Here is a 111,043-nt window from a genome sequence, read left to right as displayed (position 1 = left end):
TTTTATTGATAAAATCTATATAAATCTCAAATTCAGGGGGGAACTGTCCCTTCCTGCCCCCTAAATGACGCCCCTGGGTGGCTGGAGGCATGGCTCATTATAACTGCACAAAACAATCACTAAATTCATGTAAATTACGCCGAGGGAGTCAGTGAGCTTGGATCTGACTTTGAATGACTTTCAAAAGATATTCAATCGGGTTAAGATCGGTTTAGTTTGAGGGCCATTGCAGCAATTAAAATTCACCACCGTGCCCTTCGAATCACTGAAGCACAACGTTGGGCTTTTGACGAAGAGAGTTGTCATGCTGAAAAATGCCATTTCCAGCTGGAAATGTGGCCAACATGAATGAGTACGTGTTCAGCAATGACCTGGCAAGAGCTAGGAGCCATCATGTACCCTTCACACCCACTACCAGGCCCACGTATGACCATATGAAGATTCCCCAAATCATAATGGAGCTACCACGCCTTCCTCATTTTACTGTGTATCAATCAGGTGTTCCTCTGACTGACAATGGATTCTGACCTGGCCACATGATGTGATGAAGGCAGTATCGTGATTCATCGGACTATGCAATGTTGTGCCATTACTTTGTGATCCAATGATGACGAGTAGCCCTACGTACCCATTCCAGACATTATCGACGACTACGCCGTGCGGTTAACATTGGTACACGTGTGGGACGTCAGCTATGAAAGCTCATATCTAACAGTTTACAGTGAATATTCTACAGTGTACAGTGAACTATGTGCTCACACAATTCGTGTTCTATTAATTCTTTGACGTACAAGGGACATATTTGTCCCCTTCATATTTTGTCTTTTTTTCTGAAAGTTCAGATTTACCCTTAAGGTATACCTTGGGACATATATGAATGTCCATTTTCAAACTTGCAGCAACGCTTTTGGCGTAATCCGTGCAAATTCTAGTCCAATTGACATGCGCAACGCCTTCGGCGTTCCCCCTGTCAGAGCTTAAGACATTTTTGTAAAATAAATTATCATAAATTTCCAGGTTAGTTGACATGCACGTTCTTGACTAAACTCGAGCTTAATTGTAATTGGGGAAAGTCACCAATCAGCGTAGTAATTCTGAAAACTATGGATTCAACACTAATGTAGGTCATTCAGGACATTTTATTTTTCACTCTTTCTCACTCCCACCTTACACAGATGGGGCTAAACTTGGACTTAACCAGGTGGTATCGAAAGTGCCATATCTCAGTGGCCCCCGAAAACTATGGATTGGACACTATTATTAGCCATTTTCGATTTTTTTTTAATGTCGCCATTCCCCAGTGATGTCTTACCCCCCTCAGTATTTTTTTCGATTGTAAGTCATATTTGTATGTCAATTTGTTTCTAGAAATGAGGTACATGCCGCGTTTCATCTTCCTAATTTGAAAAATTCATTATATATATATATATATATATATATATATATATATATATATATATATATATATTAGGGTGGTCCAGCATAGAATGGTCAAGAATAAAATATCTCTGATCTAAACGCATAGTTGCCAATTTTGATCCATATGGTCTAAATATACTGAATGAAAAAATATTTAGAGGTCGCTCAAAGGCTTCAATTATGCTCCATACCTGTTATTTGAAATATTGAACGTATTCGCATTTAAGCGGTGATGGACGTTTTAATTGTTTTTTGCAATGCTTGTGAGTTTCATCCAAAAAACACATTTAAAGTGGACAGGATTTCGTAATAGCGGGAGAAGGGTCCGTGACTTGAAATAACCCCGTTACAACCATATCCATTTTTAACTTACACTCCCCGTTTCCTCCACACAAAGCTGCTCATAAGAAAGAGTAACCAAACCCTTGTTGTAGCTTTTTATTTTTAACGCTGATTCTTCTTTTTCTCGTTTCTCTCTGTTTAATCCTTCCTTAATTTTTCCATTTTTTGGTTTCGAAGGGAGGTCCATACCCCCCTTGGCTACGTGCCTGAAATGGTGTTTCTATTGTAGACATAAATATGACATTTACGTCCACGACTAGAAGAGAAACGGAGTTATATTTATGATTGGTATCGTCTAAAATACGAATAAATTTCACCTAGTCAATTATGCACCTCCCACAATTTTGGAGAACATACTAGAGGTCCAAATATTCCACTGTTTCAACGTTTCCAAGAGTTTTGACCAAACCTTAAGCATTATCATTTTAAGGCGCTGGAAGACGAACGCCTTTCCATGCAATATGTACGAACACTGAAAAATGAAGTTGTTGTGTTTCTACAAAATTGTCTTGTACACTCCGCATCAAAAAAATTGCGACACCTAACGCCGTGCAGCTAGGCCACACAATATACACATTCTTAACCCATAATCGTGTCTGGTAAAGAGACCCCCCTTTCTCTCCTCCTTTCTTCTCTCCCATACTAAAATTAGCTAACAACATGAACGCAATTCTAATTTCAAACTACAAATATATTAGTATCGATAAAATGAAATAACAAAACCGAGACGAAACAAGATTCATAAGTTGATTTAGGGGGAAACTGAAACACACAAAATAAAAAATTGAAACTAATGGATGTATATTACACAGAGGTTCAGAAATGAGGCAGAGAAAGAGAAAGCAAGAGAAGAAGAAAAAGAAAAAGGAGAACATAAAAATGTGGAATTTTAAACCGTAAGAAGAGAACCTAACATTATAAAATTCCATTACCAGATATCCAACAGTAATATAGAAATAACGTTTGTTTTTATATATTTGTTTCAGGACTATTCGAATATATATAGGATGCTTGAAACATACATTAAGTCACTTTCAAAAAGGATAGCATACTCAATTTCCAGTAGAACTGTAGATCTCCGAGACACATCTAAGATAAGGTCAAAAGTTTAACACACATGAATTGTTTCCGCGTAGTTTGGTTGTAAATTCGGTAGTCTTCATTGGACATACTGATGCAAACTACATTCTAATAAACACAGTAGGTAGCATAGGTCATATCTTCCATTCCAGACTACTAATGCAAAGTGAACGAAAAAAGAAAAAACAAAAAGAAAAAGGAATAAATAAAGATAAAATTGAATGAGTGCTATTTTACTGCTAAATTTTTATCAGAAATATCCTATATTAAAAGTCCAAACCGTATCATAATGAAAAGTTACAAATGTTCAAATGGAAAATTGAATGTTCCTTATAGATGTGGCCGACCTTGCATATTTCCAATTTTAACGTGAATAAATCACATTGAATTATAGGATGAAAACAAATTTGTGTCGAACTAGTATAAATAAAATTTTGTTTGCAAATAACCAAAGAGGTTCCCATTTTCTAGACTTTTCAGAAGATTTATCTGTTCAGAACATCCAGCATCACTTTCATCTCTTGCGAATATAACGTTGTAATTTGCACAGATAGAATGGACACGCTAGACCTCAAATGGATCATAGTGTCAGTCAGATGATGTTCGTTAGCTTATGGATCACCACTGAGTCGAGGATTCAGACCCCTAGTGAACCGGTAATTGCACTGAGACTCGGTAACCCAGATGATAAACAAGATATTTTGTTTATTCCGTTGCATTTAAACAGTATTTCTTTTAAAGATGACCAGGATTGGTGATGTTATCCCCAGAGCACGAAAAACTCGACGCTGAAGTTGCCAGTTAAATACATTTTCCAGACCAGGTCTATCGGTCTCTTGCTCCGTTTTAACTTCGGAACACGCACACGCACATGAAGTGCGTGTGTAAGTGAGAGAGAGGGCAGAGAAGTGAAAGATGCAACGACAGGATAGGGAAATGTCAAGAAAGAAAGAAAGAAAGAAAGAAAGAAGGAAAGAGAGAGAGAGGGGGGGACGAATATAAATATGAACCATACTTATCATTACAGTGTATGATGAAGAATGCACACACTGTTTATTCTCGCCAGTGATGCTTTGTAAATTCTCCAACAGAAGATAAATCTCTGTTTGCAGCCATTATTTTATGCGAAAAAGGTATATTACCTGATGGGGAATCGAACCCAGACTTTCCGCTTGGAAGTCTGATACTTTACCACTATACCACCGATTGCTTTACACAAACTTTGTTCAACAAATGCTGTGATATTTCTTTCTGAGAAACACGAAAAGTGTTTACTTCAGATGAATGAAGTGTTCCTCCCCTTGCCCTTTCCTAACCAACATTCCTAAATCGTCTCTATCATGATAAAGATGCTTGCTTCCACATTTTTAAGCATTGCATGTCGAATATGAGACATATCGATTCTTGAGTATCATTTTGTAAAAGAAATTCAACCTTGGCTTTTTATTGTGTGTGTTTCAGTTTCTCCCTAAATCAACTTATGAATCTTGTTTCGTCTCGGTTTTGTTATTTCATTTTATCGATACTAATATATTTGTAGTTTGAAATTAGAATTGCGTTCATGTTGTTAGCTAATTTTAGTATGGGAGAGAAGAAAGGAGGAGAGAAAGGGGGTCTCTTTACCAGACACGATTATGGGATAAGAATGTGTATATTGTGTGGCCTAGTTGCACGGCGTTAGGTGTCGCAATTTTTTTGATGCGAAGTGTACATAAAGAAGATAATAACTATGTTCCTCGTGATGACTATAAAGAAATGATAGAGCTTTGCCTGTTGATACTTGGCGAATTTCCAAAGGAGTGCCTTTCAAGTCACCAGGTGCTTACCATATAATTCCTTGGATGGGAAAGGTAATATGCTGCTTCAAGATATAAATTTTCCGCGAAATGTTTAAGCTTACAAAGAGGAAAAAAATCTGCGGGAAGTGTGTTTATTTGCAAGTCTCATATACGTGAAAGCATGGATTTCGTGTCCCAAGACATGTGATGCTCCCGTCAACGATTTACTTCTGTTCAAGCAGATCAAACCATACGACATAGTGAATAAATTTGTGTCTGAATCTGCAATGAACAAGTTTCAAACTCACTTGTGGTATCTTGAAGCAGAGTAAGTTCCACTCTCACTGTTCTTTGAGAAGTTATCTTTCGAGGACAAGCGGAATATTATAAATCATCTTAAGGCTTGTGAAGAAAATTGGAGTTCAAGAGGCATAAAACTCACAGACTGCCACGGCTTAGAAACAAAGAATCTTCATGATTTGATTAATTCAGCTTCCCTTTGCGCCTTACGTTCTCTTCGAGTTGACATCAATTTCATGTTTGAATGTGATCTCGAGCACTGGAGTAACTCGGACAAATTCCAAAAGAAGAAACGAATCGTCGAGTCACTTAAGATTGTCAACGATGCTGCTGAACGTTCAGTGGCCCTTATGTCCAATTTCAATGAGTCAATCACAAAGAAAGAAAGTGAAATGCAGAGCCTAATTCAGGTTGTTGAGGACCACAGAAAGCGTGTTTCAGACGCTCGAAAGAGCACTTTGAAAAATTACCAACTTCGTTAATAACCTTATTTTTCTGTTTAAAATGAACAGCAACTGCATATTTAGAGGTAACTCACTTATTTTGAAATCAATAAATGGTAATTTTGGTAATAGCTATTTGCAAGTTTAGTAATAATAATAAATAATTCATTTTGTAAGGCAAAAAAGTACAATTTACTTTATAAGGATTGAATTCTTAAACCTCCAATATGTCTCGTATACGATATAATTATATGCATTCTATGGCACAACTTCGTGTCGCTTGAGCGACCCCTAAATATTATCCAATTGAGTTGATTTTTTTGCAGTGAAATTTACTTGTAGGAAAGGAACCCTCTCCATAACTTACGGTTTCTTCCAAACTCTAGTCTCGATGATAAAGTCAATTTAAAGCGTGCTGTCAACGGTGTGAATTTGTACAATATACCAGACAAACCCACAAACATTCATTTTTTATATACAGTGTGGCCCAAAAGTAGGTATACAGACCAGCGTCGATCAAGTATGATATTTTAATTTATTAAGATAATGAATTTATTTGCTTTGGTTTGTTCCGAGCTTAAGGTATAAGTGAAAATAAATTAAGAATAGATAAAAAAGAAACTAAGTCAATACCTCTATAGATAACAATAAGTAAGTTATATAAAATGTCATGACCGCCAGTATGAGACTGTATACCTACTTTTGGGCCACTCTGTATAAGAAGATAAATTCACTTGCTTCTAAAAACCATATGTGTAGAATCTTATAAGAACGGTAAATACTCTTAAAATTGCTCTCCCTACGTGACTAACAAAGACTAACATTCATGCCACTAGGACATAGGTTATTGTTCTACCCACAGATACACAAGTACTATATGAGTACCGCTAAGATAACATTAATCCCTACTCTTTCATTCCCAGGTCATTACAACTTCCAAGATCAGTATAATGTGTTCTGTAATTCTTTGACATAGGAATTATTAGCCCCCTTCGATGTGTTTCTGACAATGTCACTACTGGGAGATTTTGGTCTGAAAAAAATAAGATAAAGATTATAATGATAACAAAAATCAAATGTGTTTCTTCATGTCTCGTATTTGTTTATTTATGAGTTGCGTTTACTTTTTGAGGGCATTTGATCTTCAATATCTCAATCTCTTCAGATGTTCAAGTATTTTCTTCATTCCTTATCTCGTTCAGTTAAACCAAGGTCACATTCACCAGTTGCTATGTTATCGAGTGATAATAATAATAATAATACAGTGAAACATCTTCAATCCGAATCCCGACAAGCCAGACTTCGCTTAATCCGGACAGGCAAAGAAAAACCAGAATGCAACGTTTTAAATACAGCTAGAAGCCAATGCTCGTATTCATCACATTAGCTCCGTGACGGTAAAGAATACTATAATGTATTTGCTCTTTGTTGGTAATACTACATTTCAAATTGTCACAACAGATGAATTATCTAAAGTTATAGTGGCAAAGGAAATTAATATTAATATAAAATTACCATTTAATAATTTCAAACATTTCATAAAAGATACTTAGAAAATAACTTTACAATAGAAGACAAAAATTAGAATTGTGCTAGGAACTAGCTGAAACCCAGAACTCATATATATGGAAAATATATATAAGGAATCAAATTTATGCTGATGTAAAGAAGAAATTGACACAATGAACTATCTAATTTTTCAATGAACTATCTAATTCGTCTTACCGTCCATGGTTTTTGAATATAGCCTATACAAAAAGTATCAACGAAAATAATTTTAAGCTCAAACGGTATTTTCCATATTCTAAACGACAAGTCGATTAAACTTTGACAATACCGCATAAGAGAAATGTATGGCGTATCTTTTCTGTGATTCTAACGGATTAGTACTCTGATAATCCTTGTAGTTATCTTTCAGTGCAATGCTTGGTACATATAGACGCAAACATCAAGAGAAAAAGAAAATTATATTTAGTGAAAAGTCAGTGACAGAGGGGAAAATCATGTTTGTTAGAACTGCATTCACACATACTGCTTCACACATACTTTCTATGTGCATGAATACGTTTTGTCTCCGAATTCTGCAGGGTCACTTCGAGTCATGTGTCTGTCCGGGTAACATGATCAGTTGGGTCTTCCGGATAACGATTCACGGAGTTTGTGACCCAATCCATCATTGCTAATAAGACGTTTAATTCAATACATGCAAGAAAACAACTTGAAATTATGAAGAAAAGAAAAAAAGAAAAAGAAATAACTAAGCACATTTTTGGCCGTGTGCATTAACGAAGTGCAACTATTGAGCGAGGGTCATAACCAAGTTTGGTGAAAATGTCTGTTGCACCAACACCGTTCAAGTTTAAGTCTCGGTCAAATGGTGGATAAACTTGGTTTTAGTTTGAGCGACGAATTTGGGGGTTTAAACTTCGTTGATCCAAGTCAGTCTGTGTACATTCAATAATGTCTTTGTATTTTTCTACTAATGAAATTACAATGTATTTCTCGTGTTCAGAAAAAAATTTTGCTCGTGGTTTCATTATTATTATTATTATTATTATTATTATTATTATTATTATTATTATTATTATTATTATTATTATTATTATTATTATTATTATTATTATTATTATTATTCACAATTACGAACACCGAAATTAGACTACTCACAACTTTATGCACACACCTTAGAAAATTGAAAAGACCGGCACGCGGTATGTTTCCTTCATTTGTTACTTTGTTAAACGACGATTAGAGACAAAAGACAACAACTAATCAGAGTCGATTTTACAAATTGACCGAAGGTTTACATAAACGAGATGTACTGAACTTCGACTTTCAATGGTGTAACAAAAGTTCGGGAATCACGTTTAAACTTGAAAAGTTAATGTTGAACGCGTTTGAGTGAACGCTCATTTAAACTACGTTGGTGCACACGGCTGTTTAACATATAGGGCTAAGTGACCAAACTTATATTCGTTTTCTTTTTGGAATTTACAGGTAGATCGCTAAAGAAATAAATAAAAATAAAGGAAAACTTATTCCAATCTCATCAATATCAAATATCAAATTAACAACTTTACTGTGGAGTAAAAAGAAAATAAATAAATAAAGTTCCAGTGCTCCCAAACACAATTACAAAACAACAACCACTTATTAATCCAAAGGTCTAATCACAGTTTAAGGCTAAAGGCAACGGGGATACAATAACCGTACCTATGAAGTAAATGCCTCGTAAGAAATCGAAATGAAGTTAAACTAACATAGACATGTACGTACTTCAAACCAACTTAATCCGTATTAACAAAGTATATTTATTATTTGGCTCTGAAACTACCACACTATATATGAAAGGACTCTAAAACAGATAAATGATGTATTAATAACATTGCACATGTGTTATAAAGTTTACTTTCCAAAATTATCGTATTATTATTCATTTTTACTGTTTTATTTATAATTATTCAGAAAAGTGCTGGATACAGAAATATTATATAGGGTCCTCGGTTCGATCGCAGCTTGTGCCAAGTGGACTTTGTGGTGGACAAACATGTGTACGTGGGTTTTCTCGGGGTTCTTTCGTTTCCTTCCACTTTATTCATTCCACCATTTCATTCATTTCCCTTCATCACTGTCTCCTTTAGCCTAGCGGGCATAACCGTGGAACGAAAAACTCTAAGATTTCATTTCATTTCATATCTACAAACACCCATTTAAGAAACTAAAACTGATATTCAAAATACAGTTGACTCTCAAAAATTGGCTCGTGACTATCCGGCCTCCGTACTATTGCCTTAGTTTTTTTAAAAAAAAAAGAAAAGAAAAGAAAGAAACGCTCCGTAATAAAATTAGGATTTTCTTTTAGCAATCTACTCGACTTGTAATGCCTTAATAATAATAATAATAATAATATATATATATATATATATATATATATATATATATATATATATATATATATATATATATATATATATATTAAAAAAATACATCTTTGCCAAGGAGAAGCAGTCATATATCAATGACTTTTAAAAACTAAAAACTGTAAGTTTTGACTCTTTTAGACCTATCTTTTTTTTTTTTTTTTTTTTAACGTTGTGTAATAATTTATCAGTTGACAGCAAAACAAGTTTAAATCGTTTATTTACAAATTAGCCCTACGTTTTGCGTTAATGTTTGTATATTTTAAAGTTGTATGTATATGTATGTTGTATATGTATTATTTTTTCCTTCCTGCAATATAAGTTAGACATTATAAAATTTATCTTAAAATATGTACCGTACAATATTTTTATTCTTGAGCATCCTTTTTGTAACAAATTTTTAAAACGCACAGTACAGCACAGTACGTCAGTAACATTTTAAAAGTACAGGTGTGTACTGAAAGGTCAGAAAATGTGAATAACAGGTTTTGGTATCGAAAGAGCGTTTTCATTCGTATGAGTGGGAAAAGAAGTGAGTTATTACAAACTCCACCCTATATCCGGCTTTTTGGCTATCTGGCCTGCCTTTCCCTCATATTACGCCGAATAATCTAGAGTTTACTGTATAATTTCCATTGTTAACAGCAAAATATTGTAGTCTTTTTTTATCTTTTTAAGTTAAAAAACGAAAGAGATTTTTAAAAAAAAAACTAATTTGCTTGATTTGCAAGAGTCTGCTGTACAGCAAAGTGGACAAAGGAAATGACCTTGATCGATGCAGGAAAAAAAACCCATCTCTTTTTGATCTTTAGATTTCCTACACACAGTGCAAACACCACCTTAGCGATTTCAATAACAAAAAGAATACAGCTTCTTTAGCTCATCAGATACGGAATGTAGCTCTTCTGAATTCATGTAGAAGCAGCCAATCAAGATGTAGCTCCACGAGGAAAACCAAGATAGACCCAATTAAAGAGGATAAAACTTAAACGATTCAATTAAAATCTTGGGTTTGGAACGTCAATTTACAACTCCTTACTCCCGCAATATCTATCAACATTTGGTAAGTTTTTTTTTATTTATTTATATATTTATTTATTATTTGTGTCTCTGAAATGTAGTTTAACATCCATGCTCAACATCGAACCTGGTATTGTAGGTGCAGAAATCACATATACTATATATACGAGGGTCGATTCTTAAATCATTTCAACATTTTTTTTCTGGAAAAACGGGGTGCAACACACAAAATCAAAGATATGCACTTGAAAGTATGTGATATGTATGTTTAAAGGTTACCACAAGATGGTGTATGCATCCAGGAGAGACTCGTAGGGAAGAAGCAAAACACAGGGCACTGGACAACAGGGTTAATGGAATACGTTGTGTTAAGTGATGAAGAAACTGCCCAAACGTGCGAGTTAGTGAACAGACACAATTGTAGGATTTTGATACTTCAGCAGCTTAGTAGTGTCACCAAAAGGAAAGTTTATGGGACATTAATGATTGCAGAGTAAATAATAACGGGGTACATCTACCTAGACGATCCAGCTGACATGTTAGGTACTGTTGTTTTCCAGCAGGATAGGGCACCACTCCATTTTCTGTAAGTGTGCGGGAATTCCTTAACACCATTTTTTCCGGGAAGGTGGATTGGTAGTGAAACAGCAAGGGTCGTGAAACTCTCGGGTCAGTCACCCGATTTGACCAAAATGAACTTTTTTTCTTTTGGGATTCCTAGTAAAATTTGCTGATGCATAAGTTATTTTTGCAACATGAATTACAACATAAAAAATTGTTGCAGCTGTAAATACGGATGATTAACTTCGTTTCTTCCTCGCACAACTCTACAAAGACTATTAAAAACAATGAAATTTAAATACGTGATGTGCACAAAGAGATCTGTAGGGTGTCGTCCCACTTGCGACAGTCCTATTAGCGACAGGGACTGTTAACTGTCCTATGAGCGATCGATTCGATCTGTTAACTGCCCTATGAGTCACCGATTCGTTCATACTAAGATAATGGAAGAAGATATGGTTCTCTCTTCTTTAACTTGTTTCATGCTAATGTGATTTAGAACCTAACAAAATGTATTATGAAAAATTTCGCTCTACCTGAATTTAATACGTGAGAATGCTCTCATTACGTTAACAATCTGTTATACATTTTTTCTAATATAATATTTTTGAATTAATTTCTATGAATACACTGACTGTATCAAGGGGAAAACTAACTAAATATTTAGAGTACATTGGCCTTTAAATTCCATGTTAAAATGATACGGAGCATAAATTTAGATTGAATATGTTTATGGCATAAGAAAGAGATCAGAAAGAGATATTGGCGCCATAAAAATTTCTAAGGAGGGGCATCTCCATGGTAGCTGTATCACGTCTGGTATATCTGGTATTTAATATACGTGGTTTGCTATATTACGTATACATTTTCGCGAGTCAGGGGGGCGATCCCTGCCTTTCCATCGGGCGCCCATATAAAGAGGGTATTCACTACGTGAGAATATCAAAGAAATCTAAAATACAATGTATTCGAAGAAATTATTACACAAGTTACAAATCTCTTGCAAAACTTAACAGTTCGTCTAGTTATAAAGGATTATTTCAGATTGCTATACGACAAGCTTTTATGTATAAGTCAAAACAAAGGAGGAAGGCAAATTAAGCAATTAGTTTACGTTTTAGCAGCTTACAATAGGGGGGAAGGTAGTTTAAAGAGTTTGTTTACCTTTTAGATTGTTGAGAGTTTCGAGTGAACTGCATTGTAATTGGTGAGATTGGTTGAGAATAGCCAATCAGATGTAAGGGATCTCTAAAGCTGTCTTTTATCATTGACTTTTTTTTGTCATTTTATTCACAGTGTCTTAGGAAGTCTAAAAAATAGATAGTTGGCGAAACTGTTACACGCTTAAGTTTTCCAAAATAAAATATATTACTGTGCTTAGTGAGTAATTAGATTTGAATCAAATTAAATACAGAAAGCAGAGCTGCTGAAGAAAGGGGATATTACAATTGCATTTTCAATAATTAATTACATAGGAATATAGTTTTCATGAAAATATTCCTGTTGTCTCGTTAAGTTATTTGATATGTTTCATGTCAAATCTAACTCAAAATTAAAATATTTATTTACACTCACAGTATAGGAAAAATATATTTGAAGAACAGTATTACTGGCACGTACATATTTCATACCAAGGTTATTCGGGCGCTAATAATGCCAGAGGCAAACATATTTTACGACAGAGAATCATATCATCTTCCATCATCTCAATATAAATGAATCGGTCGCTCATAGGACAGATAACAGTTCCTGTCGCTAATACGACTGTCGCTTCTGTGACTAATTCATCTGTAGTAGTTGATCGGAATGCTGTAGGCGTATTATGGAGGAGAAATTATTTCCATTTAGTATTATATTCCCAAAATCATTAAACGATGAAAAGTTTAAAATTATTAAACACTCATATACATCGTGATTTCTCCTTGTGAAAATTCTATTTAAGATCAAGATTAACAATACGATACAACCACGAAAAACAACACGTCCTACGCAAACGGATTTTTCAGTGGCATCAAAACATAGAAACCTTCAAAATGATAATATCAAGCTTATTCAAGGTGATGGTGTCAAAACATATAAGTTAAAATCCTTCAAGGTGTATATTTTAAATTGAAAAAACATATTTTCCAGAATAAACAGTGCCTTGCTAATAACTAAAACAGTTTTTGTGACACTATAAAACCAGGCATTTTTAAAAATTACCATCATTCTACCTACGTCCGACAATTGTGAGTTAGGTGTATCGAATTCACGTCGCGCAGGAACTGAGAACACGGAAAATTCTAAGATGTGGCTACCAGGACTGGCATCCATTACAGGACGTTTGTGAGTATGCTTTGTGTTATCGAACATTACATGACTTAATTTGAGTGAAGGAAGGACCACAAAACATTAAAGGACACACACGAGAGAACCAAGGACTTCCCCTTGGTGCTTTTCTTTCCACTATATTACTTTGTTATATATCATTATCCTGTATATATCATTTGTTTTTATATCAATATCTTCTTAGGTGATGGTTCTAATAAATATTACAAAATGGAAGACATTTTCCTTCTAATTGCCCTTTTAATATGACTAGTAGCATAGCGTGACAATTTACAAGCATCTTTAAGCTCTTGAAGCTACAGCAACATATTATGGCTCCCCCAGAGGAATCTCTCTCGTGTGGTTCTTAGTGTTTGTGTTCCTCTTTTCACACATATAAGGCACTTTTTTTTGCTTTGTTAACTCCATTGTGGTCATTTCATTTCTCACATTCTCTTGTCATGCCCACGACTCGCAGTCAGGCTTCTTTCATTCCCTTAAACACACCTCAAGCTCAAAATTCAAACAATATGGCAGGTATTTCTTCCATCATTCCCGATATATACAGTGCGTCCAAGGAACAACGCGCGGATTTATTTTTACAAAATTTTTTGAAGATCGCACTGGTCAATAACTGGGATGATTCAAAATGCATAAAGATTTTCGAAAAGTCCCTTTCTGGACCCGCTCAACATTGGTTCTCCACCCAAAATCTGTCTACCCTTCCCTGGTCAACCGTCCAACAAAAATTCCTAAAACAATTTGGCGACGAGCAGGTTCCACGATCTCGCATTCATCAGTATAGGGCTCGAGTTCAACTCCCTAATGAACCACTTTCTCATTACGTTTTCGCAAAGAAATTTCTGGCAGATCAGGCATACACGCAATTAGATTTTCAGGAGTTTCTTTTAGAATGCGTGTCGAGTATGACACCCGAGAACATACGTTGGTTTGGCACTCGCACCATATCTGACTATCCCACATTTATTGATGAGGTTACAACCTTAGAACGCACTCAGCTCATGGCCCAAAAGCGAGAAACCGACTCTTCCTTTTCACGCCAAACTTCAGATGTCCCAACTTCTAGCGCCATTCAAGAACTAACTCATCAAGTTTCACAGTTACAGCTTCATCTCAACACCCTTTCAAATTCTCAACCTACCTCTGTTCATTTCGGTCCTACCCGTTCTCGTTCTCCTAGTCCTCACAATCACAACACCCTCTCTCCTAACCATAAATCCCTTCCCTTTCCACAGTCCCTCTCACCCCATCCGCCGTCCTCCTGTCTCCAACATTGTCATTCCACCAATCCGACCTCTTCTTCTAACTCGTGTACTCATTGCTCCACACACCCATCTCATTGTTGTCAATGTACCGCCTCCTCTCATTGTCAAACTGTCCCTCAGTCTCCCCCAACCCGTAACACTCCACGAAATGATCACAATAACGGCTCTCGTAAAGGCAAGAACAATAAGCGTTTTAATACTAAGCATTCTTCCCAACCCCAAAACGTCTATACTACACAACAGCCAACCATACCCATCCCACCATATCCATTCTATCATCCCGTTTTTCAATATCCTACCCCTACCCACCTACCCTCACTCCCCTCCCCTTCCCCTGTCTCCACAAACTCTCGTACCAATAAACCAAAAAACGCAGAGCTCCTTCGTGGCTAAGCGGTTAGCGTACGCGCCTTTGACGCGGGAGACCCGGGTTCGATTCCCGGCGGGAGCTCATGTGGTTCGGATTCCACGTTAATCAGTAGGTCCACGTCTCATATAGCCTCGCTGCTGAAAGGGACGCTAAACTGAAATTCAACTCAAACCAAAAAACGCCCAAAATTAGCGCGAGAGTGCACCAGTCTCCTCGCGCTTAATTCTCCCTCATCCCCTTCTTCCCCTCCCTCTTCCTCAGATTACCTCCAATTACCGTTGCATTTCAAAGGCAAATTACCTTACGTCAAAGCCCGTTGCATGACCAAGGATGTTTACTTTTGCCTTGACTCTGGTGCTGAAGTCAGTCTCTTTCCAGCCGACCAACTCGACCCTTCGGTTCGTACTTTTAAGCTTCACACGGTTCTAAATGGTCTTTCATCATCTCCGGTACATCTCTCCCGTGCTACCATCCTCAACTTAAATTTTAATGGTCATCAATACTCTGTACTTTTTCGTTTGGTTCCTTTCAAAAACTTTCCTGCTATCCTTTCCAGTAAATTTCTTCAAGACCCTCAAGCAACCCTTGATTTTGACAAAGGCATCCTATCATTACGTCATCTAGGTCGCATGCCTCCAGCCGATAATGCAATACACAGCGTTAATACAAACACATTTCACTTTTTCAAAAAACATCCCACTCCTCACATTGTTTTTCAAGCACGTAGGAGACTTGTCATACCACCCCGTTCAGCTAAAGCAGTTCCTCTCAAGGTTAACGGTCACTTTCCAAATACATCCTTCCGGCTACATACTCCTATCTTACGAAACTTAAGTAACTGCTATATGACGCATACTGTTGTTTCCATAGATAACCTTGTTTTGCCACTTGCAAACGTCTCGTCTCGTCCCCAGATTATAAAGGCCAATGCTCCCATTGTTATTGGTTCCATATTTTCACCACCGGAACAAAACACTAACGCTTACACCATCAGACAGGTTCATTTTCCCACGGACGAGGACGCTTCACGACACAAAGCACAACGCCTTAAAGAAATCGGTCATCTCATTGACATTAACAAATTTCACTTTTCTCCTGACATGGACGAACATCAAACTGCTCAAATGAAGGCGCTACTTTCTGAATATGCTTTTCTTTTTCAATGGCACGACAATGATTTTACAAAAATACCCACCTTTTCGGCCACGTTAGACTTAGAATCAGACGTTCCCTTTCAGTCCCCCCAATTCGTCATTCCACACAGACTTAGACCGCGAGCAAGAGAACTCGTCCTGCGCCTCATTAATCAAGGAGTGTTTGAACAATCAGATTCTCAGTATAGAAATAACATATTATTTGTTTTAAAACCAAATTCCAAAACAGAGCTAAGGGCCGTTTTTGATCTCAGGGGCCTTAACTCCCGTTCAAGAACAATAGCTTCTCCTTTAGAAGATATACAGGACGTTCTAGAGTCTCTTTCTGACTCAGTTTGGTTCAACTCCTTTGATTTACACTCCAGTTTCTATCAATTAGACTTAGATCCCAAGGACAGACCGGCCACTGCGTTCTCCATTAAGGGTCTTTCTCCCCTTCAATCATCTTCAATTGACATCTGTTCCTCAGGGTTTCAAAAATGCCTCCATTTTACTTCAACAAGCTCTTCAAACCATTTATAGGGACATCTTCCCCAACAATATTACATCATTCGTTGACGACATGTATGTCCACGCAGATTCATTCGATCAGATGATGATTGTGCTTCGTGCCTTCTTTCAGCAAGCCGCCAAACATTCTCTGCTCTTTAACATTAAAAAATCAGTTTTCGGATCAAAAAGAATTAAATGTTTAGGCCATATTATTGACAATCACACTCTACAACCTGACCCTGATAAGATTTCAGCTTTAGCTCAGGCACCCAGACCGGCCACTCTCAAAAGCCTCAAAAGCTGGTTAGCCAGTGCAAATTTTTTCCGACGTTTTTTCAAAAATTTTTCCATCATTCTTGCACCCCTTTATCAGGCTCTGTCAAACAATCCTAAAAAGCTCATCTGGACTCCTGAGCGCGTTCAAGCGTTTGAAACAATGCAGAAACTTCTAACCTCACCCCCCGTACTTGCTCTATATTCCACCCGCAATACACACCACATTCTCATGACAGACGCCGCATCAGTTGGCGTAGGGGCGGTGTTATTACAGAAAGATCTCACTACTAACGTTGTGCAACCTGTTTGCTATGTCTCTTCCAGACATCCCAAAACCGTTTCCCCCCTTCCAATCTTCCATCAAGAATTATATGCAGTGTACTTTTCTCTCCGGAAATTAGAAAAATATTTGTTAGGCCACCATTTCACCCTAGTTACTGACAATATTTCTCTTCTTGCTGTTCGGAAAACAATTGTTCCATCCCCAAAAATTTTGAGATGGTTAAACTACATTAATACATTTGACTTTACAATCAAACATGCAAAAAGCCATCAGAACCCCATAGCTGATTATCTTAGTAGGAATCCTGCTCCTCTTACGCAAGACACGATAGACATGGACAATGAAGTTGTGCCTGATTCTGTACTTCTAACTATCGATAACAACTTGGACCTATCTCGCCTACAGGGTGAAGATAAATTCTTCTCCAAAATTATCGAGACTCTTAACAAACGAGACGAGACAGATCCTTCATTCCAACGTCTCAACAAACAATACGTTATTCAGAAAGGCATACTTTACAAAAAACTGTACCGAGTACCTAACTCTCGATTACTGCTCTGCGTACCCGACAGTCTTAAACCAGCCTTATTCGATGAGTATCATGACTCAATGACTCACATAGGTTTTACCAAGATGTATTGGATGTTGCGATACAAGTATTTCTTTCCGCGCCTAAAATCATGGCTAGCTCAGAAACTTAAATCATGTAAAGGATGCGCCATCTTTAAACGCAATTACATGCCTAATAACCCCACAATTCAGCGTTTTCCTCAGTCAGGCCTATTTGAAACATTTTCTTTGGACCTAGCAGGCAAACTAATACCCAGCGATCCCGAAGGTTTTCAATACTTTTATGCAGCTACGGATCACTGTACTGGATTCACCATTACTCATCTCATTACAACTCCAAACAGCGACAACTTCATCAATTTCATCACAAACCATATCATTCTTCCATATAATACTCCTCGCACAATCTACTTAGATCTCCAGAGTTCACACCGGTCTACAGTATCGTTAAACTTCCTTAAGTCTCTTAACATAACAGTTAAGTACGGCCTACCCTATCAACATCGTTCTCTAGGCACAGTCGAACAAAGATTAGGCTCCTTGCAAACGAGTCTCAAATTTCTGTGCCAAGACAACCAAAAATTTTGGCCTCGCTTCCTTGCGCATGCCACAGCGGCTCTGAATAAATCACCCTTAACTTCCATTGGTCTATCTCCTCATTTTCTCCTCTATGGCGTTCATCCCACTTTACCATTAGACAATTTGCTACATGTTCAACAAGAATCTTTGAATACTAATGATCGCCTACTTGCACTCAAAGAAATGAGGGACCTAGTTGATTTTCGAAAACACCAAGTTTTCACTGATCTAAAGAAGCGCATTGAGAAGGCCAAAAAACCAACACAGTTCTTCCCTGACAGTTTAGTTATGGTCTTAGATACCTCAACAAAACCTAACACTTGTAAGCCATTATCCCGTCTTTATAAGGGACCCTACAAAGTGATTTCGAATGTTTCGGCTGATGAGTATCTTCTAGATATTGATGGGAAGCCAACGGTCATTGCTAAGACCCGTTTGAAACTGTACATCCCACCTACAAACCCAGACTCCGAATTTGAGTATAAGTACAAGCGCTTCCTCAGTACCTCTAAATAGGATCCGACCACACATTACTTCAAAACCCAACTACCAATTACATTTCACGTTATGTTTTGATTATCTAATTTAACGTTCCTAGTGAAACATGATCCCTTTCTGTAGTACCACACTGGCAAAACTTCCGACTTTGTCTCTCGTTATGCCATAATTACAGATACAGGTAGGCAACACACATTACAGGCAATATTTCTCCCGTGCGGAATTTTTTTCTTCCGGTAGTTCATTATTATTGCATATGCTTCGTCTCCTGTTTTTAGGCAACCCGCTGTACACACACCATTTCTCCCGTGCAACGACTCCTAGTTACGCTCATAACAACCTCTACGCTTTTCCTTCTCATAAGCAATATACCGGCATCATTCATTATTCACGTCATTTTCTTTCCTAGGCGCGTAAGGAAAGACTCTCCATCTCATTTCCTTCTTGCGTCCTTTTTTGGGGACGGCTGGTCCGACCCCACTTGATATCACTAAGGTCGCTAGGACGAAATGCTTTCTCTCATCCATACACAATTTTTTTTTGTACTTACCTCATACTCTGTCCTCCGCCATTTTCATTCCTCGTTCCACATATCTTAACAAATCCTCTCATTATGATGATAATAAAACACAAAACCACCACCACACATTCGCGAACGGCACACATTAAATTGCCATTGCCACTCGCGTCTCCATTTTTTTCCTCACTACCCGTATACAAGCTCCTTTTGCTCACAACTGGCAAACCTCACGCAGTTTCTCCCGAATCATTTGTCTTCCAGGTCAACTTACGGTACCTTGGCCAGGAATAAACTACGTCTCACTAATATATTTTTTTCTGTCCTACTTAATGGCAAATTCACTCTTCCTTTCTATACTTCTTCTACTGTAACGGAATCTTTCGCTATCCACGACCATACTTCCGTCCACACCACATACAGTAATAGTAAACATGATCATAATAATAATAATAATAATAAAAACATAAGGGTCTCGCCTTTTCACACACCCCGGAATATCCGCATCTCCTTCAAGATTGATCAGGTGCCTTCTTCTTTTCAGTACGCCATTATACGTATTTTTTAGTTATCCATTTTGTTCCTTGTACGTTACTTTTGCAATAGCATTACACTTCTTCCTAATTATCTCTTCTCCCTCTTTTCTTTCTTTTAGTCCTTTTTTTAAAAAAAACAAAAGAAAGTTTTCACAATGGTCTTTAACAAGTAATTCAGTGCCTCCTGTCATGTAATTTCTTTTCCGCATCCGGCCTATTTTCACAAACGCACCTGGGCTACCCATCATCTTGCTACCCGTTTCCATGGATGATGCCTACCAGTCGCAGTTTTTTTTTCTGGATGATGGACCTCACGACTTCCAGACCACAAGATGCTGTCCATTTTTGGCTCAAGGACCAAGCCTTCCAGATAGCAGACTTCCAGGAGATAGCCCTTGACTCTCGACGTGCTGCACCACCATGATCAGGATTTCCCGAGTTCCAGCCTTCCCGGATACACCATTGGGATCACGCTCGACATCTACACGGATCCAGCAGTTTTAGTGATTTTTTTTTCTTTTCGTGTGTGTGTTTACTAGTGCCTCCTTCCTCTAGTGTTTTTTTTCCTTTCTTTTGTGCACCAGCCTCATGGTTATAAAGGTCTTAAACGATGAAAAATTTTAAGGGATTCCATGTCACTGGTTCTCATGAACAGTTGACCATTGTACTTTATTAAAAGGGGGATTATTATATTCCCAAAATCATTAAACGATGAAAAGTTTAAAATTATTAAACACTCATATACATCGTGATTTCTCCTTGTGAAAATTCTATTTAAGATCAAGATTAACAATACGATACAACCACGAAAAACAACACGTCCTACGCAAACGGATTTTTCAGTGGCATCAAAACATAAAAACCTTCAAAATGATAATATCAAGCTTATTCAAGGTGATGGTGTCAAAACATATAAGTTAAAATCCTTCAAGGTGTATATTTTAAATTGAAAAAACATATTTTCCAGAATAAACAGTGCCTTGCTAATAACTAAAACAGTTTTTGTGACACTATAAAACCAGGCATTTTTAAAAATTACCATCATTCGACCTACACCTGCTAAGAGAGTGGTATGGTACATTTATTCTGCGTCCAGAGGAACCACCCAGGACTGACAGCGGTGATGGAAGGCCTGTGTTTGTGAGTATAAGCTTTGCGCTGATGAACTTTTGCATGACATAAATGTCGTGAAGGGAGGACTACGTGACATTATAAACACACGAGAGTATCAGGGATTTCTCCTTGATAGACCCCTACCATTGTACTACCTATATTTCACATCATGATTTTGTAAATATCGTTTGTATCTATATCGTTTGCATTTATGGTGACGGTTTTAATAAATACCACAAATATATGACACTTGTCATTTTATTAGAATTCTGACTACTTAACGTGACAATTGATTGTTGCTATAATTAGTATCATATTATTAGTAACATATTATTAGTTATGAAAATCAGAGCAGGGGATAAGAGAAGCTGCTATCTTGGTAAGACATCTTCAAACGCTTAGTACACACTGTGCAAGATAATGGTAGTTGAAATTGTGAATTTCAATAGACAAGCCTTTCGTTCTGACAAAAGTAAAAGGTTAATTATTATATATACATAGGCTATTGGAAGTGATAAAGGATTTTTTATCCAGGGAAAGAACATCGAATCACAAAGAAATGGAGGGAACAAATTTTGGAAGTTTGTTTCAGAACTTGGTGTAGTTTCACCTTACTACATAGCATGAAGAACGCGCCATATCAGTGTGAAGGTAGATCGTATTCTCACCTTTCTTGGACAAACAAGAAAATAAAAGAATGGTTACAAAGTAGTGTAAAAACTCTTCTTATGGCGATTTTTTAAAATTGATTAATTAACCCTATACTTCCTGCAGTGATGTACAAAATGGCAGCCCTTTCTGGGTGGAAGTTTACAGAATATCTTCTACTACCAGGGATGTCCGCATGATTGTTTCCATGGGGGACAAAAAAACGATTTCAAGGGGGGCAAAAAAACCGATTCATTGTGGGACAAAAGAGCGACTTCATGGTGGGACAAAAGACCGATTTCAAGGAGGCAGAGACCAATTCCATGGTAGGACAAAAGAACTATTTTATGGTGGGACAAAAGACTGATTCTATGGCTAGCAAAAGACCCATTCAATGGTAGGACAAAAGACCGATTCTATGATGGGGAAAAACCAATTCCATGGTGGGACAAAAGACCGATTTTAAGGGGGAAAAGACCGATTCTACGATGGAGTAAAATATCCGATTGTATGGTTGGCAAAGGACCGATTCCATGGTGGGACAAAAGACCGATTTCAAGGGGAAGAGACCAACACACAAGCAGTCGCGAATACACATACATACACACATTGATACACGAATAACAGACGCTATATCCTAATTAACTACAGTAAATAAATTATAGTATTTAATATAACTAAATACATTAAGTACTATAGTTTGTGAGAGCAAATTAGTCTTTTAGCATGTATTTTCAAGAAACTGATAACCATTTGAAAATCCTGGGGGACAACTTCCGCCCTTGCACCCAGCTGTGGGCGGACATACCTACCATTGTACAGCGGGGAACACTTCTAAATGGTACAGCCATATGGAGATTTACGGCTAAGGTGTACCATTTAGAAGTGTCCCCCGCTGTACAATAACCCTTCAATGCACAGTGTAGCTGAATAGCTACATACTTTTTGCGTATGAATCTTATAATAGTTGTATCTTTTAGTAAATGCATTTTGTCGCAGCTTGTATACATTCCACTTTTGCAAGTGCTACAAGAAAACACCCCTAGGCCTCTGAAGAACTGAGTTTTCTTTCATAACTAAACTTTTTTTTTTTTTTTTTTTTTTTTTTGTGAAATGATAGTTATGTCCTACTTTCTAGTTATTTTATAGTGCAACATGTCTAATGTCTGTGAATGTGTAAAAGAGGTTTTTAACTCTTAATATTACTAAAACTAAAAACAAACACTAACCACAAATATTGTGACATGGGTTCGAAGTGTACATTGCATTATGAGGTAAATAGCTACAAACACTTAACAATAAATTATTAATCTAGATTTTGGTCCTAGGATTTTAAATTTGTTTTCCTATAATTTACAACATTAAATACTACTCAGGGTATTTTTTTTCAAAATAAATATAAATAAATAAATAAATAATCATACAAGGGTTAATCTAATTGAGCTGATTAGGAGTCAAGTAAAGGAACATGTGGCATGTAGCAATAAAAATTTTATACCTAGTGAAGTGAAACCACTTTTACAAGAAGGGATAGAGAGGGTAAGCGGTGAAAAGTGGATTGGGTTGGATCTTTTTCTCGACCAACGGCTCATGGGTTGAGCCAGCAGTTTAAACCCCCGTAACTCGGCTTCTAATTAACGTAGAGAGATGATTTAGGTGTCTATCTCTTCGGGAAGGATGAAACTTTCCAACGGTATGCATTTCATCCACATCAGGGGTCCTGCAGCGGAAGAGTAGGGAGAAAGTTGGATGTTTTTAGTTCCCCCTCCTCCTCAGCATTTGGGGAAACTCTCCCCCAAAAGATAAATGAACATGTGATATCTGGCGTATATGTGAAACCTTTCTTCTTACGTACGACAAATGACAATGTTACCATAGTCGCACGAACTTCGAAAAAACGTATTTGTTCGTTTTTTTTTTTTTTACTTTCTTCTTCTTTCACGGGTTGGGTACGGGAGACACAAAAGTTACCTGGTTGGAATCTGTGCATCATAAGCTTTCCAACGAGGTATGGATTATATCTCTGTGACAATTAGGGGCATCGCTAGGGCTGGCAACGTCAGAATAGTCCAAAATATTTCGAAAAATATGTACAGGATGATTCTCGTAGGAAACACGTTCAGAATTTTTTTCTTCTCACTTGGTATTAAATTTTCGCCCTTAGCATACAACGTCTGGCGTACACGTGAAAATATTGACTAGTAAGTGTTACCAGCATCACAAATGTCCAAAAACAGAATGTTTCTTATTTAAAAAAAAAAAAAAAAAACTTCTTCTACGGGTTTGATACAGGGGGCCACAAAAGTTAGCTCGTTGGAATCTGTGTTTTATAAGCTTTACAATGAGGTATAGTTCATGTCCCTATGACAATTAAAAGGGATACTAGGGCCGCCAATGTTAAGGTCTACGATTTTCTTGAAATCCCTGTCGGTCCTGAAAAGGATGGCGAGGCTATGTGAGACGAGGGTTTACAGCTTAACGTGGAATCCGAACCACATGAGGTCCTGCCGGGAATTGAACGCGTGCCTCCCGTGCTAAACCGGTGAAAAGTGGAGAGAGACGATGTTTGTGTGTAGTGTAGAAGGAAGAAACCAAATACTGTTAACTTGGTAGACTCACTCACGAAATTATCAGAAGATTCGTCATTAACATTAGCGATAACAGTAAGGAGAGTGACCAAGTATTGATGCAGAACCTCTGGAGTGTAACGACTGATACGGGTAAGTATGTTTTTAGTTTTATTATTGCCTTTTCGTGCATATTTGTATACGCGGATGATATAGATGTACTAGACGGCGTGAACCCAATGTAAAAAATCGGGAGTATTTTAGAAAATCCGTCCTAAAGTGAAAGTAAATTATGACGAACCGGCAGCGTATACACAGAAACATAATGTGATAATAATGATATTCGCTAAGTGCATAATTTTAAGTATTTAAGCGTAGTTGTAAGAAAGAGGGATGACATCAAGAAAACAGATTAATTGCGGCGGACATTTAGTAATGCGAAACTAAGTGTGTTTGAGTTCATAATACATTCTATGAGTCTACGGGCAAACAAACTAAACCTAGGGGCATAAAAATTAAATTATCCATTATTAAATATCCATGCCATTTAGTCCTTGAGTACATGTTGTATTTAGTTATTTACAAGAATTGTGTCTGAAGGCAGTGTTGCCAACAAGCTGATACAAAAAGTCACTAAATAGGAGATGAAATGACTCCAATTTTGGGTGAAAAGTCGCTAAAAAAATTTTCGTGGAATTTTGCCTATATATATATATATATATATATATATATATATATATATATATATATATATATATATATATATATATATATATATATATGTGTGTGTGTGTGTGTGTGTGTGTGTGTGTCTGTGTGTGTGTGTGTATGTGTGTGTAATATACGAGATCAATTCAAGCCATAGTACTATCTACGCTACAGGAACGTATATGGAAGACTCATTTGTAACTAAAAATAATTTCCTTTTTATATATTTTTAACTTTATGTTCAATTTTGCTTCAACGAAATCAAAGATGAGTTTAGAAAAATGAACAAAATTAAATATCTAGAAAGAATCTTACTTCACTTCTACTCACGCTTTTACAGATAATCTGTTTGCTATCGGTAATGCATTATTTGTGCCTCTAAACATATGCTCTGTAAACTAAAGGACATTAAAAGCTGGAGTTGGTCCCCATTAGAAGGTAAGAGATAACAGCAATCAAAGCGAGAATATAGAGATAAATGTTATGTACCTTCCTAGCTCATCAACATCTACACTGAGTCAAATAAGGAAAAGGAAAATAAACATATATCTGAACTGTTTCGAGGTAATAGTATCTATTTTAGGACAAGTTGTTCGCAGCACAAAAGTCGCTAGATTTGTAAGTAAGTCGCCAAATCGTCATTCCAAAATCACCAAAAAAGTCGCCAATCGGAAAAATTATTTTATGTCGCTATCCTGGAAGGCGAATCCCCTATATTTAGCGACTTTTCCCCCAAATTAGCAACACTGTCTGAAGGGCGTAGGAGGCACTTTGAACACCTACTGTATTGAGAAGAAAGTGTCTCCCTTTTTTGAAGCCCGTATAGATTGCCAGCTACAGGTGAATATTTTTATAGTTTTTTTTTTTTTAATATATCAATTTATTATTTTATTGATAAATCACATTCCCCAACATGTGCGAGGATGAATTACACCTGTGGCAGTATTTATGCTGGAACATTGTTGGCAGTATTTATGCTGGAACATTGTTGGCAGTATTTATGCTGGAACATTGTTGCCAGTATGCGTTATTTTATTTTTAAAATGTTTTTTTTTTCGGTCAACTGTCAACGCTGCAAAATAACATGCAGTTTTTGTCAAATCTTACAAATATTGATGCGTATTAAACATTTACATTAAAATTTACTGTTATTAATTCTTTTTTCTGTTCCTTGCAATTCATCTTAAGAAATTTGCAAATTCTTTTTTTTTTAAATTATACTTATGGTTATTTAAATAATTACTAAAATTCAACGTTACGATTTGTCTCATTGGTTTTGTTCTTAAAAATATCTCCATAGACAACGTTAACTGCTGTCGCAGAAATCACGTCTATCATTCTTACTTCAAAAAATATACTCGATCAAAGTTTGGGTTGCATTTCTTTTGAGACATTCTGTACTTCTGTTGCTACACCACCTTATGTATCTTACTAGTATTGTCTTCCCCTATGCATCACAATCTAACAGTTCCGGAATTTCTTGTCTTCCCAGAGTTAATTTCAATGCGTTGTTAATTAGATAAGTATGATTTGATTTGATCGTGTTTTCGGTTGGGACTCTGTGCCTTTAGTATTATGTTAGACCAATATGCCACCAAAGTATAGTCAGTATTATCGCAAGAATGGGGAAATAAGAAGATATCAAGTAATTTTAATCATTCTCGTAAATGGCGGATTAAAACGCACTTGAAACATTTTATGTAAATTTTAAGTTAGTGCATTAAAGGTAGGAAAGATTTTGCTTACTTTATTATTAAATTTTGTTTCCTATAAATTTAGCTATATTTGTAAACAAGTTAACCATTTTGAGTTGATTATGAGTTTAACCCTGTTAGGATTTTTGGTAACTTTTGTTACCATGACGTAGTATCGTCTTTGACTGTTTATTAAGTTTCTATAATAGTCGGGGCGTTCAGAAATGATTGGCACTACAATTAATTTGTTTTCACAGGAACCATTTATTGAACAAACGATTATTTATTTTAGAGGTATTCCCCGGCAATGTCTATGCACTTTTGCCACCGTTCTGGAAGCTTCCTTATTTGTGTAGCAAACCATTCTTCGGGGTATCTCTCTGCCACTGGCGGACAAATGCGTGGAGTTCATCATTTGTGTTGAAATTTTTACCTCTCATGCCCTCTTTCATTGTGTCGAATAAAGCATAGTCGCTAGGAGCCAGATCCGGCGAATATGGAGGATGTGGCAGTACACTAAACCCTAGTTCATGCACTGTGGCAATTGCCTGGCGACTGACATGTGGCCATGCATTGTCGTGTTGGAGAAGAACGCCACGGCCCCATTTTCCTTGTCCGCGTTGTTGGATGCGTCGGCGGAGTCTATGCAGTGAATTGCAGTAGCTCTCACTGTCGATGGACGTATTGGGAGGGAGCCATTTCACCAGCAGTATTCCTTCCTAATCCCAGAAAACGGTCGCCATTTGTTTCCTCACGAATAGTCCCATCCTTGCCTTCTTGGGACGAGGGCTTCCGGTATGCCTCCATTCCATGGACTGGCGTTTCTTTTCTGGAGTCTCGTAGAGAAACCAAGTTTCGTCGATGGTGACCAGACGCTCAAAGAACTCGGTCGGATTTTCACTGTACTGTTGCATCAATTGCTGGCAAATCTCCACACGCTTTTGTTTCTGTGCAACGGTGAGGACATGAGGTACCCATTGTGCACACACCTTGTGCAGCTTCAAATCCTCATGAATGATAGTGTAGAGGGAACCCCGTGATAGACCTGTTTCTTTCTCTAGTTCATCAAACGTGATTCTCCTGTGCTCCATTATCAAATCATTCACTCTCGCGGCATTGCTTGGACTGTGTATAGTTGCAGGACGCCCAGTGCTTTTGTTTTTTGCAGCACTGTCTTTGCCTTCTTTGAATTCGGATACCCAACGAAACACGGATCTGCGACTTGGTGCTGTGTCCCCACATACGGCTAATAATCTGTTGTGGATGTCTGAAGTATTCACTCCTTTCCTCCAGAGAAACCACACTGTCCACCGTTGCCCATGTGTGTCTGCTTCCATGCTGTCTTTTCGCTGTGCACCAGCGTCCTGGCAAATTGGAACAACTGCTGCTACAATGTGCTACCTACGGAAAGAAACAAAACGATTTAGTGGGGTTTGATAGTACTATAGTCTATTTCAGCGTTTTCCAACCGGTGTGCCGCGAGGAAATCGAAACAAAATTATTAATTATATAGCAACCAAATTGCAAGATATAGGAAAAAATGTATATTTTTGTATTTCACATTACTATGAATTTCTACCATGGAAAAAATTACTGTAATTGTAATATATTATTCTACATCTATTACTGTGTAGCAGACAGTATTTCGGCTCATATACATTTCACGGTAAGCTGCTATGTTACGCTTCAATTGAGAGTTATATTAACACCGAGACATGGAAGCACTTGTACGATACGCGCCAAGTGAACGTTCGTAGAACACTCATTCGCACGTAAATGACAGAACAGCACTTTGTTCAACAGGTGTGTTTTGACTTTGACATATCGCAAGCTGTGTGATTGCAATAATATGCACCGGTTTTGGTTAAAACAGCAAAGTTAAAAGTACAAGACATTTGTTTGTTCGTTCGTTATTTAGTGATCTTCGTTCTTAGTGAAAGCTTGGATAGTTTTCGAAAAAGAAAACGTATTTTAAAAAATCTGAGTCCTATATTTCATTACAATTGTTTTCTATTTTAAAATTAGAATAAAAAATAAGCATAATGAATTAGCATAGGAGAAAACCAGTGATCGAGCTTTCATCTCTGTGAGATCAGTAATCACTGAAAAAAAATTACACTGGTATTTTATATTTGCAAATAATAATAATAATAATAATAATAATAATAATAATAATAATAATAATAATAATAATAATAATAATAATAATATCTATGAATGTGCCGCGAGAATTCAAGTTACACCCGTAGTATGTCGCAAGTTGAAAAAGGTTGGGAAACGCTGGTCTATCAATGCATACATCAACAAACATTTCCAACTGCTACTTGGCACCAGTTATAGGGGAGTACCAATCATTATTGAACGAACTAAATAGGTATTTAAGCTGTTTTTTTTTCTTCATTGGTGAAGTCAAAGATGGACCAAAGAACACCCCAGACGCATTTTGGAACCGGATGGTCAACTTAGCGGCGCCAAGTGCGGGCGGAGGAGCGTGACTTTTTTTATTTTTTCTTAATGCAAGTTTCAAAAAAAATTCACGCCTTTAGTTTTCACGATATCAGACTGGAACTTTGCATATGGATTGCGTGTTCTTTCGGGTATTTATCATTTTTTTTTCTGAGATCCCCATGTGAAACCAGATCGGGGCAGGAGGGGCGCAAGTGTTCCGAGGGGATGGTTTTTAATAAAAAATGCCGTTTTTTCCCGATTTTTCAGGTTCAGATAATTGATACGTACATTGTTATACAAAGAAAATAACGTTTGAACCATGACTCTAGGTCAAATAGTAATGACACAGTAAATTTAATATATATATATATATATATATATATATATATATATATATATATATATATATATATATATATATATATATATATATATATATATATATATATGTGTGTGTGTGTGTGTGTGTGTGTGTGTGTGTGTGTAGAGAGAGAGAGAGAGAGCCTAAATTCACACTTTCAACATTTTTTTCGCCCTTTGTTTTCAAGATACAAGATTACAATTTTGCACACCTATTATGTATATAACAAAGTATTTTCAGAAAAAAAAAACTTCAGATCCCTATGTCAACTCAGGGCTGGGCCAGAGGGGCAAAGTGTTTTGGTTGGATTTTCAAAAATATTTCTAGGTTTTGACCTAATTTTCCGATTCAGGTGTATGATACGGACATGTGAGTGATACCGTTGGAAATGGCTCGTTATACTGAAGAAAATGACGTTTCAACCATAACTCTGGATTAAATAGGAATGACGCAGTACATTTTTGAGATGTTATATATATATATATATATATATATATATATATATATATATATATATATATATATATATATATATATATATATATATATATATATATATAATATGAAAAAATGGGTCACATTTAGACTTTCAAAGATTTCTTCTGGCTCCAGTTTTCAAAATACTATAAGAATGCAATTTCGTACACATATTATATACATAACAACGTATATTTTTGAAAAAATCGCATCCTACGTGAACCCAGGCCGAGCCAGAGAGAGACAAAAATTTTGAATTTTTTCTTCAAAAAATCTGTTTTTTCTTCGATTTTCCGTTTTTGGTATATAATACGGACAAGCGAGTGGTACCATTGGAAAGTATGATCTATCCTGAAGAAAACGAGGTATGAACCATGATCCTACGATAAACAGCAAAGAAGCAGCAACTATTTGAGTGAAAGTCTAAAATTTACCTCAAAAAATGGAAATCCTAAAAGGGTTAACGTCTTTTTCAGCAGCGAGGCTATATGAGACAGGACCTACTGATTAACGTGGAATTCGAACAACATGAGCTCCCGCCAGGAAAGTTAACCATTTTTAGCTAGATTCTGTGTGTGATTTAGCGACTTTCGAAGGAAACGTGTTGGCAACACAATTGTCACATCATGAGTACGAGGGTCACTACGAAAGTTTTGAGATGTGAAATAACTTACATACTTAAAATCAATTTAACACTTACATTTTCTCAAAGTATTCACCATTACACTGTACACACTTTTGCATCTTCGAAAATCACTTTTGGAAGCAGTGTTGCTAGTCTTTTTCTTCAAGTGTTGAAAGTTCATTCTCGTAAGCCACTACAGCTTCTTCAGGGCTGCAAAATCTCTTCCCACGCATGCGATCTTTGATCCTGGGGAACAGAAAAAAATCACACGGGGCCAGGTCAGGACTATACGGCGGATGAGTCATGTTTGACCTTCGTAGATTCTTAAAACTGAATTGTGTGGTTGGCCGTGTGTGCGGATGCGTTGTTATGATGAAGCAGGATCCCACGCAATCCAGCTCTTGGACGCCGTTCCCGAAGCTTCTGGAACCAGGGTTGAATTCAGGGGGTAGCCCGGGGGGGAATGCCCCCCCCCCGAAGAAAATTCATTCCCCCCCGGAGAAACAAAAAAATTCAGTCAGAAAATGTAGAAATTACTTCACCCAATTATTTGATTTTCTTTCCGTGCACGTGCAGACGAAATCCGATCTCTCAATATACATATAAATGACGCAGACCCATTCTATATAAATATTAAACATGTAACATCTAAGACAGAATACCAAATAGTCAATAAAACTTGTATTTCTTAACGCTATGACCGAGTTTGGCAGAACATGAAATTAACTGTTGAAGAAAGGTTTGTATTTTAGTAGGTGCTATACTCTCGCCCTATATTATATATCAGTAAATAGCACTAGCACAGATTGAGATAGGAAAGGAAAGATAGGGAAGATCTTTCGATCATTCCATAGGATCTCTGATGTCAGCAGACTTCAATTCTTGAAAATGCACAGTTCTTGCATTTTTGAAATAGAACACCTAAATCCTATTTCTCGCATCGGAAGTAACAGACGTAAATGTGATTTACGTTTGTTAAAGTAAACACACCTGTCTTTAATTAAAAATAAGTCAGTTAAAGGGTGAGATTCAGAGGGCGTCATTTAGAGGGATCAGGGAGGATCAGTTATCCCTCCTGGGTTAGATATTTATATAGAATTTATCAATATGATAGTTGTATATAAGTGAAAGATCGCTATTGAAGGTGATGAAGATTCTGCTCAATGCCGTTTTATGGGGGAGGGGCAAGCGGGGCGATGGCCCCGGGCGCCGAAGTAAGGGGCGCAAAATTCGGGGAAAAAAGAAAAGAAAAGAAGGAAAGAAAAACAGAGGAATGAAACACATGTGCACAATTGATGTGTATGCATGATGTCTCAACACCAGTAACAATGTCAGAGACGCGTCGAGAATTGCCTCCATCAAATCTTGCAATCTTTTCTTCACACCATTCCACACGCATGCGCTTGTGATGTTCAGTCAAAGTGTGAGGCTCCCAACGAGATGAAACCTTCCTGAGCCGAAGATGATAATGAAGAATTTTTGTTACTGCTGGCGATCCAATGTTCTCTGTAGATTCAATGTCCTTGAAAGTTGTTCGAAGATTTTCTCGAATCATTTGTTCCATAGCGGCAATGTTTTCATCTGACACAGCTGTTGCCGGGCATCCAGCTTTCTCTTCATCTTTAAGCGATGTCCGGCCTCTTCTGAATTCCCCAAACCACCGAAAAATTGTAGCACGGGAAGGAGCAAGGTCTCCAAATGCCCCCTGCAAACGGTCAAGACTTTGTGTCTCGTTCAAACCACTTTTGAAATCGTAAAGGATCATTGCCCGAAAATGTTTCCTTTCGAGCTCCATTTTAGACAGCCGAATACTGCTCACATCAACAAACAAGTGAAGGCGATACGCCCACGCCGATAAGCCAGGCGAGTTGAAACTTGCTTCGCTTCTTAGCTCTGGATACCACTACCGAACACAATTGTTGGAATTCAAATACTGTGCCACAACAATGCGTATCTCAAAACTTTCGTAGTGACCCTCGTATTGGCTGATGCATCCACTATAACTACCCTCTCTAACGAAAGGGTAGTTGCACAGGAAGCTTCAATGCAATAGAGATCTATAATCTATATCGAGATCTATATAAATTTTATTTTTAATTGAGATATATAATCTTTCAAAGACAACAATGTTAATTTCATTCCCCTTTTCTGCAGGAGATTCAGAACAAACTTTGTTATCAATGTTTATAACAGTGTATTTCTTTCTTCTATTTGATGTATAAGAACATCTGTTTATAAGAGGACCGGACGAGGCACGTGTAGCTTTTGCTTATCATTTCAAGCCACTTATCATGTTTTAATGCTCTGATGCTTTATCGATACTGATTGTATATCAATGTGAATTGTATGTGTGCTGTAAATACCCATTCTATTCCCAACTCGTGTCATCCGTTGCAACTCCAATATCATCTTACAACCCTCGTCTATATACAGGGTGTCCAATATACAATGCAACCCGGAGTTTGGGATAGTAGAACTTTTGAACCGGAAGCGTAGGCTACATAAATAATAGTTATACCAAATGAAACCTTGTTCATGCATATATTTTTAAACTAAGAAGCAACGATTGAAGTACACTATAAACCACACAGTGTTGCCAAATGTAACCGAAGGTGTAAATTTTTTTTTTTTTTTTTTTTTTTTACAAGACACGTAAATTGACTCGTAACTCATACATATAGATGTTCTGTCGTTAATTTTTAGTTTGCATGGTTGGAGTAGCTTGGAAAATATGGAAAAAAAGAATTTTACATTTCCACCGATAACTAATTGGATGAGGCCTCTGAAAGCGGTTACTGGGAAAACGTGGTTTTCATAAATTAACATTCTGAATTGGCAACAGTGCTGATGTTTCAGTGCATCAAAAGGTGTGTTAAGGATCTGTCTACATTATGCAATTCCTGAAAACAATGAAAAACAAACTTTAAAATGGTCGTGATAAAACTCTTAGTTACATGCACCCGGAAACATTGCTATTCATCACGAACTGAACTGTCAGTTCTATGGCAGTTTCTGGAAGTGCCCCCTTTTTGATTCAATGAATAGAAAATTGTGTACCAAGTTTTGTATTGATAGTCGAAATAGATATGAGGGAAAATCTTGTATATCAATACAGGCATTCCCTCACACCTATGCTGTCCTTAATGCAAAATTTGGTACACAATTTTCTATCCCCTATAGTATTTTTGAAGATACATTCAAATTGTGTGTTTTTACCCGGGGCCACTCCAGAGGGGTCCAAAGTTGATGGGAGGGATTTCTGGAGGTAATTTTCCCGACATTCTTCCATTTTTCCCTGTTCAAGTACTTTATGGGCCTCAAAACATAACACTTCTGGAAAGCTTATTTCATGCTGAAGAGAATGACCTATAAACCATGACTTTCCAATGAACAATGTTGATGCAATAGCTACAGTATTTCACTGCGAGTCTACGATTTTCTTTATACTAACAGAGTTAATGAGCCCCAGCAGGCACGTAGCCAAGGGGTGAGGGGGTCCTGACCCCCCTCTTCGAGACCAGAAATTTTAAAAATTAAGGAAGGATGAAACAAAATAAAATGAGGAAAATAAGGATCAGCGTTAAAAATAAACTACAGGAAGCTTTTGGTTACTCTTTCTTATGAGGAAATTTGTATTACTTGCAATACGTGGTTGCGAGGTGAGCGATATATCCTGGAAGAGTCAGGGAATTTGAAATTTCTAGAAAATTGCGGAATTCTCAGAATTTCTGCTACTAGTCAGGGAGATTTCAAGCTTCCGAAAGCATAGTACCGTTGTGTAACAGCGTGGACATTTTTTATCATAATTTTTCGTCATCGCATCCTTGTAATATCAAACATGTTATTTCAAAAACAATTTTCTACTACTCCTTTAACCTGTCATTTGAAACAGCCAGTAGTTGACGGAATAATAAAAACAAAAATATATGTGGAAAGATAGTTCTGTTAACATTTGTTTCAACAAAAAAAAAAAAAGGAACGCGGATATTGCAAAATATTTTACAAGACATTGTTGAGTACGTACTTTTTATAATAGTGAATATGTACTTTTTATAATAGTTGAGGTCATAATGAAAGGAAAATTGTTATATTTGAATAAACAGAGGAAGGATGTAAATATTCTATAATCTTTTTCAATACTTTTTTTTTATTATTTTACTCGAGACTTCTTTATAGTCTATTAAAATACTTACCAACATATCCTCACAAACCAATATATGTTGATAGTAAAGTAGTTTAGATTGATCGAGCTCCTGGGCCTTCAGAATTTCATGTCACGCCCCCACCCCCGTTACGAAATCCTGGCTAAACGAACCAATATATGTTCCAGTAACATTGTTTACAATGATCGAGCCCCTGGTGTGATGACCACAGTATTTCATGTCACGGACCCTCCCCCTTCACGCAATCCTGGCTACGTGCCTGGCCCCAGGGACTTATTACGTTGTCCATGGCACCTAATTTTTTGTGCATCAACATATCTTTGTTATGTTTATCGAATGGACTAGGTTTGATTTGAAAATCCGGATGATAGGTTCATGTCCCTTCAGATGTTGTCAGTAATTCAGATAAATGTAATAAACTTTTTTAAAATATGTATGGCTACTATTGAAACTTATAATTAACTCTTTAGATATATTTGCACACATCTATACTTCGGCATGCGGGGTGAAAGGTGGAAAGATGAATATCAAAATTCATGTTTATCAGGTCACGTGCTTGAGCGTGGTGGGGGGAAATACTTGTTTTGATCTATTATCAGCCTATCTGGAATGAATCATAGTTTCTGTTCCTATGATTTTCATCAAAATTACCGGAGAAAATAAGCATGGTTAAGAGTAATATTTGGATAAGATATTACATTATCATCAAATTCAACTACGTTAGATAAGTTATTATTATTTAGTGATAAAAAAAAGGAACAATAGTAATTTTTAAAAAAATCTCTATAAAGTGAGATCCCATTCATTGCAGTTATTGTTAACTCGTTACTTCGAAATTCGTCTAGTGTGTCTGAAGTAAAGCAGAAACAAGAAATTTGAAAAATAATAACGACTACCAGCAGGCAGGAGCACAAGAGGTCGAATCGTCAGGTAGGCAGACTACACTTTGCATCATACAGTATGCCTAATATTTTATTTCTAATTTTTCTTTTAAAACAATGTTTTTTCTTTCGTAATTGATATATTTATAACTGTAGGGTCTATAAGCTGAAAAATGTATTAAAGTGCGAGTACTTTAGCATAAATTTGTAGTATAAAATGATATAAACACTTTCTTGTATTAAACATTCACTATAAGACTGACAAATTGCTGCATGAATTGCAGTAATTGAAAGCAAAATACGAACATACAGCATAACAATCAGTCAAATTTAGATTTAAAGAATGGTACAGGATGATGACAGACATTCATTTTTTTTTTTTTTTTTTTTTTTAATAGTAAACCATGTCAATATTCAATTTCATTGACTTTGCAAAGTTTGTGCTCTGCTCTGTTTGTGAAGGAGAACATAATACACTTCAAATAGTTGAGCAATCGTTTTGTGATTCAAACTCACTCAAGAACAGTTTCATTTTTAAATATTAGACTTCAACACTAGAGTGATTTTATTTCCCCCGTACAAGTCTGACACGGGTTCTTGAACAATTTGTCTGGTCCCCTAAAAATGTATTTACTGTCTTGGTGAAACTGCAGTCCAATGATATAGCAAAGCGGACTGTGTTGTCATTTATTATTATTGCGGTACCTTCGGGTTTTTCAATTATCATCAGGACTCGAACCTAATACTACTCATTTTACAGAGTAATGACATACTTGGAGATTATTTTACTATGCATAGCGAGAGGTTAACTTGTTCGAAAACTACCTACGATACCTTAATTTATCAGATTCCAGTTGGTAAATACAAGAAGAAAACGATTTCAATTTTATGAAAATCAAGTTTTCGTATCTTAGTGACCACTTAATATTGTAAAAATGGATGTTTGTGTACTTGTATGTGTGTGACTGAAAACATTGTAACAATAAACCTACCTCTTTGACCTGGGATTTGTGGTTGCTTGTAATAGAGGTCTGCACGGCCCGGAATTTTTAGCCAGGGCCCGACCCGGCCCGTGAATTTATAGTGTGAGGCCCGACCCGAATCCCAAATATGTTTTAGCATTTAGGCCCGAGCTTGTGTGATAATCAAATGGGCCCGAAATAAGCCCGAATTATAGAAACTTAGTAATTAAGGTATATTGTATTTCTACAGTAATTCAAGGTTTCATTTTGTAGTTGTGCTTTAAAAGGTCTCCACAATGAGCGGTCCAATAAATATCGTTGTACAGTATATTTACAAAGTTAGGCCCGAAAAGGCCCGAGAAATATGATTGTATATTTAAAAATTTACGGCCCGGGCCCGAAGTGCTATGTACTTTGTAGGCCCGAGCCCGGCCCGGGGGGTCCTACCTTGAAAACTGGAAGACCTTGGTTTCAACCACTGCACTATTAAGTTTTTGCTGAACGATAGAGTTTATTTTCCACTAGCCTAGTACGGCTAGGTTATAATTATTCTTACAAACTTGATTTGATCCTAGACACGCTCTAGTAATTAATTCAAGTTCTCGACGATTGAGTGTTTTTTCTCCATTTAAATCACTATCAAACTATGTATCGTTCTATTACGGTCACTGTCGCTCGATCGCCATCTTGAAATCATGGATGTTTTATACAATTATTTTTGTTGAAATCAGGCAACCAATGAATGACGGTGTTCTTGGTGAACCACGTAATTTTCCAAGAAGTTTGGAAAATGTGTGAAACGGAAATTTTGTCTGTGGTGAAGATTTGTCTACTCAAGCAGCATAGAAACTTATCAGAATAACAGACACGAGTTGGATACAGATCGTAGAAAGAGAGTCAGTTTAGTTTGATTATCAGGGTATCAGCGGAGAATTGGATAATAAATTGACTTTCTATTTTTGACTAACTTCAACTGCAAGCATTGGATAGGTTAGGTTCGGAATTAGATTTCTAGGCTTTCGGTAGTTATGGCCATTGAGGGATGACTCGTCATACTGCTCGGGAAATTTGGGTGTAAGAAAGGACTGAAAGAAAGGAAGGGAGAAGCCAGGGACTATTTATTATATTAGGTATCATTTTTTCGGCATTTGCCTGGTGTAAACAAGAAAAACCCAGGAAAATCTCACTCAAGGTGGCTGGCCTGAAAAAAATTTTACACTTTCCGACTCAGTGATCCCACCGTTAATCGAACCCGGGATCTTTGGTACGAAAAGTGAAACCATTAGCGACTACACTACGAAGGGGCACTGTACGTATCGGAGACTGTATTAAATCCTAAATAAGCAAATTTCATAATAGTATGCCAAAAATCGAATAATTTTTAAGGTTATCGTTAAACACACACACACACACACACACACACAGACACACACACACACACATATATATATATATATATATATATATATATATATATATATATATATATATATATATATATATATATATATATATAATAAACCGGATAGGATATTCACTTTACTTAGGAAAGTATGTTTATTCTTGACTCATTTAATATCAAGCACTCAGGATTATAGGTAAACAAAAACAAAAACAAAAAAAATACAGAATATTCCTCAAAACCAAATAAATTTTATAAGCGTTATCGTGGAACTCTTTTTAATAATAATAATAATAATAATAATAATAATAATAATAATAATAATAATAATAATAATAATAATAATAATAATAATAATAATAATAATAATAATAATAGGATTAATCTATTCATTTATTGTTTACTGACTTCTACTTCATCCAGAGTGATGATGTTTGCTTTAGCACGTGCAAAGAAAATGTTATAGATTTAATTACGTTAGTAATCAAAAAATACGATTGTGTACATGGGCACCCGCTGCGGAGGGCAATTGCCCTCCCCAAGAGTTTCGAAATACATGTCAAAACATATTAGATTTGCTTGCTCACACATACACTATTTAACATTTACTGTAGTTAAGGTGAGGGAATGGGGGGAGAAAAGAATAATTTTAGATATTATTAAGAAGAGGAAGAGAAACTGGTTAGGACGTTGACTAAGAAGCAACAGTATCAGGAGGAACGTTTCAGAGGGTATGGTGGGAGAAAAGAGAGGGGAGGGCGAAGGAGACTACAATTTATGGACGATATCAAAACAGGGAAATCGTACGTGAGAATAAAGAGGTTAGCGTAAGACGTGGAGCATGGAAGCTTCTCAGTTGCAGCAAGTGACCTGCCAATAATCCGATGATGATGATGATGATGACTAGTTAATAAAGTTATGCAATGCGTATCAATAATACCGATAATTGTTTTCATTAAAGTATCACATCTACACTGTAAAAAATTAGGTGTTGAAACAACAGGAAATGACTACCACTTTAGCGTCAGCATTAAGCATATCGCCTTCCGAGCGTATCAGAAATAACTCGCTACTACCTGAGAGAATTTGCATTGGTATTTATCGTTTGAAATGAGCAAAACTTTGCGAAATATATGTGGCACTTATGCCAAGTAACGAATAATAATCTATGTTTTCTGGAATCGATCACAATAATATTGTTGTAAACCTGTGAATCGTCTGACATAGGCAACAGTTCTGCCATCTTCTGTTCATACGTGCAAAGACACAAGAATAACAGATAAAGAAAACAGATGGAAGCAGTGCTGTATGTGTAACTGTTGTCAGATGATTCACAGGTTTACAACAATATTATTGTGACCGACTACAGAAAACAGAATGTTATTATTTACTTGCCATAAATGCGAAATATATTACAATAAATATATTACAATGCGAAATATATTACATACCAAACAATAAAAAACAATGCAAATATTCACAGCCAGTAACGGCGTATTTCTGATATACTCTAAGGCGGTGTGCTTGGTGTTGAATTGACACACCAGTATCACGCTAAAGTGGTAGTCATCTTGTGTTGTTTCAACACCTCATTTTTTGCTGTGTATCAAGGTGTTTTATATTCCCGACTTCGCTTTTGTGTCGTTCTTTCTCCCCTCTCCCATGGAAAAAAATTGCAGGCGTTTCTGATTGTGTATGTATATGTTGCGACTACGTATATATGTATAAGGTGTGTCACGTGCAATATGCGTGATTATAAAGACGAATTAAAATTGAAATCAATATATGCCATATTCCATTGTAATCAAACATTAATTATTCAGGAAAATTATTGTGGAACAAATATATATAAACATGTTGTGCCAAACAGCAACGCAAATCTGTCTTCAACATTGGAGGGGACGGGTAAGACCGTTCCCGTATTTTTTTTTTAAGCGATGTTCAAAATATTTATGAAGTTGAAAAAAAAATGCTGTGGAGGATCACGGGAGCAGAGTTATTTTTAACATTGGGAGGTGGGCAGATATGAGGCTTATTCTGGAAGGGGGGAGACATATTACGGTAGATGAATCTGATTTGTGAGCTGAACCTATTGTATATTATATATCAGGCGATGTAGATGAAGTGGCAGTCGGCAAGAAATAATTTTAAATCAGTTCTCTCTCTCAAAAAAAAAAAAAAAAATCAAATTGGATTATTGAGGGGACAGTCCCCCCAGTTCCAAGATTTGAGGGGGACATGTACCCCTCATCTCTCCCGGGATTTGCGCCAGTGGTGCTCAATTTAATATATTTTTTTTAGTGTATCCCTAAAAACTGTTTTGTGTGCATGTGTTCATAACATCGAGTAGATTGGAGACATATAGCAAAGAAATTGTCTTCCTCATGCCCCCATAGAAGAAAAGATGGAAGGAAAGCAAGGAATAGGAAGAAGAAGAACACAATTGATCGATGATTTGAAAAATAGAAGAAAACATTGGGAATTAAAAGAGGAAACTGAAGATCGAAAAACGTGGAAGAAACATTTTCAGGACCAAACCTAAAATTAAAAAAAAAAAAACTCATTTGTCCCAGGACCTGCCAAAACGCACAATACTTTAATAATAATAATAATAATAACAATAACAATAATAATAATAATAATAATAATAATAATAATAATAATAATAATAATAATAATAATAATAATAATAATAATAAATTTGGACGGATGGAGAAAAGTATAAAATAATGAGTTTCATCAAAATCGGATAAGTTTGACGGGGGTTATCGTAGAACAAACATAAAATTACCGATCGAGTCAAGTGCGAACTTCGATACGCTCGTTTCAAGTAAAGAATCACTTTCTTTTTGGAAGTTCTTCGTTTCATTTAGAATGTTTTCAGTTCGTTTTTTTTTTTCTTCAAAGATACCTTTCCATTTCTGCAGATTGCTTGCGGCGTTCCAGTTTAAGAAGCCACAAGGTTATCTCCTATTATGCGGTCTTAATTTGGTTTCACAATACAGGAGGCTAAAGAGAAGGGTTACGACCATTAGAAAAAAGTTTTATTTTCCGAAAAAAAAGAAAAGAAAAGAAATGTTCTTTTACAATCTAATGTCTGGGTCTCCATAGCCAATTGTCAAGGCCACGGACAACAGACTACTCAAAAAAAAAAAAAAAGCAAGCGAATTACGCTGAAGTTAAGAGTCAGGCAAAAATTGACCAAATGAAAAACTAAATGTCACACTGTATATCACGTGAATGAGTTTGGTTTTGTCACAGTATAAACAACGTTTTGGGATGCTTAATTGATTGCAGAAAACAGCTTATTGCTATCTGTCACCGTTTTTATTCTATAGCGATCTACCTTAAAAACCGGAAGTGGTTGATTTCTGTCACTTCAAATTTGAATAAATGTTTTTGAAAGAATGGTACCCATTCTTAGAACGCTAAATCGATACCAAGGAAACAGCTTCTCGCTATCTCATCGTTTTTGCTCTACGTAGATCAATATTGTAGACGAAAGTTGTTGTGGATTTGTATCACTTCAAGCTTTAATCGAGAATTAAAAGACGCAAATGGAATGCATTCACGAGATGTTTAATAAATTGATGAAACCGATTCTTGCTTGCTTTGATTATTTTTGCTTTATACTGATCTATGTTAAAGATGCAAACAGGACCGGCTCACGGGATGGCAAAATCTGTCATAACTAGCCTATATTTTTAAAAATAAATATTTCTTGTTGGAGACAGATTTCACGATTATGGTAGTTAAGTTTACTAAGGTGATCTTCTATTTGAATACTACATTCATAAATCATGTTTAAGTCACATTAGTTTAAGGTCACATGGACAGTGCTAAAGCAAATCGTCAAACAAATCCCAGCATGAATTACTGGATTGTTGTCGAATACAAGAAGTCAATTCTCGAACATTGGCGAACACCTGTTCCATTTATTTATTTATTTATTTATTTATTTATTTATTTATTTATTTATTTGCCATCAACACAACAGGCATAAGCCCAATTATAGTGTTGGTGTATTACATAATGCATTTACAATAGTTCTCTTATATATAGAGTTTGTATTACATGTGTCAATTTCTTTGTGTTCGATACATAATTTGTTATAAGTAGAACACATTCTCCAAATTGGCGATTTCAATAATACGTTGGTCCTTGCTTTTTTTTTTTTTTTTCCAATAGAACAGGCCAGAGTTCTCAGGACGAGTTTTAAGAGTCGGGACATGAAAATTTAGTGTTGATAGGAGATCCGTTATCACAATTTGAATGAAAACTAGCCTTATCTTTGTCACAAACACGTTTCTTATCATTGAAGGGGGAAACAAGTTTTTTTTTTTTTTTTTTTTTTTAATTTATGAGATGTAGAAAGAAAATCAAGAAATAATGATAAAAGAGCTAGTTGCACTGGAATTGCAAACTGAAGCTCAATATTGAATTCTATTAAAAGGATTGCCATCTTTCCTCTGAAGGCGTGTTTGCTTTATCTGTCACTAACATAATAGATTATTATTTAAAGAAAAAGAAACAGACACGAGATTGTTTCGTAATGTTTAGGCCCAGCCCGTATCCAGGAGGGTCTAGGGGATCGGCCCCCCTAAATTTTTGCTGACACCCTAAAATTTCACGGTAGGTTTGCAAATGAAGTATAATATGGTGATGAACTATAATATGGTTGGATCGGTCCCCCCTAACTTCAGCCGGGCCCCCCTACACTTTTGGGCTGGCTACGGGCCTGTTTAGGCCTATCTAAGTACGAGTGCACTTTCCTCCCCTTCGTTGTTCATGATGGGGTAGCATACTTAAAATCGTGGCTTTTAAGATTTGTTATTTCTGAAGAAAGGGGCCGGCAAATTATGCCATTGCACGGGACGGCAAATTGACTAGGGCCGGCCCTGTGTGGAAATGGTTGATTTCTATCACTTCCGGTCTGAACATCGCCTTCATAAGCGAACTCGATTCCGAACTTTTGATCCTCTACACCCTGGCCAAAATTGATGGTGATTCTTTAAGTGTCTTCATCCCTGCAAAATTAAAATACCGCCAATTTTACAGTAATTATGTGATATCTTCAAACAGATAAAAGATAATCGAAATGTGGAACAAGAGCGCCATAGACAATATTATTTTACATGAAAAACCGTTATCACGACTCACTTATCTGCTTTCGATTTCGAGCCATTTTGAAAATTGACATTTATTTTCGCGTTTCTAAACAGCTGAAAACGGAAAGCCACTAGGTGACTTGTGATAACGGTACCTCACGCAAAATAATATTGTCTAGGGCGCTCTTGTTCCATACTTCAATTATCTTTTATCTATTTGAAGATATCACATAATTACTGTAAAATTAGCGGTATTTTAATTTCGCCGGGACGAAGACTCTTAAGTAGTTCTGGAGAATTTTTGTCTCTCGGAAAATGGAGTTTTGGTAAACCAAACTCCTAATTACTATTCGAGCCATAACAACTACTGAACAAACGTTAAAAAAAAAGAAAAAGAAAGAAAAATGGCATTAAGATATTAACAATCATTATCACTATGACACTTAAAGTATTACACAGGGAATAGGTTGATTCTCAATCTTATCTTCTCATCCTCCCTAGCTTTTGTATATTCTATTATGCGCTAGCCTGGATTCAGATTGTCATTCACCTTATGTATTGCCCATAATGAAACATCTCGTAGACCGAGTAACTAACGCGTATGTTTTGTCTGCTTCTGATCCCGGAATCAGGGCCGTATTTAACGTATTAAATTCTCAAAAAATGGCGCCCATCACTATGAATAAAATATAAGTGTAAAAAATTTGAGATAGTGAGGACCAATATTTAAGTTATCACTATCATTATCATCATAGATATTCTACCATTATTGGCAGATCACTTGCTGCACCTGAGAAGTTTCCATGCACTATGGTCTTCAGCTAACTTCTTTGCCTTCACGTACGATTTTTTCTATTTTAATATCGTCCAACCATAACCTCTCTTGTCCCTCCACCTTTTTCCTGCTACCGTAAACTCTAGCACGTCCCTCATAATATAGATCCTTCTTAGCCAATGTTCCAACCAGTTTCTGTTCCTTTTTTTTTTTTCAATTACATCATAAATCGTGCTTTTCTCTACTACTTTTTTTTTTTAGCTTTACATTAATTTTCCGTTTGACCTAGCCAATTCTCTCCATTCTTTTCCACGCCTACATTTTGAAAACTTCCAGTTATTTTTCGTCGCTTTTGCATAATGTCCATGTTTCTGCCCCAACAATACATTACTCCATACAAAGCACTTATGAGTCTTTTTCTCCACTCTTTATTAATCAAGGTCCCATGACATAGTATTTTCTTCCTCCTATCCTTGCTTTTACTTCACATTCACACTTAATATCATTATTAATAATACTACCCAGGCATCGAAAGCTAGTCACCTGTTCTATTTTCTGTCTTCTACTTCTATATGTGACACAAATCCCTTTGTTCCTATCACCATAGTTTTTACCTTTCTAACATTTATTTTCATTCCATATTCTTCACAGACCCTCCTCAATTTTTTTTTAAACATCTTTTTGATTTTGTCTTCAGATTCTGCAACAAGCGTCATGTCATCTGCAAACCGTATACACCTAAACATTCTATCTCCTACTGAAATGTCGTCTTCATTTTGAAGACTCTTTTTCACTATTTCTTGTAGATAGATATTAAATAATGCAGGCGAGAGACTGTCGAAATCCTCTTCCAATTGCATTCTCCTCTGTAAGATCCTCCTCTATTCTAATAATTACTTCATATATAGTTTCTTTTTTTTTCATGAGTTTCCGATCTTTCCATTCCAACCCAACCTTCTTTAAAACTCCGAACATCAATTCCCAATTCACGCGGTCAAAAGCATTTTCTAGATCAATAGATACAACATACACTTCTTTGCCTTTTTCTATAAATTTTTAATCGATTATCCTTAATAATCCAATTGCATCTTTTGTGCCCCTACTCTCCTGAACCCGAACTGTTCCTCCTTATCTTTTTTCATTTGTTCTTCCATATAACCTTCTGTTGAGTATTCGAAGCAATTTTTTTGCTGTATGATATGCGACTAACAGTTATTTAATCCTTACATCTCTCTGCGTTCAATTTCTCGCCATCGGTATCATGATCGTCTTCAGAAAGTCTAGGCCACTCTTTTGTTCAATATATTTCATTGCAGAGTCTGAACAATTCTTTCTTGCCCTTGTCTCGCATATTCTTAATGAATTCGGTCGGAGTATTCAATCTTGGGAAATAACGTAACGGAAGTAACGCGCTACTTTTTAAGTAACGATTCCTAGTAACGCTTACATTTTTCCAAAGTAACTGTAACGATAACGCGTTACAAACTTTTAAGTGACGTACCTAGTTTGCCTTACATTTCGGACGAGCAACTATAACATATGTATATTCTTTTTCGGAAGCAAATGTTTCTTTGCTGTAAGTAAATTTCTCAGAATGGAGCAATGGAGCATGAACTATGTCAGTGACCGACAGTCAGTCACTGACAGAGAAACAAATAAGATCTGATTGTCACTTGCTGTTTTTGAAAGATGAGTATAACCTCGGGGAAATCTCGTGTATTGATTGCAAGCAAATGGAAGATTTTGTTATAGATTTTGACAGCTCCAAATCAATACATTCAGTGAGTGAACTGCGAGTGCAATGGTAGTCTTGTTCATTTTGGTTGGTGTTGTTTTTATAAAGTTGAAAATAGAATATTTTACTGTTCGAACATTTGAAAAAAAAAAAAAAACTTTTTCTTAAAAGCTGAGGATGATGATGCACAGAATTTAAAAGTAAAATGTCTGTAATGCCCTGGTGGGAAATATTTATCAACAACTAGGAGTTCGTACACTAATTCGAGGAGGAAGCATTTAAAATGTCATTTTAGGAGTTACATTTCTAGAGTAGACCGAAACAACACACACACAAACATTTGGGATCAAGCTATTGTCCAAATGTTAATAAATTGTTTACGCGTGCTCTTAATAATATTATATTAATGCTTTCTTCAATACTTCAATCTTGTATAGTGCTATTCTGTTTATACTTATGGAAACTTTAGATGTAATTTTTTCGGAAAAAAGGTTTCAATTGCAACAAAGTAAGAAAAAACATAATATTTCATTTTCTCAAGAGATTAAATAAAGAAATGTATATTGAGTGTAGGTGAAATAGGAGGTGTAATAAGTTGATTGGTTATCGTGACAATGATATAGTGATTTTCTATGATATACTCTTTCCACTAGAATAAGTAGGTTTTAAGTTAGTCAGTGAGACTCAAAATTTTGATGTAAAAAATATCGTAAACTGTTTTACAGGATATGATTATCCTTATAAATTAATAAATAAGAATCATGGTTAATATATATATATATATATATATTAACTTTTCAATACATATATATATATATATATATATATATATATATATATATATATATATATATATATATATATATATATATATATATATATATATATATATATGTATGTATTTGTCAACAAACATGTTTACGTTATGCTACAGCAACCACAAAATAGTGCAACAAGAACACTGTAAAAAAAAAAAAAAATCCTACACTTTTTGCACGCGTAAACTGCAACGACTTTTGATCCTTCTTTTACGTGTGTATATGCGTGCAACAGGAGTGCAAGTTGTGTACAAAATGTGTGAGAAGTGTGCAGAAACTTCCAAAGGTGCAAGTCGTGCACATTTCTCACACTTTTTGTGCACACTTCGCACTCCTGTTGCATCCATATATACATGTAAAAGAAGCAATCAAAAGTCGTGACAGTTTACGTGTACAAAAAGCGAACATTTTTTTACAGTGTAGTATAGCATTCAATAATAATGCGTTGTTTATAGTTCTTATATATATACAGGGTGGTAAGAAACTATTTGAACAAACTTCGGGAGTTGATTCTCGGCACCGAAACCAGCAAAAAAATTCCTCTGGAACTTTGGTCAGTGAGGAATAGTTTCGGCGATATAAAGTGCCGAAAGCGTGGGAAAATGAACTTCAGAGGGCTGTAATTCAAAAACAACGAAACGTAGAAAGTGCGGTTTTGAACATGACACTCGAAATCATACCTGCTTGATTGAAAAATGTATGTTTCAAACCTCCGCAACTTGTCTGCGAGAGATTCCTCAAAGGAACGTAGGGATTGCTTGCCAGATTAAAGAGAATCCCGACATATATTACTGTGGATATGTGTGATAGGTGCCATAATTAACGATATACAGTAAGGGGTTCATATGAATAAACTGTGACTGATGAGCACGCCTATTTTATTACTAGAAAGTATTTGTCCGCATTAAAGGATATGTCAGCACTACTATCATCAACCTACACTTCTAAATATTTACCATGATTGGATAATCGTAATAATAATAATAATAATAATAATAATAATAATAATAATAATAATAATAATAATAATAATAATAATAATAATAATAATAATAATAATAATAATAATAATAATAATAATGAAAATTGAAATAATAAGATTTTTTTACATATTCAAAATTTCGGATCTAAAAGTAACGCGTTACTTGCGTTACTTTCGAAGTAAGGTAGCAGTTACTTTATGGGGTAACGCGTTAAATTCTAAGCGAAAGTAAAGTAACTTTTAACACGTTATATTTTTACAATTAACTTATCCAACACTGGGAAATATTATATATCCCATTACCTTTCCATTCCTAATCTCGGATATAGCCTTTTCAAATTCATCCTAGAGAATACTAAATCCTTTATCATCCTCGCGCACTTCATTTTCTACTTCAACATTTAGGCTACACGGTCTACTCCTACTCTCATATAAGTCTTCAATGTATCCTTTCCATTTTTCTAAGACTTCGCTTCTCTCACTAACTTCGCATTCTCATTTTCTATTGCCATCGTAATACCGCCTTTTTCCCTTCGAAGTTCTATAAATTTCACCTTGTATATTTCCTCATATCTTCCAACTCTTCCTAATTCTTCTATGTTCCCGCATTTTATTTGGTAAAACTCTTTCCTTGTTCTGACTATTTCCCTTCGCAACTCGTTGTTCAACTTCCTGTACATCTTTTTCCCATCTTCTGTTTCAACCTGTCTCCAGGTCTTCCATTCCCTCATTTTCTGTAACATCTGTTCTATAACCCATGGTTTCTTAGCCGTTTTGTGTTTGCGGTTATCTACCGCCTACTGTATACAAAGTTCAATACGAACCCATTGTCTCTTACTAGCTGCACTACCCTTTCCTCGTTTAAGTATTTTTCTTCGAATTTCTCAACAAAAAGATTTCTTACTTCTTCGTTTTTCAACTTTTCAGTATTCAACATGTTAGGGCCTACTTTTCTTCTAACTACATTTTCAGTTGAATATCCACTTCGGCCAGCATAAGATTATAATAAGAGAAAATGAGCATAATTCCCCCCTCCCTCCGGAGCCACGAAATTGCTTCTAGGGACCATATATACTATCATGTTCAATATAGATTCCCAATATTCTCGTAATGCTACCTTTCATCCCCTGTACAAGGTAACCCAAAAGTAGTATACAGGACCGTACTGATCAACTCATTGCTTTTTATATCATTTCTTATTCTTATCCATCAGGTGGTAAACTTGGTTTCTTTATTATTTGTTCTTAATGTCTTTTTAGTTATATCTTAAACTCGGAACGGCCAAACTAAATAAACCTATAAGCTAGAATGTTATATTTGATCTATGCAGGGATGTATACCTACTTTTGGGCCACCCTGTATATTGAAATCCCCCTTTCCACGGAAAAAAATCTTCTGAAATTATCACTACTTTGGATCTTGACCAAGGGCGCCGATTTCTCTGTAAATTTGGAGGGGGGCATTCAGATGCAGAAGGTATATATATAAGGATTTTAAGATAAATTGCATTAAAATTATGCCAAATATTGTACATTCATAAATACAATAGGAGGACCCACATGGGCTTTGGGGGAGGGGCTGGCCCCCCAGGATCGGCGCCCTTGATCTTGACGACAGATGAAACATTTGCCTTCGTCTCTTCTGTAGTTTGACAGGTTTGTATAATATACGACCACAATACAGTGTTAGTATATACAATATCAGATAATTCTTCAACTGTGTATGTTATTGAATTAAATATGTGTCAAACTGTAGCAGCTTTTGTGTTCTTTATTATTAGCAACTCAAGGTTAGAAAAGAACAAAAACAAAATGTCCATGGACCTTTGTTATGTCTATTCGTAGTAGTGCAATATAACACTCCAGAGTAGATGGAATGACAAGCAATTAAGTAAAGATTTTTTTTTTTAAATTTTATTTGCAATTCTAATTGTTAATGTAATATTTCTTAAGGAAGTAAAGACCAAGAACTTCAATTCGCAGTTTCTACCTATTTAATTTTTTTTAAATGTACTTTTGTTATTTCAAGGTTTCCGTTGCTGCTGCTGTTTGCGAATTTAGCCAATGTTTATTTCTTTTCTTTTTTATTAGCGTGACAAAATCCAATCTTACATTTTAACCACTCTCCAATGAACTCTTTAGAACATTTGAACCTGATTGTTTCCTATTTTACAGTCTGTCCTATTTGACAGAAGACATGGAACCCGAGAACTTCAGGAAATTTGGCAAAGCTTTGATTGACTATGTGGCAGATTACATGGAGAACCTAAGAGAAAGGTAATACTTAGTTATTTGTATATTAAGATTTTTTGTATGGCTAAGTTTCATTAAATTCATAGGCTTATTAAATTTATATTGGTACTGTATTCAAATTAATGTCCTAAATGCAACTATTTAATTTTCAATTTTCCATGTTATTTTTTAAATGATAGAGAAAACTGAGGACAGTACCTTTGAGTTGCTGGCTTAGTAACCAGCGGCGACAATTTTTATGTAACTGTGAGGGTTCTCCTTCAGGTATGTATTTCATTATCATATAATCGGTGAAGGGGCGAAGTGACGCAATTTTGAGTTATGACCACTATCCATCTATAAACTTACCCTATCAAGTATATATATTTTCTGTAAATGGCGTATCTTGAGATGAGTAGCACACGGTATATCAGTATACGAGACATTTTAAATCGCTCTCCTGTAAACTTATAAAATTCAAGATACATCAGGTAAACATTGGAGGACGCGGGTCCTTTTGGTCGCCCCAGGATCGGCGAGCTCGTAGGGTAAGTAGGTCAGGACCTGTTTGAACCAGAACACTCAGACAAGCATCTTACTGGCATTGTTCCCAGTAATGGAATGGGTCACGAACTTCGTGAACGATGACCCGGAGGACCTAGAGATACTCACACCCATGACCTGGTTTGACCCATGATTTGGAATGACCCAGTATAACCCGAAGACAAAATGTCGCATAGGGAGTACGTGTGAAGCCACTAATGCAATTTTAATACACATGATTTTCCCCTGTCTCATTGCCTTTTCACTAAATATAATTTTCTTTCTCGCTTGTTGTTTTCGTCTATGCGTGCCAAACATTGCACTGAAAAGTAACTACAAGGATTATCAGAATACTAACGCGCCAGAATCACAGAAAAGATAAGCTACATATTTTTGTTATGAGGAATCGTCAAAGTTTCATTGATTTGTAAAATTTGTCGTTTAGAATATGAAAATACCTCTGAGCGCAAACAGTGTTTTGTCAAATCTTTTTGATAGGCTATGTTCAAAAGCCATGTATTGGAAGACGATCAAACGTAAAATTATAATTGAAAATTTAACACATTGTATTTTGATTAAGAAATGTCACACCGAGAATCCAACAAGTGAATGTTCGAGTTCGAGTAATGGATATCATTAATCTATAAAATTCTGCAGTAATTCCGCAGAGATAATATTCAGGCTGCTTCTGGGTCGCCGGGTCTGTTTCAATCACCGAGTCTGTCTGGGTCTCAGGGTCACCGGGCCAGACTGAGTCTGAGAAGTGAAACCCAGACCCAGATGAGCCAGATAAAAGTCATGAGCCGATGACCGATTCTAGCACTGTTTCCTCCCGGTGCGGAACTCGGTCGAAAAGATGTAACAGCTTTTCAGGCGTTATGCGTAGTTTTTTCTTGAGTTTTCCTCATTCATACCAGGCAAATGGCAGAATGGTACCTAACATTGGGTCCCAGACCGCTTCCTTCCTTCCCTCTTCCTTTCTTTCTTCCCACTTTCATCCCTCACACATATTCAGAATTATGTTTAAATAAAGATATTATTCGCTTTCCGTTTAACAAAAATATCAACTGATTTAGTAATAGAACTGATGGCATAGGTCACGTGGGTCATAACTTTTGTCCGGGTCACCTGTGTCTGGTTCCTGTTTCTGAGACTCAACCTGATCCGGTGACCAATGGTGTAGCTACAATATTTCGTTAAAAAATAAAATGGCCGAATTCTCTTATTTCCAAAGAAGACAAGTTGTTGGCACTCCGTTGTGTGCCGCGAACGTGACGAAAGCGGCAAATGCTTTGGGTTTGCGCAAAGGACAATGTCCAAACAACGGCAACCTACAAAATTTACGGCGAAACGTTATTGGCGAAGAACAGTGCCAGAGGAAAATAATTAGCGACAAGTTCCGGCGGATAAAGCAAGTTGTAATTCAAAACCATCGTACAGCTGTGATGCAAGGGACAGAGAAAGTCAAGCAGCACTTCCTATAGACCAGCGTTTCCCAACCTTTTTCAACTTGCGGCACACTACGGGTGTTACTTGGAATCTCGCGGCACACTTATATATATTACTTGGATTCTCGCGGCACACTTATAGATATTATTTGTAAATATAAAACACAGTGGTATTTTTTCTGTGATTATTGATCTCCTTCTCAGAGAGGTTTTTCCCCGTGGTAAATCATTATGCTTATTTTTCATTCTATTTTAAAAATAGAAAACAATTGCAGTGAAATATTGGACTCAGGTTTTTAAAAATACGCTTTCTTTTTAAAACCTTTATCGAACCTTTTACGAAGAAGGAAGATCACTAAATAACGAACGAACAAACAAATCTCTTTTACTTTTAAAACACAAATGTAGGTAATTTGTCGAAAGGATTGAATTATATTTTAAATTTTCAAGTTACGAAATCTGCAACAATAAAGAAGCAATAATGGTCATAACAATTATAACAAATACATTTTTCAACATTAGAAATGTACAGAACAGTAACCCTGTATGAAACTTAAAATTGTAGATTCATAGTAGAGGTTCATAGTCATGTGAAATACAAATATACATTTTCCCCTACGTTTGGCAATTTGATTGCTATAAAATTATTAATTTTGCTTCGATTCCTCGCGGCACACCAGCAGCACATTCACGGCACACCAGTGTGCCGCGGCACACCGGTTGGGAAACGCTGCTATAGACTGTGTCGAGAAATACAGTTCACCGCAAGTTACATGACATGGGCGTGCAGGTTCGGATTGGACGACCGAAACCGCTGAGAAGGGACCGTAACAGTTTAGCACAACGTGAAATGGTACCGCTAACATACAACACAGATCGCTGATGACTGGAAACATGTTGTATGGTCAAATGGCCCATCGTTTACATTATTTCAAACCACAACCTTGATTAGGTTTGGCGGACCCTCAAACAAGCATATGATCCGCATTTGTCTACCCTGTGAAACATGGTGCTGGCTTTGTGTTCAAATCTATTTTTCACTGGATCATGTGCTGACGCTTACCGGTTACGCTACTTAGGACACCATGTGCATCAAATAATCCATATATTGTTTCCGAGCAATGACGCCATATCCCAGACAGAGACACGAATCCGGGGGCAGATTTCTGCCTCCATCCTCTTTCACCGAATTGAATGGTGTTCTGCACGTGGAATGGTGCCATATTCCATCTGCTACTAGTCACGATCTTTATGATTCCATGCAAAAAAATCGATTCCGGGAGTGTTACTTCCCGATGCACACTTGCATTATTCCAGCATAGTGTTAAACAGTGCCACTGACAAGGATTTGTTGTTAAATGCTCCATGAATGCCATAGTACGACGGTAGACAGGTGTGACCGCCTCCTGGACAGTTTATCAACAATTAAGCCATGTCCGAAATGGAACAAGTGAAGTTGACAACACCGGTGTTACGCAGAACTAAGACATTGATAGCATCCGAGAATTCACTGTGACACAGCGGCTGCCCGCTTCCTGTGTTTCAGTCAATCATCCATTATGCCATTCACAAAATGTTACGTCTCAAGATGAGCCATAAGAAGAATGTTTATTTGCTCAAATCCAATCATCTCTTGCAACTGAAATTGGACTATAGAACTCTGTATTATCAACACCTGACTGGAGATAAGTGGAAACTTGGAGCCACTGTAGAGGAGTCGTGTGACCGATGACTGATAGTGGACAGGTTTGAGCAATTACAAAGGATCAATACAAAACGACGAGGCGACTTCATTCGTCACTACATGAAAAGTCATCCACATGGTTTCATGTTTGCAGCTGGGTAGGGATGCGCACGAGACAAGATTTTTGCCTGTCTCGTCTCGAAAATGTGCTGTAAAAGTGATGTCTCGACTCGAAAAATGTATATTTCTCTATTGGAAGATCCGTGTCTCGACTCGAATTTTGTCAGCATAAATCCTGTCTCGACTCGTCTCGTGCGCATCCCTACAGCTGGATTTTGTTGGAGAAGAAAATTAAAGCTTCATGTTTTCACAACAATTTGAAAATCAATGCTGGAACATGTTTTGATGAATATTTACAAGAACGAAATCTCAACACTGTACAGAGCGGACTCAATCGTGATGAAATTGCATCAAGACAATGCGTCCATAACACAGCGAAATCATCGCTAGTATTGTACAGACGGACCGGAATTCGTGTTCTTACCTTCTCCAAAATCCTAGCAAAGAGTCTCGGCGCCAGCCGCCAATGAACTACTGTGCCTTCGGACTTCTGAAACAACGCCTTTCTTTCCGTAAGATGCGCAAAGTTTCCGATCTCTGGAAAGGGACCCAACAAAAAGGGATTAAATACAACGGGTACACCTGCAAAGAAGTTATCTCCAGTGGAAAATGTGCTGTCGGGCAATTGTCAAGAGTGTTGGTTGTCGCATAGAGTAGCTACAACTAGTGATAGGAGGGCCCACTCTCATAGGCGAGTGAGTACTTCAAAGTTCCCTATATGGAAGCCTGCTGACTTTCGTATTGGAGACCAGACCTTGGAATTCTCCTTCACTACTAGTAAGGATTCGTTTCAAAACAGACGCAATAAAGCACTTAAAAGATTCAAATTCTTTTGAACTGTAAAAAATTCAAATTCTTTATATACTTTATTTTATGTTTAATTTACAATGTAATTATTTAGTTTAGATATTCACTGCTTATCTACAAAATAAACTCTCTTTAATAGGCCTGTACTGCCGTCTGTAGAGCCTGGCTACCTGCAGAAACTCATTCCAACGGAAGCTCCAGAAGAGCCCGAGAAATGGGAGGCCGTTATGGAGGATATTGAAAAAGTTATCATGCCAGGAGTAAGTTAAAATATTTTAATCTTCTCTTTTCACAAGCTCTCATTCTTTCTTCATTTTTTATAACCAATCATGGTTATTGTGTATCTAGCGTAAAAAACGAAATTACAATATGCCCTCTGAAATGACAGTCCACATAATCTTAGACTATAGAACTATACGTTTGTAGAGTAGTGGTAATATTATGAGAGAAACCAGGTTGGTGATGACTTTTTTTTAAGGTCTTTTCATGTCTTCAATTCAATTTTGACGTTATTCGATTTCACAATTCTTAACTAGTCTACCTGCCAAATTTCAACTTGCGCAAACTAAGGGCCAAGGTTTTGACAAAAAAAATATAGGGACTTCTACGTATTTTCATTTGTTTAATTCAAATTTAAAGATATTTGCTTGTACACGTCTTAGTCTACATACCAAATTTGAACTTTCAAACTAAGGAATCAAAGTTTTGCAATCTATATCTATATCTATCGATCGATCGATCTACAGTATACATTCTTATATAAATATATATAAGAAATTTTCAGCCCTTTTCGTTCTTTGAGTTCGAATTTGATGTTATTTGGTTCTACATGTCCCATAATTTAATAACTATAATAATTCTCCTGACTTAATTGGATCAGTAGTTTTGGAAAGATCATGAGTCCGAAGAGTAAAGTCATGAGAAAATTTTAAAAAAAAGAAAAAAAAAACTTTAATTTTTGAAACTCCTGTTAGACATGAAATGATCAACCTCTGTTGAAGAAGAGTTTTCTTGTCATTGTACGAAATGAACAGCTTGTCGTGAGCAGTTGGTGTTCCAAAATAAATAAATAAAACTTTGAGTACAGCAAAATCAAAATTTTCTGACTCATCAACTTTCCAAAACTACTGATTAAATTAGCTTACACACCAAAATCAACTTGCACAAACTGCATCAAAGATTTGCCCAAAATATGAAGAGCTTTAGGCTTTATCATTTTTTTAGTTCGATTTTGGCTTTTACGTATTAAAAGTTAGTAACAATTTAAAATTTATTTTGAGATACAAGTCTTATTCTAGGGGTATGAATTATTCATCTATTCTTCTTTTCAGATGAATAAGGTATGAATTATTCATCTTTTCAGATAACGCATTGGCATTCTCCTAGATTCCACGCTTACTATCCAACAGCTAACAGTTACCCTAGCATACTCGGGGATCTTCTAAGCGCTGGAATAAGTTGCATTGGCTTTAGTTGGGTAAGTTCATTATACAATTATACTTCTATTCTATTCTATATATAACCATGTCGTGTATTATGTAGAGTCGCGGCTACTACAAAGGCATGTTGACTTTGTCACTAGAATTGTTCTGATATTAAAATTGATTCAATAGTTACAGTGTGAGTTACATGTGAAATGGCCCGGTCATAAGGATAAATAGCCTACTATGAACAAAATTGTTAACACTAAAGAATATAATAAATAATATAGGGTAATGCGAGACATGTATGGATTGTTCTAAGTAAATTAAAATTATATCAAACTAAAAACTATCTAAAAGTACGTGTATAAAAAGGTAAAAACTGAAAAGAGTGAGAGTTTTAACCTTATAAATTGATTTGTCTGGCTTCTATCTTCCCTTCCCTTATACATACTGTATACAGGGTGTTTCAAAACAACACCGACAACGTTTGGGAGATAAGAACTAACTAACTAACTCTATGACCTATGGAACCCGGAGGTTCAATGCTGCGTTCACAAAGGCTCTCCACTGACTTCTATCCTTAGCCAATTGGATCCAGTTTCTATTTTGTATTCCTATCTCTGCGAGATCCATCTTAATATTGTCCTCCCATCTTTGCCTAGGTCTTCCTAAAGGTCGTTTTCCGAGTGGTCTTCCAGTCAAGACTTTGAAAGCGTTTCTACTTTCTTCCATTCTAGCTACATGACCTGCCCACCTAAGCCTCCTAGACTTGACGACCCTAACAATGTTGGGTAAACCGTATAAATTATGTAGTTCCTCGTTATGAAGTTTCCGCCATTCCCCATTCCCGTTCCTCTTGGGTCCGAATATTCGTCTAAAGATCTTGTTCTCAAATACTTTGAGTCTATGTTCTTCCCTCAGAGTTAGCGACCATGTTTCGCAACCATACAAAACAACAGGCATAATTATCGTTTTGTATATTTTAAGTTTCAAATTTCTCGACAGAATTTGCGACGACAAGAGATTTTGAACCGAGTAGTAACACGAATTCCCTGCTTTTAGTCGATATTTAATTTCTTCGTGAATATGATTTTCGTCTGTTAATATTGATCCTAGATATTTGAAACTACCCACTTTATCAAATGTATTATTTAATATTTTAACGCATCCACAATTTGCCGTATTATGGTCCCGACGCACTTCCATGTATTTAGTTTTATCTGCATTTACTTCTAATCCCATGTCCCTGCAATCGTTTAATAAGATCTCTGCATTTCTTTCTATTGTTCTCCTATCATCCCCTATTAAATTCACATCATCAGCATATGCTATAACCTGGTGAATACCGTTCAACCCTAGGCCCTGGTTGCTATCTTTAATTTTCCTTATGGCGTATTCCAGAACAAAGTTAAATAATAATGGCGACAACGCATCTCCTTGTTTCAGGCCATTTTCGACGTGAAAGCTCGTGGACAAAAGTTTTCCTACCCGGATTTTACTTTGGGATTCATTTAAACATATCTTAATTAATCTAATTAGCTTTCTCGGTATTCCAAGTTCTGTAAGAACGATGTATAATGTTTCTCTCCTAACCGAGTCGTACGCCTTTCTAAAATCAATAAATAGTTGATGTACTGGGGTATTGTATTTCCACTTTTTTTCGAGTATTTGGCGAATGGTAAATATTTGGTCGATAGTTGATCGATTTCGTCTAAATCCGCACTGATAATCTCCAATAATTTCATCTGCGTAAGGGGTCAATCTTGCTACCAACCTGGGTGCATAAATGCTTTCTTTCGGATTTCTAGGTTGCCGAAAAAAATGAAAAAATGAAATTTAAAGGCTCTAGCTCCAAAACTATGGGACCTACCGTAGTCTGGTCAAGACTTCACGTAGACTCGTAAAAACTATGTGCGCTATCCAAATATCCAAGTTTCTGAACCTGCGGTACAATTTTTATAGAGGTAGTTGGTGAGTACTTCAAATTATATGCCCGTAGCCAAAGCACACATATTAGTTCCTAAGTGAAGTCTTGACCCGACTACGGTAGTTCCCATAGTTTTGGAGCTATGGACCTTTAAGGTTCATTTTTTCATCTTTTCGGCAGCCTATAACTCCGAAAGGAAGCATTTGTGCACCAGGTTGGTCTATACTTTTTGTCTTATCTTGGTGTCAGGAATCATCTCCCAAACGTTGTCGATGTTGTTTTGAAACACCCCGTATACTTGACATGTCATTGACTTCGCTTTTACATTGCTGCCTACGCTTCTAGTGATGGATCTGATCAAATTTATTCATGTCATGCCAGTCCATCAAATTAACATTATACATAATTCGGACTCGTGCTCTCTGACACTTGGGCTCACTTCTTTCAGCTTAGGGCTCACTACCATCAAAAGGGCTCCAGCTCACTGCCATCAGCAATCATTCACTCATTTAAACTCGGGTTAATTAAATTTAAGGGGTCTCACACTCTCTATTTTCCTTGACGCTCACGTTTATTCAGGCTCCCATTCTTAAATGAGGCTCTCATTCACTAGCTTCCTTTACAGGGATATACAGTCACTACTTTATTGAAGCTTCTTATTCGGACTCACATTCCTCAATGAGGCTGGTACTCATTAGCTTCCTTGGAGCTCGCGCTCATTAATTTCGTTCGGGCACGTACTTGGGCTCGGACTTCGAGCCCAATGACCACGAGCTCTAGCCATCAGCTCAATTGAGCCGAATCGATGGCTCGTCCCAATCGAGCAGGCTCAAGTGTGTGCTCAGTTGAACTGAACCGAGCCGGTTGACATCACTACCCGGTTGAGCTTCTGCTTGGGCTCAAAAATTCGACCTTGCAGGTCTCAGCCTTGATGGTAAGAATTACAGTATATACTGACATTGGAGGTTGTCTCGTTATAAAAGTCTACTGTCGTCTCATTATAGAGACGAGACGAGATGCGATTAGTGACCCCTGTCGTGAGCAACATTAAAAGTATTCCACATTACTGCTTACATTTCTAATTACTTTAGGTTTCCAGTCTAATCAGGCCATGATTTCATACGAGCTAAAACGAGCTGAACGAACGAGCCATTTATCGAACTCGACTCGACTCGAAGCTCGACCTCAAAAACAGTGACTCGGCTCGGAACTCGACTCCAGAAAATCTCAAATCGAGTCGAGTTTTAGGTCGACTCGTGCCTATCCCTAACCCTCAGTGGGACAAGCGCTCACTCGAACTCAATAATCTAAATTGATTCGCTCTTGGGCAACTGGAGCTTGTTCTCACTCGGGATCGCTCTTACTAATTTAATTTGTTTTCGCGCTCACTCAGGCTCCATCTTGCACTTTGGCTCACTTCCCATAACTGGATTGGGCTTACTACCTTCAATGGACAATAGATCGCGCTTATTACCCTCAATGGTACTTGTACTCATTTGGACTATCGCTTAATAACCTTATTCGCGCTTGAAGTCACTAACTTCAACAGAGCTCGGGTTTAAACTTCAATTGGTTTCACTATCGGGCTCACTTCCGATTATTTGATTAATACTCAAGAAATAGTAAATAAGGTATTGCAATTTTTAACTTACGTAGAGCCTACAAAGATGGCGGAGTGGGTGTAGCGAATCTGTGACATAGCTGTAATCGTGCCCTGCTCTGCTTCAGTATGGGTATATCCTCTATTTTATAACATCTTTGGTGGAGCACAAATGGCTGATGCAATTGGAAAAATTCCACCATTTTATACTGAAACTCCACTTTGTTTCCAACATCTTTCTTTTCTTTCCATTTTTTTCTCGTGATTGCTAAAAACTCATAGTTTAACATCTGATTGAAGATTAATCAGTAATGAAATGAGGAACACGGAATCGGGAGGCATCATCGGTCTCGGTAACTAGCAAGAGACAGGCAGAACGGAGAGAACTAACGAATCCTCTGAGACATAACGGAGAGAACTAACGAATCCTCTGAGACATAAGTCTCTTTTTATTAACGCATGTAAAATTTAGTTAAAAGGCACGAGCCTGAGCTTTTTGTATTGGTCTCTTTGCGAACATTGGTTCTTGACGTTTAATTCAGTTACATTTATCTGAGAAGCTATTCATAGTGAGATTACTCTCTTTTTGTAAAGTTATACATACATACATACATATATATAATATTAATAAATTGTAGTTGAAGCATTCAGAAGTGGAACGTTTCTTTTACTTAACTTTCACAGAGAAAAAATAGAACCTACCTCTTATGCGTAAATGTTTCAGTTCTGACAGGTTGGAATACTACTACCCTCTAATTTTAACATTATTTAATACAACAATTACCAAATTAATTCACAAAACTTTCATTTTTATTAATCAATTTTGTCCTCAGATTTACCTCTCAAAAACGTCCCGCTTCTGTTCTCCTTTGCTATCGAGCGAACTTCTACATTATCTAAAATGAGGAGCATAATTCTACTTTTGTTGATTACCATTTACGTTTATTTTCTTCCATTTTGTAACAGTATATGAAACATGGTGGCTCAGTGGTAGAGCGACCACTAGTAACTTTTGTCTTGGTTTTCAGATGACAAGCCCTGCCTGCACAGAACTAGAAGTGGTTATGATGAATTGGTTAGGGAAACTGTTAGGGCTGCCCAAGGAATTCTTAAACTGTTCTGAAGGTCCTGGAGGTGGAATTATTCAGGTAAGAACATTTTAATTTCAGATAGCAATTTAATTGCAAGTACACGTAAATACATAAAAACACCTGGGGTGATTAATCGAACACAGCAGATTAGTCAAATGTACTGTACGTATCTAAAACATCCTATTAAAAGTTTTCCAACTTGGCAATTACGAGTTCTACATTTTGGTGGATCACTTCAGGTGCGCGGCGTTTCTTTGGTTCAATCCAAGGTCTATGAGTTTGTGGTGGTCAACATTGTGTTCGTGTATTTTCTCCAGATTCTCCCGTTTTCTCATATTGTAAGTGGAAGATGGGAAATGTTAGTTGCACTACTAGTACAATTCCATATGGCGTTTGTCGACAATTCGTGAGCCTCGCTAGCGCTATTACGATGTGTAATCGTATTCGGAAAGCTTCTGTATTTTGCAAATACAATATCGGGATATGGAATTTTTTGGTTATTTACATCGTTTAACTGAGCAGAAATAAATAATAATGGGTGCATTGCGTTCATTTTCTGTTCTCTGACTAGTTCAAATGGCTTTAGAATAACCAAAAATCAATAAATTGGTTGAGTTCATTTTAACATTCCTTTCAGCAGCAAGGCTATATGAGACGGAACCTACTGATTAACGTGGAATCCGAACCACATGAACTCCCGCCGGGAATCGAACGCGGGTCTACCGCGCCAAAGGCGCGTATACTCACTGCTTAGCCACGAAGGAGCTCAATCACTAAATTGGTTATATTTTTAATTTATACTGGGTGTTTCAAAACAACACCGACAACGTTTGGGAGGTGATCCTGACACCAAGATAAGACAAAAAGTATAGACCAACTTCGGTGCACAAATGCTTCCTCTCGGAATTATAGGCTGCCGAAATAACATGATAAAATTAACTTCAACGATTCATAGCTCCAAAACTATGGGACCTACCGTAGTCGGGTCAAGACTTCACATAGGAACTAATATGTGAGCTATCCAAAATCCCATGTTTCAGAATCCTAAGGTACTCACACAACAATTTTGAAAGAGGGAGTTTGGTTACGGACATATAATTTAAAGTACCCACCAAGTCCTTCTATAAAAATTTGTTGCGTGTCTGTCTTAGGATTTTCAAACATGTATTTTTGGATAGCGCACATATTAGTTCCTAAGTGAAGTTTTGACCCGACTACGGTAGGTCCCATAGTTTTTGGAGCTACGGACCTATAAATTTCATTTTTTCATGTTTTCGGTGGCCTATAACTCCGAAAGGAAGCATTCGTGCACTCCGGTTGATCTATACTTTTTGTGTTATCTTGGTGTCAGGAAAAACCTCCCAAACGTTTTGAAACACCCTGTATATGTTTAATGCCACACAACAGACTGTAGTAGTTGAACACTGTCTTTTTCAATGAAAGTACGTGATGTAATCTTCATTATATAATCTTCTTTCGGAACTGGAAACTACCATTTTATTTCACACACACACACACACTGACTGAAATGAGAAATTACAAATTTAATACAATATTCACAACACCACACTGACTGTGAGATCAGAATACCAGACTGAAAAACTAATGAAACAAAAAATAACTTGTAAATGGTTTGAATACTGCAGATGTAGACAGTCAGCTTTATATTTGTTATTCAGAAGCACAATAGAGACACTTTTGAAACAAGAAAAAAAGAGCCCCATTATCAATTGATCACTAGTCAGTTTCAAACTAACATGTGACACTTCCCAAGTGTAACAGTACGATTTTGATAAAATTTGGCAGGTAGATATTACACATGAAATAAACGAATACGTGTTTCTTTTCATTTTCTGTGGAAAACCCGTTTTAGGGCGCAAAAGTCACCATCAAAAATTTTGAAAATTGACGCTCGAAAAGCAAGAAAAAGTGGACCGAAGTGAATGACGTTGTGCACAGATATTATAAACGTAAAATGAGGGAATACCTGTTTCGTATTTTCCTGCAAACAACCGTTGGGTGGGGCACGGACTCCTTCAAACTTTTGATCACGAAATATCAAAAGTGCTACTAACGGTATGTCAAAAGTGTCTAAAGGAGATGAAGAATTGCAACGAAACTTTGTGTAGGGACAGTATGCAAAAAAAGAAAAAAGAAAAGAAAAGAAAAGAAAAGAAAAGAAAAGAAAAGAAAAGAAAAGAAAAATTAAACAGTTAGATACTAACTACACATAAAATAAACGAATACGTATTTTTTCTGCGGAGAAACTGTTTTAGGGGGGAAAAAGCCCCAACTCCCAATTTTTTAAAGTTGACGGCCGAAAGAAATGAAGAAGTGGAAAGAAGTAAGTGAAATTGTGCACAGATATTGTAGACGTAAAATGAGGGAATACGTGTTTCGTATTTTCTTGAAAAAAAAAAAAAAAAAAAAAAAAAAAAAACAGTTAAGTGTTGCACAGATCGTTCCAAATCTTTGATTACGAAATATCAAAAGGGCTAATAAGTATACGTCAAAAGTGCCTAAATGACATGGAGAATTGCAACGAAACTGTTTAGAGACAACACACACACACAAAAGCGAACAGCGAAAGTGTTTTCTGTTTGTTTGTTCGGGAAAACTGTGTTTGGCCTAACTCCCCCCCCCTCATCCGAAAGAAGTAAATATTACCGTAGATGCACAGGAAGGAGTGGACTAGTGTAAAATTTCCGGAAATTTTGAACCTGTTGGTAAAGAAACGTATTTTCCGGTTTCTTTCCGGAAAAACTGGCAAAATAAACAAAAATCTTTGTATTAGGTTAGTTGTACTAGTAATGGAACCGTTTCTTTTTTCCAACGCGTGAAAAATGTAAGTTGAGAAATTTCAATATTGTGAATATTTAAAAAAAAAAAAAAAAAAAAAAGAATTCAAAAATAAAACTGTTGTAATTATTCTTGAAAAATTATAGTCTGCACTCATTTCCTTTATGTGCCTCTGAGGCGTTTACTTCTGGATGTGCATTAATTACAGAACTTTTACAATTGCATACACATCTACCGTTATAAAGCGATTCTATTGCAACAAATATAGTTCTTGAATGAAACTGAGTTCTTAATGTGCTCTTTGATCTGGTGAAATTTTGTTAATTTTAACTAAATTACTTCTTAAAAGAAAAAGCACTAGGCAAATTTCTCTAATATTCATGCACTTAGTCGTATAATTACTATCATTTAATATTCAAATATAGACTTTAATATAAGCTTTATTTACAAAATTTTGTATGTAAACAAATACCTATTTTCTAGTGGGACAAATTATCTATATATATAAAAATGAAAGTGATTATATTTGTAACTTAACAATTCTTGAACAACCAGACTGATCTCCATAAAAATTTTCAACATAGATGAGGTTCGGGCCTGGGATGAATTTTACCATTTCACTTTGAAGGTGCACCTTGGAGGAAGGAAGTGCGGATATATATTGAATATTACCGATCTTAGTGTCGAACCCATAACTTTCGGGCTTGCTGAGATGAACAGCAACACCTCCGATGTTGTTTAAATAAAAATTCAGACCCCAACTTCGGGGAAGAGGAAGTATATATATATATATATATATATATATATATATATATATATATATATATATATATATATATATATATATATATATATATATATATATATATATATATATGTGATTGAAAATAGCCGATATCAATGTTGAATCCATAGTTTTCGGGGTCACTGAGGTGAAGAGTGACACTTTGGATGCTGTTTAAATCCAAATTTATCCCCGCAAATTGGGGGAGGGGGAGATATACAAAAATGATGCAAAATGATCGATGTTAGTGTGAATTCATAGTTTTCAGGGCCGCTGATATGAACAATGACATTTCCGATCCAGTTTAAATCCAAATTCAACGCCGAAATTTTAGGGAGGGGAAAAGGGGTGATATACATATATATATACAATATCGAAAATGACTGATATTAGTGTCGAATTCATAGTTTTCGGGGTCGCTAAGATGAGCAATGATACTTCTAATGCCGTTTAAATCCAAATTCAGCGCCGTGGCCTGGGGCGTAGGAGAGGGGAGATATAGACCCCCCTATACAAAGGATCGAATATGACCGATATTAGAGTCGAATCCATAGTTTTTGGATTTGCTGTGATAAACAGGGACACTTCCGATGCTGTTTAAATCCAAATTTAGCCCCCATTAGTACTCCTAAAGGGGGAGGATGACAAGTAAAAGTAATTGAAAATGACTGATACTAGTGTCGAAGTCATGGTTTTTCGGATTCCTATGTTCATTGGTGACAGTTTTGGTACCCTTTTTGTCCAAAATGAAACGTATTCTGCCCGTGCGAAGAACGAATATTCTGCTAGTCTTTAATAACGAACGGAAGTTTTACATATTAAATTCTTTAATATATTTGTCGCTGCTCAAATTGACGCACTTGTGCTTTGTGTGTGTGAATATGCAAATAAGATCATCTCTCTTTTTGAGTTGTTCGGAAAATATACAAATAATAAAAAGTTATTTTTGTCAGTAATCAGAAAATGAAAAGCTAAAATTAAAAGCTGTTGCATTAAGTATTTTTTCTGCTAGCGAAATACGTTGTATAGATGCTGCAGACACGTTACAGCAAATAAGATTAGCATTAGGCGAAGAAATAGTTTTTTTTTTTTTTTTAAATCATATCTTCTGGGCTTTGCCAATATTTCCGAACAAAAGTTTTTTTTTTTTCTAATGGGTTCCAAATCTCCGGAAATTTTACACAGCACAAGCAAGATTCGTGTCTTTATAAAATATATATTTAATTTTAATATACTGGTATTAACTAAAATGATTCTGGCCCTGTTATTTTAACACTTCCCTGCCATAAAACGGTAACTTTTAAAGATTACTTAAGATAATTTAAATACGTCTATATTAATTAATCTAACTAGGATTATATTTTAGTATCTTTTGTAGTCATAACTCCATTCTATCACGGTGCTAACTTTAAAAGAGAGGTGCAAATATATTTGTTGCCACAACTTTTCCCTATTCTAATACAATAAACATAACTACTCAATGATCTTAACTGTAAATTAGTAAATATAAAATAGTTTTCATTTTAAAAGCATACGAGGGTCATTACGAAAGTTTTGACATACGCATTGTTGTGGAACAGTATTTGAATTCCAACAATTGCGTTCGGTAGTGGTATCCAGAGCGAAGAAGCGAAGCAAGTTTCAACGCGCCTCGCTTATCGGCATGGCCGTATCACCTTCACTTATTTGTTGATGTGAGCAGTATTCGGCTGTCTAAAATGGAGCTCGAAAGGGAACATTTTCGGGCAATGATCCTTTACGATTTCAAAAGCGGTTTGAACGAGACACAAAGCCTTGACCGTTTGTAGAGGCATTTGGAGCAGGAGCGTCATTTTAGATTTTGCTTGGGGAGGCCAAAACCCCTTGATATAAGTAAAATTTCGCGTTTTTCACTGATTTACTACTATTCTATTGATAAAATCTATATACATCTCAAACTCAGGGGGGGGGCAAATGTCCCTCCCTGCCCCCCCCCCTAAATGACGCCCCTGATTTGGAGACCTTGCTTCTTCCCGTGCTACAATTTTTCGGTGGTTTGGTGAATTCAGAAGAAGCCAGACATCGCTTAAAGACGAAGAGAGAGTTGGACGTCCGGCAACAGCTGTCAGATGAAAACATTGCCGCTGTGGAACAAATGATTCTAGAAAATCTTCGAACAACTTTCAAGGACATTGAATCTACAGTAAACATTGGATCGCCAGCAGTAACAAAAATTCTTCATGATCATCTTCGGCTCAGGAAGGTTTCATTTCGTTGGGTGCCTCACACTTTGACTAAACAGCAGAAGCGCATGCGTGTAGAATGGTGAGAAGAAATGCTTGCAAGATTTGATGGAGGCAATTCTCGACGCGTCTCTGACATTGTTACTGGTGATGAGACTTGGATCTATCAATTTGACCCTGAAAATAAACGCTAGTCTACAGTTTGGATCTCTCCAGACGAAAATCCACCCACGAAAGTGAAGCGACCGCGAAGTGTGGGGAAGAAGATGGTCCTAACTTTCTTCTCCAAATCTGGCCATGTTGCAACTGTTCCACTTGAAGAACAAAGAACTGTTACTGCTCAGTGATACACCACTGTTTGTCTCACAAAAATGTTCCAGAAGCTTCGGGAACGGCGTCCAAGAACTGGATTGCGTGGGATCCTGCTTCATCATGACAACGCGTCCGCACGGCCAACATCACAATTCAGTTTTTAGAATCTACGGAGGTCAAACTTATGACTCATCTGCCGTATAGCCCTGACCTGGCCCCGTGTGATTTTTTTCTGTTCCTCAGGATCAAAGATCGCAGGCGTGGGAAGAGATTTTGCAGCCCTGAAGAAGCTGTAGTGGCTTACGAGAATGAACTTACAACACTTGAAGAAACAGACTGGCAACACTGCTTCCAAAAGTGGTTTTTGAGGATGCAAAAGTGTGTACAGTGTAATGGTGAATACTTTGAGAAAATGTAAGTGTTAAATTGATTTTAAGTATGTAATTATTTCACATCTCAAAACTTGCGTAGAGACCCTCGTAACGTAGTAAAATATTCGAAAATTTAATTTTTTTCCAATTTTTCCGTTTCTTTCCAGGCTCGGGAAAAATGGTAAAAAACTGTTTTTTTAACCCAAAATTTCTGTTTTTTTTTTCGAGGCCTTTACAACACTGGAGTGGACCGAAAGAAATGAAATTGTGCATAGATATTACTGTATATATGTAATATAAGGCAATACGTGTTTCACAAGCATCCCCAGCCGATTTGCTTCAAATTTGACACATCAACAGTAAGCACAAACAATATAGCGTATTTTATAATATTTCGGGAAGCGCCTTTAACTCTTACAATGTTTTTCCGCATAAACAAAAACACGTGTCGATTTATTTTCTGTTTGCTGTTGGTGTGCCAAATTTGAGTCAAATCGGATGGGGACACTTGGGAAACACGAATTGCCTTGTTTTATACATAGAATATCTATGCACAATTTCATTCACTTCGGTCCAATACTTCTTGCGCTACTGCGGTAATATTTACTATTTTCGAAGGGGGCTTTGGCCCCAACTCTGTTTTTCCGCACAAATTTAAAACACGTGATCACTTATTTTTGCGTATTATCCTTACACAAAATTTCGTTGCAATTCTCCACATCCTTTAGGAACTTCTGACGTATACTTATTAGCACTTTTGATATTTCGCAATCAAAGGTTTGGAAGGATCTGTGCCCCACCTAACTGTATTTTTTTTTTTTTTCAAGAAAATACGAAACACATATTCCCTCATTTTACGTCTACAATATCTCTGCACAGTTTCATTCACTTCTTTCCACTTCTTCATTTCATCAACTTTCAAAAATTGGGGGTTGGGGCTTTTGCCCCCCCCTTAAAACAGTTTCTCCGCAGAAAATAAAAAAATACGTATTCTTTTATTTTATGTGTAGTTAGTACCTAATAGTTTATTATTATTATTATTATTATTATTATTATTATTATTATTATTATTATTATTATTATTATTATTATTATTATTATTATTATTATTAATTATTATTATTTTGCATATTGTCCCTACACAAAGTTTCGTTGCAATTCTTCATGTCCTTTAGACACTTCTGACATACTGTTAGTAGCACTTTTGATATTTCGTGATCAAAAGTTTGGAGGGGCCCGTGCCCCACCCAACCGTTTTTTACAGGAAAATACGAAACACGTATTCCCTCATTTTACGTCTACACTATCTGTGCACAATTTCGTTCACTTCGGTCCACTTGTTTTTGCCTTTCGGCCGTCAAATTTCGAAAATTGGGGATTGGGGCTTTTTCCCCCCTAAAATAGTTTGCCACCCAGTCAGAAAATTTAAAAAAAACATGTATTTGTTTATTTTATATGTAGTTAGTATCTACCTGCCAAATTTTATCAAAACCGGAGTGTCACACTTGGGGAGTGTTACAAGTAGCCTAAGTAACGTACGCTTTTTCATATACTGTCACCAACGGTGCCGAAAATAAATACTAAATACTGCTTTGCTCTCTTTCCGTATATTACAAATATTATAAGTGTTATAGGAATGAGGCGTTAAATTAAATATAGTACAAACGCAAAATAACTATTGAGTAAGAACTGTGTTCATTTAAAAAGAAACAAATACGGTAATACTATTATTATTATTATTATTATTATTATTATTATTAATAATAATAATAATAATAATAATAATAATAATAATAATAATAATAATAATAATAAAAAACTGGGAGTCCGTATGCTACGTACACATCACACAATAAAATGTGCCTTTTCTGGTTGTCGACAAAAGCCGGCGGTGACATAGACCTATATTGCGAAAATTCTATATTATTAATTTAATATAAAAAAGATCTCTAAAGATGAGATGTATACTAATAGTTAGATCTTATTGAGCTTAACCCAATTACATGCATGAGTGTAAATGCTCATGCGTAGTTTTCGAGAAAACGAAGGATTTGATTTGATCTTAAGTTTAGTGTCCCTTTCAGCAGCAAGACTATATGAGAGATGGACTAGCTTATTGTGGCAAAATAGAAGATTTTGTTAAGCTTTAGCGTTCCTTTCAACAGCAAGGTTATATATGAGATGTGGACCTACAGCTTAACGTGGGATCCGAACAGTGGCGTATTTACGCTTTTGTTTCGGGGGGGGGGGGACTTTACTAACTTTATTCATGGAAATGTGAACATTTTGTGAGATATTTCATTTACTTTAAAATAGTAAACAAAATTTCGGAGGAGAGCTTAAGCCCGGAAGCTCTCCTTAAATACGCTACTGGATCCGAACCACATGAGCTTCCACCGGGAATCGAACGTGGATCTGTCCCACTAAGGTGCGTGCACTAACCGCTAAGTCACGAGAAGTTCGAGAAAATGGAGGAAACAAATAAATAATTTGGGAACCTAAAAATAGATGCTGTTCTAGAATCATGCCTCTGATGTCAAAATATTCCCACATTAAGATCTCCATCAGCGGCGCAAATCTGTCTTCAATATTGGGGGGGAACAAGAAAGACCTTTTTTTTTTTTTTTTTGGTTGTTAAGCGATACTCAGAATATTTGTGAAGTTCAAAAACAATCCTGTGGAGGAGGGCAGACTTGAGGCTTATTCTGGGGGAACATCAATTTCATCTCACTATCCTTTGTGGCAACCGGACAAATCATCACATCCCCCCCCCCAAAAAAAAATTCAAATACGATTGACATTCCCCCTAGTTTCAAGATTGAAGGGGTCATGTCCACCTCATTCCCCCCGGGATTTGCACCAGTGATCCCCATTATGGTACTAGCAACACAACAGTACATAGTATGGGTGGTGACTGATGAGATACAATCTAAAACTAGCTTTTGGGTAGCTGGGGACTTCGTTGCTAATAATAAATGACCGTTTTATTTAACTGGGAAAAGCTGTTTCTTAGTATATGTATTGTATATGTAGCAAAATACACTGCTAACTATATTATCTTTTCCTATCGGTAAAACACACCATGGATTGAGTATAGCCCGCTCCCCCCAGTGATTTTTAACGAATCATAGTGATTCTAACGATTCATACTAGTTCATAATGAATCGGAATCGCATGTTATAAAGATTTAAGATGTAAATCTTGCGGTAAGGAAGCTTTAGTATAAGTAGTAGTTAGTAGCAATAGTAGTAGTAGTAGTGGTAGTTAGTAGCAATAGTAGTAGGAACGGGTTAGAAGCCCCGCAGGGGTTGGTTGGGTTCTGTTCTCGATATAAGTAGTAGTAGTACTGACTCTTCCATTTCGAGTGACAAAGAACTTGGGGGAGCGGGCTATACACAAGCCCACACCATATTTGAGATATAAATTGGATATTCAGTATTCAAAGAAATATCTTGTTAGTTATTAAATTCCTGATATAAGAAAATAATTATTTCAAAATATGAAGAAAGAAAAAAAAAGTGGTGGGCTCGTCCGGGATTTGAACCCGGGACCTCTCGCACCCTAAGCGAGAATCATACCCCTAGACCAACGAGCCATGATACAAAATCGCCGTTGTTACGGTAGTCAATCGAACGAGGTGTGAGCGACTACTTTTCATTCTTCTAAAACGTATTTGCCATAAGTTATAATGTAATTCTCATTGCTATTGGAAGCTTTTGAAAATTTGTTTGCACATAGAAGGGAATAAAATCTAATGTAAAACCGAAAGTACAATGTATTATTTTCCCTTTTCTTTTCTTAATTTACTGGTACCGGTAACGACATATCGTTCTCACATTTCAAACTTACCAGAACATGAAATTTGAAAAGTAGCTGTTGCAAAGTGCATAAAATGTTATTATAGACAACCTACTGTATTGTGTTTGTTTCATTATTCTGGAGTCTCCTCTAAATGACGATAGCATATCTAAGCATGCATGCCCCTCTCTCCGAGTAAATGTCAATTTTGTTTATGAAGACACGTAAAATGTATAAAGTAATAGATTTTTTTTTTTTAATGGGTGTTCTATTTAGCTAGTCATTACTTGCTCATGTACAGAACTTGCACATTATTATTATTAGCAGTGGCGGTGGTTGGACTTAAAAGTGTGTGTGTGTGTGTGGGGGGGGGGGGGGTGCAAGACATGACCCGAATGTTTGTAGGCCTATATTGAGTTTTCCTGGTTGTTTCTAACACTTTGTTTGACGAAAGGTTGTATAACCAGTATGGTATTGTCCTTTTCAGTTACAATAACGCATTTCATATTTTATTAAGTAAATTGACAAGGGCGACGCTAGTAGGTACTAGCCCTTTAGCAAAGTTGTAAGAAGAGATTTGATTCCCTGCTTATGAACATCTGTTTGGAAATTCTGGTTGGAAAATTGTGTGATCAAATTATTTAATAACAAATTTGCAAAACAACTAAATTGAAAGGATAATTAATCATAGTAATGAGTAATGAGGCTTGGTTTGCAAAAGTTATATTGAAACTGGGGATTAATGAACAATATATATTTTTAATTCCACACATCCTATTAAATGTATGTTGTTACTCTTAGAAAATGAAAGACAGTAAATACTACAAACATATGCTACAGCATTTAAAGAAATACGCAATTGCAATATTAATTGCTTTGAACTGCAATTAAAACACAATTCCTGTAGCTTTCTTAGCTCCACGGGAAGACAAATAACCCTATAGGTATGTAGTCACGCAACGGCAAATATTATATGGCACCTTTTTTTCTATGAACCAGTAATATTTCCAAGAACTTGACATTTTCAAATGAAACTATACAGTCTACACTAAGGGGTCACTTCAAAAAAGTGGGGGAAGGCAACTGCCCCGCCTAATCACCGCCCCTGATTACTAGCGTCTTATTACTCTTATTATTATGCCCAGTTTCATTTTGTTCTGACTTACCTCAGCTGAAAAATTCTGAATACTAGCAAATGCTTCTATGTGTTACTGTTAGTGATGTGAGGTGGAAAATTTTCCGCGGAAAATTTTCCATTTTAGAAAATTTTCCGGAAAATTTTCCGTTCTAAAAAAATATCAGTAAGCAAGTAACAATTCCTCAGCAATCATAAAATTGGTTGAATTCATGAATAGAAATGTTAAAAATTGAAAGATCATTTTAAAGAATCTGAAAATTTTCATGGCTCAGACAATTTTCATTACTATGTAGGTACAAGTGAAACAATTTTTAATGAATCGACATATTTTCTGTCTTATATGGAAAAATTGAAGAACTTTTTATGAGTCGGAAAATTTTCATCATTTTGAAGCAAAAAGTAAAACAACTTTTTGTGAATCGTAAAGTTTTATTGCTCTGAGAAACAAGTGAAAGGAATTTTCATAGATCGGAAAATTTTCATCACGATATAGAAACAAGTGGAAAAAACTTTTCGTAAGCCGGACAATTTTGGATATTATGTATAGCGATGTTAGGTGGAAAATTTTCCATTATATTTAACTGCACATCAGTGATGAAAATTTCCCGATTCATAAAAACATACTCCACTTATTCCTACATCGTTGTTTAGCTGTGATGTAAGGTGGAAAATTTTCTTCTATATTTTTCCGGAAAATTTTCCGTTCTTAACAAATATAAGTGATCAAGTAACAGTTCCTCAGTGTTCAAAAAATTGATTGAAATCATGTATAGAAATGTTAAAAAGTGATAGATCGTTTAAAGAATCTGAAAATTTTCATAGCTCAGATAATTTTCAGTACTATGTAGGAACAAGTGAAACAATTTTTCATGAATCGAAACATTCACTGTCCTGTACAGTGAAGAAAATTTTCCGGAAAATTTTGAAACGGATTGTCTTAAAAAGTTTCATGAAGTGAAAATCTAATGATTCTTCATTTCAAGAATGTTTCAAAAACTTCAATGCGTTCTTCCCTCAGAATCCACCTTTGATCTTACACTATTAGATTTCGTCAGTTTAATACACACAATACGGTTTTCTCATAGCTTTACTACTTTTATAGATTTACATACTGCAACATTTATAAATACGTAGATATAATATAAAGTGCGTACTGTAAATTTTTAACTACCCAAAATTCGAGTTTAAGTAACTCATGAAAGCAAATACTGACCATTTTCTGGAAATAAAAATTTATTTATTCATATATTCATTCAGAAGAGAAAATGAAATATAAAAAATAAGGAAGCTGATTTGTGTAGTTGTTCTTTAAAGAAAATAATAAAAGAAACATAAAAAGCTGCACTATTAGCGCTGCGTTGTAAAAGCAACAAATAATTTCATTTTAATTTACAAAATAAAAAAAATCATTTCTCTTATTCTCTGTTACAAAAATAATCTTCATAAGAAACTTTTATCTGGTTATTTCATTGCATAGGCAGTCCTACATGTGAAGAAATAGTGGAATTTTCTGTTTCTGAAAATGATAAATTCACAAAGGTTTCTTTTCAATTTTTTTTACACTTTAAATATTGGATTGGGATATTTGTTCTCTACGAACTCAATGTATGTTCCCTGCACTTTACACATACACACACACACACAGATAGATAGATAGATAGATAGATAGATAAATAGATAGATAGATAGATAGATAGATAGATAGATAGATAGATAGATAGATAGATAGATAGATAGATAGATAGATAGATAGATAGATAGATAGATAGATAGATAGATAGATAGGTAGATAGATAGATAGAGAGAGAGAGAGAGAGAGAGAGAAACACTGTATATTTTTACTTCCCAACTTGAAATACACGGTGTATTACAAAATTTTCCGGTTTCCGAAAACTATTTGGAAAAAAGATAATTTGTTGCAGTCTAATTTCCTTTACAGGAATTGAATTTTATAGCTGAATGTGCAGTTAAATATAGTGGAAAATTTTCCACCAAGCATCACTATACATAATATCCAAAATTGTCCGGATTATGAAAAGTTTTTTCACTTGTTTCTACATCGTGATGAAAATTTTCCAATTCATGAAAATTCCTTTCACTTGCTTCTACAGAGCAATAAAACTTTCCGATTCACAAAATGTTGTTTTAATTTTTGCTTCAAAATGATGAATTTTCCGACTCATGAAAAGTTCTTCAATTTTTCCGCTCAAGACAGAAAATATTTGGATTCATGAAAAATTGTTTAACTTGTTCCTACATAGTACTGAAAATTGTCTGAGCCATGAAAATTTTCAGATTCTTTAAACGATCTTTCACTTTTTAACATTTATATACATAAATTAAATCAATTTTATGAATACTGAGAAATTGTTACTTGATCACTGCCATTTGTTAAGAACGGAAAATTTTCCGGAAAAATGTAGAAGGAAATTTTCCACCTCATATCACGGCTAAACAACGATGTAGGAATAAGTGGAGCATGTTTTCATGAATCGGAAAATTTTCATCTCTGTACAGGACAGACACTTTTTCGATTCATGAAAAATTGTTTCACTTGTTCCTACATACTACTGAAAATTGTCTGGCATGGAAATTTTCAGATTCTTTAAACGGTCTTTCACTTTTTAACATTTCTATACATTAATTAAATCAATTTTAGGAATACTGAGGGATTGTTGCTTGATCACTAATATTTGTTAATAACGGAAAATTTTCCGGAAAAATATAGAAGAAAATTTTCCACCTCATATCACGGCTAAACAACGATGTAGGAGTAAGTAGAGTATTTTTTTATGAATCGGAAAATTTTCCGGAAAATTTTCATCACTGGTTACTGTGGACAATACCTTACGTCCTTCCTTCTACACCTGTCATATATAATTCGTCTGAACCCAAAATCTTGCACAAAATTATGATTAACTTGAATTTTTAATGAGTGTGGTTTTTCATGTTCATCCGCCCGGTAGATAAAAATTCTAGAGAACTATTCAATCAATCATCACCAAATTCTGTTAAAACACAGAGGACTGGGCCGTAGTCACCATCTTGTATCATTGCCCAGGGCGACAGGTTTCGAGGATGTCAAATTTTCTGAAACAGTTTCATTTCATACTCAAGAAATTTCAGAAAGGCCCTATCCGGTTTGCGATAAGTTCCAGACTGTGTCACGTGATCAGGTCAAAAGTCATGTTGCATGAAAAATCGAATCTGGAGATTCCAAATCAAGATGTGAGACATTTCAAGCACGTTTCCTCCGCGTGGGACGCCCTGGGTAGTCTGAAGAAGACACGTACGAGATGTTATCATTATTATTGATTTTATTCACACACATTGACTTCGGACAATGTTTTATCTATTTTTACTCTACGTGCTATACATCGTTTTTAAGCTCTTCATTATGTTTTTGCAAAAGCATTCAATTAGCCATCTCTTTATTATAGTTTTTGAGATAAGTGGATGACTTCATTTTTTCACTGATTTTTCATTGACTATTGATGTTTCCTACTTTTTACTGTGTTCCAGGACAATTTGCTTTTAAAATATACAATCTACATAGAATCTACATAGTCATATTTAAGCCGAATTTCAGCCATCTCCCCCAAAGTCTGTTCACATCATTGCAACCGGATAGGTCCTGTATTATGTATGCGCATACGAATAAGACACGGGATTTTTAACATTTGTAGTAGGCTATCCAGGAAAAAGTTGTTGTTTGGCTAGAAAGTAACAAGAACTTGTTTGGCTAGAAAGTAGTAATTAACAATTAGTTATGGATTAATATTCATTATTTTCTTTTTCCAACGTTTTTATCTTTGATCTTAATTTTAAAAATTTGTTCATTCTTCCAGAATTACTTACAGTTTTTAAAGCTTATCACCCAGCCGCTGATGTAAGTGATTTATGACTGTTCCGTTGTTGTAACAAAACTTGAATATTCCTGAGTTTCACAGATCTTATCAAATTAGTGTCATGATTCTCTCTCTCTTTTCTTCTTCTTCTTCTTTTAACACTGGTATATATTGATTTTGATAGTAAAGCGACCAGGGGCGTCATTTAGGGAGGGCAGGAGGGGGCAATTGCCCCCCCAAGAGTTTCAGGAATGCATATACTTTAATCAATTATCTACTAATATATTAGTACAAAACGTGAAATTCTTATGTCAGTGGTGCTCTTGCCCCCCCCCCCAAGCAAAGTCTGAAATGACGCCCCTGAAAGCGACATTTTTATAAAAATGGCCCGGGACAGCAAAAATGTTAAATAAGGCTTTGGTAAAGAGTTAAAAGTTAAAAAAACGGGTTCATTTTTGGACCCAATATCAAACCAGAAGTGTAGAAATTTTAACCACTTTCGGTTTTGACGTTGACCACTGTAGCGTAGAAACAGTTATAGATAGAGAAGCGCCGTTTTCCTACAATCGATTTAAGCGTTCCCAGAATACATTTCATCGTCATCGTTAACTCCCTGGCCGGTAGCCAGCCCAAAAATGTAGGGGGGGGGGAGCGGCTGAAGTTAGGGGGGAGCCGATCCAAACATATTATAGTTCATTTGCAAACCTACTGTGAAACTTTTGGGGAGCAGACCCCCCTGGATACAAGCCTGCTCGCCAGGCCCGTATCCACGGGGGGGCAAGAGGGGGCCGCCCCCCCCCCTAAATTTTGGCTGGCCCCCATAAAATTTCACGGTAGGCTTGCAAATGAACTATAATATGGTGATGAAGTATAACACGATTGGGTCGGGCCCCCCCTAACTTCTACCGGCCCCCCCCTAAATTTTTGGGCTGGCTACGGGCCTGCTGCTCGCTACTAAAACCGAAAGTGGTTGAAATCCACTATAGTTTCCGGTTTCATTGTAGATCTATCTGCATAGAGCAAAAACGATAAAGCAGACAGCGAGAACCATCCTCAATTTAGCCTTGTAACAATAGGTACCATCTTCTCTCATAACCCTTTATTCTAGTCGAACGTGGTTCGCGGTGGTTCAGTGATAGAGCGTTCACTTCTGGTGCATGAGGTCCCTGGTTCGATCCCAGTTCACTCCAAGTAAACTTTGTGGTGGATACACCATGTGCATAGGTTTTCCCGGGGTTCTCCCGTTTCCTCCCACTTTCTTGATTCCACCATATCATTGATTTCTCATCATCACCTCTCATTTAGCCTAGCAGGCATAACCGTAGGACGTAAAACTGAAAGATTTCATTTTTTTTTTTTCGAACGTGGCAGAAATCAACTACCTGCAGTTTTAACGTTGATCGCTGTAGAGTGAAAGCTAATAGTCAGAGAGAAGGCAGTTTCTGCAATCGATTGAGCATCCCAACTCAAGTCTCTATCTACTAAAACCTGAAGTGACAGAACTCGACTTCCGGTTTCAATATTTGTTTACATAGAACAAAATGATGAGAATCCGGTTTCAAAGATGATCGTTATCAGTGTTTCTTCTAGATCTGTTCTTTTTGGGGGGTACTGCCCCCCAGAGCTCTTAGAGTGCACCCCCCGGAGAAGGCCAAAATAATACGTCTATAATTTAATAATAAATAGAATAGTATCAGCAGTGCCTTCTCGGAATACCAAGTGTACCCCCCGGAACATTGTTTCTGAAAGAAACACTGATCGTCATAGTGTGAAAACGGTACCATATAGCGAGAAGCAGTTTTTTTTGCAATTGATTAAACCTTCTAAGAACATATTCCATTTCTATTCTGATCTCTCTTCTAAAACCAGAGGTTGTAGAAATCAATCATTTCCGAGGGGCCGCGGTGGCTCAGTGGTAGAGCGTTTACCTCTGGTGCTTGGGGTCCCGGATTCGATCCCAGCCCCGCTAAGTAAACCTTGTGGTGGACAAACACCGTGTGCGTGGGTTTTGTCGGGGTTCTCCCGATTCCTCTCACTTTCTTCATTCCACTATTCCATTCATAACTCATCATCACCGTCTCCTTTAGCCTAACCGGCATAACCGTGGGACGTAAAACTCAAAGATTTCATTTCATTTTCAATCATTTCCGGTTTTAATGTTTGTTATTATACAGCCAAAAAAGGTAACAGATAGCGAAAATATGTTTGCTGCAAATGATTAATCGTCCCAAGAGTATATGTCATCTCTACTCCAATATCTCTACTAAAACCGGAAGTGGCATAAATGAGTCATCCCCGGTTTAACATTGATTGTCATAGAGTGAAAACGGTACCAGATAGCGAGAAAGGCTTTCTGCAATTGGTTAAGCGTCTCAAGAGTATATTCCATTTAATCTCTAATCTCGCTCTACCAATACCGGAAGTGGTATAACTCTACGACCTCTTCCGTTTTCAATAATAATTGAGAAAATATCACGTCATAAAAGAATGATACTTCTTTACATGATGACCACGTGACACTTCAACTTGTTCTTTTAATTATAATATTGACCAAACAGAAGACGTATATGGGTTGATAGATGACATCAATCTGAACATAATGACATATTTGAGTTTGAGGGTAAATTCTCATTTGTACTTTTGGAGAAAATCCAGAAAAAACTAATTTTTATGGCGAGAAGAACAAGTGCGTTGCCAATAATAATGGATTTTTTAAATTCTGATCAAATAGATTATTTATTTATGTATACTCCTAACAGTGATAAGCATATGACACACATGCCCCTAAGAGTGACACATAACCTCCTAAGAGTGACACATACTCCTAAATGACACGTATACTCCTAACAGTGACAAACATACTCCTAATAGTGACACGTATACCCCTAAGAGTGACAAACATACTCCTAATAGTGACAATATACCCCTAAGAGCGACACATACACTCCTAAGAGTGACACATACTCCTAAATGACACATATACTCCTAACAGTGACAAACATACTCCTAATAGTGACACATATACAACTACGAGTGACACATATACTCCTAAGAGTGACACATATACTCCTAAGAGTGACACATACTCCTAAATGACACGTATACTCCTAAAAGTGACAAACATACTCCTAATAGTGACACGTATACCCCTAAGAGTGACAAACGTACTCCTAATAGTGACAATATACCCCTAAGAGTGACACATATACTCCTAAGAGTGACACATACTCCTAAATGACATGTATACTCCTAATAGTGACAAACATACTCCTAATAGTGACAAACATACTCCTAATAGTGACACGTATACCCCTAAGAGTGACAAACATACTCCTAATAGTGACAATATACCCCTAAGAGTGACACATACACTCCTAAGAGTGACACATATTCCTAAATGACACATATACTCCTAATATTGACAAACATACTCCTAATAGTGACACATATACAACTAAGAGTGACACATATACTCCTAAGTGATACATGTTCTCCTAAGAGTTACACATACTCCTAAGTGACACGTATACCCCTAAGAGTGACAAACATACTCCTAATAGTGACAATATACCCCTAAGAGTGACACATACACTCCTAAAAGTGACACATATTCCTAAATGACACATATACTCCTAATATTGACAAACATACTCCTAATAGTGACACATATACAACTAAGAGTGACACATATACTCCTAAGTGATATATGTTCTCCTAAGAGTTACACATACTCCTAAGTGACACGTATACTGATAACAGTGACAAACATACTCCTAATAGTGACACATATACCCCTAAGAGTGACACATATACTCCTAAGAGTTACACATACTCCTAAGTAACACGTATACTCCTAACAGTGACAAACATACTCCTAATAGTGGCACGTATACTCCTAATAGTGACACTTATACTCCTAAGACTGATATATGCTCCTAAGTGATACGTACCGTATTTTACGGACTATGAGACTCTCCTTAATTTTTAAGCAATTTATTTTTTAAAAAAATACCGTAATATTTTTACCATTTATATTTTTAGATTGCAAAGCTGACTAACAAATCTACTGGCTAGTTCCGTCGACACATATTAGGGGCACTACGGTTCGCCTTGGTTGCAGTTTTGCGCACTTTACAATCTGTATATTTTAGTCTGTGGCTCTGAGTTTGTGATGGCGGGGCGGGAGGGAAACAGTCTTAGCAAGCTTGTGAATCCCTGCAACTCATGTTCATCGCATCGGTGCACTGCTTCTGCCAGTTGCATCCAATGTTCCCAAACAGGTTTCCCATGGTATTGGACATTTTTGTACTAATTTCATGTATAAAACGCATCTGAATTTTGGAGGCAATTTTTTCGAATGCGTCTTATTGTCCGTAAAATACGGTATACTCCTACCGTGACAAACATACTCATAACAGTGATAAACATACTCTTATCAGTGACATACATGCTCTTAACAGTGACAAACGTACTTCTAACAGTGACACATATGGTTCTATCAGTAACCCACTTGTACTTTGAAAGTTACGTATGTACTACTTATAATTCTGTAAAAGAGTTTACGAATAATTAGTTATTGATTTCCTCAATATTAAAAAAATAAATAAAAACAATGAAAACAAAAAAAGAAAAATAAGTTTGGGCAAGTCATGGAAGAACGGATGATTTTTCACAGGAGAAGAGAAAGTTTATTGGTTCTTTTTTATTTAAAAAAAATCATTTACGCCCATAGTCTTTTTGGAAAATAGACAGCTAGGATATGGAAAGAGCAATGACATGGAAAGGAATCCCCCTGGCGTTGATTTGTTTGGTACAGTACCATTCTGGTATTCACGGCACAATTTTAGCATTTTGGTCACCACCTTATTATCATGTAACATGTATATATATATAATAGAAGTTGAAAACATAAGGAAAAAATAGGTGTAGCATATTAAATTTGGAAAATATACCCGAAAACTTAATTCCAATTGTTGATTCACTTGAATTTCAAGGAGGGACCACGGCCAGGGACATATTTACGCATGGGCTACTAACACACACTCCCATTTTTAACATGGGCCATGGCTCGGGGCGGCAAATTTTCTTAAACCATTTATTTCACACTTTTGTTCAGAAAATTTCATAAATTTATTGTGCATGCGCATATGAATATGACATGGGATTTTAACATTTATTAATATCCAAGTAACAAGAACCTGTTTGATTAGGAAAAAAGGTAATTAATATTTTAGTTGTGAGTTAATATTCACTATTTCCGTTTTTCCATTGGTGACACTGTATTCTTTCACCGTAATATCAAAATTCAATATTGTTGAATAATTTGTAATTTGTAATTGTTTCATTGTAATGATAAACTGGTATTATTATTATTATTATTATTATTATTATTATTATTAATAATAATAATAATAATAATAATAATAATAATAATAATAATAATAATAATAATAATAATAATAATAATAATTTAATAATAATAATAATAATAATGCGCTTGAAAGATCTTAGCAGCTAAGTGTCATGACCACCCAGTACCTCAAATTTTCTACACTGGTATTCACTGATTTAGAGGAGCAGATTTTTTAATACTCACCCGAGGCATCAAAAATATTAATGTTTGCTCCTTGTTGCAGAGATCTATGAGGATAGCTTATCTGCACCCTTAACTTATTTTAAAATATCTTAACCTATTTACTGACATTTGAAATAGCTTAAGCATATCATGTTTTAATAAAACAGAGTTAAAGAACTAACCGAACTTTCAGGGTTCTGCTAGTGAAGCAACGCTTGTTGGGTTATTGGTTGCTCGAGACCGCAAAACCAAGAGGGTCCGACAGTTACATCCAGATCTCACCGAGGAAAGCATAAGAGGAAAGCTGGTAGCTTACACTTCGGGTAAAGTATTTTTTTTCTTTCTTCCTTTTTGCGAAGTTCGGTAATAAATAAAAAATATATTTATTTATCATAAGTGTGTAACTGGAAGCAACTGGGGCAAATTATCCTGGGATTCTGCAAAATTGCCATTTACAACTTTAACAGATTTAACGCATTTCTTTCTCATTTTTTTCTATCCCTTTTTAAGACTTCATTATATGTTTTACCCTACTCTGCTGCAGTGTGAAAATTTGTACACATTTATAGCTATTAAATGGTAATGCCATTTTTATCGATTTTATCAATAAGGAAAAAAAAAATATATCATTTACAAAATTTTAATAAAGGGTGGTCCAACTACAATGCACGATGTTAATTGTAAATAAAACGCAAAGTTTTCAGAGAATAATCTTAATATTTTTTATTATGATAGAAGAATCTATGACAATTATGTGTGAAACAAAATATCGGCCAAATGGTCGCCACGGCTTCGGTTGCAGACTTCTATCCGATGGTCCATATTTTCAATGACTCTGAGACATAATTGAGGTTCAATATCATTAATGTACCGAATTATCGCATCCTTTAGCTTTTGAATTGTTCTTGGCTTATTGATGTACACTTTTTCTTTTAAATATCCCCACAGAAAAAAGTCCAATGGTGTCAAATCACATGATCGTGGCGGCCAGTTAACATCGCCACCACGTGAGACTACACGGCCATTGAATTTTTTGCGCAAAAGAGCCAATGTTTCGTTGGCTGTGTGGCGGCACCATCCTGTAGGAACCACATATCGTCCAGGTCCATATCCTCAATTTCTGGCCACAAGAAGTCCGTTATCATCTCGCGATAGCGAACACCAGTCACGGTAACTACTTGGCCGACCTCATTTTCAAAAAAGTACGGCCCGATGATGCCGCCAGCCCATAACCAGCACCAAAAAGTCGCTCTTTGTGGATACATTTCATACAGACCCTGTTTTCTGAAATTTGCGCACAATTCTCCCGATTGTTGACACATTTGGTCGATTATGCTGACCAAAAACATCACGAAGTGCACGAAATGCATTTTGATTTGAACGTCCATTTTCGTAAAAGGCTTCAATAATCTTCACGCGTTGCTCAATTGTGTACCTCTCCATGGTTGAATTTGCCAAACCCTGAAACAAAGAAATGTCAAATTAAGTTGGGCAAAAACCTTGACGTTACGGTGTGACACATAATTAACATCGTGCATTGTAGTTGGACCACCCTTTATTAAAAAAAAAAGTGCTATTTACTAATACAAAAAGTGCTAAAAATATGTTACATTAAAGTAGAATATTGTTACATTACTACTAGAAAAATGCTTTATTAATAGTCGAAAAAGGATGCTGTACTACTATTCCATAAACATGCATAACTAAAATGCTTCGTGTGGAATATTGTACTGTATGGATCAGAGACATGGACGTTACGCAAAAATGTTGAAAGAGAACTGGAAACTTTCGAAATGTGGGTGCGGAGAAGAATGGAGAGAATTAGTTATGTTGAGCGGATTTTAAAATGGTGGAGGACAAAAGGACAGTTTTAGGTATTATTAAGAAGAGGAAGAGAAACTGGTTGGGACATTGGCTAAGAAGGAACGGTATCATGAGAGACGTGCTAAAGGATATGGTGTCAGGAAAGAAAGGGAGAGGGCGAAGGAGACTACAATTAATGGACGATATCAAAGCAGAAAAATCGTACGTGAAGACGAAGAGGTTACTGGAAGACCGTGGAGCATGGAAGCTTCTCAGTTACAGCAAGTGACCTGTCAATAATGACAGAATAAATATTATGATAATAATGATAATTATCATTAGAAAAATGTTATAAAAATTATACAATATTATTATGTAAAAAAGGATATTATTTTATTGTGGAATAAACTTCTAAGAGAGCTTCCCTGTGGTTAGTTAGCGTTCAATGCTTCAGCACGGAAGACATAGGTTCAATCCCCAGCCCTCAAATGTTTCAGATCCCATATGAAACTGCGGTTTTACATTTCACTTGGCCTAGGAGCTGAAAATTCAATTACATTTTAAAACAAAAGAAGAAAATAAGAACTAAAATTCAATTACGTTATTGGGGCCGCGGTGGCTCAGTGGTAGAGCGTTCACCTCTGGTGCTAGGGGTCTCGGGTTCAAACCCTGCTCCCGCCAAGTGAACCTTGTGGTGGACAAACACCGTGTGCGTGGGTTTTCTCGGGGTTCTCCCGTTTCCTCCCACTTTCTTCATTCCACCATTTCATTCATTGTTCATTATCACCGTCTCCTTTAGCCTCACCGGCATAACCGTGGGACGTAAAACTCAAAATTTCATTTCATTCAATTACGTTATTGCTAACATTAATTTTGTCGTTATTTTCCTTTATACATATCTATTACAGATCAATCAAATTCGTCGGTGGAGAAAGCTGGTGTTCTAGGAGCCATGGTTATGAGACTTTTGCCAACAGATGACAAAATGAGACTCAGAGGAAATACGTTGGAAAAAGCCATTCAAATGGATCTGGAACAAGGACTTATACCTTGTTATGTGAGTAAATTCAGTTTATGTAGAATAATACCTTTATTGGTGGACAAATACTGTGTACGTAGGTTTACTCAGTGTTCTTCAGTTTCTTCCCACTTTCTTTGTTCCATTATTATCACCGATTTGATTATCACCGTCTCCCTTATCTTCGCTGTTTAGTTTTGGAACGTTATAAAAAAAATCTTACACATAATCAGTGGCGTATTTACGATTTGGTTTCGGGGGAGGGGGTTTTGCTAACTTTATTCATTTAAATTTAAAAATTCTTCAAGATATTTCATTTACTTTATTATAGTAAATAAAATTTCAGGGGGCTTAAGCCCGGAAGCCCCCTTAAATACGCCACTGCACATAATGAATCAAATAGTTTTAATTACCAATAAGGAATGAATAGTAGCGTTCAAATGATCCGAATGAAACACACTAAAGAAAGTGCTTCAAACAGAGTTGTAACATTTTCTTCTTCTTCTTTTTTTTTTTTTTTTTTAAAAAAAAAAGAGGAATTTGTTCACACAAAAGAAGCTGTGTTCTATAGATTTCGGGATTCTAACTTTGCGACAGGAAATCCTGACAGATATTCTTACGAGGTTACTTCTAATACAGGCGAATGTTGTAATAGGCCTATTTTTAACAATAATCATGCCTGTTGTGCTGTATGGTTGCGAAACATGATCTCTTACTCTGAAGGAAAAACGCAGACGGAAAGTATTTGAGAATGAGGTACTGAGACGAATATTCGGACCCAAAAGGAAACGGGAATGGGAAATGATGGAAACTTCATAACGAGGAACCGCATAATTTATACCGTTTACCAGTGTTAGGGTCATCACATCTAGGGGGCTCAGGTGGGCATGTAACCAGAATGGAAGAAAGTAGGAACGCTTCCAAAGTCTTAACTGGAAATCCAGTCAGAAAACGACCAGTAGGAAAACCTAGGAATAGATGGGAGGATAATATTAAGATAGATCTTGCAGAAATAAGAATACAAAGTAGAAACTGGATTCAGATGGCTAAAGACGGAGAACTTTTGTTAATGCTACATTAAATCTCCGGGTTCCATGGGCCTTAGAGTGAGTGGATTAGTTTTGTTAGCTAAAATTAGACAGTCCCTACTCTGCACCACACTAAGGCTATATGAAACTTTGATCCAAACCACCGTACTGCGTTCAAAATTGATACTGCGAATCGACAGGGACTATGTCCACCAAAGGCGCACGCGCTAGCCACTAGTCCAGCTACATACTTGTCGACCTCCTTAGCCTTATTATTATTATTATTATTATTATTATTATTATTATTATTATTATTATTATTATTATTATTATTATTATTATTATTGATTGATTGATTGATTGATAATAGTAAAAGTTTGCCTCACAGGCTGTATCTTTATTTTAATTTAAATACACACAATACCCTTCAATAACAAATATGGCTTAGATGTTGGTATATCACACACTTGGACTTGTTTTGACGTGGAAGGATTTCTGATATGTTGAGGAAAAAATGAAATGAAATATTTGAGTTTTACGTCCCACACTTATGCCAGTTACGCTAAAGGAGATGCTGATGATGAGTAAAGAATGAAGAAAGTGGGAAAACCCCAATAAAACCCACACACACGATGTTTGTCCACCACAAAGTTCACTTGGAGGGGGCTGGGATCGAACCCCAGACCCCAAGCACCAGAAGTGACCGCTCTACCACTGAGCCACCGCGGCCCCCAACATCTAGATGAAATTAAGAAAAAAAACAGGATATAAATTTTGTACACAAATTTATCAAACTAGGTCAGAAGAGACAAGTTTTTCGAGAATCGGAACAGAGACGAGATTTCAATAAAATTTACGAGTCGAGACTATAAAACCCCATTTCTCGTCTTGTGTAGTATCGTGATGTCACGAAGATTCTGCATAGTCTCGTCTCATGTGTAATTCTACATGCAAGTACACAGTATTTATATTAATACTGCGCACTAAATTACTTGCGTTTTACTTTTCTTTCTTTTTTCTTTTTTTTACTTAAAAAGACAAGACAATTCTTTGTATTGTAATATTTAGACTTCAGTTCTTGAAGTAAGAATATTTGTATAATATATACAAATATATACATATTTGTATAATATATAATACGGATATTATATGAATTACGTTAATACTAGTACGTTAATAATAGCTATATAAAAACAAAAATAAACATTCAAATACTCTTTTAAATAAATAAACGAATAATAACTGAGAAAAAAATAGTCAAATAATGAATAATAGTACAAAATACATGATGGAGCAACGAACTCAGAAATTTGAATTACATTTACTGGTAGACCTACCAATCTCATCAGAGCATTTCTGCGAAGAAGAAAAAATAAATATAGAAAAACTGAATAAGATTACGTATGTTTTATTTTATTTCTTTTCTTTTCCTTATAGGTTGTAGCCACACTAGGAACAACAGGGACGTGTGCATTTGATGTTTTAGACGAGATCGGTCCTATTTGCCAAACATACGACTTATGGCTCCATGTTGATGCAGCTTATGCAGGTATGCTTTTATACATATAGCAAGTTAATAAAACATCACATATACTAAGATATTTAGACAATTAATAAGTGTCACTGTAAGTCGTGTGCGCACTCAGAAGTTTTTTCTTGGGATGGGTTCAAGCTTTGAAGAGGGCAGAATCCAATAGTACAAGCCATTATGTCTATATCAGGGGCGGATCCAAGGGGGACGATCGGGGCGATTGCCCCCCCCCAGAAGAGGAAACTTTCTTATTTTATATATATAAATAAAACCCATCTCGAAGTTTGGAGCCCTTAAAAGTAGCAGTATGACAACCCACCGCCCCCCCAGAAGTCGGTCCTGGATCCGCCCCTGGTCTATATAGTATTGAACAGGCATTATTAGAGACCGGATGTTTAGGCATTAAAAACTTGGAAAATAGGCAGGCAAATAGGCACTTAAAATTTAAAAAATAAGCAGTAAATTAGGCACTAAAATGTAACTCGAAATAATGAAGATAAATAACTCAATACAATTTAAAAACCTGTTTGTTAATGTCTACTTTCATTCTATATGTAAAAAACGAAGCTTGATATGTATTTCATATTATATATATATATATATATATATATATATATATATATAGAGAGAGAGAGAGAGAGAGAGAGAGAGAGATTGTAATTTACCACGTGCTTGTGTTATTTACAGTATATAAATTATATATATTTCCCAATTAAATCTTATTTGAAATAAGATGCATAGAATACGCAACATTAGGCACTAAAGCAATTATTTAGGCAGTGAGGGGCGAAATAGGCAAAATAAAGTTGGCTTAAATCGAAACTATAATTCCCGATATAAACTTTAAAACGTTATTTTAGATCATATCTTTAGCATTAAATTATAGGCATTTTGCCTAACATCCGGTCTCTAGACATTATTCTGCACTCGAAAAGAAGAAAAATAATTGTAAAATACTTCTATCTATATTTTCATAAGATTGTTTTTATAAGAAAAAGAATACAGATCAAGTGCAAGATCAATTTTTTATGGTACGTCTTTTTTTATCTGTTAAACAAGTATAGTTTTAGTGTAAAAGTGTATAAATGCATGTTGAGTTGGGAATTTTTGCAGAGGTCCGGACCTGGTGGACTCCCGTGGGTACACCCTTGCTCTCAGTTCAGTTAGATGTGGAATGGAAATACATATCCTGCAGCTTTGTAACTTCGGGTGGGCCACAATGATACCAACGTGGAAAAAAAAATGTTTTCTCCGTAGACAGTATCTCAAAATACCCGGAAAAAATGTTTTCTCCGTAGACCATATCTCAAAATACCCCTAAATTTTTAAAATGATAATTCTCTCTCTTTTTTTTTTTTTTTTTTTTTTTTTTTTTTTTTTTTTTAGAAAGATCTATAGAAAATGAAAGTAAGAACTGGGAATGTACTGTTGCCAGCTGCGATGGGCGCTAGTAAAGTCTATCTCTGTCATTGGTTTAGCTCAGAAAGATATATATGGGGTGTTCAAAAATGGCGCTCACAAACTACAGAGCACTATTCTACAAGTCAAAGATATATATATACAGTACAGTCCGGTCCAAAAAAAATGATCCCCACTTGAATGTTTTGCTGAAAAACAAACTTTGCTACTATAATGAGAGACTATTTGAACATAATTGTGCATGATGTGTTTCTCAATTTATTTTACAACATATTTTCAAAATTTTTTACACATCTGACATCGATTTCAGTATTTTGTGTGATGACCTTTAGCTTGTTTCAGTGCCTGTACTCGTTTCGGTATTGACGCAATAAGATTGTCACAAGTGCCTAGCTCGATTTCATGATACCACAGATGAACATTTTTTTCAATTATTTCCCTTTTATTTGTAATACGATATTTACTTAGTTTAGACGACTTAATGGCTACATATTTTCAATAGGATTTAGGTCCGGTGAATTTGAAGGCCACCACAATCTCTGGATACCAATATCTGACACACATTTGTTGACACACAGCATTATCGTCTTGGAAAATGAATGGTCCCAAGTTAACTCCACTGAAATGGTCCCTGGCTGTGTACAAGAGTTCCTATTTTAGTATCTCATAGTATTTCAAACCATCAATTGAACCAACGCACACTTTCAATCTTCCCACTCCCTTTGAACACATCGCTCCCCACAACATAACACTATCACTAAACTTTTTTGTTTTTTTGATGCATTCTTTCTGCAACTTCTCTCCAGGCTCCATCCACAATTTTATACCGCTATCGTTCCCAAAAACGCTAAATTTCTTCCCATCTGTGAAAACTGGACAGCCGAAGATTGGAAGAAAGTAATTTTCCAACATTTCTACAAATCGCTTTCTGTCCGTAATGTGTTTGCGTGAGTAAAGTGGCTTCCTTACAGGACTTTTCTTCATAATGTTCATGTCAGAAAGTCGTCGGAGCACTGTTTGATGTGAAACTGACTTCCCTACTTCCTCACTTATCTTAACAGCAATCTGCCTGGAGCTTAATTTCCTATCTTGCTTAGCAATCCTTTTGATTCTCCTACAGAGTCGGTCGTTTGTCTTCTTTTTACGCCCACATCTATACCTTAAACTTGAGATTCCTGTTTCTGCCTGACGTTTCAAAACGTTACCAACTGTTTTATGATCAATGAGTAGCCTTCTGACAATTTCCCTATTAGATATCCCTTCCGAATTCCATGCTAAAATTTTTCCTTGCTTCCGAGGAGACAGGTTTTTGCCTTTCCCATGATGTAAACACTGATAATTTCGAGTGAAATTAATATTAAATTACACAAATACACTTCTACAGCACTGTGAATTTCAGAATCGAACGACAGTTCACAGAAAAATCATCAATCGGCAACAACAGCTGACAGAATGGCGGGAAGTCGTGATTAGCAGAGACACCTAGGGGATATTTTTGCAAGCTAAAAAGACGCGAATGTCATTTCCAATTCGATTGTTGCACTAATTTTAAAATTTTGGAATGAAATCTTTCTGTAATGTTAACTTACTTCATATTACCACATGTTAAACAAGGCAGGCCAACCTCTTTCCTCGCATCTGTTCTCTAACAAAATCAATAAAATTATTCCTAAGTATATTACGAATTATTTACAATACCCATTTAACCTAAAACCCATGATAAGAAATAAATTTGTTTGAAAATCTTAAATAAAATATACGTTTAAAGTAAATATTCACAGTGGGGATATTTTTTTTTGGACCAGACTGTATATATAAATTGTATACTTTTCGGGTCTTCGTCTGAAGACGCGAATTGCACTATGTAGCAACGTCACTGATAAAGAACCATAGAGTTGATCTATCAATCCATCAGATAGTTACATCAGTTCTTTCCGGTTGGCAGTTCAAGTCGAGACTTGATAGACGTTGATATTAGCACAATGTATTAGCATAAAATCGTTCTAACCGGTTGATGGATTCATATAGCAGTGCTAATCATTCTAAGTTAATCTACGATGTTGCCACATAGTGATTTCCTGTAATAGCTGAACGATGTCTCGCAGGGTATACAAGAGCATTTTCGCTTGATTTTGACCTGAAGAATGGCACTCTATTGTCCGTGTGCACCATGTTTAGAACACCCTATATATATTTTTCCTACTAATTTTCAAATTTGTTCTGTATGATTTTGTATTATGTTTCAGGTGCAGCCTTTTCTTGTCCTGAATATCGTTACTTAATGTCTGGAGTACAATATGCTGACTCTTTCAACTTTAACCCTCACAAATGGATGTTGGTGAATTTTGATTGCTCAGCCATGTGGTAAGTTAATAGCCCCATAATAGCTTTTTTTATATATACAATTACTTTTGTCTTGTAAGTAATCTGTGTGTCACTGCTAGGAGAAATTAAACGACAATAGATATAATCTGTTCCTTATCAATTTATAGTTTTTTTTATATACAGTAAATAAATAAATAAATACACAAATAATCTATTTCTGTAGAAAAAACTAAAAAAATTGGCAACAAATACTAGGCTATACCTTTTGATCAACTGCTCCCCGAAGACGATTGTGATTATGTCTCTCTTATGAAGAGCATACCTTTAGCAAATAGCGTCCCATCGTAGGCCCCCCACATAGCTTCGCCTTACAAAATATTTCGGAAGAAAGCCTTGGTATGTGTGTATGAATGTAAAGTGAACTAAAACTAACCCCTCAAAACTTATCTCGGCTCCCCCTATCTTGTGCTATGGCTGCGGACCTGCCCGCCCCTTTCCTCTCAATTTATCCTTTTAACTATTATTCCTTTTGTTGCTGTTTGATTGGGGATCTCTAGACAGTCAATCATGGTTTCAATTAATGCTGTTAATATTATTCTAATTTTTTCTCCTCTTATTTGAATATTTAAATATCCGATTTTTTTTTTTTTTTTTTTTTTGCTTATTTGAACAATCCTATTATAGTAATTACTAAAAAGTAGTGGCTCTAGAAGGTAAAAATTATTGGGGGGAGGGAGGCAGCCAGAACTCAGACTATGATAGGTATATTATGAGTTTCTAATTTCTCATGGGCCCTGCAGAAGTTTTCAACTCAACTCCCTCTCGACGGATATTATGTCTGGGTTAAACGTTGACTCTGTGGACTTCTGTGGACTTCAAGTATTGTTTTACACAGTGGCGTATTTACGATTTTGGTTCGGGAGGGGCTTTGCTAACTTTCGGGGGGGGGGGGCTTTGCCTGGAAATGTGAAAATTCTGCAAGATATTTCATTTACTTTACTATACTAAGTAAATTTCGGGGGGAGCTTAAGCCCGGAAGCCACCCCTCTAAATACGCCACTGGTTTTACACATTGCATAACAGAGAAGTTGCAACTGAAGCTATATCTAATGTTTCAAAAAAAATTTCCAAAATAGAATAAAATGCAACGCTTACTAGAAAGTTTCAAAAATATATAAATAATAGTTTTAATTATATTTGTTAGTGAAAAAACTGAGGGGGCGTAAATACCCCGCATCCAAGGCTAGATCCACCACTGACTTGAATAATGAATATTTGAAGGACTCAGTATTCGAATAGTGAGTTATTTGATCTTCAAAGCATTAGTTTCAATCAACGAATGTTCGTTATAATAACCAGAATGCACAGAAGCCAATAATTGCTTTGTCTCGTAGTATTATGTAAGAAAATTAGGCCCCTGTTCTATACTTACATAAATGCATGTTTTCTCTATTGGTCGGTTAATTAGAAACCCAGATATGAAAATCCATACGCTACTCTAGGCATATTAATAAATTGTCGTGTATATTTTATATCTTTATAATCCTCTCGAATATTAAGTTAAAGAATAATCAACACTAAATGTGATGTACTTTTTAATATCGCCTTGTAATTATTTTATCTGATATTGCAATTTACTTCTATATTTAAAATGAAATTAAAAACAAAACAAAAAAGACAGACAACATCGTGCATTGCTTTTTACTATTATTACTAAACACGGCGCAGCTGATCGTGATATGTTTACGGCAAGCAAAATGTCGCGTTGCTCTGCTCAGAGCCATCTGTTAGCGTTTGTTGGAACTTGTTGACACTAGCGTTATCCGCGATCACATCGGGAGGTTGAAGAAATATTTCCGTTGTTTCTGTCCCCTTCTGAAGTAACTACGTAAATCTTGCGTGACTGCTTTTCTATTGTAAATGAAGATATTATATTTTTCTTTTCCTTTTTTTTTTTTTTTGTTTTTGATATAGAAATACCAAACACGTGAAAAAATGCGACTTTAAATTAATTACGCCTACAAATTAGCGAAATACTCATCTTGTAAATTTGGATCGAAATTTTTCATTACATTGGAATTTCCATTTTATCACTTCCAAACCCATGAAGTGTTAAAAATTTTGGTTGGTATACGTTCGACCGTTTTCAGAAATATAGCATATACCGAACATGTAGACGATCATTCTTTCGTAAACTTAAGGTGCGTGTGTGTTGAATTATAAAAATATTACGTCAATGAGGGTATACACCCGTTTAATAGTGCCGGTGTCAAGGGGAAGCACTCAGACGCATGCACCCCCTTACGACTCAGGCTTTTTTTTTTTTTTTTTTTTTTTGCCGGACACACAATATTTTTTTTCGAGAGATTCATTAGTTTTTCGGAGCAATTATACATTAATATGTACAGAATTTTTAACTGTTTCTGTTGATAATTAATAAGGTACTCTCAACTTCAGAAATACGTGGGACCACGATGGCTTAGTGGTAGCGCGTCCGTGTCTGGTGCATGGAGTCCTTGGTTCGATCCCCGCTCGCGCCAAGTGAGCTTTGTGGTGGACACACACTATGTGCGTGGTTTCATCGAGATTCTCCCAGTTTCTTTATTCCACCATTTCATTCATTTCTCACCATTACCACCTCCTTTAGCCTAGCCGACATAGTTGTGGGACGTAAAATTTGAAGATTACGCGTTTCTTTTCTTTTTTGAAGTAATTAAAATTTTTGCTTTGGAGTTCAAATACGCAGTGCGAATTTGTTCTATAATTACCGTGTCCGAAGTTATTGTCAAAAGAAGAAACACAACATAGAAATTAAATCATCACAGGTAGAGTTTATCGGGCACTCAAGTTGAATACTTTAGGCCTAAACTTGTGAAGCTGTCACCTTAAAATCCATATTTTAATTCCTGTACTGCATTACCACAGCCGGAATTAAGATTTGATGAGGCGCTAAGCTATTGAAGGTAGTGGGAGCGGGCAGTAGCGTAGCCAGGATGTGTGTTTGGGGGGGGGGGCAAGTGCTGTTATAAGTACATATAGAAAAATTACAAACAAAAAAATATATAAACATAAAAATATATAAAAAATTACAAACATCAAAGTACCAAATTACATTATCGGACTTCTTTGGGGGGGGGGGCCCTCCGGGCCCCCCTTCCCTACGCCACTGGGAGCGGGGGGGGGGTATATTTCCAGCTCTTTGTCTATGACAAATGGACTGTACTACAGTCTTCCGCTGTATGCTAATGGTGTCATGCAACAAATCCATGCAGAATGTAGGCACTCTATATATAAAAATGAGCAAACTGATGACCTATTATAGGAAGAAGACTAGCAAGAGGAGGCTACAATTTTTTCATCATAGAGTTTACAAAACACAAAACACTGTCGCTGTAAGGCTAAGTAGGTTTTATTATATTTGCTTTTATCTTATATTTTCGAAATGTACGATACATCCAGTTTTCTCTCTTTTAAATTTTTTGGGGGCCCTCAAGAAAGAGGGTGGCCTTAAGATATAGCTTGTTTAGCCTATATGTAAATCCGGCACTGTGCATTACCTTCGGCTTTGATTTTCTTTCTATGACGCATGTTCTCGAAACAACAGATGCTATGACGACCGAAAAATGGAACAAATCTCAAAGTTCGTGCACTACACAAGAGAGGAAGCAAAAATTGTTGCCCAATATAGAACTCCTTTAGCACCAATATTTCTCCACGCCCCTGTCACTCTCCAACCATGTTTTCTGCAAAATGCATGCACGTGAGTGCAAAATGAAACAAAACAAACTTTCGGAGATTAATTAACGTTTGCATTAATCGTTTACGTTTACGGGTAACTTACTGTCTGACCAGGGAATTTTCTCAAACAACTGCCATTCTATTTTGGTATCTCCGGGCATATTTCATATTTTTCGAGTAACTTTTTGGTTCGGGGCTTGAGGACCCCTGGTCTGAGGAACAAGCATTCAATTACTATCATAACCTTCAAAGACAATGACAATTTTAATCACCTTGCCTTGAATATTTTTGATCTTTCCATTCTTTTGTCAAGTAAATATTCAGAAATCAGCTTTCACTGATACAAAAATAGAAACAAGAATTTTTAATGTAAAAATATTGGTCAGGTATGTGCAAATATAGTAGAACCCTCTAATCCGTCACCTTTGGGATTGGGGATATGGTCGAAAAATAAAAGTCAAATTATCAGAAAATACAGGGTGTCCGAGAAGTCCTTCCCTGATTACAGAAATTGATAACTCAGGCTAGAAATACGATAGAAAAATGAAACTGGTGTTGAATTGTTTACAAACTATAAAAGTTTTGGTCACATCAGTACACTTCCACATGAACACCCTTGGTAGCACGTAGCACATCTAGGCGATATTCAATTTCCATCCACACATTAGCCAACATCACTGGAGGGATCGATGCAACGACTGTGAATATTCGTTGCTGCAGGGTTTCAAGATCTGGTACACGTGTTCGGTAGACCTCATCCTTGACATAACCCCATAAAAAGAAGTCTAATGGGGTTATGTCAGGAGAGCGTGGAGGCCAAGCTGTTGGTCCATCACGACCAATCCATCGCCCAGGAAATGTCCTATCGAGATAGGCACGGACGTCCAAACCCCAATGAGGTGGTGCACCGTCTTGCTGAAAAACGACAGCACAGACAAAAACTTTTATAGTTTGTAAACAATTCAACACCAGTTTCATATTTCTATCTTATTTCTAGCCTGAGTTATCAATTTCTGTAATCAGGGAAGGACTTCTCGGACACCCTGTAGAGCAAACTACGAATTTACAATAAAATAAATAATCTCTGAACTTAAAAATGACTATATTGTTCTCTGCAGTAAAAACAAACGAACAGTGAGCACTAAAAATTGAACAGTAGAGTATAGGGCGGTCCGGAAGTGGGCGTACCTCCCTCTAGTTTCAACAGTATGGTGTTAGTTATGATAGAATGTCTGTACACAGTTACCTTGAAGTCTTAAGAGTCACAAACATCGGTATGATCACCATCCATGTCGTAACACAGCTGAATTCTGCGCCAAGTTCTCGCAGATGTTTTGCGGAGATACACCGGAGTCACGAGGGTGAAGGCGTTTCACAGCTGCTCGTAATTCCTGCGTTGTGATATCGAGTGTTTCTTACTTGTTGCTTTAAGAAACCCCATAGAACATTTGGTGTCGTCAGATCGGGACTTCTTGGAATGAAATGAAATTTTTGAGTTTTACGTCCTACGTTTATGTCGGCTAGGCTAAAGGAGACGGTGATGATAAGCAATGAATGAAATGGTGGAATGAATAATGTGGGAGGAAACGGATGAACCCCCGAGGAAACGGTGTTTGTTCACCATAAAGTTCACTTGGTGGGAACAGGATTTGAACCCGGGGCTCAATGAACCAGAGGTGAACGCTCTACCACTGAGCCCACGTGTCATATAGCCTCGCTGCTGAAAAGCGTGCTAAACCCCAGCTCAAAAACCCAACAGAGTCCTCATTATGGAATAACGGACTCTGCAATATTTCCGGACGCACGGAACGCAAAAAAAGCAAGAAGCAACTAAACATCTATGTCAAGAATGGTAGGCCGATATGTAATGCTCCCCCCCCCCCTCCGATCGTTAATTCGAACACTTGTTGATTGGAGAAAATTCGTACATCTATACTGTATTTCAATTACGGAAAACTTCAAACAAATTTGATCAAATATACTTCTGACCAAGTAGTAAAAAATGGTATTAGAACGTAGTTGTAAATACCAAAGGTAAAACAAAATAAAAACATGAATGTATGCTTTCAGGTTCAAAAATGCTAATGAAATTGTGGATGCCTTTTGTGTGGATCGCATTTATCTTAAACATCAGAAAGAAGGAGAAGCTCCTGATTACAGGGTGAGTACTTTTTAATTACTATTAATTTATTTATAGTGTACGAATAATTTATTTACTACAATATTGAACTATTCTTTATTATGTGAAATCTATATACAGGGTGGATCATTTATCTTGAAGCGCTCTTGTAAATTTTTAACTAATAAATAAAAAAATCAAAATTTTCTACGATGCCAGTATCAACAGAGAGATATTGTTAGACACACATGCTACCCAGATAAGCAGTGTTGCCAATTTAACATAAATTTGCATTTTTGTTCCTCAAATTGCAATATATCAGATTATTACATATTCCAAATGTATATGTTAAATGAACATTTCTAATACCACAAATATATTATTCACTGTTTTATTATACGAAGTAAGGATGCTATAGTATAACCAAATATACAAGTTTCAGAGACCTCTAAAACAGTAATAACGGAACTGAGAAAGGGTGAGTTAATGCACATGTAAAGAACCCTAATGTCAAATACTAAGTTCATGATCACTATTTTGAATAAACAGCAAAAAAAAAAAAAAAAAAAAAGTTACATGAGATTGAAAATTTTACATTAAAAAAAATATTTCGTAAAACTACTTACGAGTAAGGTCCATAAACCATGAGAGTTAAATTTTGATGAAAATTTGTGAAAAGATTCAGTTCGAGTTGCTAAGTAACGTAGTAATAGTCACTCGATGCGCAAATGCTTCGCTGAGCTGCTACACCGACGCCATCTTGAAATCCAATAGGCAATGTCCAAGAATAACCTTTTGGCACAAAAATGAAAAAGCTTTTGATAGACCATCTATATATGGGAGTACTTTCAGTGCATGATCGCCATTTTGAAAGGCGCCATATTGAATCACAGTCAAATATGATAAATGCCAAGGGGGTCATGTGGGGTATCAAATAGCACTGGAATTTACTCCTGAATCCATTTCCGTAACCAGAATGTACATATCTGTTTTTACTTCTGAGTTAGGAGATCTCTAGCTCACAGGAACTTAAAAACTGAGCAAGTAAAATTTGTGTTATAAAATGCGGTCGTTCAAGCACTTGCAGGATTTTAACTAATGCAGTAGTAATCACTACTACAATACCCATTGGTCTACAATAGCCATTATAGCAGTCAGATCTTGAGACTAGTGTGTGAAATCGTTAATTGAAATAGCTGTAGTAAAAAATAGAATAGCACTGTAACAAATTATACCTATTTCAAAGTGCGCTATATATATGAATCTGTGTGTGTTGCGATTATGCAAAGCATTTAAATGCTGTGATATAAGTTACGGGCAGCGGCATATATGACTTTACAAGAATATGTCTTAAAGTTATTAGAAAATTAATAGAAAAAAAATAGAAAAATTATTAGAAAAATAATATAAACTGGTGCACATAAGCAAATATTAACCTACTAACCTTTTGCTCTTCAGTTGTGATGGAGATCCCAAATAAGTGATTAACACGGAGCATCTTGAAGCAGTGCAAACACTTAACAAATGCACTTTCGTTACAAGCTTCATGACCACAGACTAGTCTCCAGGACATTTGTAAATGAATCAACCATTGCTCCTGTTACGTGCCCACATTTCTGCCATGCATATGCAAGCATGTCCTTTAGGACTGGCGCACAAAATTGATGGTACACAACAGAATGCATTTTCTTTATGAACATTCTGCCATATAACTTGTACACCGAACAAGTAAACACCTGCTACAATTAGTTTTGATATGAAAACTAGTCTTGACCCTATTATAAGCAAGTGTTTTATCGTTAAAGGTAGAAAGATTCAGATATTTAATTATTCAATATTGAAGAAAAGCCAAGAAAGAAGCTTGTTTCATGGATTGCAACTTGGTATTGAATCTTGTAATAATATTTATTGCCATCTATTCTTAGCAGATGTATATGCATTCTCTTATCAATAATAGCAGAAGAGACAGAAGAAAAGTGAATTCTAAGTTTCCAGGTGTATCTTTTTCTAAGAATTGGCTGTGAACTGATAATTTAAATCCACTTCATTGTTCAATGCGGCAGCAATAAATCGATTGCATTTAGACAAACTGGCTATAAATACATTAAAGTACTTTTACTTCGTAATATACACGGTAAATTATATGTTGTCAAGTATGAGTTTTGGAAAAGAATGCAATATTCTGCAACAATGATGGTCTTTGGGTAAGGTTTCAAGATTGGAGAAGGAAACTTAACACACTATAATGGACCATGTAAAATTGCCTAAAATAGATTTTTGGTTTGATACAGTTTAACGTCCCACACTTATGCCTGCTACGCTAAAGGAGACGTGGATCTACTGATTATAGTGGAATCCGAACCATTTTGGTCGTTCAACTAATATGCACCAGTTTATATAATTTTTCTAATATATATACGAACAATCCCTTTGGTATTCTCTGCTCGTCAGCACTATTAGGCATGTGTTTCATCGACCAGCAGTCTATAACATCGCACTTTGAAATAGATATAACTTGTAGCATCTTGCTATTCCATTTTTCACTACAGGCATATCAATTTAATTAATGATTTCTCTTACTAGTCTCAAGATCTGATTGGTATAGTGGCTATTGTACTGCATTAACTACTGCATTAGTTAAAATCCTGCAAATGCTCGCACGATCGTGTTTCATAACACAAGTCTAACTCGCAGTTTTTTTTTATATATTCCTGTGGGTAAGAGAGCTCTTAACTCTGAAGTGAAAACAGATATGTAAACTTTGGTTGCGGAAATGGATTCAGGGGTAAATTCCAGTGCTATTTGATACCCCACATGACCCCCTTGGCATTTATCATATTTGACTGTGATTCAATATGGCGCCTTTCAAAATGGCGCTCATGCACTGGAAGTACTCCCACATATAGATTATCTAATTTGGTTTACAATACTGAAGTCAGATCTATCAAAAGCTTTTCCATTTTTGTGCCAAAAGGTTATTCTTGGACATTGCCTATTGGATTTCAAGATGGCGTCGGTGTAGCAGCTCAACGAAGCATTTGCGCATCGAGTGACTATTACTACGTTACTTAGCAACTTGAACTGAATCTTGTCACAAATTTTTATCAAAATTCAACTCTCACGGTTTATGGACCTTCCTCGTTAGATAAAAACTACTTTCTATCACCTAGATGGTTTTTAATAGCTGTAAATGTCATATAGCTGTTAATAAGAGAACCCGGAGTAGGGCTATATAGACTCCACTCTCTTTCGCACTCCAAAACTTTTCTTACTTTGAAAAAAAAAAGAGAGAAATACACGACTACAAGAATAAAATAACTTGTTATTTACGTTATTATTCCTTTTTTTATTAGGAAATTTATTTGAGCAAACTCCTTTTATTTATTTAACAATCACCAGATACAGCTCACACGCCATTTTTATACTGGATATCTAACAACAATAATAACAATGGAAAGGATTTGGGAAGGTATCAGCCATTGCCTGTTTAGTAGGTACCTTCCCGGCATTTGCCAGGTAGGACTGAAGAGGACCCTGGAAAACCCCAGTTAGGATGGTCGGCAGTGGGAATTGAACCCGAGACTTTCCGAGTGCGAAGCCAACGCTCTACCAGTTAAGCTACTTCGCTCGGTAAAGTTATATATTTATCTATCCTGTCTGTCCGTCCGGGGGGACAAAAGACTCAGAAACTATTTGATCGATCACCATAAATGGGTAGGGTAAAGAGTATCAAAAATTAGGAAAGAGGTTCGAAAAATGATGATTCAAACCGGTATCGTAAAAGAGGTCTAAACAAAGGTTGTAAACATCCTTAGGAGGATTAAGAGATACTTTCCATTTTCCCTCTAGCATCAATATCTAGGAAATTATAGATCTTTTTAAAATGCATGGAGTTAAAAAGAACATACAACTTCGTAAAACCATTTTTTAAAAATATTTTTGACGATTTTTTTGTTCGTCAGTTTAAAAAAACCTAGATTTATACTTCTAAGTTTTCCATTGAAAAATAACCCCATTTCATTAACAAGGGCCCCAAACTAAAAATATTAACTTTTGGCAATTTTTCTGTGGGTTAATTCAGAGAAACTACAAGTATATAAAATTACATCATTGCAATCCTACCGGAAGTGTCTAATGATTGTGAGGTGTAGAACGTATCCCATTTAAATAACATGAGGAAGATTTCTCAGTTCCCCATAAAAACCCACTAAAGTTGAATTTTGTTTTAATTTATAGTAATTTACTTAGATGACGCTATCAAAAATCTATGTGCATACAAAATTTCAAGTTTTTATTTCAATTCTAATTACTATAAACATGAGATTTAATGCTAAAAAAAAATGTCCATTTAAATGACATTGTTATTTTTTTCATATTGACTTTTTAGCTCCTGAAAATGTAAGAAATATAGTTCTAACAATTTTCCTGATAGTTTTTCTTCTAAAGCTATAAGCAGGGATTGAAAAATCCACTCTCCTGCTCGCCAGTGGCGGATACTTTTTTACATTTGGCTAGTAAAGTATGTGTAAACACTGTGACTCAGGAGCGGATCCACGGCAGGGGGTGATCGCCCCCCTCCCAGAAGGGGAAACTTTCTTATTTTTATATATATATAAATAAAACCCATCCCAAAGTTTGGGGCCCTTAAAAGTAGCAATATGACAACCCCCCCCAGAAGTCGGTCCTGGATCCGCCCCTGCTGTGACTGCAAAATGATTTGGCTAGTAGATTTTTTTGACTGGCTAGTACTTGCAATTAAGATTTTTCAAGCTCTGGCTATAAGTATGTCAAATTTCAACTTTGCACGTTAACAGGAAGTACCCATTTTATGACAGTGGGTCAGATCGTGTAGCTTTATGTATTAAATATAAAATATTGTTATCAGTATCACTTAAATCTATGAATCCATTTATTAGATGGTGCTCTTCTAAGTAGTATTATTACAGTACAAATGTACTATAGATTGTAAAGTAGGATACTAAAATAAATCTAATTATTTCGATTGTTGTACAAAATTTGTCAGATTGTACACAATGTATTTCTTTAATGTTTGTTTCTGTATCTTTCAGAATTGGCAGATTCCATTAGGCAGACGATTTCGCGCCCTGAAAGTATGGTTTACGTTAAGGCTATATGGCGTCCGAGGAATTCAAGAACATATTCGGCGCCATATCAGTTTGGCAAAGGAATTCGAGCAAATGGTCAAAGCAGACGATAGATTCGAGATAATAGTTCCTGCTATCATGGGATTGGTTTGCTTCCGACTCAGGGTAAAAACACATTTTTTTAAATCTTTTCTTTACTGTATTTGTAATTAATCGTAATTTAATTGTAGTTCGTATTTGCATTATTTGTGGCTTAAATCATTGTAGACTAGAAACTTTTCGTTTTATTTTACAAGACTTGGTCATAGACACCGGCAGCGAAACTGGCTCTTTCTACCCCGCACGCAGAATAAAGAAAACAAGCCCTATGCGTTGGAGCCCGCAAAGGACTTTAAAAAGGGCAATTGACCTACCCTAGATTTTCGAAAGGAGTTGCTCTTTGATATAGATGTTAAAACATATTAGATTTACTCACTCTTTCGCTACACTATATTTGATGTATTTACTATAGTTAATAAAGTTATGCAAGAAAGAATTGAATTTTTCCTGGCGACGTGATTTTAGTAAGCTTTCTCGGGCTATCAGCCAGGGAAAATAATGACTTCCGACGCTTCGAATGTAGACATTGTATTCATCTTCAGCGATTGTAATGAAGAGACAGAAGATGTGAGCATGTATATATGGTGACTACTTAGGAGCAGAGCTATGGATGGGGCTTGTGATTGGCTGACCCTCCCCAATCAGAAGCCAGCATTTCTCTCAGCCAATCAGAAGCCCCATCCATAGCTCTGCTCCTAAGTAGTCACCATATATACATGCTCACATCTTCTGTCTCTTCATTATAATCGCTGAAGATGAATACAATGTCTGCATTCGAAACGTCGGATGTCAATACTTTCAGCTGCCCTTAGCCCGAGAAGACTTACTAAAAAAAAGTTATGCATTGTGCGTCAATAATAATTGTTTCACATGAAGTATTATGTGCATTAAGATGTGTGTATTTGTGGCTTCACTTGTGTGTCGGTCTTTTGTTCGCTTGAAAAAATAAGCGGGCGTTTCTACGAGAATAGATTTTCATAATTTGTGTTAGTCTAGAGGGCTCTTAAACCGAAGGCTCTCCAAGTCGCCATCATCGGTCATAGATGCGATTTATTACTTACAAAAATAGTTTTCAGTTAACCAAATGGTGGAAAACATAAAGGTTTGCTTTTAATGTGTGAACTATTCGATATGAATTTGTGTTTAATGATAATAAAATCTGACAAAAGCGAATTCCTATCCACCTGTATTTAATTTCGGAAATATAACATTGCCCTCATGAAACACGTTATCTATCTGATGAAGATATTGATAATTTACCGAAACCGTAACAAGGACTACTAATATTACGTGTTCGCTTTGGCCACATTTTTGTTTTATTTAAATTATACACAGTTGAATCATAAGTCTTGCAACTTTTCTACCATCCAAACAGCAGGCACGTGTATACGCCGTGATCGATCACAAGTAAAATATCAAATTGACCCAAGAGAAGCATGACATTTGGTCTATTTAACACGAATTCGTACTTTTAGGCAGTGTCCAGAGGATCTACTATAACAGAATGAAAGGAAAATAAATTTCCTTTGTGAGGAGATTCGAGGGACGTAAGAAACTAAGCTGAAGATTTTGGACTTAGTTTCTTAAAGGTAGTCCCACTTTTTGTGACCAGAAGTGTACAAATATTAAATACTATTCCATATTTATTACTACTTAAGTATTCCATATTTGTAGTTCCGCCATGTTCGGTTTCAAGCACTTTTAACATGGTTTATTTCGCATGGTAGAAATAAACGCTACTTCTTAAATAAACCTTGAAATGGACACATTTCAACAAAATTATGATATAGTATTTATTGACATATTAAGTACAGATATTAGGGATACAAACATTTATGAATCCCTGAAAACAGTTTTTTTTTTCACAGGAAACATTAATTTACTTTCAAAACGGTCTTACGATTGATAGCAGGCTATTAGGTGTTGATTTAACAGACTTGAGGTAGATGGGGAAATATACCATAAGAAATACATAAGTATCCCATAATTATTACCCTATTCTATATTTATCTACTTTCCTCTCTCTCTCAGGTGTCCCAAATATGGAGCCCACGGACTACAGAGCACTAATCTACAAGTCAAAATAAAGTAAAAAATATGTATAATTGTATACCTGTAAGGTCCTCGTCTGGAGACGCGAATTGCAGTATGTGGCAACGTCGCAGATAAAGAACCACAGAGATCTACCAATCCATCAAATAGTTACATCGATTCTTTCCAGATGGAAGTTAAAGTCGATAGCCGTTGACACTAGCACTACTTATTAGTGTAACAACTTATGTAACTGTTTGACGAATTCGTAGAGCAACGCTAATGGTTACAAGTTAATCTGCAACGTTGTACACATAGTGAACTTTTGATTTCCCATAGCTGCTGAAGAAGACCCTAGAAGGTATACCATTATATAGTATTTTCGTTTTCTTTTGACCTGAAGAATAGTTGGTCTGTTGTCCGAGAGCGCCATTTTTAAAACACCTGACATATATATAATGGAAGAAGGAATATATAATAAAGGAACAAAATATTTTTAGCGATATAAAATTCCTTTTCAATCGATTTTCTCGTAAACAACTTCGTATGACAATTTACCCTCACATATGTAATTTCGTTTATAGTTTGGTCATCTGTTGAAGTGATTGATGTAGAGAAGTATGTCTCATATTTAGAACATATAGCTAAGCAAAATTTCTTTAAGTGTAAGAGATAATAATCATTTTGGGCTGTATTTTACGAACCCTTAAATACTCTGGTAAAAAAAAGTTATTTACACTCTGGTAGGATCTGACAGACCCCAATTGTTTTTTTTTCTTTCTTTTCGTGAATATTGACTTTCTTCTGTGTTTTCTGATTTCATAGATAAATCATTGTTTTTTCTGCATCTTTCTCATATTACAAAGTTGCATCAATATATATGAATTCGTTGAATGATTAAATGCATATCTTCTGAGGAGTTTTTAGTGACACGGTCAGAAATATGGGTCAGGATGAGATTTTTTTCAATAAGGGAATGAATGGGTTTCCTTATCGCTTTTGAAACGCACTACTCTCACCTTCCATTCTAATTGTAGTAAGAGGATGGTTCACATTGATTGTTTTGAGGTTCGGGTACTGACAAAAGAAACTTCTACAATAAAACAATAACTTGGCGTTTTAAAAGATGTACGAACGCATAGTTCATCCAACAATAATCAAACTGTAAATGGCCAACTAGATGATGCAGTTCTTCGAATAACGATTTAATTGAGAATTATTCTACATTTACTTATCAGCCTTTTATTTCAAATTACATATCATAATTACCTCATATTCATCACATATCATCATCATCTTTTTTTTACTAACATTCATATTCAATTATTTTATTTCATTATATTATTATTATTATTATGCACAATTCGTCGAGGCTGTATGAGTAAAAACTCTCAATATATACATTAATAAATATATATATACATAATCTAAATTACCAAAGAAATACGTTGCACCATCTACGTATGAATTTCATTTCGTTCAGATCACAAACAAAATCTAGAAACTAACACAATTGGATAAATTTTCCGACGTTTGATCCGGGGTTCTACGTTTTACAGATTCATAATTTTTAGATACATATTTACCAATCAGAATCACAAAACTACTTTCTTTCTATATATTGTTAACATTCCATTTTCCTTATTATTTACAATACTTTTTTTTCGATTCGAAAAAGTTTTCATAATTTAGATTTATATCTTACGGCGCGGACCGAAAACCAACTGCCACTTGCCCAAAGATCAAGTAATGCGCTGGTGCAGGTACAATATAGCGGCGCATTACAGACTCCCCGGTGTCTGAACAAAAATTTTATCACTGGATAAAATTTTTCAAAATTCAATATTCACATTTTCTCTAGAGTTTTGTAACTAAGAAAGGACCAATTCGTATGGAGCAAAGTTCATACATTTCCCAACAATCATCATTTTCTTGTAACAAAATTCAAAATTAAAACAAAATAACATTGAAATAAAACATTAAAGACGTTATTGATGGCTTTCCAATTGAACACCTCACTAAATAATACAACACTAAATAATATCATATATAATACGGTAACATTTTTTCCTAATATATACTACCGCAACGATTTATCTTTTCTTATTTTTTTCTTTTACGTCGATAACTCCCTTTCTGTTCATCCTTCCACGGACTTCGCCTTCTCTTGCAGTTTTCAACTTTTTTCTTTTTCTTCTTCCTACGAGTCATAATTTTGGCTTTACCAATTTTCTATTCACAATGTGTTAAGTGTTTCAATTTTCTTCTGGTTCTTTTTCGTGTTTGGAATCTTGTCTTCGTTTTACGTCTTTTATATTTCCATTCTTTTAAGACTTTCATTTTCTTTTGTCTTTCATTTCTTGATTTCATCCTTTTCTTTCTCCATCTTCTTCTGTCGCTTCTTCTTTCATTATCTTTTGGTTTCTTTCTGTTTTTCTTTCTATTCCGACTTCTTCCACTTCTTCCTTTCTCCACTTTCTTGTCTTTCCTCTTCCGATATTTCCATCTCTCATCCAGTTTCCATTCCTTCTTTTCCCTCTGTCCAAATGTCTTGCGTTGACTTCCGAATCTTGGCTTACTAATTCTTCTAGCGATGGTGGGTTTTATCTTCATTTGATCTTTCCTTTCTTCTGATGCAAACTTTTCATTCTGTTTTGTATCCTCTTCAATTTCAGCATGATGAATTCTATTATAGGCTACTATTTTCTTGTAACTTCCTTTATCTTCCTTCAATTTCTTAGAAATTTCTTTCACCTTTCGTTTCCGCAGACACTGGTGTCTACCATTTCTCTTTCGATGACATACCGAACAATACAATTTTCTTATATGATTATTTAGCTTTAGGAATTTTCCGGAGTTCTGATGATAATATTCTATTTTATGTTTCCCAGTACTTTCACCTTTCTCTTCTGATAAACTCTTTAGAATGCTTACACTGGTAACTTGTTCTTCTTCTAATGGCATGACACATATATTTTCTCCACATTCCCTTTCTTCCTTTCCAACATATTGGCTTGCTACTGGAGTCTTCGAATCACCTCCTAACAAATCATTTACTAGTTTGGTATCCTTCCTAGTTTTGCTATCTTCAATATATTCTTCCTGATACTCAAGCGCTTCCATTTGATTTTTACTTTGTTGTTCCACTTTATCTACCACTTGTGTATGTATTTCAGTACGCTCGAACTCTGCAATCTCCTTCCTTAAATGGTTTCTAAAATCATCTATGATATTATTCAATTTTGTTTGTAATCGAGACGCAAGTTGTGAAAACGCTTGGTCCATATACATTTTTATTTCTGTATGAACTTGCGTGCGTTGTTCAGCAAGACAGCACATCATCTTCCCGGTACTAAGATCACCTTCTTTTGTTTGGGCATTACCTTTACCATCTCTATTCTTTTCCTTTTTAATCTCATGGTATTTCTCTTCTATACTTTTCTTTTCTTCTTTCTGTCTGTGTCTGTGTCTTCCATTGTCTTTTACCTTTGGTTCACTTCTACTGTGATATTCGTGTCTTCTTTTCTTCTTTTCTCCTGTCTCTTCCTTATTTTCACTTTTATGTTTTCTCTCCTTTTTCGTATCATCTTTATCACTTTTACTTTTCTTTGATTTCTTCTCTTTCTTTATATCTCTTGTTTCATCTTTTACTATTTTCTTCTCTTTTTCACCGTTCTTTTCATTTGTATTCTCTCTAATTCTTTTTCTTTCTTCTTCCATGTTTATATTATTCTTCTTTAATATTATTATCAATCTCATTATGATACCCCGGATCTACATCTTCTGTGATTTCAATTGCATTTTATTTTTTTCTATTGTTTCCCTGCAGTCGTATTCTTCATCTGTACCTGATAGTCCTGTCACGGTCGCCATTTTCTGAAACGCACTACTCTCACCTTCCATTCTAATTGTAGTAGGAGGATGGTTCACATTGATTGTTTTGAGGTTCGGGTACTGACAAAAGAAACTTCTACAATAAAACAATAACTTGGCGTTTTAAAAGATGTACGAACGCATAGTTCATCCAACAATAATCAAACTGTAAATGGCCAACTAGATGATGCAGTTCTTCGAATAACGATTTAATTGAGAATTATTCTACATTTACTTATCAGCCTTTTATTTCAAATTACATATCATAATTACCTCATATTCATCACATATCATCATCATCTTTTTTTTACTAACATTCATATTCAATTATTTTATTTCATTATATTATTATTATTATTATGCACAATTCGTCGAGGCTGTATGAGTAAAAACTCTCAATATATACATTAATAAATATATATATACATAATCTAAATTACCAAAGAAATACGTTGCACCATCTACGTATGAATTTCATTTCGTTCAGATCACAAACAAAATCTAGAAACTAACACAATTGGATAAATTTTCCGACGTTTGATCCGGGGTTCTACGTTTTACAGATTCATAATTTTTAGATACATATTTACCAATCAGAATCACAAAACTACTTTCTTTCTATATATTGTTAACATTCCATTTTCCTTATTATTTACAATACTTTTTTTTTCGATTCGAAAAAGTTTTCATAATTTAGATTTATATCTTACGGCGCGGACCGAAAACCAACTGCCACTTGCCCAAAGATCAAGTAATGCGCTGGTGCAGGTACAATATAGCGGCGCATTACACTTTTTTTTCTATTTTCATCCTCAGATATAAAATTTAAAACTGCACTGAAAATAACTTCCTTCCTTATTCCACATCGTCACTCATTTCCTCAAGACAAGATTCGTCATTAGTGATTAAATGACCATTCTCTTCCAATTGATCTTCACTTAACATCGTTTTCAATTTCTTCGTTTGTTTCTGTTTCCAATTCTCTTCAAGACTCTGAGCATTCTTCATATTTAGTCCATGTTTTAGCGTTTTCAAATATATCCTAACCTCATATACATACTCCAACACATATTTTTTTACTGTCATCTATTTTATGAAAAAGTGCAATTTCATTCCCATTTGGAAATGAGCTAGCCACAGAAGGTAACTCGTTATCTTGGACCAGCTGCAGCTGTTGTGCCGTTTTGGGAGTTCTATGTGTAAAACACGAAATTTATGAAAACAAAAGTTTATAAAATTATATATGTAATTGAGTTTGTAACTCACGACGTTCAATAAAAAAATAAATCTTAATGTTTATACTCTGATGGAGTATCTCAGACTCCAAGCAAGTCATATTGCCAAAAGTCATAGTACTTGTTTTTGTTCCTATTTATACAATGATAGTTCACGGCAAACTATGAAGGTATACAAGAATCCAGCGTCATCCATTGATCGCCTTTAAATTTAGAGAGGAACATGTGATGGCTGGGTCTGTGAGACCTTACCAAAGTTGTTAATGGTCAACCGTACTGTGAGTACCGTCGTCTTGCCAGTGTCACAATCAAAAGAACCATGACGAGGATATACTTCACTGACAAATTCGTGCGTGGTTATAGCACGGCATCAATTTTTAGATTTGAATAATAATAATAATGATAATAATAAAATCTTTCCCTTTCTCGTAAGCTACGCATGAAGATTTGCAGTTATCCGTATAATTTTTTCCAGCTCAATCACATTTTTTGATTGATATGTGTCTCACAAATATGACAAGGAAAGAAAACCTCACCATCTGCTCATAACTAGAAAGCTGATTATTATTATTAAGATTATTAACACTGTACATCTTACACTATAGCTACTGCATAGTTTGGTTATCTGTTTGTATATTATTGATCATACATTGATATAGAATGTTTTTGATTTTTTATAGGACTAAAATTACCTGTAAATTAAAGTTAAACTCTAATAAATTATTATTATCATTTGACAATCTAGTGCAAAATTGTATTCACTATTGTGATAGTTCTTTTTTTCTTTGTTGTTGTTAATAAGGACTGTAAACAGAGTTATAATTGCGAAGTAACCTTGTGGATTATGATAGAATACTTGACTTCAACTTTGTGCTTTCTAGGATGTTCATAAACTAACAATAGTTTTAAATCTAGCCATAATAATATACCGGTAATTAGATTTACGTACGATGCAGTCTTTATCACATTACTAAAAGGAATACAGACACTCAAACAAAATATAATTTCTTTTCTCCCTATGTTTCAGGGTCCTGATCCTTTGATTTACGTATGATACAGTCTTTATCACATTACTAAAAGGAATACAGATACTCAAACAAAATATAATTTCTTTTCTCCCTATGTTTCAGGGTCCTGATCCTTTGACAAAATTACTTTTCGAACGGTTGACTTTTAGTCGTAAAATCTACGTAGTTGCAGCAACGTGCAGAGGAAAGTTTGTGTTAAGGTTCGTTGTGTGCAGCCGCAAAACAGAGTTGCACGACATTCAATTTTCATGGAAAGAAATTCAAGAACAAGCAAAGGAAGTGATGAGAAGCTCTGTTGATTAGATCTGCAAGAAAAATTGGTGGCGTTTTCTCTTTTGGCATAAGAAATGTGAACATTGTTGTTATTACTTATTATATTTCATATTTCTACTATTTTTATTTCCAAGCAGAAAACTGTGTGTTATATTCCTTAATGTAATATTGTTTCTGCAACTAAGACACTTCATTATGTAAAGAATTTATTTTTCAGGCGGGACACTAGCATTGCCATGTCAAAAAACTTAAATACTGTATATGTAGATCTACCATAAAACGTCTGTAAAAAGCAATACTTTTATTAAAATATATGATTCAATATTTGTAATGTTTTTTTATTCACCTCAACTGTCTACTAATTCTACTGCACAGTACGCCTATTTAATAGATAATATCCAACCAAAGATATTATAAAATAGAAGATATGCCCATATGTGTCTTCATCCTATTAACTCAATGAAGCCGAAAAACAACCGAGCATTGGGATGTCTAATTGGCTACTCTCGTTTCCGCCATCAAGTGATGGGCTACTATAGTTTACGCCATGAACGTTGGCTCAAAACATTGCGATCTTATTGAGCGGAGTGGGCAGAGTGGGAGTGGCTAAACTGTGACGTATGGCTTCAAGATTTTGTTGTAACATTTTATAACATCTTCCTCTATTTTATAACATCTTTGACCCAAACAGAGCATTATAGGACTGCCACTACAGGGTCTTTTCACAAACAGGAAGAGAAGGGCGAAGAAGTGAAATGGAGACTGGAAAACTGTTCTGTAACTCAACGCTTAGGCATTTAATCTTGCAGCAACAAACTCTTCATTATAATTTTAATGAAATCACTAGCCTTTGACCCACAGAATCCCATGTTTGCTTGGCTATGGCCTCACACCTCATATTTCATCATTTGTTTCTTAATACTTAACTTGTTCACTATCTTTGTCATAAAAAAAAAACTACGAGCATGCTAAGTTTTGATTTTCTATTCCAATTTGAAGTAACTAAACTTGTAAGTCTTTCACTGAAAAATAACCACAATTTTTTAACAAGGGCAAAGTTTTGTTCTCCATTTACATCCTTTACAAACTAAAAATATTCACTAACTAGTGATTGCACTGCGACTGCTCTAAGTGAGCATGCTTTCCAAGTTCTCTCGCACTTTAATTGTAAGCAAAAGCTTGTAGCACCAGGGTATGATGGAGCTGCCACGTTTTCTGGACATTTGAACGGTTTACAATGTTTTGTGGAACGGTTTACAATGTTTTCTAATATCTCAATGTGTGAAAACGAAGAAAGAAGAACATTATATTTTAATTTTGAGTAAACACTGGCAAATAGTTATTGAAAAACTGTTAATGAAACCTATAAAAGAAAAAAATATAAATATTTCTAGAAGTTCCCTTTAAATATCGTGGACAGGGGATAATTTTTCTGTGGGTTAATTCTGAGATTCTATAAACATACCAGAACTCATCATTGTACTCCTGTCAGAAGTGC

The 111,043-nt window shown here is 35.9% G+C and overlaps 1 protein-coding gene and 1 non-coding gene across 6 annotated transcripts; one reads left to right on the top strand and one right to left on the bottom strand.

Annotated features, from left to right (window-relative positions):
• The first annotated feature begins 10,150 nt into the window (after nucleotides 1-10,150).
• On the top strand, nucleotides 10,151-109,871 carry LOC145672083 (aromatic-L-amino-acid decarboxylase-like). Of its 5 annotated transcripts, XM_081741355.1 has the most exons (13): nucleotides 24,376-24,659; nucleotides 25,524-25,607; nucleotides 49,373-49,474; nucleotides 54,171-54,291; nucleotides 55,395-55,508; nucleotides 60,011-60,130; nucleotides 81,114-81,243; nucleotides 83,632-83,780; nucleotides 86,207-86,318; nucleotides 89,966-90,083; nucleotides 95,853-95,943; nucleotides 100,971-101,171; nucleotides 109,375-109,871. In XM_081741355.1, the coding sequence occupies exons 3-13, from the start codon at nucleotides 49,395-49,397 to the stop codon at nucleotides 109,573-109,575; spliced, it is 1,437 nt and encodes a 478-aa protein (XP_081597481.1). In that variant the 5' UTR covers nucleotides 24,376-24,659; nucleotides 25,524-25,607; nucleotides 49,373-49,394; the 3' UTR covers nucleotides 109,576-109,871. The 5 variants fall into 5 exon arrangements, with proteins under 5 accessions (XP_081597490.1, XP_081597463.1, XP_081597498.1 ...); XM_081741364.1 differs by lacking the exons at nucleotides 24,376-24,659; nucleotides 25,524-25,607 and adding an exon at nucleotides 10,151-10,345; XM_081741337.1 differs by lacking the exons at nucleotides 24,376-24,659; nucleotides 25,524-25,607 and adding an exon at nucleotides 20,850-20,871.
• TRNAP-AGG (transfer RNA proline (anticodon AGG)) lies at nucleotides 70,085-70,156 on the bottom strand. Its single transcript has one exon. It is a non-coding gene; the product is annotated as a tRNA-Pro (tRNA).
• Nucleotides 109,872-111,043: the final 1,172 nt, after the last annotated feature.

This window comes from Thermobia domestica, chromosome 2 (genome assembly GCF_964235325.1).
Source record: "Thermobia domestica chromosome 2, izTheDome1.hap1.1, whole genome shotgun sequence".
NCBI lineage: Eukaryota > Metazoa > Arthropoda > Insecta > Zygentoma > Lepismatidae > Thermobia > Thermobia domestica.
Note: the sequence above shows the minus strand (reverse complement) of the source record. Positions and strands in the feature narration are given on the sequence as shown.

Excerpts from the sequence above, each read along its gene's own strand:
- LOC145672083 (XM_081741337.1), top strand. Across the intron at positions 90,084-95,852 it reads TTTGATTGCTCAGCCATGTG|GTTCAAAAATGCTAATGAAA; the intron begins GTAAGTTAATAG and ends GTATGCTTTCAG. Across the intron at positions 95,944-100,970 it reads GAGAAGCTCCTGATTACAGG|AATTGGCAGATTCCATTAGG; the intron begins GTGAGTACTTTT and ends TGTATCTTTCAG.